Source organism: Cnephaeus nilssonii (assembly GCF_951640355.1).
Source record: "Cnephaeus nilssonii genome assembly, chromosome: 16".
In the NCBI taxonomy this organism is placed as follows: Eukaryota; Metazoa; Chordata; class Mammalia; order Chiroptera; family Vespertilionidae; genus Cnephaeus; species Cnephaeus nilssonii.
In genome coordinates, this window is record NC_137087.1 from 43899310 (window position 1) to 44041854 (window position 142545).

Consider the following 142545-nt stretch of genomic DNA (forward strand, 5'->3'; position numbering starts at 1 on the left):
TTGATGGGAATGAGAGCAGAAGCAACTTACAGTGAAACATTATTGTGAGAGTTCAGAATGAATGATGGAGAGAGAGTCCCGATTGCTCTTGCAAATTCTTACTATTGGTAAATTAACTTGGGAGAATGATGAGATAGCATTAGAAGCTTGTAGGAAAAAGTACAGACCAAAGAATGAATTAGACTCACGTCAGGATTGATGACAAGAGTATGGAGGCAGTCTAAGAATGTAAAATAGCCTGGCTGGTGTTGCTCAGTGGTTAAGCGTTGAACTATAAACCAGGAGCTTGCGGTTCTAGTACCAGTCAGGGCACATGCCCAGTGGGGGATGTGCAGGAGGCAGCTGATCAATGATTCTCATCATTGATGTTTCTCTCTCTCTCTCTTCCTCTCCCTTCCTCTCTTAAATCAATAAAAATATATTTTTAAAATAATGTAAAATAATAGTAATGGCATTAAAGCATCTGTGGGTGGAAGTAGTTAGCATGTTTCCTAGAGGACTGATGGCCCCTAGACAAAGACTCAGAATCCTTGTAGATGCATATTCCACCCACCAAACAATGTTTTATTCCTGGTATGGGGAATATGGGCATAAGCAAGTCAGCTGTAATTACCAGGAAAACATTCTACACTACCAAGAAAAACTGCAGGGAAGGAAAGAGATCTATGATTTTAGTGCTCAGCACAGAAACCCAGCCCCTCAGGGCAGTGACCAGTGAGAGCTTTGAGAGCTACCAAACTTGGAAGATGCTCCATCCAAATACGAAAGAAAGAGGAGAATGTCCACCAATTTATTACTGTTGTAGATGGAGCATCCATTTTCTAGAAGATTGAAGTAATAATTGTTGGATTTCTCTGGTAACTAATGCTGTTAAGCATCATATCATGCACTTATTGGCCATTTGTTTACCTTCTTTGAAGAAATGTCTCTTAAGATCCTTTGACCATTTCTTACCTGGGCTATCAATGCTCTTTGTATATTCTGAATGTAAGTGTCTAATCAGATATATGACTTAACAAATATTTTCATTCAGTGGGTTGTCTTTTTACTTCCCTTTTTTGTGCCTTTTGAAGCACAAAACTTTTTATAATTTTGATGAAGTCCAGTTTATCAATGTTTTCTTTGGTCACTTGTGTTTTTGGTATCAGGTTTACAAACAAACAAAACATTGCTTGTCCTCAGATCACGAAAACTTAATATCTGTATTTTCTTCTAAGAGTTTTATAGTTTTAGCGTCTACATTTAGGTCTATGATCTATTTTGAGTTAATTCTTGTATATGGCGTGAGATATGAGACCAGATTCATTCTTTTGCATGTGGATATCCAGCTAGTTGTTCCAGCATCATTGGTTGAAAATACTAAGACTAGGCAAGATTTAAGAGAACAGTATGAGCAAAGGCTTAGAGGCATGCATTTATGGTGTTCAGAAATAGCAACTGGTTTGGTTTGACTAGAGGCTTGGACAAGTAGGGATATTTCATGGGAAATTAAGCTGAAAGGCCATATATGGTTAGATTATGGAGTACCATGAGTGCAAGAGTTGAAAAACTAAGGAAGATACCTGAGCAGGATATCAGAATCAGGCTTTCAGAAGATTGATCTAGCTGCAGACTGACTATACACCGGATTGGAATGGGGTAAAAATTATAACTAGAGAGGTCAATTAGTAGGGCTTCTACAATGGTCTAAGTTGGAGGCCACAAATAAGATATGACAGTGAGAATCCCTGAGACAGTCAGAGAGAAAAAAGGGAGCTGGTAAGTGAAAAGTATAATGGAGGTAAAATACATGCAAGACTTACTGATTAGATAGTGAAAATGGATTGAGAGAGATGTGGGGAAATAGTGGCTCTATTAACAAAACATAGTCAAGTCAGGAGAAGTGTCAAGTTCAACAGGGAATATTAATTGGCTTTTATTTATTTATGTTTTTTAAAATACATTTTTACATTGATTTCAGAGAAGAAGGGAGAGGAAGGGAGAGATAGAAACATCAATGATGAGAGAGAATCATTGACCAGTTGCTTCCTGCATACCCCACACTGGGGATCAATCCCACAATCCGGGCATATGCCCTGACCAGGAATCGAACCGTGACCTCCTGGTTCATAAGTCGATGCTCAACCACTGAGCCACACCGGCTGGGCATAAGTTGGCGTTTAGACATACTGTCTTCATAATTTGAAACATTCCCAGTGGAGAAGTCTAGCATTCATTTGGTAATGCAGCTCTGGATCTCAAGATGCAAGTCAGGGCTGGAGGTACAGAGTTGGGAGACATTGCATAATCATGGTAGTTAAGACCATGGGCATGAATAAGGGTTTTTCTCCTATTCCCCTATCTCTGTAGATAGTTGCCCTTCTGTGTTTCAGGTGTACAACATAATGATTTGATGTGTGTGTATATTGAGAAATTATCATTACAATAAGTCTAGTTAACATCTATCACGATGAGTCATTTCTTAATACTGGCTATTTTGGATATGAGTAAGTCAGCCACAGTGGTTCAAATATGTCTGCAAATAACTCAGGGGTTTCCAACACAAGTCAACTTATGGGAATGCTGTCCAACTAAGGCTGACAGTCGTGTCTCATGGCAGTTGCTCAATTAAATCTGATTAATCAATTGAACTAGACCAGCATGTCATACAAATCTTTACATATTTCGGGGCCTTGGAGGAAAGAAGAATCCTCTAGTGTTCTGCGCAACATTCCCTGCGATTCCAACCTAGCATCCTCTCACAGGGAGTCTCTTTACCCAGGCTCATGGCAAAGCTTTCTCCTTTGTCTGCCACTTGATATTTGTTTTGTTGCTTTCTTTCCTGACAGCTGTCTGTTCTGGGGGATGGGAACTAGCCTCTGTCTTGCCTGGTAATGTCCAAGAGTCTTTGGCAGTTACCGAACATAAAAAACACCTCCCTGAGCCAGAGCACGCAGAGGGCCTGGCTGACTCCTCTGACACCACTCTTTCAGGATCAGAAATGTATCTGCAAACCCATAATGGCTTTAGCAATTATGAATTCATTTGAATTGTTTTGAATTTATTTTTGTTCTTTGCCGGTACCAACCCTCCCCCCGCCCCCTCCCCAAGACAGTAGTACTTTTCAGTCAACTTAATTTTGCCTGCCAAGCTTTAAAGTTTTGGGTTTTTTTTTGTTTTCTCATTTATCTCTCTTTAATTTACCAAAATGAGAATTGAAAAGACTGACAAAATATGGAGTTGCAATGTGAACATATTAGTAAGAGCAGTGACAGACAATAAATTATTAATAAAAATAAGTGCAGAGGTAAGAGAGAAAGAGAGAGAGAATGACCTGACTAATTTAACAACACAGGGAGAAGAGCAGTCATAGGAGATCTCCATCAAATCGGGATCTTTCACCTTCATGTTTAAACACATTTACTCCTGTATTTTTCATATACCCTTTTCCCCTTATCAAGCTTTAAAGTTTTGTTGACTATGTAGTCTTTTATGATTTTCTAAAAATCTATTACATTTCTTTCCAAATCTTTTTCATCTTCTCTCACATGACAGCCTCCCAGTTTACAATACTGTATTTGTATTTTATTATGAAGAGAGTCGGCTAAGCTCTTTTCACTTCTGATGATGGCCAGCATATTAATGGCCTTTACAATTGCAGGGTACACCAACTTTCATGGAACAATACATAATGATTCCCATGTTACTTTCTACCATTATAATGGGAAAAGGGCAATAATAGGTAATATATTGGGGTTAATTTTCAGATGCTTATCCTGAAGTCCATTTGCCAGGTTATATATGTATGCATTGAATTTTTAATTTTTATATAATTATAGATTGGCAGAAGATTGCAAAGAAATGTGCAGAGAAGTCCTACATAAGCCTCTGCCCATGGTAACATCTGACAACTATCCTATAATATTTACAAAGTTCTATAGTACAATATTTATAAAGTTTATTCAGACCACCAGTTTTACATACACTCATTGTGTTATGCATAGCTCAATGCAATTTTGCCACATGTATAGCTTTGCATAATCACATTGCAATCAAGACACTTAATTCTACCATCACAAGACTCTCTGGTGTTATTCCTTTGTAGCCACATGCATCCCTCCTCTTTAACCCCTGGGAATCACTGATCTATTCTCCAGCTCTATGATTATGTATTCCACAATTATTACATAAGTGAAATCATGCAGTATGTATCCTGTTGAGATTGGCTTTGATCACTCAGTATAATTTCCTTGAGAATCATTCAAGTTGTCGCATGTATCAGTTGTTTATTCCTTTTCATTCCTGAGTAGTAATCCATTGTATGGATGTACCACCGTGATTTTGATACTTTTATTGATTTTCTTTTAGAGAGAGGAAGGGAGAGAGAAAGAGGGAAAAACCATTAATGTGATAAGCGAAACATCGATCAGCTGCCTCCTGCATGTCCCCTACTATAGATGGAGCCCACAACCTGGGCATGTGCCCTGACTGGAGAATCGAACCAACAACCTTTTGGTGCATGGGACGATGCCCAACCAACTGAGCCACACCAGCCAGGCCTTGTACCACAGTTATTATAACCACTCACTCTTTGAAAAACATTTAAACACTTTCACATTTTGGGTTATTACGAATAAAGTGCTATGAGCATCCAAGCATAAGATCCTGAGTAAAAATAAGTCCTCATTTCTCAAGGATAAATGCCCAAGAGTGGAACTGCTGAGTCATATGACAAGTCTATTTTTAGTTTTGAAAGGAACAGCCTAGCTATTTTCTAGAGTCAGATTATTTATTTTTGGACTTTAATTACAATTCAATCCCTAGAAAGATATTCCACTATTTAAACCTTTCTGATTAGAGAACTATCCTTCTCAGAATCCCGATAGTACTGGATTTAAATCCTGACTCAATAATTTATTAGCTGGGCAACCTTAAATACTTTTTTGAGTCCCAGATTCCCGATTTGTAAAATTGGGATAATAATGCCTGCAATAGTAAGGATTTAACAAAATCAACATGTAAAATACTGAGAGTAGAGCATCTGTTTCACAGTAATGAGTTAATGCTAACTCTATTCCCACCCATGGCAAAACAATGATCAAACAGTACTCCCAACACTTTTGGTATTTGAAAAGGAGCGTAATACATGTTGTTTTTTATTAAATAACTTGTCTTTAGTAGACTCCTTATGCATAATTTTTCCTTCGCAAATCATTTTCCCTTTCTTCCCATCAATTGTATTTTCTAAAGTAATCCTTACAGCTCTTGGCAGCAGAAATGAGTTGGTGCATCTCCATTACACTCTGTGGTCTTGTTCTCTTCTAGGTCAGTGAACAATTTTCTGATGACTGGTCCAAAGGTAAGAAAAATATTCCCTTGATTTGTTTAGATATCACTAATCCTAGCTTCTTAACTGAAGACTACACATGTAATTTCTTTTCATTATATCCACGCTTTTTAGTGTGCTGAACCTATTACCGACAAAAACTGGGGCACAAAGGGGTTAGTGACACAACCCAAACCACACAGCATCTAGTGTCAGAGCCAAGGCAAGAACTCACGAGTATCGGTTCTAAATTTACAGCAGAATTTCTAAAGCCAGAGAAGTCGACGGCCTTTCACAGTGTCAGGCTGCAGCCACACAACCTTCTCAGGCAGTGGGGGGATGCAGTTTTTACAGCGCTGCTATTGGACTGCATTCTCTCTAAGGACATTTCCAGTTCCAAAATATTATTTCTAAGATGGGATGAGAACAAGTGAAAATTCATGAATTATGTGATTTGGGATCCCTCTGGAGAGGCAGAATAGTATAGTGAATCAAGTCAGGTCTAGGGTCTGATAAACTGAATTTTATTCCTACTACTATAATTTGCTAGCTGTGGGATCTTGGGCAAATTGCTTTACTTCACCTCTCTGAGCCTCAGATTCCTAATCTAGAAAATGGTTCCTATTTGACAAGGTTATTTGTGATGTTAAATGAGACAGCACATTTCAAGTGCTCACTCTGTCATTATTTTGGAGGGATGGGAAAGTGGGCAGGAAGAGAGGGGCTTGGCCACTTTAGGGCAAGTGTCTCCAAGTCCAGCTTTTGTAAGTCTGAATTTTGACCCTGTGTCCCCGAAGGCTTACTTGATCTACTCCAGCAGCGTGGCAGCTGGTGCCCAGAGCGGTATTGAAGAATGCAAATACCAGTTTGCCTGGGACCGCTGGAACTGCCCTGAGAGAGCCCTGCAGCTGTCCAGCCATGGCGGCCTGCGCAGTGGTAAGGAAAGCCTCGGCCACAGCTCCCTGGACCCCCTGGCCACAGGTTAGAGCCCCACTCTCCAGGGATGGCCCCTGCCTCCCCTATACCCTAATTCCTCGCCTGGTCTTTACTCGCAGGTGATCTCCCTCTCTGGGATCTTCTCTGTTCCATCTCTAGCTCCTTTTTCCTACCTAAGAGCTTTTCTCTCTCTTCCCCCAAACCCTCACTGTTCAACAAATGGACCTTGTCAATTGGCTAATGGCTCCCTCACAATATAAATAACATCAGGAGGTAGGTAGGGTCATAATCCCTCATTCCTCTCGGCCCCTTCCTTCAGCAGGCTCAGCAGAGAGGTACAAGGCAAGTGGGAAGAGACTTGGAGGCCAGATTTCCCTGGAGAAGAGGGAGTGGCCATGCCAGTAAATAGAAGAGCTGGCTGTCAGAGGTTCTTTCAGAACTAGGTGGCCCACGCCTCTTAGACCTCAATGTTCCAGGGAAGTGGGATGGGTTCTTGATAGCCTGGCCTTCAGATTCATCTCTTCCTCAGGCTCTTTCCCACCGAAATCCTTTACAACCACGTATGTCAACAAAAATCTAGCCACCTAATCGCAACGTGTATGACTGGAAAAGATGGGAGGGGAGAAGGGAAGGGCTGAGACCAGGGCTGGAGTAGACCCTGGAGAGAGTAAGGAACATTAGGTGGGGAAATAGGGTAGAGCTGGGAGAGGAGGACAATGATTGTATTAAAGGGAGGTGGCATGGCTGGTATTTCTTTGGATTGCGACTCCTCCCTCTAACTCACCCAATTTCTGGTTCCTGCCAGCTAACCGGGAGACAGCATTCGTACACGCCATCAGTTCTGCTGGCGTCATGTACACTCTGACTCGAAACTGCAGCCTTGGGGATTTTGACAACTGTGGCTGTGATGACTCCCGCAACGGGCAGCTGGGTGAGTAATGATATTGGGGTGGGTAGGGCGGGCCAGTAGAGTTCACTTAAAGAATGAAAAGCTTGGTGGGTAGCTGGGTGGGGTGAAGAGGAATTGTATTCTTCTAAATCTGAGGAAAATCAGGGTGAACCAGTTTAAGCCCAAACCCTAATGTGTCGAACCAGGTTAAATGCCGCATGGGCTCTCGGTCACCTACTGAGTAAGTTTCCTTAATTTAACAAATAATGATAAAGGAACAACATTCCCCAGGCAGTCAATCGGTCGCTCTCTCCAACATAGTGGGGACATCCTTCCATACCATCTGTCTCGTTTCCACTCTGCCTCCACTGTCCTAATCCTCCCTGCCCTGCGGCTCAACTTCCAACTTAGTTATTCCGTATTATTTCAATTGCTCCTCTCTCCTCTCAAAGCTCGCGCGTTCCTCACCTTTCTAACAGCCATTTGTCCTTTCTGGAAGTCAGTCGCTGGCGGGCACATGCACACTGTGCCCAAAGGCCAGAAACTGTGTGAAGATGGGCGCGCAGGCACCTTGCAGAGAATCCACTCGGCAACTACTTACGTCATGGAGTCCTGAGCAGGTGATAGGCTGAACGTGGGCGCTCAAAAGCGGCAAAAACGAGTCTAGGCTGAAACTAATCTGGAGACAAGGCACTCACCCAACCTTAATCTCTCTTTATCTCAGATTCCCAATTAGAAATAGCTGCTCAACGACCTTCCCTCTCCCCTGCTCTTTTCCAGGGGGTCAAGGCTGGCTGTGGGGAGGCTGCAGTGACAACGTGGGCTTTGGAGAGGCAATATCCAAGCAGTTCGTTGATGCCCTGGAAACAGGACAGGATGCCCGGGCAGCCATGAACTTGCACAACAATGAGGCCGGCCGCAAGGTGAGTCTTGCAGCCCCTGGGGTTGGCAGCTGGCTCCATCCATTACCACCCCTAAGTGAGGACAACTCCTCACTTCATTTAAGTTTGGAAAAACGAGGTACTGAGGTGTAGGAGGGACTAGACGCCTCGCAACTCCCCCAGAGGCAGAGACTCCCCACGCGCTAAATCCCTGGCCCGCTCACTCCTCTCCCCCCAGGCGGTGAAGGGCACCATGAAACGCACGTGTAAGTGCCACGGCGTGTCTGGCAGTTGCACCACGCAGACCTGCTGGCTGCAGCTGCCGGAGTTCCGCGAGGTGGGCGCGCACCTGAAGGAGAAGTACCACGCAGCTCTCAAGGTGGACCTGCTGCAAGGTGCCGGCAACAGCGCGGCAGGACGCGGCGCCATCGCCGACACCTTTCGCTCCATCTCCACGCGGGAGCTGGTGCACCTGGAGGACTCCCCAGACTACTGCCTGGAGAACAAAACGCTAGGCCTGCTGGGCACGGAGGGCCGGGAGTGCCTGCGGCGCGGGCGGTCCTTAGGCCGCTGGGAGCGCCGCAGCTGCCGCCGGCTCTGCGGGGACTGCGGGCTGGCGGTGGAGGAGCGGCGCGCCGAGACCGTGTCCAGCTGCAACTGCAAGTTCCACTGGTGCTGCGCGGTGCGCTGCGAGCAGTGCCGCCGGCGCGTCACCAAGTACTTCTGCAGCCGCGCGGAGCGGCCGCGCGGGGGCGCTGCGCACAAACCCGCGAGAAAACCCTAAGGGTCTCCTCTCCCCGCTCCTTTCCCCATTTGTCCTCGGCTTCTTTTAGAGACCCCAGTCATAGAGGAACCTAGAGATGCGGATCCCGAGAGAGACGCTGCCATCTCCGGAGATGTCACTTTCCAACCTGTTTCCCCAGTGCCGGGGCGCTCTCTGGGAGCCGTCTGAAGGGTCCTCACGGCCCACACTTACTCTGAGAACTTTCTGAGGTTTGAGCTATTGATCTTCTTTGGACGAGGAGGAGAATAGGTGGTCCTCCTCCCTTCCTAGTTGCCTATCGTTGGACCTAGCCTATGGAGCCTTAGGGACAGGAAGACCCCTGCTCAAATATCCAGGGCCCACGGGGGCTGGGGGGTGGGGGTGGGGGAGCCATGGCTTCTCTCTTTTGTCCATTTTGCTCACCCCCCCCCATCCCCCATCCCCCATTTTCGCTGCCAGGTCTCTATCACGGCTGCATTTTCCTTCTGGGAGCCACTCCCCAGGAATCTCTAATGCTTCCTCTGCCCTTCTCCCTTACCCTCTTTCCCTAAAGAGAAAGAGAAACGGTGAGGAAACTGACCCGGGAAAAAGCACGTTAGGGGACTGGTTCTTGAGGCAAGGGGTGAAGATGGGGAAAGTGGGTGACCCAGAGTGCTGTCTTGCTGAAAACCAAGGTGCTCCTCATCCTGTGACACCGTGTCTAATGGACTTTACAGTGGGACAGTGACCTTCCTGAAATCACCACGGTGCTCCAGACACATACCCACAATGTCTAGGAACTATGTAAGGTCAGATGGCCGGTCATTTCCTACCCTTTAAAGTACCCTCCTTGCCCCTAACCCATTGCCCCCTAGCAACCACCTCTACCTCTTCTCCTTCCCCACAGGATCCTTGTTCCTCTGAGCCAATGCTGAGCCAATAAAGCCAGTTCCCCATTAAGGTGCACCTCTAAAGGCAGGTATAAGAAGGGAGGAGCTGGACCCTTCCTTTTCACTAACCGGGTTCTCCAACAGGCAGGATTCAGGGCCTTGGACACTTTCCTTTAATAAGTAAACTTTCTGCAATGCAACTAGTACTAACAGGAAGCTCAGTACCTTGGATTTTTATTTATTGCTGTCGCTGTGATATGTGCCCTTTTCCCAGGGATTGGACTTATTCTTGGGGATACAGGGGAAGGCAGTGGAAGATAACAACCTCTAGGCCCTCCCCTCGGTCCCACCTTGCCAGAATACCATCCTCTGCAGAGCCTCACTTCCCTGATGGCCTAAATAGTTATTCTGGCCTGACTGAGGCTAATCTGCCAAGGATCAGTCAATCAGCCACATAAATCTTCCACGAATACGTTCACCCAGAAGTGAGAGCTTGCTGCTGTGGTGCTTGAGTCTCCTGGTTCTTGACCCGGAAGCGGTACAGCAGGGACTTGCTTAGGAAAGAGGCTGTGGAAGGGAAGAGCCAATCCCCGACAGACACTCTGCAGCCCCAGGAGCTTCCCAGCCACCTCTCTTCCTTTAGGCCGGCCGTGGGCTGCTCTTCAGGAGCAGCATTGGTCAGATGCTAGACAACCTCATCCCGCTTCTCCCAAGGCAGGGGAAAGCACAGAGACGGTGTGGCCCCAAGTAGGTAACAGGGGCCAAGGCTCTAGGGGCCAACCTGTGAGTGTGAGGGCTCCCACATTCCAAACTGAGACAGTGGCCAGATCAGACCCCAAGGCCCTGGCCTCATTCCTGTACCTCTTCTGGGCCTACTAACACTTATGAGAAGAGAGGCTCTCCTTCCTTCCTTATAGGGGACACACTTCCCTTCAGGGTCCCCTAGTGCTTCCTTCCCAGCTGCATCAGCAAAACACCTTTGCTTCTTCTCTCAGTTTTGATCTGGATCTCTCGAGTCTCCCAACTTGCCCTTCTTCCTTCATCAAGCAGCAGCATATACCAACCTGGCTATCCCACTTGGCCGAGTTATTTGATAGTGTACAGTAAGAAACCTGGCAAGGCAACTAGAAAATATAAAAAAGCACGATGTTGTAAAGGAAAGCTGCATTCTCCAGGGGAGTCTCTCAGCATAAAAGTAAGAGAACTTTTGTACTTCATGTTTGATAACTTCAGGTCAATACTCAAAACATGTCATACTGCCAGAAAGTTCTTTCACAGGTTGTTTTGTATTCCCAAATGGATATATTTGATACCAGATACATTCAAGTTCTATAAAGAAAACATTGCTGAGTTACCTTACATTTGTATTGCTTCTCTTCCTCCCACACAACCCCATACACTTTTTGCATTAGCCATTCATTCATTCAACAAACACCAGAGTGGAAACAGTGGTAAATACTACACTGCCCTCCCTGCATTCATGGAGTTTAGATTCTCTCTTAGACTCAGTCACCAGGGCTGTGTTGCCCTTACAAATGTGGGCAACTCCAGAATGGTTGCTTGGGAAAACACCTTCCCGTCAGCCAGTCAGACCTTTTGTTTTGTAGATTTAAACTGATGCTGAGAACGATGTCTGGCTAGTTCCACCAGCTAGTAAGTTACCGTGGGGTGGGTAGTGAAACCCAGGCCCCTTCTCTCTTGTGTGCTCTTTAGGACAGAAACAGAGGGAGGTCCTGAGAAGTGACAAGGACTCTGGGGGGGGGGGGGGGGGTGGCGGTGGTGTAAAACACTGTCTCCTTCCTGTCCCTAGCCCGAAAGCCTACACACAGGCCGGGCTTTCTTTTCTTGAAAAGAATCTGAGCCTCAATTGGCCTTAGCAGCAGGTTAGGGCAGAGACAGAGACAGGGTCACGCTCAGCGCTGGTGGTGCTGGTGGTGGTGGGAGGGGAGGGCAGGACAGGGCACTCGCCTATTGTGGGTCTGGATTGGATGCTTCCACTCATTCATTTCCTTTTAATTAACCCGCATTCCTGGAGGAGAAATATTTATGTTGGCTCCCATAGAGGCGATCCGCAGACTGGAAAGAAGGGGGAAGAAAGCCTGCCTTCGCAAAACAATGCCTCTAAAGAGCTCAAGAAGAGAAAATAAGAGAACAAAATGCCATTAAAATAGCCTTCTACCCCCACTGGAGTCAATGAAAACTTCATTTCACATGCTAATCCCCCACTCCGCCCCCTTCTCTTCTCACAACACCTCTTCCGAGAGTGTTTGGGAAAAGTCTCCGCAGTCAGTACACAGCTCCCTGCAGCTCAGACTTCTCCTTGTGTTAGTTCAGGGCCCCAAGTGGGGCTCTCGCTCCAACAGCGGCTCCCCCCACCCCTTTAATTTAAACAAAGACTTCGGAGTTCATCAACCTCCCACTGAAATTCACAGCTGCTGAACAAACTAATCCCCTCTCCCGGCCTTTCTTCCTTTCAATGGGCTCTTGGCTTCAAAGACACTTTGGGAAAGAACTTTGCTGGGGCTCACACTGCTTCATCAATAGAAGTTAGTGCAAGTATTATCTGAAGAGCAAGTGGCTTTACAAACAAATACTGCCTAACAATCCCTTCCTCCCAAACACACACATCTAGCCTGCAGACATGATGGGATCTACAACAGGATTAGAGATCGTACCCCCTGGCTTCACACCCAGGCCCTTTGTGCAGCTGAGCTCAACCCTGAAGTGGTGTGGGGAAAACCCTGGAGCTGATCATCAGGCACGGATGGAGATACACACATGCACACGTGTGTGCGCGCACACACACACAGCCGAGTGGCCACAAATGCTGCAAGGAGAGAGTATTTCAGTGACACCCTCCTTTCTTCAACTCTCTTGATTCCCCAGCTGACCCAAAGCCTCTCCCCTGCATTATTGAGGGGCAGGAACAGAGGACTACGAAGAGAGGTAAGAGCGAAATAGGACCCAGGAGACAATTATTGGGAGATGACTGAGGAAACCAAATCAAAGCAGTTTTATTGCACATTAAGTACATCAGTGCTTCAAATGCAGCATCCAACCATGGAAGTGCAGCCCGAGAAGGCAGCCCTGAGACATGTGGAGGCTGAGGGAGAGAGGGCCTCCCACCCTCGAGGAGCAGTGCTAAAAAGAGAGGCTTTTGTTACTATGGCTCCCATCCCAGAGCTGGGCTCATACTCACAGAATGAATGGTCTAGCCCTCCTTGGACCAGGGTTCACACAGGTCAATGAGGGGCCATTTCCCATAGGCAGTGGTCCCTCTGCTTCTATCTCAAGGCCAAGATAGCTCCCAGCAAAGGCAGTGCACCCCTTCCACCTAACCTCACCCACCCTGAATAATGCTGGCAGATGTTCCTTTAGAAAAGGGCCAACGTTCCCTCTCTTGGTTCTGCTCAGCGCCCATCCCTCATGTCTATGACTTGTTCAGAGGAAGAACAGTCAACTCTACTCCCGCCAGTGGGGCTCAGAGAAATACAGACCTGGAAATATGAAGTCAGAGGCCAGGAGAAGGTAAGATTAGGCCCATGACCCACAGGAGGGGAAAAACAAAAGACCCCAAAATGGGTACAGCAGAGGTAGACTTGGATCCTGCTCATCCTCTTAGAAGCCACTTAAACAGAATCTCCCTCGGGAGCAGACACGCTGCCCCACGTCCGGCCCAGGTCCTGTCCCAGAGAACAGCATTAGGTGAAGTACAGAACTGGCCCTATGCTCTGCCTCAGAGGCCGAGCAAGCCTTGGGCAGATCGAGGGCCAGGCACACGGGATAGAAAGCAGGCACTCTGCCAGTTTGGAGCCAAGCCTACAGCATCATATACCTGGCAACAAGAATGAAGGCTGGGAAACACAAACAGAATCTGTTCTGAAACTCCCTTCTCCGCAGGGAGAACAGTTAAGTAACAGCAGCAGTGACCTCCTGGGAAGAGAGGCTGCCTGGCTCAGACGTGCAGCTTATGAGCAATGGTGAGGACAGCCTTCAGGATGGGCATGAAGCTGGAGACCTCGCTGAAGCGGCTGCAGCCCACCACTTGGGCATGCACTGCAAGGCCCTGCTCAAAGCTTCCTGCGTCCACACATCGGGCAACCTCGTGGAGCCCAGCCAGGACTTGAGGCGAGAGCTGTGGAGGGATTGGCCCTTCGGTTAGTAAGCCCACACCAGCCCCTACCCTATGGCATGGAAAGGATAAGAGAGGACTGAATTCTGGAGCAAGTCCAGGCAAGGTGGATGTATTTTGTGGGAACCCAGGTCAGTGAGACCTAAGGGGAGAGGACAGAGGACACTTGAGCTCCCTTTGGCCATGGGTGATGGTGGGAGGGCAGGAGGCAGAGGAGCGCCACCGAGTGTACTTACTGTCCCCGCACAGAGCTTCTCATAGAGGCATTCGAGGCGCTGGGCTGCCTCATCCAGCTTCCGTTTTGTCTTCTACAGGGAGGAAAATGGATTCTGATTCTAGCCCCTAAACCTCACACTACACAGGACTATAAAGAATCACAGTAGAGTAGAGCCAGAATGGCTAAAGGCTACTTCTTTCATTTTGAAGGAGGAAATGGAAGCCCAAAGAGGGTAAGTGACTTGCTCAAGCCAACACAGCCAGTGAATGCATGGCAAGTGTCCTTACTCCTGGTTTCACTCTCATTCGAGTACTCCCTGCTGCCTTTCTAAGAGTTTAGTCCCGATGCTGCTGGGTCCTGCTGACTTCAGAACAGACAAGTGTCCCTCCGCCCGCCCCCAACCCCCTGCATGAGATCAAATAAGCATAAGATGTCAAGGGACAGTGAGAAAAGAGCTGATCACACAAGAGCTGCTATAGAGCTCAGGGATCCCGGAACCAGCTAAGGGTATGAGGAGGGCCTCGTGGGGAAGGTTCAGACTTACTAAGTCAGTGGCAGACTGGGAGCAACGTTGTAGAAGTGCCTCGAAGCTGGTTTTCAAGGGCTGATGCTCTGGGGGCAGCTCCTTCCTGTACGTCTTCTTTGGTGGCCATTGCTGAGGAAGAAGCGGAGAGAGGACAGATGGGCAAGCTGTCTTTCTCGTAGCTTCCCTAAGAACTAGTCCTCAGTGACTCAGCAACACACTGTTCTCCCTGGAGCATAGCAGAGTTGGGGAGGGGGCACCCTCTACAGTAAGGACATTTGGTGCCTGCCCCTCCCCATTCCCCAGCTCATAGTTCGACTCTACCTTTAGGAATGAGGCCCATCTACCAAGCCCCTGCTTTCCTTTTCCTTTTTTAAAAAAGACTTTTTAAATTAATTTTTAGAGAGAGAGGACGGGAGAGGTAAAGAAACATCAATGTGATAGTGGAACGTCGATCGGCTGCTTCCCCATACCCCCTACTGGGGATCGAGCCCACAACCTGGGCATGTGCCCTGATCAGGAATCAAGCTGGCAACGTTTTTGGTGCATGGGATGATACCCAACCAACTGAGCCACACCCGCCAGGGCACTCCCTGCTTTTCTAGTCCCAAGGAGGGCTGGAAGAAGGGGAGGGAACACATTGTCACCTGCAGGCCGAGTTCTCCTGGTGCTCCAGGGGGAGCATGACCCACACCAGGGACAGGGGGTTGTGAGGAAAGGACCCCTCGTGGCTCAGAGGTGAGGTTCATAACTGGAGCAGTAATTGGTGCTGGGGATGTAAATGTCTCTGGCAACTAAAGAGAGAGAAAGAGAGGCACATGAGTCTAAGCTGAGAGACTCCCTAGGCCCGTGGTCGGCAAACTGCAGCTCATGAGCCACATGCAGCTCTTTGGCCCCTTGAGTGTGGCTGTTCCACAAAATACCACGGCCTGGGCGAGCCTATTTTGAAGAAGTGGCATTAGAAGAAGTTTAAGTTTAAAAAATTTGGCTCTCAAAAGAAATTTCAATCGTTGTACTGTTGATATTTGGCTCTGTTGACTAATGAGTTTGCCGACCACTGCGCTAGGCCTTAATTTGAGAGAGTGGTAGAAATTATGAATGAACAGCGGACAGAATAGTGAGTGGGAAACCAGGAAGTGGGAAGACTGGTGTACAATGTAAGAAGGAAAGAGGAGGAAGTTGAGGGAAGAAGAGTGAGTGGGGAAAGAGAGAGCAGAATGCATGCCTGAGAATGGGAAGGACTGGGCTGAATTCTGTAAGGAACTAAAATGTGGGTCACTGGTAAATGTATGAGGGGGTGGGTAAGGAGGTGCACTGACCTGTCTCCTCTGGAGGTTTGCCCTGGGAGCTGGAGCATTTTTTAAGGAATCTTGAGGTCCTGTATAATACAAAGATAGAAGTATTTTGGGGCATGGTCAGGAACATTGGACATTCTGTCTGAAGACCATCAAAATTATTTTAGTTGGAGTCCACCTCACCTCCCTCTGAAGACCATTTATACTCTCAGTTGGCATGCTCCAACCAAAGGAGCCCCAGTTCATTGGTTTGAGGGAGAGATCCTAAGGTGGTAGTGGGAGGGGTAGAGAGGGGAGGGAGGCAATGGCTGAGAAAAAGAAAGCCATGGAAAGAAGACTGACCTGGGTGAGGAACCAAGATGCCAGTGGTTTGGATGGTGCTAGAGCATGAAGCGCCTGGTCCTCCTGGAGGGTGTGCTGCAGGGAAGCTGACAGGAGGGCCTGGGGGCTGGGAACTCACAGGGCTGAGGTCTGGTGGTCTCATCGGAAGGAAAGGAATCAGTCGAGCAGTCTCAGGCAGGGGGGCAGAGTCAGGCTGCATGATGCCTGAGGGTGCCATCGGTGGAGGGGGACCAGGAAGAGGCCATGTTCCAGGGAATCCCATGGGGTTAGGAGCTTGCGCCCTTTGCCCTTGTAACAGCTGTGGCTGAGATAAAGCTGAAGTGCAACAGAATTTCAATTTGAGAGAGACTCAGAGCACATGAGGGGAGACTAAGCAGCAATAATAATTTTTGAAAACACATTTAATTATATTAATACTAGAGGCCTAGTGCACGAATTCGTGCACGGGTGGGGTCCCTTGGCCTGCCCCATGGGATCCTGCTGAAACTGGCTCTCCGACATCCCCTGAGGGGTCCCAGATTGCGAGAGGGTGCAAGCCAGGCTGAGGGACCCCAACAGTGCATGATCAGAATCGGGGAGGGATGCGGGAGGTTGGCCAGCCAGAGAGGGACCATGGGAGGGTTCCAGGGCATGTCTGGCCCATCTTGCTCAGTCTCAATCAGCCAGACCCCAGCAGCAAGCTAACCAACCAGTCAGAGCATCTGCCCCCTGGTGGTCAGTGCACATCATAGCGACTGGTTGACCAGTCGACTGTCTGCCCCCTGGTGGTCAGTGCATGTCATAGCGAGCGGTTGAGCAGCCTTAGCATATCATTAGCATATTATGCTTTGATTGGTTGAACGGCCGACTAGTTGACCGTACACTTAGCATATTAGGCTTTTATTATATAGGATAATTAATTTTATTAATAATAAAAATGGTTGATTAATACCCATGCATATGGATATCTACCATGTACAAAGTACTTTTGACTGTATTCCTTATTTGACCCTCAAAACAATCCTGTGGGGTTGAAATGAACAACATAACAACTACTCTTACTTTTCAAAAGAAACAGTATATTGCTAAGCATATTGCCCACAGGTACAAAGCCAGTAAGTGACAGTACTGGGAATTCTGACTTCGAATTCCAAGCTCCTCTCACTACATAGACACACTACCTCTTACTTCCACGCTGACCATGCCAATTGTTTTCTTCTATGTTCTACTCAGACGGATCACTCACTCACCAGGCGTTACCCCAGGGCCCAGGGGCAAAGGCTGGGCAACCTGGGGCTCAGGTACCCTGTAGTCTCTTATAGTCTGCATTCTGGAGCCTTGATAAGGGCCAGAATGGGAAGGTGCCAAGGGCATCACTGGTGATGACTGGGGTGTGAAAATCCTTGGCCTTGTAGATGGAGTGGGAACCTGTGAAGAGAATAAAGGATTAACACTTGGAAAGGGGGGAAAAGGTAAGTAACTGAAAAACAGAAAACTATAGAAAAAAAATGAAACAAAAAGCTAGTTCTTAAAAAAAAGTCAACAAAATTGATAAATCTCTATAAAAACCAACAATGATAAGGAGAAAAGACACAAGTCATCAAGAGCAGGAATGACTGATCTTGATGGCTTCAAATTATACTACAAAGTTGACAATAATCAAAACAGTATGGTATTGGCCATAAAACAGGCACACAGACCAATGAAGCAGAATTGAGAGCCAAGAAATAAACACGTCTATATGGGCAAATAATTTTTTACATAGACAAGCTTTTTCTAACATTTATGTGGGAAGGGCAAGGTTCTAGAATACCCAGGAAATTTTGAAAAAGAAAAATAAAGGGGGGATGTTATTCTTCCTCATGTCAAGGCATACTACATAGAGGTAGTAATTAAGAGAGTGGTACTGGTAGCGGGATAAATTCATAGATCAATGGAACAGAATAGAAAACTAAGAAATAAATCTATATGAATATGCCCAATGAATTTTTTACAAAGGAGCAAAATAAATTCAATGGAGACTGGACAGCTTTTTCTATAAATGCAAATCCACTGGCAAGAAAATGAAGCTTAACCTAAATTTCACACCTTAAATAAAAATTAACTCAAAGTAACATGGACGTAAATGTAAAATATAAAACTTCTAGAAAGAACATAGGAGAAAATTTGGGGGACCTTGGACTAGGCAAAGAGTTCATAATCTTGACACAAAAAGCAAGATCCATAGAAGAAAAACAATAAATTGAACTCTATAAAATTAAAAACTTTTGCTTTGTGAAGGATCCTATTAAAAAGATGAAAAGACAAGTTCTTACATGGTTACACACACACACACACACACACACACGAGTACATATAAAACTGGTAAAATATGAATCTAAAATCTGTATCTATGGATTGTACTAATGTCAATTTCTTGGTTTTGTTATTGCACTGTGGTTGTTGAAGGATGCTGGCATGGGGTGGGGTGGGATTTGGATACATGAGACTTCCCAGTTCATTCCTATGTCACTTCTGCCTAATACCTCTATTTACAATCTCATTGGATTTTGTTCTCCAGCCCCTGCAGTAGGCTCCTGGCATCATAAGATAACAGCACCCATCCATCTGGCCTGAAACTAGGAGCCAGTCCCCCTTCACACACTCCTCTTAACTATCATTAATTTATGTTAATTCTATGTCCTAATATCTCAAATCCAACCTCACTCTCTAGCTTTAGATTATTTCATGTCCTCATTATTTCCTTCTATATAGCCTCCTAACTGCCTCTAGCTTTGCCCTTCCTAAACGCAGAGCTAGTTATTGCCCTGCATACGACTATTCAATAGCTCCTGGTTGCTATCAATTTCAGAGTCAAGTCTAAGCCTTTAGTTCAGACTGCCAGGTCCTTCCTGTATAACTCCTGTTTCCCCAGCTTCCTCTAAGCCTACTCCAATGCCACAAAGACCTGTTTGGCAATGTCATTAAAATATTAGCAGTTCCTCATATGGGCTTTGCTCACTCTCCTTTCAATGCTTTTGTACATGCTGTTCCCACTGCCTAAAATAGCCTTCACCTAACTCTTCCTTTGCCAAAATAACTTTTAATCTTCAAGACTGAGATCAAACAGCCGTGACCGGTGTGCTAAGTGGTCAGAGCATTGACCTCCATGGTTATAATGTTGGCTCGCTCACTGAAGGGTCTTGGGTTCAATTCCCAGTCAAGGGCACATAAGTGGGTTGCAGGTTCGATCCCCGGCCCAGGTCAGGTGTGTGTGTGACATCGCTGTTTCTACCCCGACTTCCACTCTCTCTAAAAATTAATGGGGAGCCCTAGCCAGTTTGGTTCAGTGGATAGAGCACCAGCCCGTGGACTGAAGGGTCCCGGGTTCAATTTCAGTCAAGGACACATGCCTGGGTTGCAAGCTCACTCCCCAGTGTGGGGTGTGCAGGAGGCAGCCTATCAATGATTCTCTTTCATCATTGATGTTTCTATCTCTCCCTCTCCCTTCCTCTCTGAAATCAATAAAAATATATTTTAAAAAATAAAAAGTTAATGGGGAAAAATATACTCAGGTGAGGGTTAACAACAACAAAAAAAGACTGAGATCAAACATCATACTCATTCTGAAATATTCCCTAAAATTCCCATTCCCCACAGAGTAAATTGCTTTCTTCTGTGTGATCTCATGACACCTTATCATACCCCAATTATGGCATTTACAAATTTTACTTATTTTTTACATATCTATCTTTCCACTAGACTATAAGCTAATTAAGGGCAAGGATCATGGCTTGTGCACCTTTCTAAGAGCCAAGCAATTGTTCAATAAACAGTTATTAGAAAAATAACTGAATCTGTGCTTTATGAAGTCAGGAGTTTTCATCATTTCTGTTCACTAATATATTCCTAGTGCCTAGAACCATACCTGGCACTTGGTAGACATTAATTGGTATTTTTGAATGAATGAACAAACAAGGTGTTACCTGGTGAGAAGTCTGGAATCCCAATTTGCAAGATAACATCTCTTTAGAGTGGGGAGTAGCTCCCACAATGACTCGGGGAAAGGGGAAAGGAGGAGACTGCTGGCCCAAGACATCAGCACCCTGGGCATGAAAAAGCCGATCTCTCAGCTGCTGAATTGGTGGCTATAAAGTCATAATAATGAAGAAGTGAATTAAGTAAAATTAAAACAAGCAAACATCCTCTCTTACAAGCCTGGCCCCATATAGCATTCAAATGTCAGCTGACTCTTGACATTCTAGCCACTTTAGATGACTCACAGATAGCTCCAATCCTTGCCAAGCCTCCCTCCTTGCTTTCTTTTTGCCTAGATCACCCTATATCTACTTTTCTTTGAAGGTCCAGCTCAACAATTTTAATCACTCAGTGTGGAGAGCGGCTACAGCATTTGAACAGGTTCAAGCCTCAGACTAATGAAAGGGCACAGTCCTCTTGTGGCAAAGCCACGTGCAAGTCCAGCTTGGAGAGCAAAGCCCTCCCAGCACAATTATAGCCAAAGGCTATGGTTGTAAGCTTGACCTTATGGTCCAAACCTGTGGTCCCAGGTGGCACTACTGAGTTAGTGACATCTGATTCTCCACCGCCCCCGCCCCCCTCCCGCCCCCCCCGCCCCCCGAGATTGTGAGCTTCCTGAGGGACTAGATCTTATTTATCCTGGGAGCTTCAGCATTTAGCATAGTGCCTAGAACATGGAATTGCTCAGCCGGTGCTAGATGACTGAATTAAATGGTTTGCTCTTTCCCCATGACCCCACTCACCTGAGCACAGTCATTGGGTAAGTAGCTCATGGCCGTGGACAGGTTGCCCTGGGCTGCCAGGAGGTTGGCATACTGAGTGACCCTGTAGGTTGTGGCAGGGCCTGGGCTCACCCCATCAGGACCCCGCAGTCGTTCCAAGCTCCTGTTCAGAACAATTACCTTCTCCATCAGGTCCTAGAGGAACAAGGATGAGGGCAGTTAGCCCTCTTCAAAGCACATCCTGCTCTCTAAGCCCAGGCAGCTCACCCAGGGACTTCCCACTATGAGGAGAGCATCTGGCCATAGCCAGATGGAGACAGAAGGTGCTGATATACAAGAGACATGACAGTTAAAGAAGGGCCACTTGGCCTCATCTCTCAAGCTCTTAGCACTGGGCTCAAGTGGGGCCATCGGGATCTTAGATTCTCGTACATCTCTGCCTATTTTCTTTGCTTTCTTGACCCTTTATGCTAGGCCATCAGCAATTTCAGACTCAGTTATAGTATTGTTTTATGTGTGACTTTGTCTCCCTGTGAGTCTGTGACCCCCATCTTCTCTGGTTGCTTGCGGAGTGTCTGGTACAATTTAGATCCACAGAATTTTTCATAGCAGTTAATAGGAGGCCCAGGCTCACAATTACTCAAATACAGAATAAACTTGTATAACCAAATCTGAAGTAGGAAAACATTATGGAGATTAATACCTAAGTAGCTTCTGCTCAGTCTCCCTGACTGAGGAGGGAAAGAGGGACAGCTCATCCTTGGGAGAAGGTCCCAGACATGAAGGGCCCTTCTATTTTCCCCTATACCCTGACTCCAGTCTGGGTACCCAGAGGACTCTCTCTGATGTCCCTGCACATCCCTACCACTAGCCTCTCCTTAGGGTCTGTAATGAAGGGACCGTGCCCTGCAGAAAAGGGGTACCTGTAGAGCCATGGGGGATGAAGCCTGGTGGCATTTTGCCCAGCACTCCACCAGCCTCTCCACATTCCCTGAGCACACATAACAGAGTCTGGCTTCGGAGGTGAGTGCCCTGTCGCCCTCCTGCTCCATTCGGCTACCCAGCATGTCTGCAGAGAGATGGAAACTTCTTTAATGTCACAGCTTTCCTTTGCTCCTCCTCCTTTCCCTGTTTGGAAATGGGTGGCAGATCATGAGCTATGGGACAAGTAGCCACAGTGGCTTTGGATAACACTGAGGCTCACACTGCTCTACAATGAAGGGCAGAGCTCTTGCTTCAAGATGTGACAAGAAAAACAGGACAACAAATGCAAGTAGGGGCATGCACTATAGTCCCTGCTTCCCAGCTGAACCAGACCTTGGCTCTGATAACACGGCCTGGCCTCCCAGAGCTCGGGCTGCTCTTCTGCCTCCTCCATCAGCAGGCCCACGGACTCCACACTCAGGTCACACCACTCCATTCTAAAGCCTAGGGCCACCTACCACAGAGCCCAGGGAATGTCTCTGGCCCTGAGTATGTCAGCAGCAAAGCCAGTGCCTCTCTCCAGTTCTGCAGGCTACAGGAGCACACCATATCCTTCCAATTCTTCCGCACAACACAGGCTAGCAGCTGTAATGGGCAGGGAGGGAAGGAGGTCATCAACCACTCATCCAGCACAGGCAGCAGGAGCAGGCTTCCTGTTAGACCACGTACGAGGGGCTCGGGGTTAGAGTGGGAAAAGAGTTTGGCAGATCCTCTGAACACCAGTCCCAAAGTGTGGACATCCACCTCACAAAGTCCAAGAAATGCCCTCCTCTCCTCTCCTGCACAGTGGGCAGTTACCAAGGAGATTCTGGTTTTCTTCTTGGCCAAGTAGCGTTCCTGTGTTTGCTTCAGCAGATCTGTGCCCCCAGCCTGGGCCAGGATAATGGCGTCAGCAAAGCGCTCTTCTTTCAGACACAGCTCCACAGCAGGGCCCAGTTCACCGAGCAGGAGAGCCTGGCTCAGGAGTCCATCTGTGTCTGAGGGCAGAGGCATCCCCTCCATGTTAACCTGCCCTTGAACCATAGCTTCCCATCACCTGCAGAGCCCACAGCACGCCTCCTATGTCTGTATCATTCAGTTTCCTTAGCCCCAAACAAACTCCCAAGTTCATTCCTCAACAACAAAATATAGTGGGGTGTCCTGGTTACTCTCTAAGGAGAGAACCCAAGATGAGGAAGTAACTCATGTGGCAGTATCACAGGTGATGTCTGATTGCTCAGCAAGGACAGGGTCACAGTCCTTAAAGCAAGAACACAGAAGGATTGAGAAAATATCTTAGTAGAAAGCTTTCCATAGGAAGGACCCATCCATGAAAATCAACAGCCGAAGAGTGCTCTAACCTGTCACAGAACCACCCAGCATGTGTGATGGTGGGAGGGAGGCAGGAGGCAAGGGACAAGAAAGCAATGTCCTCAAGTCTGAGAACTCTGAGCCCACCTACACCCATGCAGAGGGTTTCTCTCCCTCAGGGTCATGGTACCTTCTGTGATGGGGATCTCCCATGGAGTCATGTTCTGAGGGACCAGCTCATCAAAGAAAGCTGAGGAGGCAGAGACTTCTGTGGTGTGTTTGGAGGCCTGAACAAGGAAGGAGAGAGGTGGCTACTTAGGAAATGAACCCCAAAGACAGAGAGCTGGCTGAGTAGCTCTCTCTGGGAGCACTAATATATTTGACCTTCAATGGGTAAAGCTAAAAGAAGAAGCAGATAAGGTTTGGGAAGGGCTCAAGTTCATGATTAAAACACAGCTCACTCCCAGCCCAAAAGCTTATGAACTCTGTGTCTCACTAACACAGGGGAAGGAGTTTGAAGACTTCTACAGAAGCTGAGCACGTCATGAGAGCTAAGCAGAGGGCCAGGAAGGGGGAAATGCCCTAAAAGCAGGTCTCCTGTGCTACTGTAGGTCTGGCTGGCTGGGCTCCTACCACACCTGGCTGCAGAAGGCTTGTTGTCTGGTACTGCTGAGGTTATCTCCCTTCGGCTGAGGGCTCTTACCCAGCCCTGAGTCTCTCTTCAACCACACGGCCACCTGCATGGAGAGACTTGTGAGTACCACTCTCCCCAGCACAAGGTCAAACAAGCATTATGCTTTCTTTCCACCTCCAAACCCCACCAACTAGAGTAAGATCCTTGAGCTATTTTCCTGGGAAACAGCCTAACTCCAGGAGGTTAAGTTTGTATATGCATTAGTGAAGCTCAGGAAGAGGTATTCTGAGATAGTTTCCACTGATAGGATTCTCTGCATATAAAGTACATGATTCTGATGTGAGAGCAGCTTACCTTCTTCTGAAGCTCATCTTTACTGTATCCTAATAGCTTTAGAAATTGCATTCTGGAGTCTTGCTCCAAGGTCACCTAAGGAACCACAGGACACAGAAGTCTCCATTATATAAATGTAAATAACCCTCTCCTGCTAAAATTGGACATCTGTGCCAGCGTACCCTCAAATATAGTTCTTTGTACTAACAGCAGTGCCGCTAAGGCCAACACCATCTCTCCCTTTTGTCTCCTCAGATTTGATTCCTGCTGGGCTGTAGGCATAGTGTTAACAAAACCTTTTTCTTCTTTCCTTTTTCTTTTTTCCAGAAAACTGAACCTTCAGTTGACTTCCTACATTTGTTACCTTGGTAACCTGGTAATAGTAAAATATGATCTATGTTTCTAGGCAACATTGCTTGTGATTGGTAAACTGCATTTGGACTGGAACTATATAGACTATAAATAATCAATGTGGGCACCATGTTCTAGGCTTCCCTGATTGCAAGGACTCTTGTAACTGAATAGATCCCTTGCAGAGATTCTAGAAGCTACACTTTTGGAGTTGGTACAAGAGATAATGGCTCTTGAGGGCTTGAGACTTCTAAGCCAGGACAACTTACATACCTGCCTGGTGTACATCTTAACTCCTTGCACCTGTGCTACCTTCTGGGGAGCTGAAGAGAACTCTGCACTGCTGCATGGATGCTGCAAGAACGGCCCCAGGAGGGAACACCTGATGCTGCCCTGCCGACAGGCTGTGGTTTCTATCTTACATCTTTCTGAGGAGATGACACCAAGTGAGTCTTCTGAGTCTAAATGTCAGGCTGAGAAGACTCCTGCTGGAAGGTGCATGGATATAGTAAACAAAGTCAGTTTACCCACTCAGTGTACCAGATACTGAGGGCCAAGCCTTCCTGAAGCCATACCCTAACCTGGGTTCGCTGGTCTGGGTCCTTCATTGATCCTATACTGAATCATGAATTCTGACTACCATTTTTTTCATACCCCCTCCTTCTTCCATGCCCTTCCCTTGGAAATGTTCATCTGCACTCAGCTTCAGGACCATTCTGTTGGACAGCTCTTGGGTAGCTTTTCAACCAGTCTCCCCTAGGTACTATGGACACTGCTGCCTGAGTAAATAAAGGCTGAACTCCTGATCACTCCCTCTATTGTCTTTCCCATCCCACCATTCCTGGAGCTATTATCTGTATCCTGCTTATAACAAAAGCTCCCTTTCTCTTTTCTTCCCACATGTTTTCTAGCTTCACTCTATAGTTGATGATCTTTCTCAAATCCCTTTCTCCTTCCCAGATTCTGGGTGTCTACCTTCATTAAGTTCTATGTCTGAAGCACAGGCCCCACATCCTCCTCAGATCCCCTGGGACAAAGCCCTGTCCTTATTGCATTCTTCTCTACAATCCCAAACATCTGAATAACCCTCTCACTGTCTGTCTGGTCAGTTATTTATCTTTCTTTCGTTAGCCCTCTCCTCTCATTTGCTCACTTCCTTTGATTGATAGCATTCCTCCTGGTGTCATAAGCAACTTGAAGTTAAAGCAGTACTGTAACTGAAGCCATGCATCCAGAGTAGAGCAGGACTTGAGCCCTGAGTCCCACCACAATGACTTGCCTTGGGTTACTTGAAACAAACTCAAAGCCTTCTTATAATGATATATCCTTTCAGCTAATCTTCCCCCTTCCTTCCCCTTCCCATCCTTTCCCTTCGTATCATCTTATCTGCCCTGTGGCATGGCCCTGTGAAAGTCTTCACCTCAGCTCCAGTAAAGTATCCAGGACAGGAGCAATAGTAGCAAAAAGGGCAAATGTCACTTGTACCCCTCACCTTTCCTAGTGCAAATCGTCTTTGAGCCTCTCTCTGGTAAAGGGTGAAGATTTTGTGTCCGGAGGGTGGGTGTCATGTAGAAAAAAACCCTACTAGGAGTCAGGGCCTCTGAAATCTGGGTCACAGGGTGGTTATGCATGTCCTGGTGTTGCAGTACCCAGCTTTGGGGAAACACTGCTGAGCATCCAGCCTTCAGGCTTCCTACCTTCAGGAACTGCCAGAGCATCTTTTCACTTTGCACTGACGCTCGCTGGATCTTGTTCTGACAATAACTGAGGAGATTTCCTGATCTCAGGGCCTCCTGCAGCTCAGCTGATCGCATCAGGAATTCGGATTCTGTGGTGACTTGACTGATGAAGACTAGCCGAAGGCAAGGCTGTGGCACCTGATGGGCAGGGGTGCTGGGAAGGCCAAAAGTAACCAGCTTCCCCCCAAACTGTGAGGAAAAACAAGAAAGGTAACGGTCATGCCTTTGAGCTAAAAATTAACACCAAGTCAGGATCACAGGACAGGCCTATATTGGTCAACCCTAGGATAGGAAATCAATGATAAGAAAACTCTTGAGGATGGAATAGAATCAGGAATCGAGTAGCAAATGTGCCCCCATATCAAAACCAGCTCTGCATTTTTAGTACCATCAACTTAAAACTTCAGCACATGGTACTCATCTTCTCCTCATCTGTCCTGGCACCACCCTTCTCCCAGTCACCTGGACCAAACACCTTGGCATCATCAGTCTTTATACAACAACAGCCAAGCAACAACAAAGTCTTACCTCTTCTTGTTCAATGTCTCTTGTGAAGGTCCCTCTGTCCCATTCCCAGTGCTAGCTCACCAGAATGCTGGAATAGGTTACTAGCCTCTAGGCTTTTCCTTCCTCCAATCCAAGCATTAGCCTACAACCCTGTATCTGTTGCTACTCATGGGCTTGTAATGGTTTCATACAGCCACAGGGGAGACCTGAAGCTGCTCTGCTCATTGTACACAAAATCCTTCAAAACCATGGCCAGACCTGCCTCTGCAGCACCTCTCTCCCTGCTCATTTATGTGACTGCGCCACATCCCCCAAGTCCCCAGTTCCTTCCTGCTCTGTGCTCTCACCCACCACAATGCCTCAACCTGAGCATCCTTCTCACCAAATTAGGTACTTTATATAAAGCACTCAGCATAAATACAAAGCTTAGTAAAGGCCCTTTACTCTAGCAGTTCTCCAACTTGGCTCCATATTAAAATGACCTGGGGAGCTGTTCAGAGTTGCCAGGCTCTCCCCCAAACAATAAAATCAGAATATCTGGGGGTGGGACCAGGCATCAGTATTTTTAAATTCTTCAGGTTATTCCAATTACAGTCAAGGCTGACAACTACTTTATTCCCTAGCCATTCACTATTTCCCTTCCTCCGACCCCCTCCTTAATGAACTTTCCCAGGCAGAATTCCTCTCTTGACTCCTACAGCACAAAACTTATACTTTGATTAGTGCTAAACAAAACCATCTGAATTTGGATTGGTATAGTACTGAAGAGTTTGACAAAGTGCTTACATATATTTTTAGTTGAGCTTCATGTCAATTCACTAACGTAAGCTAGGCAGCTATCACTATCCCTGTGTTACAGATAAGAACACTGAAGGCCCAAGGTTACACAGCTGATAAGCGACAGATCAATAATAATTCAGGTCTCGTGACCTCAGAATCCTTCACTTCGCTGCCTCTTGAGTGTGTTGGTCTTACCTCCCTAATAAAACAGGTGGCTCTGAAAACAAGAGCCTCTACTCTTATCCCTCTGCTTTTAATTCAAGCCTAGTATTTAAAGCATTGGGATAGCTGTTTTAGGGCCTTGCTACTCCTCAGACCAGCAGCAAGGGCATCACCTTGGGAACCTGTTGGAAAATCGGAATCTTAGCCCCGACCCCAGACCGAATGAACCAGAATTAGAATTTTAATAAGAGCCCCAGGTGATTTGTATGCACATTAAAGTTTGAGATCTATTACTTAGTAGGGTCCTGAGACATGCATCTACATAAGTTTAGTACAGTTAGAATGTATCATTACAGGAGTATAAATCTGTGAGGTTACAGAAGTGAGGTTAAGTTTGACGAGGGTTAAAGATGGGCCTCCCAAAGGGGGTGGTATTTAAGTGAGGGACCTTGAAAGGCTGTACCAGGATTCAATAGCCTGAGAGAGAAGCCGAAGGATGGGGTACAGGTGGAGGCAGCAGAGTTGGGGAATTATTCGTGGGACATAAGAGAGTCATATTTATTTGGACCATAGAGAACACATAAGAATAAGATGGGAATAAAAACTGGAAGGATAAATGGGGCTCTGTGTACACTTGGCTTTGAGCCAATAAGGTAATGGGGGTCAAAGGTCAAGGGTTTTGAGCAGAGGAGTGACAGGATGAAATCTTTTTTCTTTTTTTTTTCTTTCCTGCTTTGCATTCTAACCCTTGCATAGCTGGACTCACTACCAGTCCAGACACATAAAGATTAGATAAAAATCAGGTGGCATCTCGGGCAGTTCTCCATAACCAGGAGGTCTAAAGCAATCAATTCCTTTTATACAGGACTGACAGCAAGAGGTGAAGGGGCAGAGAGGGAAACTTGAGCAGTAAAGCGGGACCTCCTCTGAGACACAGGTTGATGGAAAAGTATCTCCTACAGAACGTAGCTCCATGCGGGCACACGGTAGGCTTCACAAGCCCTCACACACACAACCTCGCACATACACACACTGCACTTACAGCAAATGAAACGCCTGCTGGCCTTCTCATCCATTTGGGAGTTTTTTTCAGAGGAGGTATCAATGACGCTTGAGTCACTTGCTCTGGCATCTGCAATGGTGAGAGAGGCTGGCCTTTGCTGAAGGAGGAAGAGATCTGGGGGCAAAAGGACACCCACATCACCAGCTTGAAATGGCCTAGCCAGGAACTCCACCTACAAACTCCATTTGGGGAGAAATCCTTGAGCTACCTAATCTAGCCCACAAAGATGAGACTCCCGTATTCTAATAGTGATTGTGGGATTCCCATGAAGTAGGCTTTTGGAAAGCCTACTGGTTCTAAGGTATACAGAGGAATGTGACACAAAATGGATATGTAGGAGCCAGGGAGGTAAGACAGTTTATACTTCCAAAATAATGTCCAAGCATGAGGTCCAATGTCCCTGAAATACCACAGGGAACATCCAAGAACAAAAGTGAAGGTGAAGGGCTCTTTTGCATTGTGGCAGGACTGACTTCCTCCCAGGAAGATGGGCACTGGAGCAAAAGTACAGCCCTCCCAAACCCAGGGCCCTGCCCTCCTCCTCTCCAATATCCCCACTTCTTCCCAGGCCATATGTCCTGCTCTCTCCCCACAAAGAGAGACAGCCCCTTCCCTCCAGCATTTTCCACTAAGCCCTTCAAACCTTGTCAACCTGTCTCATCTGCTGGACTTCCCAGCTCCTACCCATCACAGAGTACAAACTGATCCAGCCGTCGAAGGAGGCAGCAGAGAATACTGGAGGGTTCCGAGGGCACCACTGCACATCAAAGCACCAGCTGCTCTGTGTGGGTAGCTTATATGCCACCTAATATGAGGGAACACAGCATTAGGGAAACTCTGACATAGATAAGGTAGCCCAGAATGCATAGCTGCTGCTGGGTTTCCCCTCATCTCATCTCCCATCCCAGAACGCCCACAGAAGGACCAGCCTACCTCGCTGCTCACGAGGTTCCAGCACAAGACCTGGTTGTCCTTGGCACTACTGAGCAGTAGCTCAGCATCAGCCTGGTTCCATGACACTGACAAGATACCCCTAAAAAAGGAGGAGGAACAAGCACTAGCCGAAATCCTACTATGAATAGGGTACTTTATATATCTCTGATAAATCTCATCCCTACAAAATGAGCAGCCTGATTTTATTTTACAAATGAGAAAAAAAGGGGTTTTAAAAAATTAAGGAATTTTCAGCCGTCAAGCAGCCAGAATACAAGTCAATTCTAAGAGCCTAGGCACTGTGCCCAGCATCACTCTGCCTTCCATAGATCACTGCAGGATGGCTTTCTTCTTTCCCCTGATTGTAGAGTAGGGACTATGAATCAGCATGAATCAGAGAAGCACCCATCCTATAGGTGCTTTTTAGCTCAGGAGGGTCGTGAAGCCTAACCCTCAAAAGTTCCCAAGAAGGTAAAAAGGCAACATGGCCTTTTACACTAGTTACAAAGAACAGACTGCGGGGCTGCTATCTCTGCTATGGACCCCTGAACTCAGCTTCAGAGGCAGGCCTGTGTGCAGGACAGACAGACAGGAGCCAAGGTCCTATTATGGAGAAGTCTTGGTGAAGGCAACCTCATCACTAAAGAAATGAACATTACCAGATTGGAGCCTGGGGACTCTCCTAGGGGGCTAAACACTGGCTCCAATATTTCTCATTTCCCTATCTCCACTCCCATCTCTAGAAGTTAGATGGCATCTCAGGCTCTTTTCCATGACCTCTGGGTCTAAAGGAACTCTTCTTGGTTGGGGCTGGAGCTAGGACTGGGTGACTGTGTGCTCACTGGGATGGCTTTGAAGACAGGGAGGATGTTTGGTAGCTAAAGTGAGGCATTCATTGCCCCCTACCCAGGTCATTATGCCCCAGCTCTCCACCAAGGATGCATTTGTTTTTCTTTTTCTTTTTTTTAAAGAGTTCTCCTGCCCGGCCAGTGTGCTCAATGGTTGGCTATCGACCTATGAACCAGGAGATCACCTTTTTAAATATATATATATATATATATATATATATATATATATATATATATATATATATATATTATTGAATTTTTACAGAGAGGAAGGGAGAGGGATAGAGAGTTAGAAACATCGATGAGAGAGAAACATTGATCAGCTGCCTCCTGCACACCCCCCTACTGGGGATATGCCCGCAACCAAGGTACATGCCCTTGACCGGAATCGAACCTGGGACCTTTCAGTCCGCAGGCTGACGCTCTATCCACTGAGCCAAACCGGCTAGGGCCACCAAGGATGCATTTGAAGTTTGAGATACTACCTGCTATGGCTCTCCAGCACCTTCAGGGGCGAGGAGGCGAAGCGCAAGTCCCACAACTGAATTACTGGGAGACGATCATCTTCTGAGCATAGCACCAATTGAGTGGCTATGTCTGGGTGCCAGGCCAGGCCTGAGCAGTTCATCTGTGAACAAAGCAGACTCCAATGGGTAACATAACCTGCCCATTCTAGTGTGAACCTTTTCTGCCCAAATGGGATGGGACCACTCCGAGGACAGGTTTTGTGTCTCTTCTAGGTGACCGAGAACACCACAGCCATCAGGAAATAAGTGATGACCATGAATAAGTAAGGACCCTTAGAAGCGCCCATTATCAGGTCTGTTTAGGTCCCTAAGCTTTCACTCTCAATAGGAAATCTGCTAGGGGCTGAATCCACATGTGTAACAGCTGCAAACAGAACCCTGGCCTGGGGAGGAGCAGCTGCAATGACTACGCCTGAGAGAGAAGCCACAGCCCAAGCCTATATTTTGCTTCATGACTCACCCTGCTGCTGTGATCACTGACTTTGATGATAGGTTCATTCTTCCTGAGATCCCACACAACTGCCTTGCCGCTGGGGTGAGCAGAAGACAAAATGTGTTGAACTTGCCGGTTCCAAGAGAGTGCCTTGATGTCTTCTGGGGGCTGCTGAGGCAGGATGGGGGTAGCAGGTGAAGGACAACTTGCTATCCCCCCAACCAAAAGGCAATTGCTGTTCCACTGCTCCCAACAACCCACAGAAAGCCTAATGGTAGATATGGGGCTGCCCAAACCAAGACAGTCTCAGGGAGCTGGAGTTGAACTTTCCAGAGAGGTTCCTTTAGGGTACTGGTGTAGAAGCTGAGACAATGGTAGGCACACTTGGGTTTCACTCCTATCCCAAGGTGCTCCTGAGAGGATAGAGTCAAGATTTTAAAATAACCCTCAGGGATAGAAGGAGGAAGTGAGGAAGGAAGGGGAACATAAAAACCCAATATTCCCAGAGAGAGCGAGGCAAGAAAAAAAAGCCATTGCTACTTTTAGGGCACAGATGCTATCAAATTCATTCTTAACTTACCTCACGCTACTGCAAGCATAAGCCAGAGAAAAGCCAGGAAGCAAAAAGACAGGCCAAGCTATAGACTGACAGATAGGTACACTGAGAGACAGAAATACATGAGACCCCCGACTGCATGGGAAAACCAGATACACAGACAAGGCTGACCCTCCCCACAAAAGGACCAGGGTATATCTGGGAGTCCCCTCTGCACCAAGCCTGCTTAACCTTGCCTAAGCTATACAATGCCTTCTCTCAATGTCTTACTCCAACCCGTAAGACAGTTAATGACCACAAACCACCCATCCAAACACACACACACACACACTCCCCTCTCTTCCATCCCTGATAAATATGACTGGTAGCACATTGTCTGTGGAGCTTTATTGCCCTCCAGTGGTAAAGCCTAAAATCTCCTATGCTCTGGCTGCCTCCAAGAATGCAAGACTCTTCCCTGGGAAAGTCAGCTGCACACTGTAAGCAGCAGCCCCGGAGCCTCCTCACCTGTGACTTGGATCCTGGGGTCATGGGCACACTCAGGTTATTCAAATCCCAAATGAAGATTTCAGAATCACTCGCCCCTGAGGCCAGGAGGTTGCCCTGTACAAAGAACAGGTCTTTGAAGACCACCATCTCATAAAGAGATGGGAGGAGGAGACGGGGAGAGACCCATATATGAGGCTTCCAAAGCCTCCCCCAAAACAGCCTGGGAAGGGTTCAGAGTTACAGACTGAAAGTCATAAGTGAATGCTTCCATTCAGAGCTACTGCTTGAGGGCTTGGCCATGTCTGACCAAATGAAATGTATACCTGAAAAGGGTTAAAGTCAAGGGCTCTGACAGCCCCCGTGTGCTTCTGTCTCTGGGCAATCACAGGCTCCTTTCCTGAAGACAGGATGTGGGTCACATTGTATAGTGTGAGCATGCCATTGTCCCCGCCGCCTGCGATAACCCTGGTGCCTTCCAGGTTCCCATTGCCAAAGCTCCCCCAGATCAGCTTGTGAAACCTACAGAGAGGAGGAACTAGCATCAGCACCGGTTTAGGTCCATATCAGCAAGTAGCTCTGCCAGACTCTGCCATTATGCGGGCGTTCCCACCCCTAGCTGGGGCCTGCCTGTCTTCCTCATATCCCAGACCCAGAATGAAGGTCTCCTCTGCCGGGTCCTGCCCTTTCTCTGAAAAATATTCCCTCTATGTTACACTAGAAGCCAGGAAGCCACTGCCTCAGAGTTGTGTGGGGATAGTTATTTTTAAAGTTAATATTAAACAGGCCTAATGATAAATACTTCAAATAGGTCACTTCACCTTATCCTCGCAACTCAAATAACAACAACTAATATTTATTGAATACTTCCTATGTACCAGGCACTGTCTTAAGTGCTTTACATGTATTAACTGATTGAATATTCAACAACCCCATAAGGTGTTATTATTGATTCTACTTTCAATTGAGGAAACTGAGGCCAGAGAAGTTATGAAACTTCTGCATGTACAGCTAGTAATTTTATCCCCATTTTACAGCTAGGAAGTAGCAGAACCAAGGTTCAAAGTCAAGCCCATTTTATTTTAATGCCTGAGATCTATACTGTCTTCTGTTTAGAGGAAGACCAAACTTTTCTGTCCCTGACTAGAAGCAATTCCCTAGACCAAGAATTGATGTCCCCTCTTCCCTCTCAAACTGGATGTGAGGAAAAAACCCAAGGATTTCATGCCTTTCCGTGTGGCTAGCTCATTGAAGCACTGTATGGCTGCCATGGGCCAGCCTTAGAGACACAGAAGCATTAAGAATAAACACACCGCCGAAACCGGTTTGGCTCAGTGGATAGAGCGTCGGCCTGCGGACTCAAGGGTCCCAGGTTCGATTCCGGTCAGGGGCATGTACCTTGGTTGCGGGCACATCCCAAGTAGGGGGTGTGCAGGAGGCAGCTGATTGATGTTTCTCTCTCATCGATGTTTCTAACTCTCTATCCCTCTCTCTTCCTCTCTGTAAAAAATCAATAAAATATATTTTTTTAAAAAAAGAATAAACACACCTCTGGGAAACACTTTTCCGGTTTCCTGAGGATGCTTCTAACAAGATACTCCCATTGTCTTACCAAAGAAAAAAGGATGGACCCTGGGTCCCCTGCAGACAGGTGCGGGTCTTCTGCAAAGCCCCTAAAGAAGGCATGTGGAACCCCTCAAAGCTTCCTAAGTGGTCTGTCCATTTCCCAGCTGCTAGCCAAGGATATTTCCACAGCCCTTCCGAGAAATCAGATTTCACACTGAATGGTGTCCTAAGATCCCTCACTGAAATAAAATGCTCCCTCACCTTAGGAACAGTCAGCAAAGAAAGTGAGTGGGATGACCGACCAGGCAGGAACCTGTTTGGCCAGTCATAAGAGCAGAGCCAACCTGCCAGAAGTGAAGAGCTGAGCACCAGTTCAGACTAGGTTAACACCTGAAGCAAAACAGCAGAGCTATGATAATAGTAGTGTGGTTACCAGAGGGGAAGGGAATGGGGAGAAGATAAAGAGGGTAAAGGATCAAATTATATGGTGACAGGAGACTAGACTTTGGGTGGTGAGTACACAATGCAATATACAGATGATATATTATTAATATATGTCACCCCAATAGATTGAAAAACAAACAAATAAAAAAGCATCAGAGGTGACACAAATGGTGGTCTAAAGCTACTGTCAGAAAGGCTATGCTTTCTAAGGTTGTCTGATCTTAACAGGGAAGAAGAATGTGCTTTACTAGTATACTGGGGCTAGAGGTCAGTGTAGCAGTGGGCAAGTCAACAGAGTGACTAGAGAAGCCCATAATAGGTCACACAGGAACCAGAGGGGGGTATGGTAGTGAAAAACTCACATGGGAATGGTAGAAGAGGTGCAGTGACCTCATTATGGTCAGAGCACATGACATACAGACCAGAGTAGAAGGTACCAGAGACCTCAAGGTGTTGGGGGTCACCAAAGGGTTTGAGAAGAATACCCAGTTCCACTACAGTGGCTGAAATGCAGACAAAATGATTTTCTTTCTGTAAGCATGCAGACAGATGGTACATTCTATTTTGTTAGCCTCTTAATGAGTGAGGGTGAAGCTGGAGACTGAATGGAACGTGATGGAAAAACCTGGGATTATTCAAGCAAGGACAGGGATTGATCATTCAGTAGGCTCAAGGAGTGTTGATCAGCTCTGCTCTACAAATGGACAGGGGACAAGAGATAGCTGTGTGTGTGTGTGTGTGTGTGTGTGTGTGTGTAGAGAAAGAGAGCACATGAGCAAATGTGACAAAATGTTAACAACCAATGAATTAAGTGAAGGTACACAAGTGTTTAGTGTATTAGTCTGCAACTTGTCTATGTTAGAATACTTTAAAAAAAAGGTTAAAAAAAAAAGAGATGGCCTTGGCCTGAAAATAGAAACTAAGCGATTTAAGAGGAAGAAAAGTTTGTATGGCAAGGTAGGAAAACATAAGAATAGAAGTGTAATTCTCTGCTAAAGTGGTTCCCAGGATAATGATGGCAACAATGGAGACATCAGGACATCACAGAATGATAGGTGGCATCTAAACTAGGGTTCTTTGATTCTTACTCAGACCTTGTGAAGCAGAATTTTCAGAGACAGGACTTTAGAACCTACATTTTCAGCAAGACCCTCCAGGTAATTCTAACCAGCAGCCAGGGTTGAGGTTGAGAATGACTGTAGCAGATGCACACCAGCCTAGAACAATCAGGGAAGACACTGAACTTCATAAAGATAGAACCAGCCCTAACAACCAGCTCATTGCTATGCTTCTGGTGAAAAGCAAAACACAGGGCTGAAGAGAATAAACTGAAGCATGTGAAAGCAGAACGTCACACCAGCTAAGCTCCTCTGAGGCCAAGCTTTAGTGATTAGGAATATGTGCTGTATAAATTCTTGCTATGATTTATGTACTTTTTTTTGGTTTGGAGTTTGCTTTTATTTGCTTAGAAAGGTTCCTTTTGAAAAATCTCAGCCTTGTGCAAGTGAACTAAAGTGAAAATGAGTTTGTCCACATCCAGTCCAAAATAGCTGAAGAACTCCAAGTTTCCTTAAGAAGTCACATTGAGTGTGAAGGCAGTGCTCCAAACTAGAGAATGAAGACAGTGGAGTGGAGCAATGGCTGTCTGAGAAAAGAATACTTTTCTGAATGCATTGTATGTGACAGCCTATTATGTGCCTACTATGCATCCTAGATTTACAGCAGAGAAAACAGGGCCAGAGAACTTAAATAACATGTCCAAGAGGATAGTAGATGGCAAAACTGGGATTTGAACCCAGGTTATGTCCAACAGCAAAGCACATGCTCTCTCTATTCTGTGATCTTGGTGTCTTCTAGAGAAAAGGCAAGTCTTAGAAACTGGAAAACTAAGAGAAGTATACAAAGTGATCTTTTTCTGCTTTGTGTTGTCCCTTACACAGGCACCCAAAGAGAGATCAAAATGCTCCCAAAGAAGATAGAACCGAGGTGGAAGTACTGGAAGATAGATCATCTGCTTTCTCCATGTGAAGAGGCTGGGTCATACAGAGATTACGGAGGCCTCTCAAGAGATCTAGAACCTCAGAGTAGACAGAGGTGGAGAGCAGATCACACACTGGCCTCTGACATCATTCAGCCATAGCAGCTATGTCCTCAGTTCAAAAATCAATATATAAACAATGTATTATTCTCCCAGAAACCTTTCCTCTTGAGTGAGATTCATCTAACCAGTCAAACATCGCTTGCTTCAGTGCGCATGCTAATCCACATTGATTCTGATTGCATCCAGTGACATTTATCAGTCTATATATAGCTTGAGGTTGTCCCTTATCTACATCCATACCAGTATTTCAGAACACTTCTCTTTAGTCAGATATTTATAAATGGATATTTCTCTGATGCATCATGGATTGAGAAGGGGATTTTCAGGATTCAAATGTGGTTGAGGCATGGGCCTGGTAAACAGGGCAGGCAAAGAAAAGAAGAAGATTTTGAAAAGTATGTGTTTAGTTAATAATGAATAGACATAAGGAGGAGTTTTTTAAACGGTTGGAGGGAGGAAGGAGACTAAGCCAAAAAAAGAACACAAGACCTGAATTTTGAGCTCAGCAGGTTCTTAGAAGTCGTCTTGTAAAGCCTCTTCTTTATACATAAGTGAGGAAACCTGAGACCACTGACAGAGCTCTATTTGCCCAAAGGCACACAGCTCTCATTAAGGCTGCAACTCAACACAACTGTGCTTTCCACTAAACCAGCGGACACCAACCGGTGGTCCGCAGACCACTGGTGGTCTGTGAGGTCCGAAAGGTTGGCGACTGCTGCACTAAACCATGCAGAAGATGACACAAAGGAAAAGAAAGGGGAAAGCATAAAGCAAAGGATGGGTAGCTTTCTATCTACCCTGATCATCTTGGTCAATAGTTTGTGATACTGACTTTTGAGTAAGTGACCTAACCCAGGCTGGAACAGAAAGAAGTGGGTGTCTTAGGCTTTATGCTGTCTAAGATGACTTCTTCAGAAAGGACCTAACAGGACTGTGTCAAAGGTAATCCCTTAGGTCTTTGGGAATGAGAACCAATCTTTGGAAACAATTATAGTGCAATTAGCTGTACTATTTATGTTGGTTATAGCCCACAAATCCCTGCAGGGTGGAGCAGGACATGAGGTAAAGTTCATAATGCCCACGTTCAGTACCAACATTTCAAACAGGGTCCCTTCAACCTAGTTGGCTGCAAAACAAACAGACCATCACCCTTGAAAAGCTCTTAGACTACCTAAAGACTAATATAACTAACTGAAGTGATAGACAGAATGCTCAGTTTGATAACCCAGGAATTTCTTATTTCACTCATTCATTCAACAAATATTTATTAAGCACCTAATACCAAGCATTGTTCTAGGTGCTAGAGATACAGCAGTGAATTAAACATACAAAAATCTCTGCCCACATGGATCTTAGGATTTAAGATCCCAAGCAATTATATTGCCCCTTTTTTAGGAACTCTTAACTTAAGGAGCCACAACTGTGCTGAAGCTGCTGCTTGGCCTGTCAAGAATAAGACCCCTTACCCACTGCCTCTTTTCTTACCTCCCGGAATAGAAATATTATTGAATTAGCTCATCCCTGTCAGAAGCCCTTTCTGAAATGCTTGCTTAGAGGCTAAGAATATCTCATCATTATTGGTAAACCCTCTAGTGCCTGCTCTTCAAAAGGTACAAATACTGGCAATACAAAGATATATAAAAAACTACAAAATACAGGTACTGTCATAAAGTGATACAGGGGTTCAAGAAAAAGGAAACAATAACTAATCTTCATTATTAGATTAAACCATGAAAATAAAGAAGAGGGCACCCCTTTCTAAACATCTTAACCAATCTCTCAGATGGACCCAAAAATTCACAAGAGGATGGAACACTGTATTCTAAACTGGGATGGATGGGCAAGATAATTCTCTGGGCTGTAAGAAAAAGATTTATATTTTTAATCTAAGAAATGATATAAATTACACTTTTAAAAATTACACTTTAGTAATAGTACAATAATAAATGTACATTATTTATATTAAATATATAATTTCATATTGAATGACTTGAATAGAGTAATTCACATTTTTCCAATGGTACAAAAATGTGGAGACCATTGCTTCATACTGTAAGCCTCATCTTTACAAAACCTATAGTAAAAGAGCAACTGAATAATGGAAAGAAGGTAGGCTTTGAAATTAAACAGGTGGAGACTTAAATCCTAGCTTCTCAGAGTTTTGGTTCCCTCCTATGTGAAATGGGGATAATGTTATTTATTGCTTAGGCTCATTTCGAGGAATGAATAAGATATACAGAGGCTCTTGCATAGTGCCTGGCATGTATACATGTGCTCACTGAATGCTAGTAAGTGATGCCAGCCCTGTAAGCCTGCCAGAGCCATGCAATCTATGAGTCCCAATCGGTCCCTGACAGCAGTGAGGAGAGGATCATTCGTTCTCCTCCCTTTGGCAGAAGAGGGGGATATTGTGTAAGGTATTTATCTTCACAAGAGCCAAGCGTGGAAGGAGTCAACATCTTTGGATTCATAGAGATCAGATACTCATAGGTCCAGGCCTGTGGGAGGCATCTCTATCACATGATTCTGCCTAACACTGCTGCTCCTGACCAGAAAGGAGTGGGTGCTTTTAAAATAGTTTTGCAAAATAAACTCAGAGTTAACTTCTCTCCAACTTGGTGAGGATCCTTCTCCCCTCACTTGTCTCCTCATGAACCCTGAGAAGCACACACTACTCCCAGGCTTCCCCATCAGGGTCTACATCAGGATCTGCCCTGCATACCCATCAGCACTTCAGACATAGTACCTGCTTGAGGCAGAAAGGACTCCCTTGCGTTTCAAGTCCAAAGAAAGGTCCCTGAAATCAACCTCAAAGATTTCCAATGTGCCATTTGTGCTAAAGGAGGCATCTAGCTGCTGGGCAGATGTTCCTAGGCACAAGAAAAATTAGGAAGAGGCAGCGTATGAGCAACAAAATATGCATGGATTTGGGGTATATTTATATAAGGGAGTGGAGAGGAGGAGAAACAAGAAAAGACTGAGTACACCCTTTTTCAAATGGCAACTGCAAAGAAAGGTCCTTTTTCAAATGGTAACTGCAAAAAAGCATGAGGTGCCTAGCCTTGAGCCATAGTCCAAGGCTACCCTCAGGTACCAAAAACAGCTAACATCCCCTTGCTTTGCTGTGAGCCAACCCCATGACTCTAAAGCTTTCTCTGATGTTCAATAAAGAATTCTACATATTAAGCTTCCCTGGACCTATGTACTTCCCCTGGATCCTAGTCCACAGTATCACCATACCTGTGGCCAGATACACAGGGTACTGGCTGGCTGGGCTCCACACTTGGACGGCTGGCCTCTCAATTTCCTTCAACTTCATGGTCTGACCTGTAGGTGGCAGAAATCTGACATGGCCCTCAGCTCACTGAAAATAGAAACCAGCAAGCTTAAGGGCCTGATCCAGGGAGCACCTGTGAACACAAGATCTTGTTTCACTCTCAACATCACGGGATGGGGCATCTCAGGGCAACACAGAGTGACAAACACATGACCATTTGCATGTCTGTAAAGACAGTTCAATTACTAAAATCTAATGCTTTAAATCCAAAAATCATGGTTGCCACAGGCCCCATGGTGATGATAACCATCAAACCAGATAATCTCTCAGTGACTTTATCAATTCCCTTAGCTTTAAATATCATCCATATGTTGATGACTCCAAAATTTATATGACCGCCGAAACCGGTTTGGCTCAGTGGATAGAGCGTCGGCCTGCAGACTGAAAGGTCCCAGGTTCGATTCCGGTCAAGGGCATGTACCTTGGTTGCGGGTGCATCCCCGGTGGGGGGTGTGCAGGAGGCAGCTGGTCAATGTTTCTCTCTCATCGATGTTTCTAGCTCTCTATCCCTCTCCCTTCCTCTCTGTAAAAAATCAATAAAACATTAAAAAAAGAAAAGAAAACCCTATCTTCTCTATATTAAAACAAAAACAAAATTTATATGACCAATACAAATCTCTCCTTTGAACTCCAAGTTTTTACATACAACAGCTAATCAAGTATTTCCACTTGGATATAGCAGACCAAGTTAGTTTATCTAAAATGGCATTCTCTATTACACATCTTTCCCCCAAAAAATCTGTTCTTCTCTAGTCTTCTTTAGCTCAGTAAATGGTACCACTATTCACTTAATTGCTCAATCCAGAAACCTGAAAATCACCCGATTCCCTCCTCCCTTATTTCCTTCTAACCCATTATTGAGTCTTTCAGACTTTACTTTCAAAGTATATCTTAATCTGTCGACTTTTCTTCATCTCTACCACCACCACTCTATTTGAAGATACCATCTCTCACCTGGATTACGTCAATAATCTTCCAAACGGTCGTCTCCCTGTTACCCATACCACCACCCAATTCATTCTCTACATAGCATCAGGAGTGAACTTTTAAAATAAAAAATGGGATTTTGGCATTCCCTACTTAAAATCTTTCAATGGCTTCTACCACATTCAGAATAAAATTCAAACCCCTTAGTATGGCCCTACTCAAAAGCTCCAGCCTACTTCAACATTATCTCTCGCTACTTTCCCCCTTATTCGTTGTGCTCCAGCTGCATTAGCCTTTGTGCATTTCCTGGCTTTTTCCCACCTTAGAGCCTTTTTGAATCTGTTCCTTATACTTGGAATGCTCTTCCCTTCAATCTTTGCCTGACTGGCTCTTTATCCCCTCTTTCTGGGCTCAGCTTCTCATCTCATGACAGAGGTAAGCCACCCAATCAAAAACAGCCTCAATATTTTTCTTTTTGTAGCAATTTATAATCATATATTTATCTACATTTACAGTGGTCTCATCCACTAAGTAAACATCATGAGAGCTAGCACTGTGTCTGCTTTGTTCATCATGTAGTGCCAGAGCAACGTGACACATAGTAAGTGCTTCATAATATTTGCTGAATGAATGCAGACATCCATTTGAACTCTGTAGCTTGCAATCCATTCTAACACACATTCAAGGTACCATCCCAATGAGCTCACAACGAGGCAGAAAAGGTTTTTGTTTTTTTAAGGAAAAAAAGTGACACTGAACTTGTGGGAAGAAACTTGGGACCTACTGCAACCTGCTTTAGCAAGTCACACTCAGATTACTCTCAACTTACCAAACCAGGGAGTAGTCTTACTTAATTTCTATTGTACTTTCCAGCTTGAAGTTTAGCCGACATTTCCAGGAGGCCTTTGAACACCTGAGGCTACACCAGGAATCTTCAGATCAGCTCGCTACACCTCATACTATAGTTACCAGTGCCACCTGCTGGTCAAAGCCATTTTCATGTTTCTGGGAAAAGATCCCGTAACAAAAGTAGGAGTTGCTATTAGCACTGTGCACTTGACACGTATAACTAACTTAATTCTCACTATGAGGGTTTTTGGGTTTTGTTTTTTTTTTTTGCGATTAATACTATTATCACCCTCATTTTACAAAGAAGAAAACAGGGTAGGTCAAGATGTGAACCCCTATCAGCCTCCACAGCCCAGTGCTTTTAACCATTCTACTGATCTAAACTAAACAGAACTCCATAAAGTGTTTAAATCCTGACAGTCTAGAAATTGGGGAAATGGGCTTTTAATCTACTTTGCTCAGAGACATCTGTTCACAAATAGGGCCCTGGATGGGGCCAGAAAGGCTGGGGGACGGGGCGTTGAAGCTGGGAGAGCTATGACCCTTCAAGCAAGAGCTGAGCAGACTCGCCGTGACGGAGGGCGCCGGCTACCCTGGCAGTGCCGTCCCCGGAGGGCGGTCAGCACGGCTTCTCCCCGACTCCCGGACGCGGCGCGTGGGGGTCAGTGATGGCTGGCCTCTGTCCAGCGGGACGCAGACTCAGAGCGGCCGGGACCGGGGAAGTGCGGGGGCCGCGCTGAAGAGGGACCTGGCGGCAGGTGGCGCGGAGCCGGGTCCAATGCGAGGGTTGGAGCCGGCGGGCCCCGAGGCGCACCGGCCAGGGTCTCCGCGGAGGTCCCGCTCCCCCCGCGGCGAGCAGCGGCCGAGTCTCGGGCTTTGTCTGCTCTCAGGGCCCCAGACTGGCGAGGAAACCAACCTGCCGGGGAGCCCAGGTCAGGGGTCAGGCGGCGAACCGGGCCGGTCTTCTGCAAGGGCTTCGGGGCCCCGCGGGCGCTGCGGACGGCGGCTGTGGAGGGCCAAAAGTAGCCCTGGCCGGCGGGCCCCGCAGCCCACGCGCGCGGCCAAGCAGGGAGCGGAAAACCGGGCCGGGCCGACCCTCCGAGAGGATGTAATAGGACGACAGCTTTTAATGGGCCTCCCTCACCTGTCCTGATTGCCCAGGTCTGCCACAGGGGGTCCCATCCGACCACCAGGAAATTCTGATTTATTCAATTTGAGCTAGACCTGGAGCCAGCCTCTAAAAAGGGAAAACACTAATTCATTCCCTACTTAAGTAGATAAGACTGGGCCTCAGTAGAACCCTAACTGAAAAGGTAAAAAGCAATCGAGGCCATAATTACCTGTGACACACACAGCCCAGCAAACCAGTGCCCAAAATTATTGGTTGATAAAGGCTATAGGTGTGCAGAGAGCAAGGTTCTGTAAACCAGGGGCTTGCTGGAAGGTTTCAGGGACAGGAGACAGGCGGTATACCTTGGAGTTGCCCCATAGGTAATGTCTCAGCAACGAGGAAGGGGCCCAACTGGCAAATCGCCACCCTGCCGTTTCTCACAACATGAATGGCAGAGGCTAGAAGTTGGAGGAGTAGGCTGGTTACAGTAGGCTGAGAAACACCAATTCAACTCAGATAATAGGGAGTTATTGAAAATTATGGGTAGGGATGCAATAAGATATAGATTGTATTTTGAGACTAGCAATAATGGATCCACTCAGGTAGGTAGAAGAGAGGGCTGGAGGCACGGACTCAAATTAGGAGACTAATAGAACCTAGGTATCAGGTGATGAAAGCCTGGATTAATACAGTGGCAATGTTTGTAAAGCAAAATTGGACAGGCTTTTGTGACTGATAAAGGAATGGGAGGTGAAAAGATCATGTATTTCTTATGCTCATTGAGGGAATTATGGCATTTCCAAATAAAAATGTCCTGTAGACAGCTGAAAATCTTAGATCTAAATTCTTTGATTCAAAGCTTCCATTTAATGCATAAATCCCACTGTATTCCTGCTTGACAGCCTCCAAAGGTGGTGACCGGGTTATCTTATGACAGCCCCAAGTCATTGTGACACAACCCTAGATTTCCTTTCATGTGGACTTGGGAGTTTCCAATTCAGAAGACAATTTAGGGCATTGTCTGTGCCTGCCCATTCCTTGTACTATTTCTTGAATTTAGCACCACAACAGTGGATGAGACCTGAGGAAAAGTAAACAGGATTGATAACTGAACCTCAGGCAATACCTCAGATTGGGGAATGAGGCAGATATGTTACTGATTAAGTTCTCTGAAAGAAATTTGAACCAAAGGCGTAAGGTCAGTTTCAAGCAGGATTTTTTTTTTAAGTGTACTCTTCCCTAATTCTTTTCACCTTGTTTTTTTTAACTGTGTCTCCTCTTCTAGGTAACTACTTAAAAAAAGAAAATTATTTTGTCTTGTTTTGACGTTATATCCCCAGGGCCTATCAGTGTCTGTTATATATGAGGCACACAGATGTTAAATGGTTAGCAATGCTCTAAAGCAGCGGTCCCCAACCGGTGGCCCGCGGACCACTGGTGGTCCGTGAGGTCTGAAAGGTTGGCGACCACTGCTCTAAAGGACGGAGAATGAAGACAGAAAAAGACAGTGGAGATTTTCAAAGAACGGCATTTCATGAGAAGTACTCACTCCCTGATCTCATAAGTCTTCCATTGCCTGGACAACCATTAAAGGGCCCCTTATCTAACTTGAATAGACCTGCTTCTACAGGTCTGTAGAATGTATGCTTTCCAATGGGTCAGATTTTCGGCATTATTGTAACTTAAGAAAATGTCTCCAAAGAAAGAAAAGAACATAAGTTGGTTCACTTAAAAACAGATACATTGAGATAGACTCTCAAAAACATGGTTTTCCTCTTTCTAAGGCTATATAGAAGCTTGGATGAATAATTAAAGCAACAAAAGCCATAGGTTCAGTAGTAACTCACTGAACTGTCCTCTAATTCATAAATATAGGTAATGCTAGCTTATAAGAAGCTAGGATTCAGAAGTTGCTTTGGAATGAGAAATACATGTTTATATAACAGAAGTAAAATTAAGAGGCAGTCACAGCCCTAGGCCAGTCCAAAAACACTATTTGTCCTATAATATACTTACAACATGTTAGAGTACATTTTTTTTTTTTTTTGGTTAGCTAACCACCATTATTAAAAAGGTTTTTTAATGGGACATAATTCTTGTTCCAACTTGGGAAGTTAGGAACCTATCTTCCTTCTTCCTCAACCCTATAAATAAGAAGCTACCCTTAGCACCTGCTGTACAAATGAAACCCTCAACTACTTTCACAATCCCAGCGACGACAAATTAACATCTTCTTGTGCTTAACTCCCCCCACCCTCCCGTCCTTCCAATCTCCGGGGGGAGAGGAGGGGCGACAGCAGACAAGAGAGGTTCCCAGGCAGTGGCTAATCCTGGAGAAATGAGGCACAGACACCACAGCACTGTTTAATCAGGGATTTCATTAAGGTTAAATCTCTAGGAATGAGGGATTGTCAGTCAGTGGGCACAAAGCCCAGGAAGCTTCCTCAGATTTCATAGTGAACCACAGGCTCAGGCTCTTTGGTGGGATCGCCGCCTCGTTCCAGGTACAGGTTATTATAAGGATACTGCTTTGGCCCCTGAGGAAAAAACACAGGTCAGCAAGAACAACACACATCCAGCCAATACCTGGCTACATCCCACTCTGGGTTTAATAGTCATGCACAGTAAATGGGTATGCGGTAGCCTCTGGTCAGACCCAGCTGGGCTAGAATGGCAGGAAGAGCACTCCTCTTCCCTGCTCAGCCCAAGGCAGAGAGAAAGCCTAGACTGTAAGAGAAATGGTGCCTACACTCTGTGTGTGTGTGTGTGTGTGTGTGTGTGTGTGTGTGAGAGAGAGAGAGAGAGAGAGAGAGAGAGAGAGAGAGAGAGAGAGAGAGAGAGAGAGAAGGAGAGAGAGAGAGAGAATGAGGGAGAGCACCAGGGAGAGCTTTCTAAATGAGACGATGCATCCATCCATCCCACTCTCTCGGGGTCGAGACAGACTCAATCTCCTTTAAGTCACTCAGCCTCTAATGGTTCCACCACTAAAGTGGCCTAGCAAATGAGGCGTGCAGGAGCAGCAGTGAGGGAAAGCACAGAGGAGACACGGCTGGGACGTGCTTTAGGGGCTGCTGGCTTTACCAACAAACAGCTGTCAGAGAACACAGCTCAAGGGGAGGAGAAAAGGGTGATGTGCTTACAGAACTGAAAAATGGAAGAGCCACACTGTGTTTCTTGCTCTCCTGAAGTGAAGTTAGTGCTCACACCAGCCCTACGTGCACTCTCCAGCCTGGGGCCCCTGGGGCTTGGTAGGAAGGCTCGTGTCAGTGCACACAGACATACCAGCTACCATCAGGACATTGATTATCTCTGCAGAGGTAGCACTGAGCAGCCAACTGCAAACACAGCAGCTTCCCTGCTTTCCGTTCCTTTCCTTACAATCTATCCTGTAGATCAGCGGTCGCCAACCAGTGGTCCGCGGAGCACTGGCGGTCCGTGAGGTCTGAAAGGTTGGTGACCGCTGCTGCAGGCTACTCCCAGGTTAATCTTCCTAAAAACCTAGCTTTCATTATGTCATTCTTCTACTCAAAAACTCAACATGGCTTCCGGTTGCCTAGAGGCAGACCAAGTCATCACTGTATCCCCAACCCCTAGCATGGTCTGGACTGGTACACAACAGGGGCTTCATAAATATTTGTTGAATGAATGTGTTACCGCACCATCAAGTCCAAATCCCTTAGCAATACAGTAAAAGCCGTCCAACCTAAACTGATCAGCTCACCTCACAATAATTTTTAAGGGAGCAATTTCCACATCTGATTTCCCAAGACATCAGAATTACCTGGGGACTTGTTAAATATTGATTCTAGAATCCCACTGTGGAGCTACTGAATTAGGCTTTCCAGGAAGTGGAGCCCAGGAATCTGAATTTTTAGCAGCTCTCCAGGTAACCAACGCAGCCAGTTATTTAGGAATTATTTTCTATGCCTGCTCCACTCCAGCTAACTCTCTCCTTGTCCTTCCTTCTGTTTTCTCTTGGCCCACATGTTCTCTCCAAATTCTCCCTACCACCCAAAGTGTGTATGTATTTTTAGCATCTAGTTTACTAGGTAACCCTTCTCCTTAACAGCCCCTTCTCCTTAACAGCACCTCATACCCATTAGTACAAACATTCACTACACACATATATATACACACAAAATCTGCCAAATTCCTGTATTTGTTCAAACGTTGCTCATTTGAATTTTCTTATTATTCAAACTCAACTTCATTAAAGCTAGACAGTATTTTTTCTTTCACGTTCTCCAAAATATAACTGTCTATGCCTATAGTAAACATTTAATTGCTTCCAATACCTCATAGGAGGTGCCCTTCCCACCTTCAAAAAGGATAAGGCTCCAACTCCAGATTCCATGACTCTACCTTAGAGTGAATCACTTGAGGAAATATAATTGGTAAGTACAGTCCCCAAATGGCAACTCTAGAGACTAGCTGGCTTCCATATTCTCCTTCCTCACAGAGTCCTAACCTGTTCCTTCTCACTCAGGCTGATCCAAGAAGTTAGGCATGGAGCAGTGCCTGGTACTTGTGCCAGGCCAATGTGTGAGGCCCTCCATAGACTGTCCCTACTCCAGAGACTTCATTCCCTCAGGAAGCAGGCTAAGTAAACGTGCGCACAAGAAAGCACTTTTCAGATACTCACCACTGGCTGGTAGGAGGGGTAATTCTCGCCCACCCAAAACATGAACAGCATGAAGGCCACGAAGCCGAAGAAGTGCTTACACATGACATCCCAAGAAACAGGTGTGGGGGACGTGTCCACACGGTTCCTGATATACATATCTAGGTCCCAGTGAAGCTAAGGCAGAAAGACAGATAAATGTCACATGCCGCTCTTCCTACAAAAGTAGCCAGTCCAGAGTGGTCAGAGCCTGATACAGGGCTTGACAAAGGCATTCTACTGCCCTGAACAATATTCTGAGAGCCACGTTTGAGATACTCTGGCCCACAGGACTAGATGCTGGTTTATGGTTAGTTTCCACTGACCAGAGACAGCTCAATCATGGAAATTTGCAGAGCTTGTTAATTTCCAGAGGTCCCATTCCACATGCCACACATGGAACATCAGATCTCAGATCAATGGATTTGGCTTTCTTGGGCAGAAAACCTTAGTGTTATTTGGACAGAGAAGTACTATTTGAGCTTAAAAAAAAAAAAATCCTCAGGAATACATTAGGGAGAAGGAAGAAAAGTTAAATGGGATATAGTTCTCTCACCGGTTCACCCCAGTTCAATCTCAGGTCTGAGTGGTCCCAGTCATACCATGGATCCCTCTCATGCTGTGAGCGGTCAGGGAGCTTTGGGTAGTCGCCATACCTGAGAGATAGCAAGAATTCTGGAAAGGGCTCTGAGCAGTGTCTCTCAGATAATTCAGAGTATCCTCACCTCAAAGATAAGAAACCAACTGACAGAAATAACTGCCTCACCAAAGGACAGAGGAAATGACTTTCAAATCAAGATCTCAATTTCTAGTCACTAAGCAAAGAACCACAGAAGCCCAAATTGTAATTAAAAGTTTGACAGCCCAACCGGTACGGCTCAGTGGTTGAGTGTTGACCTGTGAACCAGGAGATCATGGTTTGATTCCCAGTGAGGGCATATGCCTGGGTTTTGATCTCTATCCCCAGTGTGGGCATGCAGGAGGCAGCCGATCAGTGGTTCTCTCTCATCACTGATGTTTCTATCTCTCTCCCTTTCCTTCCTCTCTGAAATCAATAAAAATATATATTTTTTAAAAAGGTTCACATCAAACTCTGAAATATTAAAACATCATAAGCTTTTCTCACCTTCTTTCAACAAAGAGAAAAAAGTCACATAATGTTATAATGCTAGGCCTGGAAGGCGTTATCAGTCACTCTGATTTCCTCATGAGCAGAAAATGAAACTGAAGTATGGGGTCTAACCCCGTGACTAATTGGAATAAAAACAAAAAGGGTACAGATTAGAAAAGTATTATTTTCATAGCATCTATGTTCTTCAACCGAGTTGGCATACATCTTCATGTTCCAAACACCTCATGGGACTTCTTGCCAAGTTGGGTTTTCCTCCAACCAATCCAGGTTCAACGTATACAGACGGCTGCCAAGGCTGCTCTTGTCCACAACACAACAAAAGACATAGGAAACGATGACAACTAGACACATACTACAGAAAGTGACTGGAAAACAACAAGACGAATAGGAGCTGCTGGAATCACACTGAAAGAGGGATGCGAGGATAGAAAATGAGGGTGCTGGCAATCACTTCAGATAATTAACCCGAGAGATGTTAGATGTGCGGTAGCTATGGGGACAGGAGAGGAGGAGGGAGTAACATTAATTGGAGCCAGGGAATTTAATCTGCTATTTAATCTGCTCTGCAGTTGCTAGGATTTCCACAGCCCCAACGGCAATGAAAGCGGATATTTTTTATAAAAGAGAGATATACACAAATATAGAGTGCTCCATCTACAAATAAGGTTCTCAAGACAGGAGTCCAGTTCCAGCCTGGTCACGTGCCTGGACGACAGCACCTGAGCCCAGCAGATGCTCAATCCAAATGAAACCTTGCGCTCTGGATCGAGCCAAGGAAGATTCCTGCTATTCACGGGTCCTCGGGGAGCTATTCAAACCTCGCTTCCTCATTTGAGGAAATAACCCGAGCCAAGGAGAAAATTGAAGTCCTCTCGGCTGCAGCTGCTCTCCCACCCCCTCCCACCTCCCTCCACCGAGAAAAAGCACCCACACCATTGACTCTGAGGGGGTCATGGGAAGGTTGGGGGGCGGGTGGGGATGGGGGGGAGGGTCAGAATCGAGCCACCTAACCCAGTCGCCTTCTCCCATCACTACCCAAGTGCGAGCAGACCCTCTCTGTCTCACCCCATGCCATCATCTGGGTACGGCTCGTAGTCTTCCACCCGCATGTTATACTTCTTGGCGGCGGCGGCCCGTTCTTCTGGGGTCCTGGGATAGGGCCCCGGGAGCATGTCCCTGGTAATGTGGGAGGCTAGAGGGCAGACGAGGGCAGGTCAGAGGGCACCCCGTTCCGCCGGCCTCCCCGAAGATTTCAAGCTGCGGTGGCAGCGGAGGCCGGAGCCCGAGTCTTCCAGGGACCAGCGAGACCCTCCACCCGCTTTTCTGGATACACGAACTCCATCTCCGCCCCCCAGCCCCGACACGGCCGCCGCGGTATCCACGATACCCACCTCCCCCCGACGACACACCAACCCTCAGACATCCCCTCCCCACACTGAGGCCTCGCCCGTTCTCGCGGACCTGTCCGTGCACCCGGCGGTACCACGTTCCGGCCTGCCCTTTGCAGCCATCGGACTCCCAGGACCCCCGCCCTGGCCGCCGCCATCTTGACCTTCTTGAGGTTTCCCTCCGCACATGCGCAAAGGCCAGTCACGGCGGCTGAGCGGGGCCAAACGCGACGGAGAGAGCAGGTAGCGAAGCAAAGTCTTAAGGGTTCCGCAAGGGTGAGGCGTACAGGGTGTGGAGAAGCCAGAGGCGGGATGTGCAGAGGGACAGAGGCGGAGAGGGAAAACTTGAAGGGCAGAAAACCAAGCAGGTTATTGCTTTGATATTTCAGATTGTTGATTCTCCTTTTCTCCCTAAGTTAACTTAGACGCATCCAAGAATAATGAGGACTCAGGAGCTGAGCATCGCGTGTGGACCGCTGACCCACCTCCAGCAAGAGCAGTACAAGTGAAGTGAGCCCGTGTCCATCTCCGACTGCTTGCCTTTTCCTCTCCTTTACTGGCGCTTGCTCCATTCATCCCCAAACGTGATCATTCTTCAAATTCAGCCCTTGGTCCTGCTTGTTTTTGTTGTTTTCCGTATTGGTTGATATTGAAAGGTTTGCGACGCAGGAAACAAGACAGAGTCCAGGCCATGGAAAGGGGGGGAGGTTTTAATCTTGCGCTCCCGGGCGAAACTCACAGGTCCGAGAGTGGGCCAGGGGAGTTCGCGCCAAAACGGGGCTTAGGTACTTCCTTTATACAGCTGTTTAGTGAGGGGAGGGTGGAGGGCATGAGAGGTGTGGAATTCCTGCCTCGGGCAGGGGTCTGGAAAGGCTGGCAAGGTCTGGGAAGGCGCCAGTTATCTTTGTCACCATCTACCTTGTGGATGCTTGCAGGGCTGTGGTCTTTCCCCCCTGCCTTGACCTAACATCCCGGCCTTTTTGGTGATAGGGGGCGCCGAAATCGTCCTGGCTACTTCCTGCTGATCAGGGGCGAAGAGGGTGGGGGATGTTAAAGGCCAGGGTCAGGCAGAGGCTGGTTGAGGGTGAGGGGCAGCCGAGTGTAGGGATGGAGCAGGAGCTGGTTTACAGTCACCGGTGACATTTCTGCGATCCGGGAGCGGATGAATTTGAGGAGGCAGGGAGCTAGGGAAAAAAAAAAGACACAGATGAGAATTAGGGGCCCTATCAGGGGTAGGGTCCAGGTAGCTCTAAAGAGAGTTGTTCCGGGAGTGTCTTGCACGTAATTCTTCACTCAGCTTAGTCAGGTTCTGCACGTTCTGTTCCACCACTCTGGACTCGTTGATGTAGCAGCAGCATTCTTCTTGAAGGAACATGCAGGTTCCTCCTCTTTTCGCAGCAAGAAGGTCTAGGGCCCGTCGGTTCTGCAGGGCTATTTGGACTACCGATGTTACTTGCCGCTGCAGGGAGGCTAAGGAGGTAGTAGTAGACTTCAGGGCTATCTGGAGTCTGTCATTGAAATCCTGAGCAGAGATTATGCTGTTCCCGAGGGCCCCCCCCCCAGCGAGGCCTATCGAGGCAGCGATACTTACCCCCAACATGACCAGGAGGAAGGCGGCCCTGCGGGCCGGGGGTGGGATGAAGGGAGCAACCAGGCAAGCTCCGACTCTCCATACAAGGTTAGCTGGGGAACTACTGTGACCACGAAGCAAGGCCCGGGGTCAGAGGAGTTTACGCAGTTGCTTAAGGTGCCGTTGCACCAAAAGAAGGTACCCGAGCTGGCCTTGTGGGACTGGCTGCAGTGTGGTTTTGGGTACAGTTCCAAGTGACCCGTCCCACAGTTACCGGGTTGCTGGTCTGGTAGCATATCCGTGGGGGCAAGGTGGGCTCTGGAGTTCCCGGTTCCCAGAGGGGAATGCCAGCCAGGGGAGGCTGACATTCACCGTGTCCTTGGGTTCCTGGAGGAGTCATGAGTGGGACGGCAGCCAGCAAAGGTCTTTGGAGAGAGACACATAAAAAGCAGTGCGAGACATTGGGCAGGGTGCGGGTCTCGTTAAGGAATAGTAGAGTGTGTTGGATAAGTTGGAGCCAAGAAGACAGGACTTCTACCTGGGGGGAATCAGGCAGCTTCCCTTTAAGGGAATGTTCGGCCTGTAGGATGCTTTTGGAGACCTGGATTTGGGCCTCCTGGGCCATGATATATTCCCGGGAGATGTAGATGGTCCCTGAAGGGGTTGAGCTCCAACCACCCCCATATAGTTTTCCCATAACGCCTTGAACCTCCACACATAAGCAGGTGGGGGTGGGTGTAGGTTGCCCAGGGCTGGGAGGAGAAGGAGGAGGAGGAGGGTGGCTAAGGCAGACCTTAGTGGGGCCCAACACCTCACATTTATAGAAGTCATGCTGCTCCAGAGTCCTCTTGAGTCTGGAGAGGTGGTGCCACGATGGATCTTCAAGTAGTTTGGCTGCAGTGGGGGTGGTGAGGATTACTGTGTGCAGTCCCGTCCACCTGTCAGCCTGTTCCCGGAGCAGCTGCCTGCCAGTCCTGCCCTGGGAGGTGTCCCCTCATTTGATGGGTAGGAAAGTTGGGGCGCATTCCTCCTGGGGTGAGCAGGAGGAGCAGGCACTTATGACTGCCTCTCGTAGTGTGGGCGAGGTGAAGAGGGATGAAGGCCGTATCCAGGGTCCGCTCGAGTGTTACTATCGTGTAGGAGGCTTTCTGACGTCCCTGGGGGTCTAGACAAGAGCTTCCATCCACAAACAGAGTTAAGTCAGGATTAGAGAGAGGAAGATCTGAAAGTCCCGCCCGAGGTTGAGTGAGGGCCTCTGACGACCTCGGGGCAGGAGCGCTTTGCTGCAGGTTGGGTGGAGGCAGCGGGAAGGAGAGTGGCTGGGTTCAGGGCTGGGGACTGAGTTAGGGAGATGTCAGGACTCTCCAGGAGCAGGAGATGGAGTTCCTGCATTTGAGAGGGGGCAAGGAGAGATAAGGACCGGTGTGACAGAAGATCTTGGAGAAGACCTGTAAGGGTTGCTGGAGGCCAATCTTCTGGGCCTCCTTGGTGAGAGCAGCAGCTGCAGCCAGAGCCCGGAGGCAGGGCTGCAATTCCCGAACTGTGGGATCAAGCTGTCTGGACAGGTAGGCTGCGGGGTGAAGGCTGGAAGAATCCTACCAGTGGAGGCCAGCTGTATGCCTCTGAGACGTGTCCAGGGAGGGGCTGCAGAGAAGGAGATCATCTCCATACTGGAGGAGAGTGCTGGGTTCTAATGAGCATTGTCAGAGGTCTCTGTTAGGCCTGGCCAAACAGATGAGGGCTGTCTCTGAACCCCTGGGGCAGGACCGTCCAGGTGAGTGGGTCCTTTTAAAATCCTTGTCAACAGTTAACTTTAAAACTTCTTGGAACAGGCCTCTAACTGCTTGAATTCAGAACTGAGTTTCTGATAAGCCTGTGCCAGCAAGAAAGTTGTTCTCTAGGGAGGGAGGAGAGGGGGAGAGGGCGGGGTGAGAAGGCGCTGAGGCCAGAGCATGTTTGCCATCAATACCCATGACCGAGATCGTGGAAGGGGCAATGGCCTGGAAAAGGAGGGCAAGAACAGAGACGTAGCCCCCTTATGATCAGGAAGGAGATCTGCTTACCCACTACCTTGAGCGTTTACCTGGGGGCCTGGCGAGGGTGATGGGTCGTTGAGTCCTGGCATCTTCAGCCTTCAGCCAGTTCCAGCGTGGCCAGCGGCAGGTCATGACCTGGAAGGACGGCCCCTCTACGTTGAGACGCAGAGGGCCCGTCACTTTTCCAGGGGCAGTCACTTTTCCAGTGGCCGCTTTGACCGCACGCCGGGCAAGGCTGGGCTGGAGCCCGGGGTTGGGGCACTGTGGCCTTCGTTTCTGCACTGGAAGCATCCTCTCGTTGCACCCCCACCACGCACAGTCCCTCTTGGACCATGCGTGGCTGCCACCGGCCCCAAAGGTAGCAAGGTTTGGGTTTGCAGACTCATCTCCTGTCGAAGGCGGGCGTACTCTGCCTGCTCCTCACGGGCATTGAAAACCTTAAATGCCATATTCACCAGATCCCGGACAAGGGTCTGAGGGCCATCCTCTGCCTTTTTTAACTTTTTTCGGATATCTGGGGCTGACTGCGAAATGAAGTGAGTGGCTAGAACTGTTGCTCCCGCCCAGGGTCTAGGCGAGTATATAAGGTCAGAGCCTCAGTCAGCCTGTTAAGGAAGACCGCGGGGTTCTCATCTGGTCCCTGAGTAACTTCCCTCAGTTTGTCAAAGTTAACTACCTTGTGGGAGACGGCCTGTAGGCCGGCTATTAGGCATTGGAGCATCTGGTCGCGATGTCGGCGCCCCTCTCGCCCTTCCGGGGTATCTAGTTGGTACACCCAGCCTGGTTCCTGACGAGGAACGGCCTGGGGAGGTCGGGGAGTGAGGATGGGGGAAGGGAGGGAGCGGACGGCAGGGCAGAAGGAGGCAGGGCGGAAGGAGCCCTGTTGCTGGGAGGCGGGCGAGCCGGAGGGGAGGAGGAGGAGGAGGAGGAGGCGGGGCCGCGGACCCGGGGGCTCCAGGGTCCGAGCCCGGGTCGCTGTCCGGGCGGCCTGTGCCTGAGCCAGGGGCGCTGCCCGCCCTCCCCATGCCTGCTCCCTTGCCGCCTCCGCTCCCCCACCCCGGAGCGCGCGGGAGCCAGCTGTTTGGAGCGGCTTGCGGGATGGCGGGAGGGTGGCTCTCGTGCTGTGCGGCGGGGATGGTTGCAGCCGCGGGGAAGAAAGCGCAGCGGCGGCCGCGGGAGGGAGCGGCGCGATCGCGGTGGTGTTACCCACGGCCGCGGAAGCCGCGGGTGGGCAGGTGAGGTGCTGCCGAGAAAGCACCTGCCACGGGGAAGAAAGGGAGCCGTGGCGAAGGAGGAGGAGGAGGAGGGAGCCGAAAGCGTTCGGCGGGAGGAAGAGGGGTGGAAGTGAGAGAGCAGCTGCATCCAAAGAGTCAGAGAATAGAAGGGGCAGAGGAGGGCAGAGTCAGAGAGAACAGAAGGAGCAGAGGGAGGGACGGGAGCGCAGATTGAAAAAGGCCTGGACATATGGAACCTCCAGCCCCTTCCCAGCTCGTTGGCAGGAATTGTTAAGGTCGGTCAGGATGTTAAAATCTAAAGTCCCATCTTCAGGCCATTGTGACCTGTTGTCCAATTCATACTGAGGCCATGCCACGGTACAGAAGTAAATGAGGCGTTTAGGACGCAGATCCTGGGACAGGCCCAGCTTAGCCAGATTGGTGAGTAGGCACCCAGCGGCGCCTGCGAGTCAATTTTGGATTTCTGGTTGCCCATTTTGAAACCTAGGGTCAGTAGCAAAGGCCCAAGGATCAGCGTCCCAATCGTTGAGCCAAGGCTACGGACGGGAATCCGAGGGATGGTGGGAGACGTCTCTCGCCGACCCCCTGGGATCCGGAATGAGGCCAAAAGGCCGGAGACCGAGGGGAAGTAGAAACGTCTTCACTACCCCCCAGGGTCAGAACCTTTCCTGGAAAGGTCCGGAGGGCTATGCCCGGAAAGCAATCTCTGACGCGGACCGCGATTTACGGACAGAGACGCGGACGGAGGACCCTAGGAGTCAATAGGGACTGGGACTCACCAACTGACGCTGCCGAGCTGGAAAGAAGCCTGAGGGTTCTGGGGAGACAAGTGGGGAGGGGTACCCCAAATGGGATACACACTCAATCCCCACCCGGGTTTCGGTACCAGATGAAAGGTTTGCGACGCAGGAAACAAGACAGAGTCCAGGCCATGGAAAGGGGGGGAGGTTTTAATCTTGCGCTCCCGGGCGAAACTCACAGGTCCGAGAGTGGGCCAGGGGAGTTCGCGCCAAAACGGGGCTTAGGTACTTCCTTTATACAGCTGTTTAGTGAGGGGAGGGTGGAGGGCATGAGAGGTGTGGAATTCCTGCCTCGGGCAGGGGTCTGGAAAGGCTGGCAAGGTCTGGGAAGGCGCCAGTTATCTTTGTCACCATCTACCTTGTGGATGCTTGCAGGGCTGTGGTCTTTCCCCCCTGCCTTGACCTAACAGATATCTTTCACCTGATGCGCGGTGCAACAGGTAAATAGGCCTCGAAATGGTTCCTCATTTTCAGTCCGTGTTAACGTAGGAATGTCCCAGTCACCTCTACCCAACAAATGTAAAACCAATGCGATCACCAGGGGCAGCTTTTAGGAGCTCGCATAAAGGCTCAGATTTGCCAGGATTCAGATAATTACGTTACTAACACAATTGACAAACATTAGAAGAATGGGGGGAGGGAACATTATTATGTCTGCGTATGAATATGTTTTAATTTTATTTAAACAAGTGGAATTTGCATAGTTTACACCAAGCATGTCAAACTCATAGGCTAATCCGGGCCAAATAAACAAGGTTTAAGTTTATGTAGGCCGAAAAAAAAAGCTTCAATTTTCATAGAAACGTAGGTTTATTTCCATAGAGACATGCTGAATCCAAGGGGTGAAATAAATGAGTAATCGTTAACATAAAATAATAGATCATTTTAATAAAAATTAATATTTTTTCTTGAACATTAACTTACCAGACACTGAATAACTGCACAAATTAATAAACATAACGCAAATAAACCTATTTTTTGTTGTTCTCCAAAAGCGAAATACTTCCTGTTGCGCACACCAAACAAGTCAGTTCAAGACTAATGATGTGGCAATCGGCTGCTAAAATATTCGCTGCTAGTATTAGTGGCGAGAAATGGTGCGCCTGCGCATAAGGCGTGTAAGGGAAATGAATGCAACACAATTATAGTAATCAGTCATTAGCGAACATTGTAGTTTGTTATTAATAATTATGTAAACATGGATATTGTAAAAATTAAGTTATATAATTTTTATTAAAATGTTTCTTACATACCATTATATTGGCTGGGCCACAAAAATATTCATCGTGGGCCTCGAGTTTGACATGCTTGGTTTACACAGTGTAAATATGCACGTATTCCCAGGAACTTTTAGGGTGATCACTGTTTTGGAGCAGAATTCATTATTATAGACATTCTCAAATATATATCAGAGCAATAAAAACTGATATATACTACTTGGTATATAAATTTTGGGGAGGACTATATCACAGCAACTTGCCCTTCCTATATAATAAAAGCCTAATATGCAAATCAACTGAACGGTGGACCAACCTGAACAACACACACTGACCACCAGGGGGCAGATGCTCAACACAGGAGCTGCCCCCAACCCACAGGCCTCAGGCCAGCCAAGGTGGGTGCCAGCAGGAGCCTCCCCGCCACCAATCACCCTGCCGGTCACCCCACAGATCGGCCCTGATCGCCAGCCAGGCCTAGGACTACCTGTGCACGAATTTCATGCAACGGGCCTCTAGTCCATATAGTAAAACCCTAATATGCAAATAGACCTAACAGTGGAATGACCGGTCGCTATGATGTGCACTGACCACCAGGGGGCAGACGCTCAATGCAGGAGCTGCCCCCTGGTGGTCTGTGCGCTCCCACAGGAGGAGCGCTGCTCAGCCAGAAGCCGAGCTCATGGCTGGCAAGCACAGCGGCGGTGGCAGGAGCTTCTCCCACCTTTGCAGCAGTGCTAAGAACCCCTCAGGGGACGTCTGCCGAGCGGTCCTGAACTGTGAAAGGGCACAGGCCAGGCTGAGGGGAACCCCCACCCCCCAGTGCATGAATGTTGTGCACCGGGCCTCTAGTTAGTAAATAAGTATCAATAGTTGATGTTCAGGATAATTGGACACCATCCGTAGTCAATTGATCCAATTTGGGTCAAAAAACAGAGTTGGTCTAATTTATTTTTAAGATATAATTTGCATACCATAAAATCCCCCCTTTTAAAGTATATAATAAAGTTATTTTTAGTATATTTACAAAGGTGTGCAATTATACCACTAACTCTAAAAAATTTTATCACCCCATACCATTAGCACATCCTGCACTCCGCCCCCTCCCCTCTCAGCAACCACTAATCTACTCTCTGCCTCTGTGAATTTGCCTATTCTGGACATTTTATATAAATGGAATAATAATATGTGGCCTTTTGTGTCACATTTCATTTATAATTTTTTCCAGGTTTGTTCATGTTGTAGCATGTGTCAGTTCTTTATTAATTTTTATGGCTAAATAATACTTCATTATATGGATATATAACATTTTATTTATACATTCATCAGTTGATGGGCATTTAGATTATTTCTACTTTTTTTTAAAATTTCTTTATTGATTAAGGTGTCACATATTTGTCCTCATCCCCCCATTCCCATCCCCCACCCCTCCCCACGGATAGATTATTTCTAATTTTGACTATTGTGAATAATTTTCTGTTAAGATTCTTGTGTAAGTTTTTGTGTGGATGTATGTTTTCAGTTCTCTTGTAGTCGTAGTAAAATGTCTGGGTCATAGGGTAACTCTGTTTAACTTTATGCAGAACTACAAAACTATTTTTAAAAGAAACACCATTTTATATGTCTGCTAGCAATATATGAGGGTTCCAATTTCTCCAAATTCTCAACAACACTTGTCACTGTCTGTCTTTTTTATTATCACTATCCTAGTGGATATGAATTGTATCTCATTGTGGGGTGTATTTTTTTTAATCCTCTCCTGAGGGTTTGTTTTATTGATTTTTAGAGAGAGGGAAAGAGAGAAACATTGATCAGTTGCTTCCTGGACGTGCCTCAACCAGGAGCCTTTTTCAGCTCCTAGAATCTATCTGTCATTCTCTGCCACATATAGTTTGTTTCTTAAAGGCCAACAGGACATCATCTGTGCCTTCAAATCTCTCTAGCTTCTGTCTCTGCCTTCTAGACTCAGATTTAAAGAGCTAGAGTGATTAGGTCAGGCCCACCCAGGGTAAACCTCCCATTTGATGAACTCAAAGTGAACTGATTGGGGACATTGATTATATTTTTGCTATATAACCTCATTGCCAGAGTGATAGCCTATCATAGTCATAAGTCCTGCTCTTCTTCAAGGGGAGACACTTATTATCCAGCGAGCCAAACCAGCTAGGGCATGGGAGAGACTTATTATATAGGGCATGTAAGCCATGGGTTGGAAGTCTTTGGATCTATCTTAGAATTTGACCTCCAACAGCCAGCCATAAGAACTAAGTAAGCAATAGAGGTAATTGTTAGGGCCTTTAATAATCAATATAAATTGTTTGAATATGTGGGATGCTCATGCTTGACTATAACATTGGTCCCATAGCAAAAATACCTTCAAGTAGGAGAGATGGTGATACAGGTAGAAACACCAAATGATGCTAAACAAACAAACAAGCAACCCCGTCGTTGCTTTTAAAAGAATTCAACTTGCCATATATCTTTTGCAAAGGCCTTCAAAGCAACCTTTGCCCACATGCTGCCCACCCCCACCCCCTCATCCTCCCCTCTCCACAGCATCTATCAACCTGACAACTGCTTTTCCTTCTGACTTCCTTAAGTAGGTCAATAATTTGCTTCTCTCCTCACTAAACTTGCCTCCTCCTTTGCCTTTTGTGTAGGCCTGGGCACACTGAGGCAGCAATAATATTTTGTGAGCCCTGACCGGTTTGGCTCAGTGGATAGAGTGTCGGCCTGTGGAGTCAAGGGTCCCAGGTTCGATTCCGGTCAAGGGCATGTATCTTGGTTGTGGGCACATACCCAGAAGGGGGTGTGCAGGAGGCAGCTGATTGATGTTTCTAACTCTCTATCCCTCTCCCTTCCTCTCTGTAAAAAAAAATCAATAAAGTATATTAAAAAATAATAATAATAATATTTTGTGAATTGGTTAACCAGGTTAGCAACTCTAATCAGTGGGACTAACATCTAGCCCAGGTCTTCAGGGGCGGGGCCTAGGGTGTAGAGCTGTTGGTCACCATTAGGAGGAGCTCCCCCCTACGTCCTGGCTCCGCGTTTTTGTTTTTGTTTTTGTGCTTCTCGGCCGCTCTTTCTCGCAGCCCATCTCTATGGTTTCCGTTGTGTTTTATCTGGAACCGGCGGAGCTTCCGGTTCCGGCGGGGCCGTCCCCAGCGGCGGAAATGGCGGCTACAGCGGCGGAGGCCGCGGCCTCAGGCTCTGCAGGACCCCGGGAAGAGGCTGAAGCCCCCAGCCCCGCCTGGAATGAGTCCCAACTGCGAAGTTACAGCTTCCCGACGCGGCCCATCCCGCGTCTGAGTCAGAGCGACCCCCGGGCGGAGGAGTTCATCGAGAATGAGGTAGGGGGCGGGGCCGTGTCCCCAGCGGGAGCGGGGGAGGGAGCAGGTTGGGAGGAGAGGTCAAAGGCGAATGTTGATGGAGGTGGGGACCGGGCTGGGCGGTGGACTCGGGCCGGAGGAGAGCTGGAGAGGGAGGCGAGGAGAAATGGGACTTGAGGGGTTCATGTGGGTGAACAGATGAAATTATTCTGAAGTTGGGAAATAGTTGGAATTATGGAACCAGAACCCACCAGCCCTCGGGACGACTTCATTTGTGTTTTTTTCACCTGATGTGTTTTCCCTTAGGAGCCTGTGGTGCTGACCGACACTAATCTGGTGTATCCTGCCCTGAAATGGGACCTTGAATACTTGCAAGAGAATATTGGCCATGGAGACTTCTCTGTGTACAGTGCCAGTACTCACAAGTTCTTGTACTACGATGAGAAGAAGATGGCTAATTTCCAGAACTTTAAGCCAAGGTCCAACAGGGAGGAAATGAAATTCCATGAGTTTGTTGAGAAACTGCAGGATATACAGCAGCGAGGAGGAGAAGACAGGTAATTTCTCAGATGATGGTTTTCTGTTGGCTCCAAGGCATATATTTTCTTTGCCTGTACTTGTTTGAGGATATGGAGGAGTTGGGTGAGTTCTCAAAGTTGAGGGATGAGAGAATGATGACACGTGAACTGTGATTCTCTAGTTCTTTGTCATCTTCATAAAGTGAGAGTCACAGTTGCCTACAAGGGTCAGGTAGGTGAACAAAATGAAGTTGTTTGGGTAAAAACTACCATGAGGCTAAATGTATACACCCTATTCAAAGTCAGAAGTCATTACTTGACTTGTGTCCATTGGGAGTTCAGTTTTAGGATTGCCAGATATTCAGATTTTTCAAGAGAAGCCAGAAATCGAGGATTTTTATTTAAGATCTTTTTACTTAAATGTGCACAGGTAATTCAAATCTTTAAAAATGCTTCAAGGAGCCAAACAGAAATGTCTGTTGTTGGAGTTAGCCTTGAGATGATCAGTTTGCAGCCTAATGGCTGGGGATAGTTAAGGCTGAAGCGTTATATAAATGTGATTCTGGGGTGAAGGATATTAGGATCCTCTAGTTTAGGGAAGATCAGATTAGATTGGGGGAGGGGCATATATTGATGTTCCAGGTTGTACTGGCAATAGCAAATGCAACACACACAGAAGTGTTTCTTTCTTTTGCTTTTATGCCTATGTATGAAGACAGCCTCTTAGGTAGGTCCCAGACAGCATTGCGTCTGGGGAATTGCTTTTACTAAGTAGTTCATGGTGAACGACCCTCTCTAGCTCACATTTGGTGCCCAGTCTTAACCTTCCTGCCTCGGTTCTCTTTCTTACTCCCTGTTAGCAGTATGTGGCTGAGTGAATGAATTTGAAATATCTTTTTTCCATCTTCCTGACACTTAGCAGTTACACAATGATACGACTTTGACTAAAAGAGTTTCCAGGGTCTGAACTATGATTGAGCTGTTATTTTTGTCTTATAAAGCCTGATTTAGTTGAGTTGTCTCATGCATTAATTTCCTCAGAATTAACACATGTACATGTGCGCGCATACACATAGACACATCCAACGTTCAGATTGAGAGCTATTTAAATAGTGCTGGTGGAGTGTAATTCCGTTTAATGAACATATGTACTAGAATAAGCATGAGATAAAACACATGAATCCCCTGGTTCCTCATTCACTTTATTTTTTTTAAAATATATTTTATTGATTTTTTACAGAGAGGAAGGGAGAGGGATAGAGAGATAGAAACATCGATGAGAGAGAAACATCGATCAGCTGCTTCCTGCACACCCCCTACTGGGGATGTGCCCGCAACCAAGGTACATGCCCCTGACCGGAATCGAACCTGGGACCCTTGAGTCCGCAGGCCGACGCTCTATCCACTGAGCCAAACAGGCTTCGGCTCCTCATTCACTTTAAATTTCTTATCCTATAGTGAGAGCATTTTCCCCTCACTAAGTATGAGCTATGAGTGTAGTCTGTTCTTTAAGGGTGATTCAAGGAAAATTTTCCTATGTGCAAGTTTTACCCTATCCGCTGACTTGAGCATCAACCAACTCCACTACATAATTGTACAGGTTGTTGTGATTCTGGGATGAAGGCTAGTAACATCCTCTTTGAGCTCTTTTGATATTTACTGTTTAGGTATAATGTTTCATGAATGGTCATGCCTCTTTTAAAGTTACTTGCAAAATTTTTGTATGTGCATGTATATTATAAGCTCCGGGAAGAGTCCAAAGGTTGGATTTGAGTCATGAGGGGTCCTTGTCCCCAAAAAGGTAGCTAATGTTTCTAGCTTATTGAGATTTCTAGTTAAAGTGACCTTAAATATCATGCTTCTAGGCACTGATACCTTTGAGCCTTTTGAAGTAATATTCTCAGGACCAGGAAAGGACTGCTTCTGTATCTTAACTTCCAGCTTGTCCCCTTATTAATGTGTCTTGTGGGCTTGATTAAGTGTGTCTGTGTTTTCATATACCTTAAGTAACTTCTGATCTCCCTTAGGTGTGTGAGGAGCCTTGGGCCTGCAGAAAGCCTGGTGAGGCATCTTCCTTCAGCTGTAGAAAGCTGCTACAGAGAGGTGGCTGAATCAATTAAGATAAACTAGGCTTCAAGCCAGAGCTCCGAAACTTTTATTTCTCACTCACACTACATGTTCATCACGGGTCACCTGGAATAGGCTGTGCTTTTTTCTAAAAAATATGAAACGCTTCACAAATTTGTGTGTCATCCTTGTGCAGGGGCATGCTAATCTTCTCAGTATCGTTCCAGTTTTAGTATATGTGCTGCCTAAGCGAACCTAGGACGAAGCTCTACTCTTACATCATCGTTTTCGCTTTGGGGCCCAGATTGGCCCAGTAGCTACTATCTGAGACTGCAGTTGCTGTGGCAGAGTTGCTGTGGTGGTAGTGTGTACTGGTTCTTAAAATTACAGTTTGGAAGCAACACAAGTCACTTCTGTGGACATTTCCTTGGCCAAAGCAAATTAAATGATCAAAGCAAGTTAAATGGCTTCGAGGGGGTACAGAAGAATAACTCTCCCACAGGGAAGGAACTAGCTCTTGGTGAATAGTAATATGATTTGTTACAATGGCCATTGAGGGCCAAAGGGGATGCCTTGGGTCCTGAGAATCTCTGGAACAAGGGTGATTCATCATTGTAGGGTCTGTGGAGAGACTTTGAGGAGTCTATGAAAGAAATTGTGTGAAAGTTCTGTGTATGTGCATTTTTCTGGGGAACGTTCCTTGGATTCTTAAAGGATTTATGCTGCGACCCAGAAAAACTTAATCACTTCTTTAAAGTAATAAGTTTGGTGTCCAAAGAAGGAGAGTTAAGGATTCAGTTCTGTGAGAATCCATGTTGGTTAAGATTCGCATGATAGTGGTTGTTCTCTGTGGGCGATGATAATGTGGGTTTAGCTTAGATTTCCAGATGTGGGGAGGCCATGCCAAGGGACTGTGTGTACATGCACTAATGGGATCTTCTTCTTGGGGAACATAGGTTGTATCTGCAGCAAACACTCAATGACACTGTGGGCAGGAAGATTGTCATGGACTTCTTGGGTTTTAACTGGAACTGGATTAATAAGCAACAGGGAAAGCGTGGCTGGGGGCAGCTGACGTCCAATCTGCTGCTCATCGGCATGGAAGGTAAGAAATCTTTCAGAAAGCAGCATAGCTTGAAGTCATTCAAACCCGGTTCCTAATCCTGTGTCCACTATATCCCCTCCTTGACTTTGAACAAGTCACTTAACTTCTCAAGCCTCAGCCACCTCATCTGCAAAAGGACCATGATAGTATTTTATAAGTAGCTGAAGGTGAAATAAGATAATTTATGTTGTTTACAAGCTAGTTTCATGTCCTCTAAAAAGAAGTTTTCTTTTCCCTTCCTTAGTTATTGTGTGAATGTGTATACTCAGATATTAGGGGTCTCTGCAGTATTGCTCTTCTCTATTGGATCTGTTTGTATTCAAAAGATTTTTATCCAGTAGAAGAGGGAATGTATTTTTCCAATATAAGCTGAACCTTAACTTCTGAACAAGTAATACATTCATGGGGTTAAATTCAAAAGGTATAAATAGGTATGTAATGATAAATCTCTCTTCCACTCCCAGTTTCTCTCCCTGGAAGCACCACGTTATTAATTGACTGTGTATCCTGCTAGAGAATTTTATGCACACAAAAGCAAATATGTGAATGTGTTCTTTTGTGTGTGTGTTTTTTCTTTTGAATAAAATGAGAAGCCTTTAAATTCCAGTCAGAAAAAGGAGAGCTACTTATCTCATTCTTCTTATTTCCAGCACTAGCTTGGTGTCAGGCTCATACTAAATAAATGTTGAATAAATTGGGTTGAACAAGGAAGCAGAGTAATTATTCATTGTTGTTCATTGCTGGACTCAGATCTCTCCACCCTTTGATTATCCTTTCTTCAGATTTAGGCGCAGTTTATGGATTGACTTTTAACCTGTCCCTTGGAAACCAACTCTTGGTTGACCTGTCAGGAGCCAGTTCTAGTTTACTTGAGTCTGCATTTTTTTTTCTTTTAAATACACTGAGTGGCCAGATTATTATGATCTCTGAACACATAATAATCTGGCCACTCTCTCTCTCTATATATATGTGTGTGTATACATATATACATATATATACACACACATATATATATACATACACACACGCACACATATGTTAGAGACCCAGTGCATGAATTCGTGCATGGGTGGGGTCTGGCCAGCCTGGCCAGGGAGAGGGGACATGGGTGGTTGGCCTGCCTGCTGGTCAAACTCCTGGTTGAGGGCACAATTTGCATATTAGCCTTTTGTTATATAGGGTATACACTGAGTGGCCAGATTATTATTATTATGCGTTCCGAGATCATAATAATCTGGCCACTCGGTATGTGTGTGTGTGTGTATATACATATATACATATACATACACACACACACACACACACACACACACATATATATTTTAAATACACATTTTATTGATTTTTTACAGACAGGAAGGGAGAGGAATAGAGAGTTAGAAACATTGATGAGAGAGAAACATCGATCAGCTTCCTCCTGCACACCCCCCACTGGGGATGTGCCCACAACCAAGGTACATGCCCTTGACCGGAATCGAACCTGGGACCCTTCAGTCCACAGGCTGATGCTCTATTCACTGAATCAAACCGGTCAGGGCTTTTAAATATATTTTTGTTAATTTCAGGGAGAGGAGAAAAAGATAGAACATTAGTGATGATAGAGAATTATTGATCAGCTGCCTCCTGCACGCCCTACACTGGGGATCGAGCCCACAACCTGGGCATGTGTGCCCTGACCAGGAATCGAACTGAGATCTCTTGGTACATGGGTCAACGCTCAACCACTGAGCCACATCAGCTGGGGTTTTTTTGTTTTGTTTGTTTTTTGACTCTGCATTTTTCTGTTGCCTTATCCTCTGGTAGAGTGTAGGCAAGTGGATTTGTCAGGTAGAGTTGAGAGAGTAGACTCCCTTTGGGGATGCCAGGGACTCTCAGCATTTAAGAAGGCAGCTATCTTGACCCACCCAGGTAGACCTGGAGAATGTCTTCTACACTCCATGCCCTGCAGGAGCCCTTAAGTTTTTAAGGATTGTGCGGAAGGATAAACAACATACGTGGCCCCAGTTATAATGAGTAGATAGAGCACATACTAGGGCAAAACTAATTCAAGGTGGTATTAAAATAATTTAAAATAATTTTCCTTATTCAAGTTGTATAGCTCTCTTAGGAATCTGACTTGTACCCCTATGAGAATCAACATCTCCAGTGTTGCTCTAAGAAGTGTTGCACCTCACAGGTGTGTTGAAGTGGGAGGAAAGGTTGAGAATCTTTGCCCTCCAAAAGGGCTGCTCAGGCGCGCTCTCCTGGGAGTATGTTCGGGCCTTTGTGTTCCCCTCTCTTCTTCCCTCACAGGTGTCTATCTCCCAAACTCTAAAGGTTCCCGTGAGACTTGCAGCCAGGGGAGCAGTGGGCAGCTGCAGCTCGTCCTGGGCTAACCCCGGAACCTGTCTCCTTTTCTCTGACTCCAGTGAGCTGACAGCAGCTGTGCCTTGGCTCGTTTCTTTCTCATAACGTTTCTAGAGAGCCAAAGCATCCCTGCTAGTCTCTCTCCTGTTGCTGCTTCTCTCGTAGGCCCTTTGTTTCACTGTCCCCAGCTTTAACGAACGCATTCTCAAAATAAAAACTAAAAAACGAGCTACCCAAAGCAAGCACATATTCACGCAACTTAGAATGACTAGTTAACTCCATCAAAGAAGATCATGCATGCATTGTTGAGACCAGTCATTTCAGTTGTTTGTAACTTGTTTTACTGCCCTTGAATTCTTGCCATAGTCAAGAAGAGTATAAGTATATATAATATATTACTTTGTTAGAATTGTATGATTTTAATGTGCTATTGCTTCTGGTAAGGGCAACAGCCATTTAAGAAAGTCTACTTTGCTAATTAATGTTGAATCCTTATTGCTGGACTTATTACTGATTAAAAGTGTAGCACCACCCTGGCCAGTGTGGCTCAGTTGTTTGAGCACGGTCCCATGCACTGAAAAATTATTGGTTTGATTCCCGGTGGTTTGATTCTCAGTCAGGACTGCTGCCAGGATTGCCTGCTCCATCCCTGGAAGGTGGCGTGCAGGAGACAGCCAATCGATGATTTGTTCTCACACCTATGGTTTTCTTTCACTCTCCTTATCCCTTCCTCTTCAAAAATCAATAAAAATATATATTTTTAAAATACTTCCTCAAATATATGTATTTTTTAAAAAGTGTAACACCTAGTTCGCTGCGAGTTTAATTGCCATCTCCCTGATTCTGCCTGATTTTTTTTTATTAGGAAGCCTTAGCTGAGTGGGCAGGCTGGTTTCTCTCCAGCACTGGGCCCTGTGTTCAGCCTGTGCAATAGAGGCACTGCTCTGAATAAGAAAATGTCTTTCTTCTTCCAGGAAATGTGACACCTGCTCACTATGATGAACAACAGAACTTCTTTGCTCAGATAAAGGGCTACAAGCGATGCATTTTATTCCCTCCGGATCAGTTTGAGTGCCTCTACCCATATCCTGTTCATCATCCATGTGACAGACAGAGCCAGGTGAGCTGATCTGAGGAAGGTATAGAACTCCTTGCGGATCCAAGGTTGGCATGACTTTCCCTTTCCTTGTGGTGGTACGCTAGGTTTGGACAAACTCAGAGGATAATTTCACAGTGTAGCTCATACAGGGTGGGGCAAAAGTAGGTTTACAGTTGTTCATATGGAAAATAATACAGTAATTAATAAATAATAATACAAGCATAAACTGTTTGACATACAACTCTAAACCTACTTTTGTCCCACCCTGTATATTTCAGGCCTCTGTGACAGTCCCCACATGCTTATAAATATAAACAGCCCTGTAGAGCTAATTCTGGACGGCAGACCCTGTCTTTGATGCAGATGGAGTCAGGTCACCACCCTGTTTGATTGGATTACAAGTTCATGGAACAAAATGTGTTTATGTCTCTATTGAATTTAATAATTGTTTTCTTTTGTCATGGATGCTATCACTTTTTGATAAAAAGGAGGATGAATAGAATTGAGATATGTCACTTAATGCCTTTTTTGGATCCAAGTAAAGTATATGGTTGACTTTGTGGCCAAACAAAGAGGTCCTTTACTTCTTAAATTGAAAGCTGCCTAGTTACTTCATGTAGGAGTTTTGACTGGTTAGAATGTGTGTTTGGGAGAAAGTTCCTGAAGGTTTGAGTGAAGGATGAGTCCTCATTCTTCATATCTGCAGGCCATAAGTAGGTTTTCTGACCTCAGGAGCCCTGAAGCCTAGGATTCTTTACCACTCAGTATTGAGTATGGACTATCTTACATTGTCCTCTGAGAGACTCTGTGTATTTTTAATGTAGTGTTTTCTGCTGGATATAAATTTTAAGTCTTTTTTTTTTTTAAGGCATCTTTGTAGACTACCAGAGTAACTTTCACATAGTCCTTAATGATAAAAATTTGGTGATCGACTGATTTTTTTTTTTTCTTTCTCTTGAACCTCTCAGGTGGACTTTGACAATCCTGACTACGAGAGGTTCCCCAATTTCCAGAACGTGGTTGGTTACGAAACAGTGGTTGGTCCTGGTGATGTTCTTTACATCCCAATGTACTGGTGAGGAAGGGGCTAGGACTGAGGACTTCTTGGGAGCTTTCTTTCCCGTTCCCTGAAAAGCCTTATCTGTCCCTTGAGTTGTGACAGGCTTGGTCTTACGTGATCTGCAGGAAGGTTGGCATGTCCAGATGTGAGCATACTGGACATGGGGGAAATCACAGCCCTGTCTCTAGCCCCACGGAGTGTTGGAGAGGATGAGCATACAGAGACTCTTCTTTATTTCTCTTAGCTGCACTCCACCTAGTTTTCCATCCCTCCCTCTGGAAAGTATTGGTGGCAAACAGGAGCCTGTTTATTTTCTTGCAGGTGGCATCACATAGAATCATTACTAAATGGGGGGATTACCATCACTGTGAACTTCTGGTATAAGGTGAATATGGGTTTTTTCCCTAGATGGGGCTGGGGTGAGGTAGGTGTAATACATTGTTTGGGGGCAGGGTGGGGAGGTTGGCTATTTCTGGAGTGATCCCAGGTCTTTGGGGAGTTGAAGAGGAATGGGCTTGAACTGTATTTCTTAGAAGGGAGGATGGTGCCTAGGAATAGTGGGTGACACTGAAGGTTCCTGCTAAAGACATTTCCTGAGCTGCTGCTTCCTTTGCAGGGGGCCCCCACCCCTAAGAGAATTGAATATCCTCTCAAAGCCCATCAGAAAGTGGCCATAATGAGAAACATTGAGAAGATGCTTGGAGAGGCCTTGGGGAACCCACAAGAGGTATGTGGCTGCCCCAACGTGGCACTCCTATGGTTCAGTGGGCAGTGATCAGGGGAAGTCAGGATTGGTGTCACATTCTCCATAGCTCCTCTGTTTCATATCTGGTATCCTCTCCATAGAGGTTATGGTTATGTTCAGAAAAGCCTTGTTTTCTGCTGAGAGCTGGGCTTGACTGGTGGATCAATTATAATCTGTTCCATGCTAGTAGTCATGTTCCCCATGAGGCTTGTGTGCCAGCTGGGGACCCCTGAGGGGATTCTTCTGGAACAGGAAGTGAGCAGTAAAGCATCTCACACTCTCCCAGCTGTGCCAAGGCTCTTCTAGGTTGAGACCTGCTTCCCACATAGGTGTGCCAGTGGCTCATCGGGCAAATGGGGGAGGTTTGTTTTTGTAACACTCTTGCCTCCATCCTGTGGATATCCTCAGCATCCAAAGGACCTGTGAGGTTTCGAGATGGCATTACCCTCGATTGCAGGTGATCTTTTCAGTATATAAAGGCATGTAACATTCTTAAGGCACGTTTAAGAAACATGGCAAACACTCTTAGGTATTTGAGGATTATTAGTCCTCTGACCTTCTGTCAGTTTGGTGCTGCTTACAGATACAGGGTATTGTGAGCGGGAAGATAATACACGGTGAACACAAAGAAGAGAGCCATGCCCCCGAGCACTGGGTTGACCTTCAGGAAGAGAGTTGGTTAGAGGGTTTACAAGATTGAAAGCCTTCTCCCTGCCCTTGGCTAGACATTGAATGTTTCTAGACACACCCCTGTCCAGCTCCTGGGTCGGAACAGGCAGTTCTAACTGGCTCCTCATGTCTTTTTGCAGGTGGGGCCCTTGTTGAACACAATGATCAAGGGCCGATACAACTAGCCTGCCAGGAGTTGAGGCCTCCTGCCAGGTGACTGCTAGCTCATCCACACCGCTTCATTGATGAGGACAGGAGACTCCAAGCACTAGTATTGCACGAAGCACTTAATGGACTGGACTCTTGCCATGGCCCTGGAGGCAGGTGTTTGGGACAAGGCAGGGTGGTTGGCAAGCCACTCCCATTTGGAGGGACTTCGTGCCCTTGCCTCTGTGCCCCAGCACCTTCTCTCCCTGCCCCCCTAAAGTTCTGCATTCAGTGTGTGGAGTTCCAGCTTCTGGTTTTCATCATGTCTGTGTGTGTCAGTCCGTCAACCTTGGGATGTGTGTATGCGTGTGTGTGCATGCACACCCACGTGTGTCTCTGTTCCTTGCGCCCTTCTGGATCAGGACCCCACTCTGGCTCAGACCTATCTCCTGCAACCTCCGTGCCTCAGCCTGAGATAGAGGAGATGCTCTTGGATGCCCGTTACATCAGGGCTACAGGGCCAGAGCTATCCTGATGTTTAGGTGGGTCGGCTTCCTTCAGGTTTCACAGAATCAGGTTCTAGGGTGGGTGGGAATGGCTGGCTACTGGGACTCTACTGGGGAGAGTGAGAAGGAGGCTTGCTTTGAGAGCCTGGAGAGCTTCCTATGAGTGAGAATTAGGTTCCAACTTGGACCTTCATGCTCAAGCCATACATAGAAAAGAGCCTTGGGACACCAGAACCAAGGATTGTGCATAAGTTTCAAATTGCAGATACATACAGCTCCTCTCTTTCAGCACCAGCTCTTACTCCCTGTGCTGAGTACCAAGGGAGTCCTAGCATTGGCTTCTCTAGGTTCTATGGGTGCACACCTCTGTGCAGTGTGGTGTGTGTATGTGTGTGTGCACGCGTGTGCGTGCACATGTGCACACGCGTTTTCACACTGGCCTGCCTCTCTGCTTACCAAGTCTCTCTACTGCTTAGCTCAACTGCAGTGGGAACCCCAGGGCAGTACTGCCTGACGTAACCTAAAGATTTTAAACTCAGTTTCAGCCATTGGCTGTTGGTCAGGTCTCACTACAACCTGCCTGAGGCTGACTGGCTAGAACCTTTTCTGCCTAGGCAGGTTACATGCTCTGTGTCTGTGGAGCTTCCTGGCTCAGTGGACAAAATGGGGTCAAGCTTTAGCAGCTAACTCAACACCTGTCATCCACCTCATGGCAAGGACAAAAACGTAGCCTTGTCTCTTAAAGCCAGCACCTCTGCCAGACCCCACTGTAATGTTCCACAAACACTCAAAAGTCAGGGCAACTGGTGGAGCACAGAAGTATAATTTCCTTTTCACAGCTACTTAGGGGAACCCCTCAGGGCTGCAGCTTACACCTGGGCAGCTGTGCACTGCACAACTCGAAGGGCCATCATTCACATCTATTCAGTGGAATTGGGCAGTGTGGTGGCCCTGTGTCTTGTCACCTCCACTTCCATCTCATGTCCCTTCTCTGGAAGGAAAGAGGAGTTGGAGTATTAGGGTTTATGTATTATTTTCTTTTTTCCTACCAAAGGTTTACTTCCAGTGTCTGAGCTATGGCTCTTACCCCCAAAGCTCAGTTTACAGTTACAGTGCACTGATGGACTGAGGATGTGTGTGTTTGTACGTGTGCATCTGTGTATGTATTTTAGGAAGGGGTGTTTATTTTTAGTACCCGATTCTGGGTTCTCTGATGCAATGTGTGTGTGCGTGCAAACACGGTACCTTCTCAAGTGTAGTTCTCTCAAATATAGCCAATGCTGGAAAATGTGATTGCAGTGATCTCCATCTCTCCATCTTTTTGGGAAAGAGGAGCACACAAAGAAACCAAGGCAAACGGAGGATGAACTTGATCACAACCACACTTTGAAAGATAGCAGATTGTTTTTGTTCTCCTTAGCAGATCTGCTGCATTCCTGGATCAGCCTGCAGAGATGTGGGTGGTGTGCTACAGGGAGGGGTGTGCCACAAGCTGGTCCTTGCTGGGTGCTGTGCTGACCTACAGGGAATGGGGGGCAGGGACCTGCGCAGGATTGGTAGTGATCCTTGGGTAATACAGTAGTGACCCCTGATTATCAGACACCTCATGTGTGCCTAATGCTTTTATCTGTGTTCCTCACTATCCTGCAAGATAGATGTTCTCCTTTTATAGCTAAAGAAATGGGCTTAGAGAGGTTAAGTGATTTGTGGCAATCGGGATTCCAACCTGTGCTGTTTGGCTACAAACCCCCTGCTGCTCCTTTTCCGCCAATGTTGATTCTTTTACCTCCTCCCTTGTGCTACCTCAGATCTCATTCCACTGGACACTGTCTGGTGCTGGCAAGTTTAGCCCAAGAGCGTGCAGAAGATACAGCAGTGGGTGACAGCTCTCCTGGGCTCCAGCTAAAGACATCTGGGGAAAACTGCCGGGAAACTGTATAATGAGTTCAGAGTGCTGCAAGGAGCTATGGGGAGACAAGTTCGAGATCCCATTGTGTTCCTAGTGTGTCCTTGAGGAGGTTCCATAACTTCTCCCAGCTTGCTTCTGCATTGATAGAATTGAAGACCTAGTTGTAGGTGCTCACTAAGAACCTTGATTCACGTTCTGCTGTCTCCTTATCCCCCAAGGAGGAGGTTGAGTCTCTTGCCTTTACTTGCCTAGGTTAGGGCCATTTGGGCTCAAATTCTACTTGGGACAGAAATCATTTGTGCTGTGTTGTCCCTATTGTGGAGGCAGACACCATGGGAAGGTGGGGGTTTGTGTCTGTATGGAGGTCAGCCATGTTGCAGGCTCCCATTTTTACACCAGTAAGTACAGAGGAAACTACTCTTTTGTGAAGTCAGATACTTGTTGGGGGGTTGGAGTTTGGGGGATGGAGGAGGGGCTGTTGTGGGCATCAGTTGAGCAGATGCCCAGGATGCCTGGGGGAGACCAGCTTCCCCTACAAATCAGAGCTCTAAATTACAAGGTTTTTTACCAACGCGAACAGTTGGGGGACGTCGTCTGCACTCATTTGCGTAATGGTTTCTGTCACTGGTGATTAGACACAGGATGAAGGAAAAGAAATTTGACAATTAGGAATGAGCCATCATTAATCTGAATCTGTTAGGAGACGGAGAGGGGAAGGATCCTTATCAGTGGGCCAGCCAGTGTGGGGAGACCCTCCTTCTGCCCCCCAGAGATACACCCTTTTATTGTTCCCACAAGCAGGCTGAGGTGGTATTTCTTAAGATGAGATGGGCCCAGTCCCCAGCCTGAGGTGGACACAGGAACACATGTACAGGCACAAGCCAGCACGGAGAGATGGGTGTCAAGTGCACCATAGGGCAAAGAATAACAATGGAGTACTTTTGCTATGTGCTATTTGTGAAAAACGTTTTTGTAATCAACTCTCCAGGTGCCCATCCCGTGGCAAGTAATTATTACATTCCAACCCTGCAGAGCGGAGGAAACCTGGTCTTGATCCTCTAGGAGCTTCTGCCTAGTTGGGGAAGAAACCACCAGAAGTTACGAGAGCATGGATTGTGCACTCTGTGAGGACAAGATGAGAGGCTGTTGAGGAAGGAGGGAGACCAGCAGAAAGCAGAGCTCTTCCACCAGCCTTCTCCAAGCACCTGGACTCCCCAGAAAGGGATTCTGGGCCTCCCAGCAGCATTGATTCCCCCCACAGTACAGCTTAGTTACCTGGAAGGCACTCAGGCCCTGCCCAGATGTGTGAGCAGGTAATAAGATGAACTAAAAGGCTCCGTTTTGGAGTGGAGAGTGCCAGTTTGGATCTTCTTTTCTGACCTGTGATAGTTCTGTTTGTTTACCCAAGGTCAGTCCATCTGTTCTCTGTGTGCTCGGTCCTCTGGCTGTTTTGTCCATTCTGTACCTCCGGTTTAGATTTTCTAACTGACGGTTCTTTCTGCTAGTCTTCAGCCAGCTCTGTTTAATCCTCACAGGTGTTGAGATCCTCAGCAGAGTCCTGCTGAAAACGTTTGGTGCATTTCTGGGGGATGAAGCCTCTGATGTTGGCAGCCTTGAAGTCCAGGGGCTGATGGTCAGTGAGGCCTCCAGAGATGGGTGAGGGAGGGTGCTTAAAGAGTTGTGAGCAGTGGGTATTGGGTAGGAGACTTCCCAGTAGTGAGGCCTGGCAAGTCAGGGAGAGAGGAAGAACCAGTTTGTTTTTCCATTTAAATGCATCTGTGCCTTAAGGTCAAGCATTTCAGGGATGGGGGCATTTCTCAGATGTGTTTTTAAAAAATACTTGTTTTTGTAGTTAATCCTCAAGGATATTTTTTTCTATTGATTATTAGATAGAGTAGGAGGGAGGGAGGGGAGAGAGAGACAAGACATCCATCAATTTGAGAGAGAGACATCGATTGGTTATCTCCTGCACCCCAACAAGCTGGGGATCAAAACCTGGAACCCAGGTATGTGCCCTTGACTGGGAATTGAACCCATGACCCTTAAGTGCATGGGTCATGGGTTCAATGCTCTAAACACCAGCCAGGGCTCTCGGGTGTTTTTGGCGATGCCCCATGACACCGAATTTAGCTTACCTTTCATTTCAGTGTTTTCTGGAAGGAAACGGCATATTGAGTAGTCCTGTGTCAGGAGTGGAGATCTTGGGTGAGAAAGGCCCTGGAAGCTGGGTAGCAGGCAACAGGGACCCAGTGGTCAGCTTATACCCACACTGTCTCTTCACTCCTCCAAGTGTTGAAGTACAATAGCTGACTATGGGCCTCACCTTCTTCCCCACCTAAAATCTGGTCTTCGAGTAACATTTTGAGAAGCAGAATGTGTCCTTTAACTTCAGTGAGAAACATTCTAACACAGTGTTTAAAATCATAGATTTTGGAACCGATGTCTTTCGTTCAGATTTTTAGCTTTGCTAACTTGCCAGCTGGGTTTGACTTAACCTCTCTGAGCCTGTTTCCTCAACTAGAATGGTATGTGTGGTAGGGAAGGGTAATGGAGGTGGTGGTTATATTATGTGACTTATTCAGGAACTTGATTTCAGTGATTCCTTCCTTAATTAAAGCATAGGGAAGAATAAGGAAAATACCCTGGAGAAACCCATGTTGAGCTGGGTTCAGACGGAAGAGCCTTGTTACCTAAACCTGTCCCAGAGGGAGGGAAAAAGGAACGTGTCTGATTTCTTCTGCCTGGTCAGCCAGGCTTTACTGCTCTCTACACCAGCCTGGGGACAGGGTGGGAAGCTGTCAGGTAAGAGTGCCCTTTACACTGAATGAGTTCCCCTTACACCTGGGGAAGCTGTTGCCAACCTCACACTGTGGGACACGGCAGTCAAATCTGGTCCCCTTGGTTCATTTTTATCCCATGCCCCTCGATGTAATTAAGTTGGATTGTTCTAGGACAGAGGGGCATTCAGAAGAGAATTCAGAAAAATATAAGACGGGTCTTCATAGCTACCATTTGTGGAGCGCCCTGGAGCGTTTTTATTTCAGACCCTGTGCTTGCAGTTCAGTGGGGGCAACAAGCAGGCAATTAGCATTACAGGTGCACAGAGGAGAAACACCTGACAAGCTCAGTCGGCTTCCTGCAGGAAGTAATATATTTAAGCTGATCTGCTTGAAAGATAACCAGGGGTTGGGGAGTAGTAAAAGGCATGAATTTCTCCTCTGACTTCTCTCCCAGTTCCAAAACAAACACTCTGTTCCTCCATGTTTAAGGGTTTTGTTAATCACTCCTGGGAAGGGACCGTCAGCCAGGCAATGGACCTCAAAAAGAAAGCCTTTTGGTTAGTCAAAAATTTGAAAGTCATTTTGGTTTTTGGCCCAGGTTCATCCTGGGGTGCAGGTGGATTGGACTTGGTCGTTTGCAGTCCCTCTTCCTCAGAAGACTGGCCTCTGGAGCTGCCCTGCCATCCGACTTGGAAGAGCTGCTGGACTCAGTTAATTCAGAATTCAACCTGAGATATATTCTGGCTGCCTGAGTTTCTCTGCCTCTTCCACACGTATCCCACTGATCTCTTAGGTTCTGTTCCCACCACTAGCCACTCCCCTCCCCACTCCGGACTAAGCCTCTACAGTTCCCCTCTGTGGCTACTCACATCCTCTTGCCTCTGACCCTGGTCCCTAGCCCTAGGTGAAAGGACCCCTCTCTAATTGTGGACTATAGACTATTCTGTAGTCACTTTGCATTCACCTGTTTACTTCTAGATTTCTTTGGCCTCAGAAGACATTGTTTAAAATCTATTCATGTAGTCATTGAGGTCAATCCTGCCCTTCAAGGAAGCTCTGCTCTTTAACGCAAAATCTAAGCTACATCTGAGGTTTTTATTACCTTGAGTATATAGCAATATAGGGTATTGGTTGAGAATGAGAGCTGTACATACCTGTCTTTGAATCCTAGATCTGTTTGCTATGTGACCTTGGGCAAATGACAAACAGCCTGAAGCTCACCTTCATATGTATGGGGTAACATTACCTACCTTGTCAGGGTTACATGAAGTGTGTTAAGGACTTAACAGAGTGACTTCCATAGCAAGGGCCGTCATCAGTGGCTTCTAGTGGTGCCAGCCCTCTCTCTCTCAAAGCCTTTACCTTTCTTTCCTATCTAGCTTCCTGACGTAAGGTCATGCTTCTAGTATCAGGGCAAGTGTAGTTTTCAGCTTATCAGCAAAGCAAAAGGATGAGGTTAACTTTCCTGCTTATGTTATCAGTCCCTATCCCTTCTTAGTGAACATTTAGGGAATGTTCTCCCAAAAATGTTTTAATATTAAAAATATGTGAACCAGCCCTAGTCAGTTTGGCTCAGTGGATAGAGTGTCAGCCCTTGGACTGAAGGGTCTGGGGTTCGATTCCAGTCAAGGGCATGTACCTGTGTTGCAGGCTCAATCCCCAGTCCTGGTCAGGGCACATGGGGGAGGCAACCAATTGATGTGTCTGTCTCACCTCAATGTTTTTCTGTCTCCCGCTCAAACTCTCTAAAAATCCATCAAAAAAATGTCTTTGGATAAGAGAGGATCAACAATAACATTGAAATTAAAAAATATATGTGAACCACTCTGCCATTGAAAATAGAAGGCATCAGACCTGCTGCCACCACTGGATAAGCGGCACTGAAGGTGTGTGCAAGCTGGCACACAGCAGGCGGAGACACAGGAGTCGAGGTTGGTGCCGAGGCTGCCATGCTGGTCTAGAGTAGTACCACAGAACGGCTTGGAGAGGTTCCCCTTAAGTTTTGTATATGAGTTTATTTGAGTCAAAATGATGACATGGTAGGAAGTGAGATCTCAAATGCTCCCCTTCAAGTTTTTGAATAGTGAGCCTTTGACTATATTGTTTGAGCAAAACCCCACTCACTTTACAATCAGTGTGGTCATTGTCCCACAAGGGTTTGTGTGATATGAGAAGAATGAGGCCTTAGGTATGACTCCTGAGATGGAATCTATTTGCCTCTTCCCTGACTAATCCTAAGGAAGTTAAAATGTCTAGGTCTTGGCTACTTCACCTATGAGGTGTGGGAAATAGCAAATGGCTTGCAACATTGTTTTGAGGGTTGTGATTATGTTTTATTTAAAATATATTTTTATTGATTTTAGATAAGAAAGGAGAGAGAGAAACATTGATGAGAGAGAATAATTGATCAGCTGCCTCCTGCACGCCCCCCACTAGGGATTGAGCCCACAATCCGGGCATGTACCCTTGACTGGAATTGAACCCCGGAACTTTCAGTCTGCAGACCAATGCTCTATCCACTGAGCCAAACCAGCTAAGCCTATGATAATGTTTCAAAACATCCTGTTCAGTGTGGGCACTAGAAAATAGATTATTAGAAAAACTGTTTAAACAGTGTAGTGCTTGAATAGAAAGAAAGTGCTGGCAATGGGGCTTTTTTGATCCTACTCTGACTCTCAAGATGGTCAAAGTGGAATCACAGAGGAGATGACTTGGGGGCAGGGGTGGGGCGGGGGGAGCAAAGTGGAAAAGAGCCCAGTCAGCGTGGCTCAGTGGTTGAACATTGACCTATGAACCAGGAGGTCCAGGTTCAATTCCCAGTCAGGACACATGCCTGGGTTATGGGCTCCATCCTCAGTGTGGGGCCTGCAGGAGGCAGCTGATCAGTGATTCTCTCTCATCATTGATGCTTCTATCTCTCTCCTCCCTTCCTCTCTGAAATCAATAAAAACATTTTAAAAAACAAAATGGGAAAGATCCTAGGGTTGTGGAAAGGACTGAAAATCCATGAATGATGGGACGAAGATGCTTAGATGGGGTCTTGAGCAGAAGCAGAGACCTAGGATCTAGGTTACCACCTAGTCCCCAGAAGAACAAAGACTGGGGCAGAAGGGGGTCTGAGGGAGACGCTAGGGCTAAGTGGAAGGAACACAAGGTTTGGAGGATGCGGAGAAAAAGGAACCCTCGTGCACTGCTGGTGGGAATGCAGACTGGTGCAGCCACTGTGGAGAACAGTATGGAGTTTCCTCAAAAAACTAAAAATGGAACTCCCATTTGACCCAGTAATCCCACTTCTAGGAATATATCCCAAGAAACTAAAAACACCAATGAGAAAGGATATATGCACCCCTATGTTCATAGCAGCACAATTCACCATAGCTAAGATTTAGAAACAGCCTAAATGCCCATCAGCAGATGAGTGGATTAGAAAACTGGTACATCTACACAATGGAGTACTACACTGCTATAAAAAAGAAATTCTTACCATTTGCAGCAGCATGGATGGACCTGGAGAGCATTATGTTAAGTGAAATAAGCCAGGCAATGAAAGAAAAATACCACACGATCTCACTCATTTATGGAAAATAACATTATAACCTGATGAACAAATAGATACAGAGGCAGTACACCGAACAGACTGTCAAATTACAGCAGGAAGGCTGGGGAGTGTTGGGGAGGGGGGGAAAGAGATCAACCAAAGGACTTGTATGCATGCATATAAGCACAACCAATGGACACAAGACACGGGGGGTGGGATGAGGGCATGCGACGGGGTAGGGGAGGCTGGGGGAAGGGCAATGGGGAGAATAAAAGGAGATAGATGTACTACTATATGTAATACTTTAAACAATAAAAACACAAGGTTTGGGACAGTGAACCTTAGATGTACTTTTCACAGGCTGGGTGACTTGGAGCATGTTTGTGCTTGAGTCCCCTCATCTTTAGAATTGGTTACTGACACTGCTACCTTCCTTACAAGGTTGGGACAATATATGTGAAAATACTGTCTAATTGAGCACTATATGTTAGTGGAGGGTTTAGGAGAGCTCTTTCCAGAGTGGTGGGCCACAGAATTGCAGGAGTTCACAGATTCAAGCCTCCCACATTTTTGGTAGGAAATAGTCAAGTGGCATTTCCCACCACAACACTGTTCTTCCACTCTGCCAACATTTGACTAGCAAGGATTTTGTTTTTATTTAAGAAGAAAAAGCAGCGTGGTCAGAGCATAAGTTTTGGAATTACATGGCCTAGATTTGAATTTTGTGTTCATCATTCCAAAATTGAGATAGTCTGATTACTTACCATCTCTGAGCTTTGATTTCTCAACAGGTCTCATGTGACTTGGGAATGAATGATACACCTTAAGTGAAATAACCCAGTACCTAGTGCCGACCTAGGAAGTGTCCAGTAAATGTTAGCTCCATTTCTTTTATTTCTCCTTGGGATGCATTCAATTGACTCAGCATAAAAGGGGCTTCGTTGCCCATGCCTTGGTGTAAACAAGTAATACCAATTTTCCCTTAATAATAAAATTTTTTACTGACTTCAGGGAGGGTGGGAGAGAGAGAAACATCAATGATGAGACAGAATCATTGATTGGCTACCTCTTGCACGCCCAACACTGGGGATCGAGCGTGCAACCCAGGCATGTGCCCTTGACCGGAATTGAACCGGGACCCTTCAGTCCACAGGTGACATTCTATCCACTGAGCCACATCAGCTAGGGGTTCCCTTCTTTTTAAAGGTGAGATCAGTTGCCCTAAAGCAGCGATTTTCAACCAGTGTGTCACAAGAATTTTTAAAACATGCAATACCTGACTACTTAGGGGCACTGACCTCTCTTCCCTTACATTGTCAAATTAAACATGACAACAGCCAACACAACAATAGCTGTCCAGTGTGAATGAGTCAAAATTATACCCTTTGTTTTGTCAGATGGGCAAAAATGTATTTTTTGGTGTGCCACAGAACTTTAATAATTAGCCATGAGATGAAAATGTTGAAATTTGCTGCCCTAAAGGAATAGGAGTGTGAATGGGGAAGAATCATGGAGAAGGGGGCAGGACTTTACAATATTGGAGATAGAGTAGGGGTCTTATTATGGTCATCTAGGTGGAATGGGGGTGGGTGAAGAAAGGAGGTTGTTGAGAGACAAGAGTTTTCAGAAAGAAGGTAGGTGCTGAGTGCAAGAGGGAAAAGCCAATCATGGGGCAGTGTGGAATAGAGGACAGGGCAGATCTGTGGGAGAACCTTAGGATTTGTGACTACAAGTCATTTGTGAGAAAAGTGCTGCATTCAACCCGCTGTCATCTTAATACCGGGAAGAGTGGTCTTCCTCTAAAGGGAGGATATAAAAATAAAGCAGAAATCAAGATGAAAAGATTTGTGTTTTCAGAGCCAAGGAAATGCATCCCCAATCAAGAGATATGGAAGCCTAGGTAGGATTCTAGGCTTCCGTGAGAAAATGCAATTAGGTATTGAAGAGCATCAAACCCAGGAGTATGATTTGGGTGACCACCTCACTAAGTAATGGAGGCCCTGTGATAGGGCTTACACAGGCCACAATGACTTTCTGGGTCCCTTCTTAGAATCCAGACAGTGGCCTGACCCATGTTTCTGATTGCTTTACAACCTCAGCCATCTGAGAAGGCAACATCCAAAAGATCTCCATCAATTGTTTCCTTGGTCAATAAGCATCTTTTAATGCTGGAGGACTTAGAATGATGGATAGACATGTTTAAGAACATCTAATCCACAGTATTACTCTTTGCTTTAAGGAATATATACTGCTTGTATTTTATATCCTTGACATGTAGAAGAGAATTTTCCTCTTAAGTTTAATAGGTTTACCTTGTAATACCAACGAAAGAGTGTTGAGTAATTTATTTTGACTTGAATTTTAAGTTGAAGTCTTGCTAAGTTTCTATATACTTTTGGAACATTTAAAATTATTAAAGATTTGCTACACTTATAAACTTAATTTATTGGAGATATAGTAATTATTTGCAAAGGTTTGTTTTAGTCTGATAAATGAAGTACTTAAGGAAATAAAATATATTAAACTGCTTTGTTTTATAAACAAAGTTCGTAAAAGGTGAACTTAAAAGCTTAGACAAGAACTAGGATTTTGAATATGTAACTTTGAAAATTGAATATAACTTTTAAAACCAAGTAATTTCTGGATAATTATTTCTCTGCACAAAAATAACTCTTACAATGTCAGAGTTATTTCTCACATGGAAATTCTAGTACACTATTACCGCAAACCCGTCACTAAGCTTGTCCAAGTACTTGGTAACATTTAAGGTAAACTTTTCATCTAAAAAATTAGATTTTTGGCTTCTCTGAAAAATCAGAAGACCTGCAACAATAAAATCCCATTTCCCATGCAACTACAGTTGGCTGGAGCTGGGTAGCTACTACTCCTTTGGGCATGTTCCTTCCAGCTTACCACTCTCACCACTCCTCATTTTGGTACTTTATACCTGGTTTATCTGACTTTTGTGACCTGTCTGTCCCACATAGATTTTTGAATGTGTGACCCCTGAACTAGAGGTTCTCTGAGGTTCCTAACAGCTGATTTATAGCCTGGGATATGGGCTCGGGAAAAGTGCCAGGCCCTGCCTTCCTCTATATTTTTATTTTCCCTACTCCAGCTGGGCTGTCTTTTCCCATCTGACCTGGGCCCAGGACTGGTGTCAACCCTATAGGAAATATGTAAGAACTTCCTATGGAAGGGGGGAAATGGGGGGGGGGGGAAGAGAAAAAGAAAAGTTTCCAGGCTTGGACTTCTACATGTTTGCTGCACTTATCTGTGCCCAGACAATTGGCCTAGGCTCCAACCCCATGTCTCAGTTCCTCTGAACTTCCTGATCACCTCATAATTTGACCACAGCCTCGCTTTGGTATGTGAGGGCTCCCAGGCTCTCTGCTTTATGAAGCTCCCATACCTGATCATACCTGATCTCTCAAGTTTGGTTGTGAATCTTCTGACTGACTCTCAAGCCCTGACCCCATCTTCACCATCACTGCTCACTGTCTGGGCAATGTGGTTACTCAACTGAGGCTTGGAAGATTGCTGAAGGTTCAGGAGACATGGGAGATGAGGTTGGAAGATATTGGCTTGGGAGACAGAAGCCAAGATAGTTTAAGAGGGCAGCTAGTAGAAGGCTGTTTAGGTAAGAGAGGCCACCGCACCTATTTGTAGGCAGAGGAGAAGCCGGCAGGAGAGCAATTTTACGCATGCGAATAAGGCCTCGGAGGAGGCACCAGGATGATGGGATAGGAAATAGCAACAGTTGTTTATAACCAGGGAGATCCCGAAGCTCAGAAACATCTTAACAACTCAAGAGATGCCAGAGGAGGCACCATTGGAAATCTATAATCCCCTGAAGGTATGGTTAAATAAATGATGATAAAGATTTGGAGAATAGAAAGAGGACATGTCCATGATGTTGGGGCCACAGCCTGGGGCAGGAGGAATTTCCAGCAATGCAGCCAACAGCCTCTCAAAATATCTGTAGATGTAGCAGAAACATCTGAATCAAATGATGATGTAGCTTGGTAAAGAGCCAGACCCAGTGAGAGTTGATTAATGGAGCCATGTCAGCCTAGACTAGAGAGAAGGCTCCAGCAGTATGCCTTAGGGCTCAGTCTGGGCCTGTGTCCTGTCTGACATTTTTATTGACAACTGACTGAGGCAGCAGGCTCATCAAGTTTGCAGGTGATAGAGCTAGGAGGGGCAGCTAATACTTTGCATGAAAGAGCCAGGATTCAAAACGATTTCAACAGGCTGGAACCAACAAGATTAAATTTAACAGGGATAAATGTAGAGTCCTGCACTTAGGTTAAAACAAAATCAATGACATAAGTACTGGGTGGGGGGTGGGCCCAGCTCCACAGCAGTTCATGATGAGAAGACCTGGGGGGTTTAGTTGACGGCAAGCTCAATATGAGTCAATGGTGTGATGTGACTGCTAAAACCTCTAATACAGTCACGAATTGCATTAACCAAAAAGGAGCAGCCAGATCAAGGGAGGCGCTCTCTGAGATTGTCTGACTACCTCTGGATACTGGGTCCAATGCTGAGGTCCTTTTTATAAAGGTCAGTGGCAAATGAGAGAATATTTTGGACAAGCAGCCAGCATGGCAATGGTCCTGAATACTACCAGAAAATTTCCAGAAATTCTGTAGTGCTGAGGTTCTGGATTGAAGGGCAGTGTTGTATAATCTGACACCCCCCGCCCCGGGGGGTGGGGAGAAATACAGTTGTATCTGAAGCAATTTTCTGGGATTTGGGAGAAGATATGGGAACTGTTTTTCCTCACTTCCTGTGGGTACCCAAAGGCATTGGTCTGTGAATCTCATCCCAGATCTTCCTGAAGTCAGGGGATTAGGAGTTACTAAGGATGGGGATCAGTGTGGGAGTGAGCTGAAAATGGGGCGTGAAGTGAGGAGGAACCTGCAAATTTGGACCTCAAGTACTACCTTTCCAGCACTCTCCCCCGGCTCGTGCAGTTCTCACTTTGGTCACAGTGTGGCGCCCTCGCTCCATGCGGGGATCTTGAGCCTGTGGCAGGAAAGGATTGGGCCGCCAGGCCGCAGCTGTACTTCCCGCACTCCCCACTGCGGGGAGCCCGTGGGGCCTCTCTGCTTAGGTGCGGTGGTGGGGGGTGGGGGTGGGGGGTGGGGGTGGGGGACCTCTTGTGTGGCAAGATGACTGGGCGTGGAAAAGCTTGCCTGCAGCACAGACACATGGAATCCAGATGTGGCTACTGTTAGGGCCATGCATTCTGCCTGAGCTACTCCGCACGTGGCCTCTTGTCTGCCCCCACACAGAGCCCAGGGTGCAGAGGGCTGCTCCTATGGCAGGAGGGTTCCCCCTGGCATCTCTCTATGGGGTCATGCACAAGCCTGAATTCCCTGCATTCCTAAACTGTCTGAAGTGGAACAACACTGCCAAGTCCATGGAGTTGTTAGGATTGAATGAATAAGGCATCTAGGGCAATGACTGTTACAGGAATCACCAGAAGAGCTTTTTGAAATTGCAGATTTCTGGCCTTGCCATCAGTCATTGAAGTAGTTCTGGATGGAGCTCAGAAATTTGTCATTTAAAACAGTTCTTCCAGATGGTTCTAATGTCCATGGTCCTCTGACCACATATTGAGAAACTGACCTAGGACATACAAGGCTACTTAGTATGCTTTAATTCTCTTTCTTGGAGCCCCCGGGAGGGATGGTGTGGCGATCATGGTGGTGAGCTGACAAGAGTCCACAGGATTGCTCTCCAGGGACCTGTAGCCAAGATGGTGGGAAGAGGGTCTGGAAATGGGACACAATATTTAACTTCAAATGGATGTTTAAGACAAAATGGAAAGATTGAATGTACCGAAGTCCATAGAGGAGTTGGGGTGCTGGCACCAGGGATGGGGGACACGTAGTGGTGGAGCAATGGGGTTGTGTTGGTGTACTGGAGTGTTGAGTTAAATGGATTGTTGAAGGACGTGAGGTCAGACTGTACAGGGAGAGAAAGGAGCTGACAGGATAGGGGGGAGCACATTGGCATTTTCTTGGGGGGCTAGAGATGGGGTGTTGTTGAATCATGATGTAGCCAAGAAGACAAGAGTGATGGAGACTGCGATGCTCAACGAAGCCCCATGGGGGCAGCCATGCTTTGTGATTCCTGGTGAAGACCTGAGCCCAGGCTTATGACTTATTTTTTGGTGTAGGAGGGGAGCTTTCCTGCTCCCAGGGGATATAGGTGGTGTGTGTGTGTGTGTGTGTGTGTGTGTGTGTGTGTGTGTGTGTGTGTGTGTGTGTAGGCGAAGGTTAACTTATGCAATGAGATTTTAAAAGACCCTTTCTGGATTTCCTGACTGACTTGAGGAGAGGGACTCAGTCTCTAGGACATTCCTCTCTCCTCTACCTCCCTCCGTATACAGAATAATGTTTGATCTGCTTGGTTTCTCTTGGGTCTCAACTCCCCAAAAGGGAGCATTCTTGTCAGCAGCTCATAAACATGTGGATGTCTGCTCACTGAAAACTCCTTCCAGAAATTCTGAAAACCTTCCCAAAGGAACATTCTAGAAAGAATCCTCAGATTCCAAATCCTTGAATATGGAGCTGGAAGCGAACTTAGATACCATCTGATGCAGTCTCCCTCAGCTTGGTGTTGGGGAATAGACACCTTGTGTGGATACCCCGCATTCTAAGCCTCTTCAGATTCCAGGGCCTGAGAGACAAGACTCACACATTACCTACAGAAAAGGGAGACTCAGTAGAAACAGTAGTAGGCTGTGGGCCCTGCCAGTAAACACCTAGGAGGTCAGAGGTGGTGAGCACCTACATAGGAAGGTCCCGTAGAGCAAGGGCAACTGGAGCTGCACCTTAAAATGGATAAGATTTCTTTTTAGTGTGTTTTTTTTCTCCCTATGATTTTATGGAAAAAGAAGGAAAAATATATTGGGGTGAAAAAATGGGGCATGTTGGTCTGTCTACAGGGGAGGAAAGCTGTAGAGCCTTGAATTCATCTGAGGTTTGGAGGACAGTAAAGAGATCAGCTAGGGTAGGGGGCTGGGAATCACTGTTAGAGCAGAGTGAGAAAGAGGGCAGAGAGATCTGGCTACAGCAGGGGGTACAGGCTGGAAGCAAGAGGAAAGAAACTCAGGGTTGGGCTCATAGTATGGGCAGTGAGGATTGGAACTAGAGGATCAGGTGAGAGCACCCACAGAGATGGAGAGAGAAGAGGGGTTCAGGGGCAGGTATGAACATGCCAGAGAAGCACTTCCCAGGTAAGCAGGAGTAGAACCAAGAGTTTGGAGATCATTGAAATGGAGGGGGACACAGGAGGATGGTCACAGGCTCAAACTCTGAAGAGGAATTTGGGGTAGGAGGGCGGGGCTGAAGACCCAGTGAAGGTTGTTAGAGTTGGCGATTAAGAGGTCAACAGAATGGTAGGGGTTAAAGAGTGAGTTGGTGGAGAAGAAATGCGGGCAGCAAGTGTAGACAACTGTAGGTTATCCTTTGAGAAATACACAGAGGACTGGAGACAGGCTCATATTTTGAAAAAGGAGTTGCAGCAAAGCTTTGTTAGTCAACAGGAGAGGAGCGAATGTGTGGACAGAGGACAGAGGAGAAGGAGCCATTGGAAAGGAAGATATTGAAACTACTAGAAAGAGCAGACACGGACAATAGCCGAGTTGTAGAAGGAAAAGGAAGAATAGGGAGCCAGGGCCTGGAAGAGGTCCATGCTTCAGGTGGGAAGAAAGGGGTGAAGTCCTGGGGCTCCGGTTGAACGAAGGCTTTGGTCTAAAAGTAGGAGTCAAGGTTGAGGTCTGTCCTCGTAAAGGTGGCCAGGGTAGGGCTGGGCTGGAAGGACACAGAAGAAGAGCTGGAATCAAAGGAGCAATCTATTACCTAGTAGGCCAAGGACCCAGTGAAGTTGGACTGGGATTTGCCTTGGACCAGGTCTGATGCTCTGCATTTGGGTGGAAGGATGGAGCAGCAAGCCACAGTACAACCAAATTACAACAGTTTCAGAAGCCCAGAGGCCAGGACACCACGAGAGCAGTGAGCGCCTTCCCCCCCCCCCCCCCCCCCCCCCCGCCCGCCCCCTGCCCCGGGGAAAGGAGGGGCAGCTGCCAGAGCCCAGCCTGGAGGGCTTCATGGAACAATGTGGGTGGCCATGCAGTGTGGGGGTCAAGAATCTGAGTTCAAATGTGAGGCATTACCATTACTATTTTTAAGTATCTGAGGTGGGCTCTGAGAGGAGAGAAGAACATGAAGAGATGCAGGAAGGGAGCATTGCTTTGTGCCCAACATCATTCTATATTAACTAACTTAAGCCTCACAAGACACACACACATCCCCCCCCCCCCCCCATGAATTAGGTATTGGTTTTTTTATAATGCAAAACCAGATTTATTTGTACACACACCAATGAAGGAAAGCAGTCTTCTGTCAGATAGAGAAGATTAAGATTCTTAAGGAGCTGATTTGGGGCCTACGGCAATGGGAAGACTTGCTTTGTTGCCTTCGGATGTTAGGTCTAGTCACCTGACACTCCTGCAGGGTTTTTAATGGATCTTCCTCCTCCTGGGCCTGATTTTCGAATTCCTTACAGTGGAACCTCGTTTCTCGAACTTAAACCATTCCGGAAGGCTGTTCAAAAACCAAATAAGTTTTTTTCCCATTTGAAATAATATAAATTGAATTAATCCATTCCAGATTCCCAGATGATTCCCTGTCTTAACCTTTCTTATATACAGTACATGTCTAACATACTGTTTAATCTATAAATAATCTTTTTAAAAACAAAAAGGACATGCAATATAAATGAAAAATTAACAAAAAGGAAAGAAAATGTACAGTAAAAAATGAAAATTTAATAATAATTATAAGCAGCAAAAAACCATGAAAATATGCACAGCACAATATCCTGAGATCTTAACAGTGGTAAACTGATTCATACTTCTGCATTCTCTCCTTTGTTTGTTGCCTGAGACATGTGACTGGTCGTATAGGTATCAGCATGAAAGGATTGTCAGGTTGAGAAGCAAACTGTTCGAGATGGGAGACGTTCGAGAATCGAAGTTTGGCTGTACAAGCTGGCGTTCCAGGTAGTTTGTGTTTCTCTTCTGTTTATCCAGGTGCTTTCCTATGAAGTGTAAGAGATCAGATTCATTGTTGGCAGAAGCTGTGGTCACCAGGCCCAGCAGGAGCTTGGGAAACGTGTTCTCCAGTTCCAGAGCAGACTCTAGTTTGTATGCCGGTTCATCTATCTCAGGCCTCTTAATCACCGGGAGGCAGATTTTACTCGCACGTCCTCTTAGATGTCTTATGAATCGCTTTCCACATTCCGTCCTCACCTCAGCTTGGTCTTCAAAGAATGTGGCAGAAAGAGGTTCTCCCGGGCCTTCGATGTGATAACAGGCCGCGGGTAAATAAGCATCACTGATGTGCTGCTCATACGACGCCACGTGATTAACAGCAATGCTACACTCCTCAGAGAGGAGGTGCTGGGTTGCCACCTCACTTTAGAGAGCACCAGGCATAAACAGTGCTTGAATTAGGTGTTGTTATTACCATTTTGCAAATGAGGAAATGGAGGTTCAGAGAGAAGAAGTAAGTTGGCCAAGGTCACACAGCCAGTTGGTGGCATTTGAAAGGTTTTTCTGACAAAGTCTGTGCTTTCTGATATGCCTTTAAAAAATATTATTCTTTTTATTATTATTTTTTATTTCTATTGATTATGGAGAGGAAGGGAGAGGGAGAGATAAAAACATCAATGACGAGAGAGAATCATTGATTGGCTGCCTCCTGCACGCCCCCTACTGGGGATCAAGCCCGTAACCTGGGCATGTGCCCTGACCAGGAATGGAACCATGACCTCATAGTTCATAGGTCAATGCTCAACCACTGAACCGCACTGGCCGGGCTGATATGCCTTTTTTATCAACTACTTACTAGGTAGGTAGGCCTTGGGCAAGTACTTAATTTCTCCCTCACTTTCCTTATCGGTAAAGTGAGACTAATAATAATACTATTACATAGGTTTTTGTAAGGATTAAATATATATATTACTTAAAACAGTATCTAGTGAAAGTGCTACTTAAGGGGATGCTATGTATTATTATTACTATCATTTTAACTGTTGTTATTGTTATTATTATCATTACTCCAGCCAGAAGCTAAGGACTCTGAGGAAAGTGAAAGAAGGTTCTGGTGCATATTGGTAATTTTGAGAGGTTCTCTGTCCTTCCTTTCCCTTCTAGAACTTGACTATTCTCCGTATCTGCCCTTTCCAGTAGTTTCAGTATCTTCATGTTGGTAATTTAGTGAGGGAAAGGTGAGAGAATAGCATCCAACCAGTGGTTCTCAAACAGGGACATTTTTGTTGTCACAATGGCCTGGATGAGCTACTGGTGTTCAGTGGCCAGGAGCCAGGAGCCAGTGGTCAGTCATGTCCCAGTTGAGAATGTGCCGGAAAAACTCAACAGGAAAGGATGCTCGGGATTTAACTCCTCAGAAGGGTAGCAGTTTCAGAGATTAGAGCAGCTTGAGCAAGTGTTGGGCATCTGAAATGAGTTTGGAGGTCTAGAAAGGGCTGGGAAGAGTCAGACCCCATTGGAAGAAAAGCTTCCTGGAGGGGAGGGCCAGGGGAAGGCTGCAAAAGTAGGCTGGAACCAAACCCCAGAAGGCCAGGCTGAGGGGTCTGGACAGGGAGCAGAATTCAACATGAATTTGGGGGGACACACCATTCAGTCTGTAGCATTTAGTTAGAAAGTGACCTGGAACCAGGAGCTAATGGTAAACTAGGAGACTAGAAGAGAGAAAAGTGTTCCAGGTAGAGAGCCATGTGGTTCTGGGCGAGGGGCATGACATATTTAGGAAGATCACTCAAGGAGTCAGGGAAGAGGTTGGGCGGGAGGGGAGAATCTAGCACCAAGTAGGAGAGTGGGGCCAAACCCTGGCAGGAGAGGCACTTGGGCTGGGTGTGGGGTTGGAGTGTGCAGATAAGTAGCAATACTGTGGGTCGCTTGAAAGAAAGCCCAGTGTAAAGATGCATGACTGGAGAGTGGGCTGGGCCGAGTCTGGTAGGTGCCTGACCTGGAAGGGAATTCTGGGAGAGACGGGCTTGTTAATGACTTAAGTGACCACAGTGAGTTTGGGAGATGTCTGGTGGGGGGAGGTCTGTTGAGGAGCTGGGGATGCCAGTTGGAAGTCAGGACCGAAGTGCTAATTTGGGAGTCATTAATCCACATCCATTGAGGGAGGACCCATGATGCTCAATATACATATAAAACGTGGCCCTTTATAAAAAAGTTGTGGTACATTTACACCATGGAATACTATGCAGCAGTAAAAAGGAAGGACCTCTTACCCTTTGAGACAGCATGGAGGGACCTGGAGAGTATCATACTAAATGAAATAAGTCAGTCAGAGAAAGGTAAGTATCACATGATCTCACTCATATGTGGAATCTAATTAACAAAATAAACTGATGAATGGAGTGGATCTAGAGATGTGGAAGCATGGAACAGAGTTCGGAATCTCTGAGGGAAGGTGGGGGAGGATGGGTGGGTGGGCGGTAATCAATCAAAGACCTTGTATACATATATGCATGACCCATGGACACAGACAATACAGTGGTGAAGGCCTGGGGTGGGGGTGGTTGGAAGGAGTCAATGAGGGGGAAATGGGGAGATATATGTAATGCTTTCAACAATAAAGATTTAAAATAAAATCCAAAAAATAATAATAAAGTAAAATAGGGCCCTTTGAGGGTCATTCCTATTGGTTGCTAGTTGAATTTGAAGTCCTGCTTGTAGATAACTTGGTCATGGGAAGAGAGTGTGGAGGGGGAAGCACTGAAAACCTTCAGACTGAGCCGGGCCCTTTATGCAGATGAGGGAGGAAGAGTTGCTGGGAGAGAATCAGTGAGGTCAGAGAACTAGGAGGGGGCAGAGAGCTTCCAGAAGGACATCACAGCAGAGAAGAGGCCTAGGGGCTGGCTGCTTCCAAAACAAGTGACTTCCAGACAAGGGAAAGGTGGAGGCAGAGATAGACGGCGGAGCCACAGAAGGAAGGAGGCGTTGGTGAAGATGGCTGGTGGGCTGGAGGAGTTCAAGGAAAGAAGGAAGGAGTGTGGTTCTGAAGGCAGGTTGAAGAGGATGTATATGAGAGAGGAGACCTTGAAGCTGATAGAGGGAAAGGAGTAGGAGAGGGCGTGGTTCTCTGAGCTAAGGGGCTCCCAAGGTACCACCCCCATCTTCCCCTACTAAGGTACAAAGTAGTGGATTTCTTCAATTAAATTCTCTGGCCTTTCTGTGCCCCCACTCCCATCCCCCACCCCCATCCCCCAAGTACCCAGTTTAGGCTAATCCCCCTGTCCCAGCCTCAGGGAACACAGAAAAACGGCCCTGTTCTGTAACTATCCTGATTTTCTGACTTTCCTACCCTGCCCTCCAGACTCAGCAATTCCAGCTCCTGCGCCCTTAGCTTTCCCTTCCCCAGGAGAGTTCAGCTCCCGGAAGGCGATGTGACTGGAGTTTTCACGTTGGCCATCCTCTGTGCACGTGGGCCTTTTAGAAAGCTTGTGGACCACCCTGTGCCCTCTTCCCCTCCCCCCACATCTTCTGCTCCTACTCAGGCCAGACTTGCCTTTTTTGGCTGTTGCTTTGATCACAGCCCCTCTGGGAAGCAATGGCCTGGTCCCTCCCCCCAGCTCCCTGGTCTCTCTGAGTCTGTCACCAGAGTCAGGAATCAGCAGAAGATGTTGAAAACTCCTCTCCTCTAGGACTCCTCCTCCAATTGGGCTCATTCAATTCTTATTGCTCCTTTCCTCTGTCGATTCTGCAGATGGGGGGTCCACTTAGATAATGTTGCAGATAAAAAGCAGCAGGTGCTCTGGTATCTCACTGTTTCAGAACCATTTTGCTTCATATTCTGGAAGGGAACTAGAGATCACCTAGCCCAGGGATTTCAAAGAATATTTTAAACTTTAGAACCTCTATTCAACTCTGAAAACACACATCCGTGCACTCACAGATAAAAGCAGAAGTGCTGTGGCTGCAGCTTGCTTACCTTTGCTCCAGCTCTTGCCCATAGCAGCTCTGGATGCTCCTGGCAACCCCTAGAGCTCCGCAGAGCACATCCTGAAAGTCTGATGTCTTTATTTACAGATGAGAAAATTTACTGAGGTCCAGAGAGATGAAGGGACTTGCACAAGTTCACAAAAACTTAGGATTGTCCCAAATTCCTCAGTTCTAGCATTTTAGGACTTACTAACTTCTAGCTGAGCTGTTCCTCTAGTGTTCGTTTATATACTTTGTGATTGTCATTCACGCCTTAACAAATGTTCATTGAGCACCTACTATGCACTGGGTACACAGTAGGCCATCAGGACTAGTAGGTACCAGTTAAGGGAGTCAATGGAAGTAAAAACTGACACTATCTTCCCTCATACGGCTCCAGTCTCGGCTCCAGTCTCGCAGTGGGGCCAGAAAACTACTGTGAAAAGGGCCATAAAGGAGAGATCAGCAGTGTGATAAGGAGGGCTTGTGTGTGGGGTGTCAGTTTGATCCAGCTGCTAGAACAAGAAAAAAACAAAACAGATTGGGTGGCTTCTAAACAATAGAAGTTGATTTCTCACAGTTCTGGAGGCTGGGAAGTCCAAGATCAAGACACTAGTAGATTTGGTGTCTGGTGAGGGCCCATCTTGGTTCACAGATGACTGTCTTCTCACTGAATCCTCACATCCTGGGAGGGGGTCTGGAGTCTCTTAAAACACACACACACACACACACACACACACACACACACACACACACACATATTTTTTACTAGAGGCCCGGTGCACGAAATTTGTGCATGGGTAGGGTCCCTAGCCCTGGCCTACGATCAGGGCCGATCAGGGCCTGCCTTCCCCCAGCTGCCAGCTGCTGGCCGGGGCCTTCCTTCATTCCACACTGCCCCCTGGTGGTCAGCACACATTATAGCGAGTGGTCGAACTCCTGGTCAGTCAAACTCCCGAGGGGACAACTTGCATATTAGCCTTTTATTATATAGGATTGATTTCAGAGAGGAAGGGAGAGGGAGAGAGAGATAGAAACATCAACGGTGAGAGAGCATCATTGATTGGCTGCCTCCTCCCTCTCCCTTCCTCTCTGAAATCAATAAAAAATATATATATTTTAGAAGTACAAGAGCTTTATTCTAGGATTAGATTTGTGTTTCAAAAAGATTGCCCAGTTTTGCTCAGTGGTTAGAGTGTCAGCCTGTGCTCTGAATGGTCATGAGTTTGATTCCTGGACAAGGGCAGGGCATGTACCTCAGGTTTGATCCCCAGCCCCTTTGGGGTGTGTGTGGGAGGCAACCAATTGATGTGTCTCTCTTATGTTCTCCCTCTCTCTCTCTCTCTCTCTCTCTCTCTCTCTCTCTCTCTCTTTCTCTCTCTCTTTCTCTCTCTCTCTCTCTCTCTCTCTCTCTTTCTCTCCCCCCTCCCATGTCCCCCTCCTCCCTCCCTTCCACTCTCTAAAAATCAATGGAAAAAATATTCCCAGGTGAGGATTAAAAAAATAATGTCTCCAGTTGCAAAAGGTACCTGAATGCCCTGTCTCCAACCCTATCCAAGCTGAGTTCCTCTCATTCCACCTCCTCCTTCTGTCCGCTTTTCTGACATCGGTCACATGCTGCTTGGGGCATTCTCAGCAGGGCTGGTTTCCACGTTTTGTGGCATATGCCTTTTGGCTCTAAGGTATGTGTGTGCAGTGTAGTGTGTGAATGTGTTGTTACTCCATCATTTATTCACTCAATAAATATTAAGTTATTAAGGGCCACTATGAGCCCAGTATCTGTTTGGTTATCATTATGGGAAGAGCGAGTGTGGCTGATGGGAGATAATACGTTCTAGTGCTTGTATGTGGGTGTGTTGACTGTGGTGCTATAAATGATAGCCCCTGTGGGTGTCATCACTGTTACGTATGGCTCTGGGTGTAGGTCTCCTCGAGGTGTCATTGTATGTGACTGTCATTGTGGGTGTTGTGTGAACTCCATGTGACAGCAGCGGGTGTGGTGACTGGGTGGGAGGTTGGGTGCCGCGGTGCCGTGTGAACGCAGGACTGGCGGTGTGGCACTCGTGCCCTGACTTGGGGAGGTTCGGCCGGTGTGAGTGTCTGTGTGTGTGGGGGGCTGGCATGGCCCCCAGGTCCTGCTGTAAATCCGCAGGAGAAGGAGCATCTCCGAGGCTGCGGGCGGCACTCGCCATGGCCGCTGGGATGATGGATGTGGGGAGTGGAGCCTCTGCCTGGCCGGGCCGGGGATGTTGGGGAGTAGGAGCCTCCCCCTCTGGCACTGGAGGGGAGAAGGGTGATGGGGGCAACCGGGTGGGTCGGGTTGGCTAGACAGGGCCAGGTTAATAAAGAGGGGCCTGGGGGAGGGGAGGCCTGGAGGGTGGCTGTGGTAGGAGGCGGCAGAGATGAAAGTGGCCCTACGGCAGGCAGGCAGGTGGCCTCTCCCCAGCCCTGTCAGCACTTTTTAATGTCCCCTGGTTAGAATGTGTGGGAGGTGGGGTGAGGGAAGCTGGAGCTCACCTTTCCCAGGCCCCGGAGGAGGGGGCTGGGGCCGCCACCAGGCGGGCTTTCCTTCGGGGAGTGGGAGGAATGTGGCTCAAAGTGTAACTGAGAGGAAGAGCCTGGCTCGTGCCCGCTCTGTGCCCCTAAAACATTACCTCCGCTTAGTCTACCCAGGGGGACAGGCTAGGAAGCACCTAGACAAACAGAAAGGGAGGTGGCCGGGGTGACTGTGCGTGAGGTTGTGTGACATTGTGTGCGGCGCTGCACACGGGTTATTGTCGGGGGCGTGCGAGTGAATCTGCGTGAATAAATGAGCGCAAGGCTGGGCTCCTGAGCCCGCATTTTGTTAGTTCAGCTCCCTGCGTGTGGGAATTTAAATTTTAAAACCAGGGGCTTGCGTCCTGGCTGGGCCTGTTCAGGAGTGCGGCCGTGGGCAGGTCACTTAACCCCTGAGCTGCGTGCCAGCACCTCTCAGGAGAGATCAGGGCGTCTGTTTCACAGGACGATCATGGGGCTGAAATAGACGGAAATAAATGCTCAACTGTAAATCTCTCTCCGAGTGCGGTTTCCTGGTTAATAACTGCACGTGGGGCCTGTTGGGTGACAGTGCGGTGGTGGGGGTGTGTCTGGGGGGACTCGGTGTCTTTGTGTATCAGTCATCGTGGGTGCCTGGGTGAGAGGACGTGTATTTGAGTAAGTGTGAGCTGTTGGCAGTGAGTTTGTTGTGCGAGTGAGTGTACAGGGGTTAGATGTGTGTTTGGTAGTTGTAGTAAAAGATACAAAGACATCTGTGTGGATCCAAGAGTGGTGAGTGTGAGGATCTTTGTGTGGCTGTGGCTGTGTGTGTTTAGGCGTTAGCCTCATGTGTGTATCTGTCTGCAGTAGAAGGTTTTGTGAGGTGCGTGTGAGTTTCTCTGGCACCTAAGAGGGGCATGTGCATCTTGGGGAGGGCGCTGGCTGTATGTGGGGTGGGTTTTGTGTGTCTCCGTGTCCTGTGTGTGTCTCCGGGGGGTGCCCCAGAGCGAGTGTGGCTGATGTGCCTTTGTCTTGGTGGTGTGAGTGTGAGGGTATGTGGTGCCTTGGTGTGGCTGTGTGTGACTGTGTGTGTGACTGTGTGTGTGACGGTGTGTGTGACTGTGTGTGTGACTGTGTGTGTGTGTGACTGTGTGTGTGACTGTGTGTGTGACTGTGTGTGTGACTGTGTGTGTGATAGTGTGTGTGACAGTGTGAGTGACTGTGTGTGTGACTGTGTGTGTGACTGTGTGTGTGACTGTGTGTGTGACAGTGTGTGTGACGGTGTGTGTGGCTGTGTGTGTGGCTGTGTGTGTGACGGTGTGTGTGACTGTGTGTGTGGCGGTGTGTGTGACGGTGTGTGTGAGTGTGTGTGACAGTGTGTGTGACTGTGTGTGTGACAGTGTGTGTGTGCGTTCGCGTGCGAGTGTGTGTTTGCTGAGCGGCTCTGCTGCCTTAAGCACCTTTCGAATACATCGGCCACAGCTCATTGAGTCCTCTAACAATCTGACTCTGCTCTTCCTGCCCGGCTTTTTCTAATTCAGTTCCTCTTATTACAAAAATAAAAAATAAAGCGCTGCCCCTTTCCAGTGGCTGGCCCCGCGGAGCCCCCGCCTCGGGACCAGCCTCGTTTCACTCCATTTCGGAGAAAACGGGAAGTCGGTAATTTTAAAAAATATTTCTACTTTATTTGGGATTTAATGTTCTTACAGAATCCTGCTGCCTCCCTGTGTCCCCCCTCCCCACCTACCCCGAGCCCCACATGCAAGAGGCGTAATGGCCCGTTCAGCATATTAGGGGAGCCAAGCGCGCATCCGTGTGTGTGTGTGCGTGTGCGTGCGTGTGTGTGTGTGTGTGTGTGTGTGTGCGCGCGCCCCGAACTTGGGCAAAAATACTCAGAGAGCTACAGCAGACACACGTGGGCATACACAGCAGTTCAAACGTATACTCAGACATGAACTCAAACATGGGAACGAGACAGGCAGAGCGGGGAGGACGGAGAGACATGCTCCCGGTGAGAGGCAGGTCAGAAGCAGCTTTTACACATAAAGGAACATGAGTTCAAGGGAATGAGGGGGTTGATCATCTCTGGGCCAGGCATTGCCCCTTTGTACATGGCATGGTCAAGAAGTGATTACTCAAGGTTATGCAGGGAGCCAAGACTAGATGTGGCCCTGGCCGGTTGTTCAGTGGTTAGAGCCCACATAATAAAGGGTCACGGGTTCAATTCTGGATCAAGGGCATGTATCTTGGTTGCAGGCTCGATCCTCGATCTCAGTCGGGGCACGTGAGGGAGGTGATCAGTCGATGTGTCTCTCTCACATTGATGTTTCTCTCTCCCTCTCTCTCACCCCCCTCCCTTCTACTTTATCTAAAAGCAATGGAAAAAATATTCTTGGGTGAGGTTTACAAAATAATAAATAAATAAGACTAGACGTGGGGACAGAAATAGTCCTTTGCCAGTTTCCTGTGCTCTGCTGTTGGGGTTCCAGAACAGGCGACTGTGTAAATGTGTGCACGTATGTGTATAAGATGTGCTTTTTTTTTAAAGATGTGCTATTGAACAGCACTAACTTAAGGGCCATACACATATTAGACTCAACAGAGGCTGGCAGGGTCTGCATGTGGCTGTGCATGTCTATAAATATATTTTGGAGAACTTGTGTGTGCACACACATGGGAGCATCCATCATGGTGTATAAGCCTATATAAGTGTGGCTGTGTCTATGCATACACTATAAGCCCCTATGCACAGGGATAGGAACCATGTATCCATTCTGTATCCCCATCACCTAAGAAAGGGCTTGGCACATGGTAGGTACACAATAAAGACTCATTCAAGAATGAATGAATAAACAAAACCACTCTGGGAACTCAGGTAGCTTAGGAGAGCCTGACCACCACTGGTAGAGACCATGAGCAGCCCGGACTCTGGGCAGGATCTGGAAAGAGGGGAGACGCTACACCGTGACGTAGTTGGGTGGGAACTCTGCTGATCTTTTCCTGCTGCCATCTCTCTGGACGGGAATGTGGGCCTTGTGGTCTGTGCTTTGTTCAGAGCGATGAGTTTCAAGAGTTATTTCAGACTATTCTGTGGTGGAAACAAGGAAATGAGCTAGCCATTTTGTTAACTGTGGGGCAAGTAAGGGAGAGAAAGGAAGTAGTGGACAGAAACTGAAGATGGATGGATGGACAGAGACAGATAGACATACTGACTAAACACAAGCTGATGAATAGATTTATTTATAGACAGACCAAAAGACAAATAGAGACACAGATAAATAGATGTATAGATAGACACACAGACTGACATGAATAGTCAGGCAGGCAGACAATCTCCAGCAGTGACTGACAGACCAACAGACAGGCAGACCAATCGATAGCCAGCTAGCTGGGCAGTTGATTGCACAGAAAAGATGGATGTATAGCTCAGCATGCAGAATAGGCCTACCAATAGCCAGGCCCCACTTTCTAGCCTCCTTCCTTGCTAATGGAACCCACTCTTTTGTTTGGCGTTTGCAGACCAACTCCTTCGGGGAGGGTTGAACCCCTCTCTTGCCTTAGAGGGTACTCTTCGTTGATCCAGGAAAATCATGGTAATTTCCATGCTCCTTGCTGAGGATTCGTTTCGGAATGGACAGATGATACAATTCTGACCATTTTAATGTGGGAAGACGTCTGTAAAGGAGACTTTCTTGGGGGAAATTTCACCTCACACTTATACAGGGGGATGTGCTCCTTTCTCCTCTGGAGTTTGGGTTTCTCTATGTGAAGATAAAGTGCTGAGGTGCTGCCGCCTTTTTGAAACCTTGAGGTTTCTCCAGAATCAAAGGCTGACATGCCAAGGATGGCAGACGAGAGATGTGAGAAGATTCTGAGTGATGCCACTGGGCCACATTAACCAATTTGGGAATCTCCCTCCCCAACTTCTTGTTATGTGAGATAATATTTTTCTTATCATCTTAGCCACTTTTGGTAGCGTTATCTGTTACTCGCAGCTAAAAGCATCCCAATTACTATACAAATCAACTGACAAATTGGCAGACAAATAATGGAGAATTGGGGAGATACATGAACGGAGAGACCAACCAGTAGACAGAAAGACATACAGACAGCCAAAACCGGTTTGGCTCAGTGGATAGAGCGTTGGCCTGCGGGCTCAAGGGTCCCAGGTTCGATTCCGGTCAAGGGCATGTACCTTGGTTGCGGGCAGATCCCCGGTGGGGGGTGTGCAGGAGGCGACTGATCGATGTTTCTCTCTCATCGATGTTTATGGCTCTCTATCCCTCTCTCTTCCTCTCTGTAAAAAATCAATAAAATATACTTTTTTAAAAAAAGACATACAGACAGATAACCAGTAGACCAACAGCTAGACAATACTAGTAAAAAGACTCTTCAACTGACAAAGAGATAAGCAGATGGTTTGTAGATGGATACTAGGTAAGTAGACAGATGGACAGAGGTGAATTGGGCCAGGGGTGGGGAACCCTTTTTCTGCCAAGGGCCATTTGGATATTTATAACATCATTCACGGGCCATACAAAATTATCAACTTAAAAATTAGCCTGCTATATTTGGTCAGATATTTAATTAACTCACCCCTAATGCCTTGGCAAGACTAAACCAAATGATTCCATGGGCCTTATATGGCCCATGGGCCAGACGTTCCCCACCCCTGGATTAGACAAATGGAAATTTGGATTGGAGCATGGAGGGATAAATGGAAGGACTGACAGATGGAGACATATGCAGACAAACGGGCCTCCGATACCTTCTCCAGAAAACCATCCCTGACCCCAATCTGTTTTGAAATCTCCTTCTCAGTGTTCCCACAGCCACCTCTACACAACACCATATCAGCCCTTACCCGCTGTGTGGTGAAAATTGTTTTGTTGTTACTCTTCGTCATGGTAAGTTCCAGGTCACATGTTCCTTGAGGATAGGAATCACATCTTATCCCTAGATTAGCACAAAGCTGAGCACACAGTAAGTGCTGGATAAATATTTATCAAATGAACATCTATAGATGGATGATGGGAGAAAGGAAGGAAGGTAAGGAGGGATATAGGGAGGGAGGGAGGAAGAAAATATAGACAAAATGTTGTACAGATATATAAATGGAAATGGACAGACAATTTGGCAAGCAGGTTGACAGGCCATAAGAGAGGCAGATAGATAGTATGTGCATGTATATACCAACAGCAGACAGATGAACAGAGAAACAGCATGATCAGTAAATAGACAAATGGATGAGAGAGAATGAGAGAGAATATGAATGAATACGGGTGAAAATAGATCACTAACAGGCAGGCAGGTATATTATAGATGGAGGAATAAATGGATGGTCAGCCAAATGGTTAGATAGATCAAAAACAGATAGAAAAACAAATAAATGGGCAGGTGACAACGACTGACAGGTTCTCAAACCTGTTGTTATTGTTGAACTCAGATATACGTGATTCCAAATCTGGGCCTTTCCCAAGACACTGCTGTTTCTTTGATTTTAGGATCTGGAGCATAGGATTTAGAGTTTTTAATTCAAGGATGTGAGGTCTGAGAGTGATGGTACTTTGGGGGTCCATATTATCTTGGCAGGGAGCAGTGTGAGTATGAGTAACTTGTTTTCAGAGTGGTCACAGTGTGTGACAACCTCGTTGCCAAACACGCTCACTCTGAAATCAATGCTCTGGCCTCACAGTATGAATTGGGGGCTGCTGGAGGGTGGGAGTCAGGTAAAAACTGGAGGACAGCAAGAATCGCCAAATTAATGACCCACCTGGGGTCAGGAAGTCCACGTGGGGATGAATTATCTGGTTAAGAAACCATGACCAGGTGGATCAATGGAGACAGAGGTTTTATCACTTACTACCCCATGTTTAAAGAGAGCTGTAGCCCTGGGGCTGGGGCTCGTGGGGACTGCTGCCTTTCCCCAGTAGCGCCCTTGCCCTGGCTCACTGCGTCCTTAGGGTGCTCAGAGCTGAGCTGGGGAGACACGAGCCCTGGGGGCTTCCCCAGGAAGCAGATTATGAGATGGAGATTAATGTGCAGGGCAGTATCAGGAAGCTCTTGGGATCAAAACCTTGGAGGGAGAGCCCTGATCGGTTCGGCTCAGTGGATAGAGCATCAGCCTGTGGACTCAAAGGTCCCAGGTTCGATTCCGGTCAAGGGCATGTACCTTGGTTGCGGGCACATCCCCAGTAGGGGGTGTGCAGGAGGCAGCTGATCGATGTTTCTCTCTCATCGATGTTTCTAGCTCTCTATCCCTCTCCCTTCCTCTCTGTAAAAAATCAATAAAATATATTTTTTAAAAAAAACAAACTTGGAGGGAGAGGGAGGAATCAGGACTGGGCAGAAGCTGACCCCTTGAGGCACTCTGGAGCTGGACTGGCCCTTTTTCCCAAGTTGGCCCAGAGGGCTCAGCTTTTATAACCGCATGTTGATGAAAAAGATGGCATCCACAATGACTCCCAGGGTTCTGGTTTGGGTGACTAATTCTGGGGACATACAAATGGATTCAGAAGAGGGCGGGGGTAAGTTCATTGTGGTTGAGTTGAAGTTGAGATTCTTGAGGAATCCAGCTGGAGTATGACTGCCTGGGTTCTATGACTGCCAGTTATTCAGAGCTGAACTCTGCGGTATTCAGAGTTTAGCTCTGAGAAAGGCTAGATGGGGGCGGGGGGCGGGGAGAGACTGTGTGGGTGATTTGTATGAAGGTGGACAGAGGATCCATGGGCCTGATGAGGTCCCCAGGGTGAGTGTGTGGAAAGAAAAGAGCTGTGGGCTGACAATGGAACTGTGGTGAACACCATCCTTAAAGTGAGCTGGAGAGGGAGATAGAAGAGATTCCAGGGAAGCAGGAGGCAGCAAGGAGATGCTGCTGTCATGAAAGATGTGGGGGATGAGACCCAAAAGGTACCAGCCAACACAGCTAAGTGCCATAGAAAGGACAACAAAGGTAAAAGTGGCAGAGTCTATTGGAGAGGGAAAGGGGTTCCTGGTGGTTGGCCTTGAGCAGAGCATTTCATCAAAGTGGTGGGTGGAAGGCAAGTTGTGATGGTTTGAAGAATAAAGAGGAAGCTGAGGGTTATACATTTCTGAGTGGACAGACATGTAGATAGATTATCCGGGGTCAATGCTGGGCCAGTCCAAATGCAGTCTTTCCAGACGACCTTGCTTGTGCCCCTTCTCTCATGTTTCCCATCACTGACTGCCTGTATCTATCATAGTTATCTCTGTCCTGCCCTCTTCCTCTCCCAGACCATAAGCTCCTTCAAGGTGGGATTTTCATCCACGTTTGGGTCCTTCCCTGTGCTAGAGATGGTGCCCACTGGACCTGCAAGTCATCAGCAGCTGCTTATGAAGTAAATGAATGATCTGAGGTGAGACCATGGGGCAAGTTTCCTGGTTTGCAGACCATCAGTCAGCAGACAAGGGATGAAACGATGTCCAGGGTAGAAGATGTGTGATGGGAAGAGGGATGGCTGAGAATATGGAGAGGTGTGAATCCAGGCACTTAGGGCAAAAGAAGTCCAACTGACCTTTGAGTAGAAGTTCTTAACCTTTTGAGATCCTGGACCCCTTGGAGCTGCCCATGTAAATAATAAACACATGCTCCAGGAAAAACACATCACACTCATATTCATTCTGCATATGATTCAGGAGTTTCACAGACCCTGACGCCCATCTCCAGACCTGCCCAGTGATCCATGGGTTCCAAGCCAAATGGAGTATCTACCAGTCCTGTGACCTGGTAGATACTGACCTCGCCCATCACTTACTCCCTCTGGGCCTCAATTTTCTATCTGTAATCTGACGTTGTCAGTCAGGTATTTTACATACCACAAACATTTCACCCTGTTAGTGGGTAGAATTGTTCCAACTTTGAAAAAAGAATGAAGACACAGTTCGAGAAACTTGACCAAATGGACACATGAGTAAGTGAAGGAGCTAGATTCTACTCAGGTCTGTTTGACTCAAAAATCCTGGGCTCTCTCCTGTAAACTGTGCTGCCTACCGGGTGTAACATTATCGATGCCTGTCTGCCCACCCCTGGCATGGTTAATGCACTAATGTACGTGAAAACAATTTGGAAACTGGACAGCACTTATGCAAATATAAGGTACCACATTGGTATCATCATTATTGATCACCCGTATCTTAAAATCCCTTCCTTGGCATCTGTTACGTTCCTTCCTCCCAACCTCAGGCCACTTATTCATTGCTTCTGTCACCTGCTCCTTTTCCACCTGTCTCCTGAGGGTAGGGTTTCTCTAGCCCCCACCTCTTGCTTTCTGTTCTTTACTCTCTAAATTATTTCATCCTACAACTTCAGCTTTGACCTCCAAGCAGGTGTCTCTCAAATCTATACTCCAGTCCAGAGCCTTATTTCAACCACCGATTGGGAGTTTATCACCTACACCAGTGGTCTCAGACTTTGCATCAGAATCACCTAGAGAGTTTGTTAAAACAGATTCCAGGGCACCACTCCCACCGCTTTTGATTCAGGAGGACTGGGGTGGGGCCAAATAATATGTTTTACAGCATTATGCAAAGTATAACTGCACACATTGAAAGTGAACAATTTAATACGTTTTATTTTATTTTATTTTATTGATTTTTCACAGAGAGAAAGGGAGAGGGATAGAGAGCTAGAAACATCTATGAGAGAGATACATCGACCAGCTGCCTCCTGCACACCCCCCACCGGGGATGTGCCCGCAACCAATGTACATGCCCTTGACCGGAATTGAACCTGGGACCTTTCAGTCCGCAGACCAACGCTCTATCCACTGAGCCAAACCGGTTTCGGCTTAATAAGTTTTGACATAGGAATATAGTCATGAAACCAGCACCACAATCAAGATAATGAACATACCTTTAACCCCCCCCCCCCCAAATCTCTTTGTTTCCCTTTATAATCCCTCTCCCCTCCCCCTCAACCTCCACTCCCATCCCAAGGCAACCTTTAACCTGTTTGTGTCACTGTAGATTATAGTGTTTGCATTCTCTAGAGTACTATGTAAGAGGAATCCTAAATTCTGTACTCTTTACCGTTTCTGGCTTTTTCACTCAGCATAATTATTTTGAGATTCATCCATGTTGTTGCATATATCTGTAGTTCATCCCTTTCGTTTCTCCAATCACTAGTTGATAGATATTTGGGTTTCTAATTTGGGGCTATTCCAAATAAGCTGCCAAGAACATCCATGTAAAAATCTTTGTGCTTTTATTTCTCTTAGAAGTGGAATGGCCCTGGCTGGTATGACTCGGTTGAGCGTTGTCCTGTGCACCAAAAAGTCGCTGGTTCAATTCCCGGTCAGGGCACATGCCCAGTTTGCAGGTTTGGTCCCTGGTCAGGGTGCATATGGGAGGCAACTGATCAATGATTCTCTCTCATATTGGTGTTTCTCTCTCTCTCTCTCTCTCTCTCTCTCTCTCTCTCTCTCTCTCTCTCCTTCTCCCTTCCTCTCTCTCTCTCATCAATAAATTATATATATTTAAGTGTAATGGCTGGGTCATATGGTAAGTGAATGTTTAACTTTTTAAGAATTGCCAGACTGTTTTCCAGTTAGTTGTGCCACTTTACACAGCCATTGAGAATTTCAATTGCTCCACATCTTTGCCAATATCTGATAGGATCAGTCTTTTTAATCTTAGCCATTCCAGTGGGTATGTTAGTGACATTTCCTTAATAACTAATGATGTTGAGCACCTTTTCAGATGCTTATTTGCTATCCATATCTTTTTGGGTTAAGGGTCTGTTCAGATCTTTTGCTTATTTTAAAAATTGAATTGTTGTCTTCTTATTGTTGAGCTGTAAGTGTTCTTTATATATTCTAGAATACACGTGCTTTGTTGGATATATGTTTTGCAAATAATTTCTCCTAGTACATGGCTTACTTTTCCATTTTAAAAAACAATATATTTTGAAGAGCAAACATTTTTAATTTGATGAAATCCAGTTTATTGATTTTTTTTCTAGTTTGAGTTTTGGGGTCATATTTAAGAAATCTTTGCCAAACTCAAGATCACTAAGACATTCTCCTATGTTTTCTTTTTCTGACAGACAACTGTTTAGTTTTTATTTCATAATCATAAACTTAACTCTGCAATCCAGCTAGACTGGGAAGGGGTAAGGAAATTATGGAACCCAATAAACTGGCAAGAGCACAAAGATTATGGAACATTCCAAGCAAATTGGGGTGAAGGGGTGCTCTCCTGAGCTACAGAAGGAATGGTCTGGTGGTAAAGATAAAACACAAGTCAAATTTATTAGAGTTGTCCACAGTCAGGAATGGTGATCTTGCTGGTCTTGCCATTCCTGGACCCAAAGTGCTCCATGGCCGTCACAATATCCATGCCCTCTTTCACCTGGCCGAAGACCACATGCTTGCCATCCAACCACTCAGCCTTGGCGGTGCAGGTGAAAAACTGGGAGCCGTTTGTGTTAGGCCCAGCATTTGCCATAGACAGGATGCCAGGGCCTGTATGTTTCAGGATGACGTTCTTGTCCTCAAATTTCTCCCCATAGATGGACTTGCCGCCTGTGCCATTTTGGCGTGTGAAGTCACCACCCTGGCACATAAATCCTGGAATAATTCTGTGAAAGCAGGAACCTTTATAACCAAATCCTCTCTCCCCAGTGCTCAGAGCACGGACGTTTTCTGCTGTCTTTGGAACTTTGCAAACAGCTCGAAGGAGACGCGGCCCAAGGGCTCACCATCGATGGCGATGTCGAAGAACACGGTAGGGTTCACCATGACTGGTCACAGGCAGCTTCGGGGTGGCGGCGTCTGCAAAGCCTCTCCTATGTTTTCTTATAGAAATTTTATAGTTTTAGCTCTTATATCAGGCCTATGATCCTTTTTAAGTTAATTTTTATATATGGTTTGAGGTAGGTTTTTTAAAAATATGGCTCTACTTTTGTCAAAAATCAATTTACTATTTATGTGCGGGTTTATTTCTGGACTGGTATTCTGCTCCATTGATCTATTTGCCTATCTTTATACCAGGACCACACTGTGTTGCTGTTCCTTTATAAGTCTTGAAATCAGGTAGTGTAAGCCTTCTGTATTTGTTCTTTTTCACAGTTGTTTTGGCTATTCTAGGATCTTTGTATTTCCATGTGCATTTTAGAATCCATTTGTCAATGTCTACAAGTAAAAAGCCTGATGGGATTTTGAGGTTGTATTGAATCTATAGATCAATTTGGGTTATAGATCATCTTAACAATATTGAGTCTTCCAATGCATGGATATAATGTTTCTCCATTAACTTGGGCTTTCTTTAATTTATCTGAGCAATGTTTTATAGTTTTCAGAGTACAGGTCTTGCATATCTTCAGTCAAATTAATCCCTAAATATTTAATATTTTAAATGCTATTGTCAATGGTAAATTTTAAATTTTCTATTCCTATTGTTTATTGTGAGTATATAGATATACAATATGTATTTGTTATAACAGATTATTGGGCCCCAACTCCACCATTTCTGACTCAGTAGGTCTGACAGGTGGTCCCAGAATTTGCATTTCTAATAAGTTTCCAGTTGATGCTGATGCTGTTTATCTAAGAACCACACTTTGAAAGCCTTTGACATAAGTGTTCTGCCTGAACCTCTTGTTCCAAACCAAGCTCATCACCTGGTCCCTAATAAGCTCCTCTGATTTTTCTTGTTCCAGAAACGGCCCCACAATTGAATTCCATGTGCAGTGGTTAGCTGTCGGAATTTCCCATTGCAAAATCAATCTGTGGTTTATTTTAACACAGTCACATCCAGTGAGCTGCCACTATAATAAGATACTGCTGAAATATGTCTCCCCTCTGTTCCCTTCACTTCCCATCTCCTATCTTCATCACTACCCCCTGGACCAGTGAAATCACCTCCTAACTGATCTCTCTGCCTCCAGTCTCTTTTTACTACAATCTGTTCTCCATGTTCCCAGACTAATTATTCTAGTCAGCTGCTTGGATTATGCCACTCTCCTGCTAACCAATCTCCCACTGGGCTCGCACTGCCAGATGAATTAAGTCTAAACCCCTCACTCTGATATTGCAGAGACTTCCAGTTGCCTATTGGTATCCATCCTCCTTTCATCTTTAGAAATAGAACTCATATCTTATTCAGGAAAGCAATATTCCCAAGTTTTAAGAATTATATTTCTCAGTATCCCTTGCAGATAAATAGCCATGTGACTAAGTTCTGGCCAATAAGATGTAAATATAAGTTATTTCTGGAAAGCACCATAAAGGTTACATAAAGAGGGCAAGTAGATGACCAGATTGCCTGTCTTCCCTTCCCTTTTCCTCCATGTCTGGAATGCTGGAGCGTTAGCAGCCATCTTGGGCCATGAGGCAACTTTAAAGATGGAAGCACTTGCTAAGGATATAAAAAAACCGGTGACAGTAGAACTGCCATACTTAGAAGTTATTAGAGAAAAAGAAACCATATGTATACTTGCAGTCAGACCTAATCCTGACTGATACACATGATATTCAAAGCTATCCAAATATTAGCCCCAACACACTTTTCAGTAACCTCTGATTCTACCCCCCCCCCCACCACCACCCCACCCTTGCTACAAATACACTATGTTCTGGCCAAACCAGAAAAGGTTCCCACAGTTGATTGGTATAAAAATCAGTTTCTATACTAGGAAAGTAGAGTAGACATACTTTTCCTATTGCTTTCATTAAGTACAACTAAAAACCCTGAACATCAAAAATAAAGCAAATGTAAGAAGACTCTGAAAGGTGGAGAGAAGGCAGCAGACCAGCTAGGGACCTTGGAATCCAAGGAACAACATTGTGGTGAGTTCCCTGTTTTCCTTTTGTCTTACCTCATATATATCAGACCTGGAGATGAAGAAGCCAGCAACCAGAAATACCAATAAGCATAGACTCCAAAAAAGTCCCAATAGAGGCCTGCTTTCTCTAGTCAAAGGGCTAAAAAAGGGCAGCCTAGCAAAATAGCTTTTAGACAATACCCACTCTACTCCAACCAAATACCACAGAAAAATCTGTGGCCGCACTTCCACCCATGTCAGCAAGGGTGAGCACTAAGCTAGACTTCTACCCTCACCAGGCTGTACTGGGTCATTCCAACCCCCTGCAGGATGGTGCCAGAGAAGGGCAAGTAGGAAGCCTGAACGTTGGTACTTGCCAGGGGTAACAAGCCTCCCACCCCCACCCAGCAGTAATGAGGTGACCCTCCCTCTCCACATTGGGGTGGTGTTGTATGAGGCCTAGTAGAGATTAAAGACTTTCATACCCCATAGTGTCAATGGAGCTATGTGGGTAGCTGTAACAAAGCACACCTACCCCCTCACAGCCAGGGAGGTATCAGAGGCCTGTGGAGAGCTGTTATTGTCACCTCCATCCAGCAGTAATGAGAAGAGCCAAGTGGGGAGCTTGGACTTCTACCACACCTTGAAGTTGCAAAGCAGTGCTCTCCCCCTTCTTTGCTAGAGCGGTGTCAGCAGAAGCCAGCTAAAAAAGGTTTAAATATAATCAAGTCTCTTACAACAATCCCCAAAATGTCCACGTTTCAATTTAAAAAATCACTCATTATACCAAGAACCAGGAAGATCTCAAACTAAATGAAAAAAGACAATACTGAGATGACAAAAGTGTTAGAATTATCTGAAAAAGATTTTAATTAAGGTAACCATCACAAAAATGCTTCAACAAACAATTATGAACACACTTGAAACAAATACAAAAAGAGAAAGTCTCAGCACAAATATAGAAAGTCTAAGCAAAGAAATAGAAAATATAAAGAAGAACCAAATGGAATTTTAGAATTCAAAAATATAACAACAGAACTAAGGACCTCAAATGATGGGCTCAACAGCAGAAAGGAGAAAACAGAGAAAAGAATCAGTGAGCTAGAAGATAAAACAGTAAAATGACTCAAGCTGAACAACAAAGAGGAAAAAAACACTGAAAATAAACTGCAGAACTATAACAAAATATCTAAAACTTTTGTCATTAGAGTCCCAGAAAGAGGGGATACAGAGAGCAGGGCTAAAGAAGTATTTAAAATGGCAGAAATTCCCACAAATTTGGCAAAAGATATAAACCTACAGACTCAAGAAGTTGAGTGAATTCCAAACTAATAAACCCAAAGAAATCCACACCAGAACACATCACAGTCAAACTTCTAAACACTGAAGACAGAAAATTCTTGAAAGTAGTGAGAGAGAAATGACAGGGGGAAATCAATTCCAATGCAGTGGATTTCTCATCAGAAACCGTACAGGTGAGAAAAAAAGTGGCATAACATTTTTCAAATGCTGAAAGAAAAGAACTGTTAACTCAGAATATCCAATGAAAATATCCTTCAGAAATGAAGGGGAAATCAACACAGTCTCATGAAGGGAAACTAAGAGAATGTGTCACTAGCAGACCTAGCCTGAAAGGATGGCTAAAGGAAATTCTCAAAATAGAAAGAAATTTATAAAAGAAGGAACCTTGGAACATCAGGAAAGAAGAAAGAACCTGGTAAACAAAAACACAGGTAAATACAGCAGAATTTCTTTCTCCTTTGGGTTTTCTAAATTATGTTTGAGTATTGAAGCAACTAATTACAACACTGTCTGATGATATGTAAAGAAAATATTTAAGACAATGATATAAATGGTGAGAATAAGGAGATGTAGAAGGAGGTGAGCTTTCTGCACCTCACTTGACCTGGTAAAATGATGACCTCAGTGGACTGTGTAAGTTATGCATTTATAATGAGATACCTAAAGAAACCACTAAAAAAACCATGCAGGGACATACACTCAAAACACCATAAAAATAATGTCAGCATTCTAAAAAAATGTTCAAGTAACCCATAGAAAGGTAGGGAAAAGACAACAAAAATGGAAAACAGAACAATCAGAAAAAATGAAAGGGCAAACTTGGGCTCTAATATATCAATAATCACATTAAATGTAAAGAGTATAAGTGTACGAATTAAAAGACAGGTAGGCAGAATGATTTAAAATTATGACCTAACTATAGGCTGTCTACAAGAAACTCACTTCCAATGTGATATCTATGCAGATTGAAAGCAAAAGGATGGAAAAAGATATCATGAAAACACTAATTAAAAGAAAATAGGAGTCCATATATATTAGTTTATATGCCACATCAATATCAGGTAAAGTACACTTAAGAGCAAATAAAATTACAAGAGACAGAGAGGGATACGATATAATAAAAGGGTCAATCCATAAATAAGATATACAATCCTAAGTGTGTAAAAAAAAAAAAAAGCAACAGAGAGGCAAAATATGTGAACCCAAACCTGATAGCACTGAAAGAACTAGACGAATACACAATTAGAGTTGAAGACTCGAACACCCCCTCTAAATAACTGATAGAACAATTAGACCATCAGAGTGGGTGACTGTTCTTCAAAGGGGAAATAAACTGTGGCACATCCCCATCCCAGTGTATTACTCAGCAGTAAAGAAGGAATGAACTATTGATACACACCACAACTTGGATGCCTTTCTAGAGAATTATGCTGAGTTTTATTTTAAATCCCCAAAGGTTATATACTGTTTGAATCAGTTTATATACTACTCTTGAAATGACAAAATTATAAAATTGGAGAACAGACTAATGGTTGCCGGGGTTTAAGGAAGAGTGAGGGCTGAGGGAAGTGGGTGTGGCTATACAAGGGCAGCAGGAGAGATCCTGGGGACATGGGAACGTTCTTCCGTTGCTTATGTCAGTGTCAGATCCTGGTTTTGATATTGTGCTATAGTTTTGTGAGATACACCATTGGGTGAAACTGGGTAAAGAATACCATATTATTTCTTACAACTGTATGTGAGTTATCTCAAAATAAAATGATTACTTTTTTAAAAAAACAAAGCAAGTTAGCACTGCTTTGCACAGCCCTTCATAGACCTCACCCTGGGAGATAGGGCCCAACTTAAAATATGTCAAGAATCACAGAATGTCTAAATAAAGGCATCTATGATAGGTCCCCAGGGCAGTTTGTGTTCTTTGGGGCTCCTCCGTAATGCCAGGGAGGGCAGCCATGTCCCCTCTAACATGCTGGAGACATGTTGTAAAACATACTGACTTCCTCCCTCTGGTCTCCCTCACCTCTGTCTCTCAACTCCTTTCAAATCTTCCTCCAATATAAAAACCCGATTTGCCCTCCAGCTTTGCCCTACAGTTCCCTTAATTTCAGTTCTCAGTATTGACCTGAAATTATATATTTGATTGGCATTTCACTACCATCTTTCTTGCATGAGCTACACTCAGAATGCATTGATTGGCACTTTCCGTTTTCATTTCTTTAACAGAGATTGGGAACTAAAAATTATTTGAGAAACAATCTGAATGTAGGGTCCTAGATTTTTTTAAACGATTTTCCCCCTTCCTTTTCAGCCGTCTCGCCAATATATAATTCGGTAACGAAACTTTTTAGCTACTTGCTGTTATGGAGTCTTTCCAAACAGCAACATTAGTTTTGCACTCATAGTTTATTGGTTTATGTAACATTTAGTTAAATTATATAATAAGAATAATATGCACAGCTGGCATAAACAGGCTGAGTTAAAAACAAATGACTCCTGGTAAGCATGCAATTCAACCAAATGGGGGAGCACAAGTGATGGCATCCTAGCCATGAAGGTTTGATGAGCCATGAGTGGAAGTCAGTATGTTTTACAAAAGCATTGATGGTGTCACTTAAGCCAGTGAGCCAGGTAAGTGCGGGTTGTTTAAAGTTTTATTTTAATAATACCAATAATAATAATAATGAACACTTATTGAGCGCCTACTTTGTGCCAGGCCTCATCCTATGTGCTTCTATTTATATCTCAATTAATCATTACCCAAAGAAAGTATTATCATTCCCATTTTATAGATAAGGAAACTGAAGTTTAATGAAGTTCAGTAACTCAAATTCTCATAGCTATTAGGTGGTAGGGCTGAGTTTCTGTCCAATTTTAAAATCCATGCTTCATCACTATGGTAATAGTATTATCTCATGTATTTGTCTTCTGGGTGAATAAATGGATGCAGGTAATTGTGTAGAGGACAGGGAAAGGCTGGAAGTCAGGAAAGTGTCCCTTAAAGACTAGCTGACTCGTTCTTGGAAGTTTCCTGAGGTGAGAAGAGTTCCCAAGGAGAGGGACGGATGTTCTTAGAGGGGTTGGGAGTGTGGGGAGTTCCACTGAGAACCATGGAGGAAGCCTACACCTGGTGCTGGGACATGTCAGCCCTGTCTCCTGTATCTATTCCAGATTTCTGGCTGCCACCATGGTTGGCCTCCCTTTAGTTCAATTCTGTCTTCTTTTAGTCCAACTGAATCTGGCTGGAAATTTTAAATCTTTATAACAAAACTAGAGGCCTGGTGCACGAACTTCATGCACTCAGGGAGGAGGGGTGGGTCCCTCAGCCAGGATTGCGAGAGGGCGCAGGCCAGGCCGAGGGACCTCACCAGTGCACGATTGGGGCGGGAAGGGACGCAGGAGGTTGACCAATCAGGGAGGGACCACGGGAGGGCTCCAGGGCTTGTTCCGCCCGTCTCACTCAGTCCTGATTGGCCAGACCCCAGCAGCAAGCTAACCTACCTGTCAGAGCATCTGCCCCCTGGTGGTCAGTGCACGTCATAGCGAGTGGTTGAGCGGCCTTAGCATATCATTAGCATATTATGCTTTGATTGGTTGAATGGACGACTGGATGACTGGACACTTAGCATATTAGGCTAAGGAGAAAACAACAAAGCTACACTCTCAGTGCCTTGACTCATGACTCCAGCATCCTACTAGCTGAACCACAGACCATTTCTCTTGCTTTCTGGGTCACTCTGACCCTTAGAAGAAGAGGTCCCTGCTCTCATCCTCAGTCCCTTTCTCCTTGCCCTCTTAAATTCCTTACCTGAAGCACACCTATTGGCTGAGGTTTAAGCTCAGGTTTCTTCCTCTCTTGGATTCCCTTAGAGAAGGCGCTGTGCTCCCTGTCACCTCACTGTCTCCTGCTGGGTCCTCCTATAGCCTGAAGTGGATTCCTCACCTCCTGCCAGTTGTTCCTTCTGCCTGGAATGCATCCCCTCCTTTTTTTTTTTTTTTTTTTTTTACTGAGCTTCTTTTTAATTATCCTCTGAATCACAGCTCAGATGTCACCTCCTCCAAGAAGCTCCTCCAATCCCATATCTATATGTTCCAGTGCCTAACAGTGTTTGTCATGTAGTAGGTGCTCAATGAGTGTTTATTGAATGTATTAATCAGTCCATGATTAAATCCCTTCTGGTTTGAAAGTCTAATCTACTACCCATCAAATTTCAACTGCTGTAGAAGGATGGTTCTGTCTCCCTGGTCATGTGTGGGGCAGAATGACTCTTATCCCCCGACCCTAGTAAATGAGTAAGTGAAGGTCACCCAGCCACCTACCCTTCAATGGACTCACTCTTCATGAATTCCCAGAAATATTCTGGCTTCTTATTCCTATAAGATTTTTCAATATTAAAAAATACTGTAGATGAACAATGCATTAGTCACAATAGACTGGCTTATTTGGGTGTAGCAACCCCCAGTCTCGGTGGTTTAAGGCAAGGAAGATGTATTTCTCACACCATGCATGCATATGGTTGAGCTGGCGGTTCTGCTTTGCATTGTTATCTCTCAGGGACCCAAGCATGGTTCTAAGAAGTCCTGTAGTTAAAAAAAAAAAAGTTAAAATCTGTTTACATTTGCTTAACCTTCCATTTCCCAAATTATTTACAACACAACCCTTTTTCTTATGTAACACCTATTTCTATCCTTATGGGCCTCATGCTCAAAAAATACCAGTCTAAAGTAGTTATAGCATAACAAACCTTTGTGGCACATCTTATAGTCAATAAAATATGAGTAAAGCAGTCTCTACTCACATTTGTCAATTTTTAAAATGAGTTCAACCAATATCTGTGGAGTTCTTACTTTGTGCCAAGTGCTCACCCAGGTACAGGACTTGCTGAAATATATACACTGAGTGGCCAGATTATTATGCTCTCCGAAGGCATAATAATCTGGCCACTCTAATATATATATTAGAGGCCCAGTGCATGAATTTGTGCATGGGTAGGGTCCAGACAGCCTGGCCAGCGGGAGGGGACATGGGCAGTTGGCCAGCCTGCCTGCTAGTCGAACTCCTGGTCGAGGGGACAATTTGCATATTAGCCTTTTATTATATAGGATTCTATAAGATATACACTGAGTGGCCAGATTATTATGCATTCAGAGATCATAATAATCTGGCCACTCAGTGTATGTTCTTTGCTGTCATCAAGCTTCCCTTCCAATGGGGAAGACAGACTAAACCAAAAACAGCACTGTGCATACAAAGTAAATATATTCTAAAGTGCTATGGAAGAAAGGCTGTGAGAGTGCATAATAGGGTGACCTTACCTAGTCATGTCAGACTATCCTGAAGAAGTTAATCTGCTATTTGCAAGATGAGCAGTTCATCGGGCAAAGTGGGGATGGAGAGTAATGGTTGTAGGCAGAGATAGGAAGTGTGCCAGGCAGAGAAAACAGCATGTGCTAAGGCCCCGAGGCAGGAACAGAGGGGTCAGTAAAGTTGGAATACATTGAAAAGGGGGCAGTGAACAAAGGACCATATTATGCAGGCCTCAGGGGTCAAGTTGTCATTTTGAGTTTTATTAGAAGAGCAGTGGGAGCCAATAGGTGGAGAGCTCCCAATCCAGCATGGAAAAAGCAGACACAGTCAGCTAATTAATTATATGGCTTTTTATAATAAGACTAGAAGCCCGGTGCACGAAATTCGTGCACGGAGGGGGGTTGTCCCTCTCCAATCTGGGACTCCTGGAGGGATGTCCAACTGCCCGTTTAGGCCCGATCCTGGTGGGATCGGGCCTAAACGGGCAGTCGGACATCCCTCTCACAATCCAGGACTGCTGGCTCCCAACTGCTTGCCTGCCTGCCTTCCTGATTGCCCCTAACCGCTTCTGCCTGCCAACCTGATCACCCCCTAACCACTCCCCTGCCAGCCTGGTTGATGCTTAACTGCTCCCCTGCCAGCCTGTTTGCCCCCAACTTCCCTCCTCTGCTGGCCTGGTCACCCCTAACTGCCCTCTCCTGCAGGGTTGATCACCTCCAACTGCCCTCCCTTGCAAGCCTGGTCCCTCTCAACTGCCCTCCCTTGCAGGCCTGGTCCCTCACAACTGCCCTCCCTTGCAGGCCGGGTGCCTCCCAACTGCCCTCTCCTGTTGGCCATCTTGTAGTGGCCATCTTGTGTCCACATGAGGGCAGGATCTTTGACCACTTGGGGGCAGACATATTGTGTGCTGGAGTGATGGTCAATCTGCATATTACTCTTTTATTAGATAGGATATTTAATTGGAATGGCACTCTATTCTCTACAAAATACTTTCATGTCATTATCCTATGTCTTCCTTGCAGCAACTCTCTGAGGGAACTAGTTCAAGTATTAGAACAGAGAGGGAACCTGAGGCTCAGAGAGGTAAGTGATTTGCCCAAGGACACACAGGGACCTAGCTGGAGAGCAGGCATCCACATCCTGGTCATCTCACTTCTTGGGCCAGTCCTGCAGGGAAAGCACTGGCTCTGCATGAGTCGGTCCTGGAGTCTGTGTCCTTACGGGCAGGGAGGCCCTTCGTTGAAGGACTGTGTGGAATATGGTGAAGTGCTCAGACTTAGTTCAGGTCCCAGCTCAGCAACCGCTTACTAGCTAGATGATCTCTAGCAAGTTATTTAACCTCTAACTGTCACAATCCTTATTTGTAAAATAGGGATAGTCATATTAACCTCATAGGATTGCTATAAAGATTAAATGAGGCAATTCAGATGGAAGTATCTGACACACAGTAGTAGGAGCTTAACAAATATCAGTTTGATTTTTTTTAGAGAGATAACTAGCTCTTTCTTTTATTTTGGAATATACTGAAGGTGAAAGTTAAATGAGGCTCAAATCCCTTTATACCAGGGTTCATTATATAAGAAATGGGTGGAGTCCTTGTGTGATATGCAGGTGTTCAAGATGGTACAGAGGAGGAACAAGTGCTGGGTCCCTTCTCGGTGACAATGCTGATGCTCCAAGTAAAGCCTTTACAGCTGACACGTCTTCCTTCCAGACTGTATGGGGGAGTTCTGCAGATGATAATTCCCCTGGGAGCTGCACACAGGGGAGTAATTGTCCAGGTGTTCTCCCAGGTGGATAGTATACGGTGGCCTTGAGAAACACATTCAAGGAGCTGTTGGGGTAAAGACCCTGGAGAAGCAGCATTTCATAGTTTCAGAGGCCTGAGAAACATCAGTTGAAAGGCTTTCCCAGAGAGTTAGTGGGGGCTTTAGGGTAAAAGACAGGGGCTTGGAGCACAGGGAATATCTGTGATTCATGGGACTCACTGGGTATCCCCGACCACTTGTGGGGCTTTAAATCCAGGGCAGGGTGGACCTTTGTGGGACCTGCCCTCCCTGGGGCATGACGTCCTACTCTGAGAACCTTATATGGAAAGGACGGGCCTTGAGTTCTTCTAGCTTTGCCCCTGAAGGTGGGCCTTCTAGAAAGAGCTGGCAGGGTAAGTGTGGTCTCAGGGGAAGGTCTAATCAGTGACTCTCAACTGTTTTTACCCTGATTTACAGCCTGAAATAAATGTTGCATAGTGACCCAGCACACAGCACACAGGGCGCGCCCGCACGCGCGCACACGTACACACACACACACACACACACACACACACACACACACACAGTTCTTTTAAGTACAATACCTACACTTATATATGTGATGCATCTTGGTACTTTATTTTCTATTTTATTCTATTTCATTAAATTGATTTCATGACCCGCTAATGGATTGCCACCTGCACTTTGAGAAACATTGGTCTAATAGATGATGACTTGTTTTTGAAGGTGATTGAGGTAGATGTTGTTCATGAATAATGAAATTCAGATGAGCAATGCAAAAGGCTGCACAGACTGTATACTTTAAATGCTCATAGAAAATCTAGAATCTAGTTTTGTGTCACCCCTAAATATAGAGGCTGGAGGTAGTAAAAACAATAACAATAAGAAAAATAGCAACAGCATTTACTGAGGACCTACTGAGTGCTGAGAACTGGGCTAGGTACTTGAGTGGGATAAAAATACAAATAGTGAATACTCCCTGCCCTTAAAAGAGTTCATAACCTCGTGGAAGAGGTGACCGGGATCATAAGCGCAGACTATAAGGGTATTTCAGGTCAATGTGGCAAACTGAGGAGGTGTAGGAAGATGTCCCCCTCTAGAAATATAAACTTTATAATTATATATGATACATTTAATATATATAAATTTAACAATTGAAAAGTATATAACCCTATTCTAAAGCAATCAATGGAAGTCCCTAAGTGCCAGGAATGAAAATAAAACTCGGATCCAAAATGCCCAGTGGGTGCTCGCTTTGGCAGCACATATACTAAAATTGGAACGATACAGAGAAGATTAGCATGGCCCCTGCACTAGAAAGTCACTCAAATTCGTGAAGCATTCCATATTTTCATAAATGGTGATGGAAGGAGACTGGACTTTGGGTGGTGAACACACAATACAATATACAGATGATGTATTATAGAATTGTACACTTGAAACCTATATAATTTTATTAACCAATGTAACCCCAATAAATTCTATTAAAAAATTTTTAAAAACCAAAGTGACCAGTGGGGGCTCACAGAGTGATCCATTCAGATGCCTGTTCTTGGGAGTTGGGAATTTGAACTGAGAGAGCCAGAGACTGGGATGCAAGTAGAGACACATCGATGGCAGTACGAAGGAGAAGGCCAATGGCTTCAGCTTCTAGGGACACAGAGCTGCCTTGGCCTTTGCCCTTTCCAAGCCTGGGTGTGAGATACTTCTGGGTGTTCTCGGTAAACATCTCTGTGCTTCAGCTAGCTCAGGTTACTTTCTGCCATTTGCAGCATTATTAGCATGGCTTGGTTAAAGAAGGGATCTCCTTTTCAGTAGGATGAGCCGTCTCCTAGCAATTCATACAAGTGCCAACTTAGAAGCTCTGGTTCATTGTGGCCTAAGGGCTCCAATGTGGTGCAGGTCAGTCCATTCCAGAACAGGTACTGTGTCTGCCTGCCATCCATTGAGTAGGATGGTCTTGTCTCATCCCAGGAGCAGTAGCTGGAAGGCTCTGACCTGGGTTTTCCCTGCCCAGCAGGCAGCTCATCCTTCCATTTACACCAGAGACATCAGGTGCACCAAAGTGTTCCATTAACAGTGCCAGACAATCAGTAAACTACTCCAGGATCTAAAATGTGTTGAAAGAACTAAGCAGGGAATCAGGGCAAGAAGCAATAATGTCTTATATTGTGCATCCTGGAGCTGCATCGGAGGTCAGGTTTCTCTGAAGACACTGGCTATACTTGATTCTGTAGAGTGGTATTCCCTGTAGACTATGAGTGTACATGATCCTGCCTTCTATCTGTATTCTCCATGTACATGGCTTACCTCTTCCTGAGAGTTGTGTTCTCAGAGACCATAGATATATCTGATCTTGCAGATACTTTTCTAGGAACCCCGGGATGAATACTGTTATATGAAGTGGGGTCCCTTATAGACCATAACGATATCTGGTTGTGTAACAAGGTGTGCCTGGCGCCACAGGTATACCAAGGCTGCTGGTTAGCGGCACTGCTTCTGTGCACGTGGTGTTACTGGAGATCATAGTCATACCTCGTCCTGACAAACACAGCTTCCCCATTCTCATCAAGGATATATGGGAACAGCCTCCCTTATTGAAAATAAATGCACTACAGAAGAGTGCTAACTAAAGGTAGAAGGGATTATAGAATTAGAAAAGTCCCCATTTTGTAACCACTGTAGTCATAATTGATTCAGGCAATGAATGCTAAAACCACTGGATACAAGCTGCTTAGTCTCTAAGCCTTAGAGAATAGGATATTCTCACCATCTCAAATCCTGCCCCCACTCCAGACAATGTGTTAATCATAAAGGGCAAAGGGTATCTTTACAATCAAGAAATTTGGATGATGCCACCTTAAAATGATCATCACCAATAATTGGAGAAACCAATATCTTGTGCCTCCTAATATGATGCACTAAGAAGGAAATGTCACCTATGCAGTATCCCTGCCCAAAATGTTTGGCCTGAATGTAATCATGAGGAAACAATCAGACAAATCTCAATTGAGGGACATTCTGCTGCCTGGACTTTCCAAAACTACCAAAATCATGAAAAAGAGAAAACAAATAGTTGGAGAACTATCTATACTAATAAAAGGGTAATATGCAAATTGGTTGGGACGCCCTTAACGCAACGACTGAACAGCAGGCTGCGTGGGGCAACCAGGCCGGCGGGGGCGGGGGGACAGTTGGGGGTGAACAGGCAGGCGTGGCGGCGGGGAGTTGGGGCAACCAGGCCGGCAGCAAGGGGCAGTTGGGGGTGACCAGGCTGGCAGGGGGGGCAGTTACTGGTGATCAGACCAGCAGGCAGAGGCAGTTAGGTGTGATCAGGCTAGTGGTGGGGGGGACAGTTAGGGGCAATCAGACAGGCAGGCAGAGGCCGTTGGGGGTGATCAGGCAGGCAGGCAGGTGAGCGGTTAGGAGCCAGCAGTTCTGGATTGTGAGAGGGATCGGGCCTAAACCGGCAGTTGGACATCCTCTGAGGGGTCCCAGATTGGAGAGGGTGCTCGTTGAGCTGAGGGGACTCCCTCCCATGCATGAATTTTGTGCACCAGGCCTCTAATCCTAGAATAAAGGAGATTAAAAAGGTAAAATGCAAATGGAAGGTCTTGGATGGGGGAATAAAAAGAACACTATTGGGACAATTGAGGGGTTTTTAACATGTACTCTGAGACTAGGTAAATATTTAATTTCCTGAATTCCAGATGAATGTCCTTGTTCTTAACAGATAAATGCTGAAGTATTTAGGGGTTAAGTGTCATTTGTGTCAGCAACTAACACACAAGGGTTTCAGAAAGAGAAGGAGAGAGAAATCAAATTACAAATTACTAGTCTGTGTTAAGGTACATGAGTGTTTGTTACAACAATGAACTTTTCTGTAAGTTTAACATTTTTTCAAAAAAACATTTGGAGAAAAGAAACCATTTTAAATACTCCTAATGAAGTACGTAATGGATCTAGTCAATGGTAGTAATGGCTGTTAAAACCATTAAGTGAAAAGCTGATGAAGGGAAAAAAAACTGAAAGGGAACTTTATAATGGATATATCTGGCTGGCAGCTACTGAACCCACTGATTAATCTTAATATTATACAAAGGAAAAGTGACAAGAAATTGTGTGGTCCTGATGTGATGCAGTAGGAAGTTCACAGCATCTATAAAATATGATTACCCCCAAACATCAAGCCAAAAGCCAAGCACTCTAGAATCTACCAACTTAAAGGGACAGAAAAACATGTTTACTGATAGCACAGGAGTGCTATCAGCAAGATCCAGAATGAAGGGAATTCCATAGGGCAAGTCACCCATAGTTTCTCAAATAATTAAATTTCAAGAAAAAAAAAGAAAAGAAAGTGTAACTTATGAAATAAAAGAAACTTAAGAGCCACAATGGCCACAATACAGTGCATGGGCCTGGGTTAGAAACCGATTCAGGGAAATTTGAATACTGAATGGATATTTGATGAGATAAGAAATTATCGTTAATTTTTATTTAGGTGAGATAATGGGATTGTGGTTGTGTCGAAAGGGTCTTTAACTTTTAGAAATGCATATTGAAATATTTATGGGTGAACTGACTCGATGTCTATGATTTGCTTCCAGATAATCCTAGGGGAGGGAGCAGGGGGTAGAGATGAAATCAGATCAGCTCTGTGTTGATAGTTATTGAAAATGGGTGATATGTACATGGATTTAAACTATGTGTATGTTTGAACCAGAATGAAGTTGTAACAAATAAGTAAACACAAGCCGCTCCAATATTTCCCCAACATATTCTCCTGAAAGAGGCTCCTCAGTGCTGGAAAGAATGGCTGTCCCCTCACAAGTCACACAGGGGAGGTCAGGGAGAGAACGCCTAGGGGAGGTTGACACCAGGGCCAACGTGGTGCTAATTCTGTCTCAAGTGGAGCACTGCTTACTCGGGGAGGCTCTGTCTCTTGTTTTGTTTTTAAACCACTCTGTTGAGTAGGAAAAACAAAATATTATTTCTGGGCAGCTCGCTGCCCCAATCTAGGTTAAGGAATGGGGTTTGCAAAGGCTAGTGGGTTGGCCCCAAGGTGGAAGGAGGAGGTGAAATTAGATGTCTCTTTTTTGTGAGGCTGTGTTAGGGTTGAGGTCCGAGATCAGAGGTCAAGGGGGGGGGGGGGGGGGCGGGGCGCTGGAGGGATGAGCGCAGCACTAAGGGGTGTTCCGTGGAGACCTAGCGAGCTTCTAGAGCAGCCGCTCCTGGCCTTCGCGCCTTCATCCTGGTGCTTCAGTGCCCCTGGTGGAGACGGAGGTCCTGACCCGTCCCTCCGCACTCCGGTCCTCGTGCAGCCCACCTCCAGGTCCTTCTTTCCCTCTGGGCCACACGCACTCCCTCCCTCCTGAGCTCTCTCCTTACCTCCACTCTTCGCTCCCTGTCCCCACCCTGTCAGACACCCCGGTTCAGGGTCCAAGAGAAGGACAGCTTTTATGTGGCTTGTAAAATTCTATTATATCTGTATTCAAAACCTAGCAGCTGAGAAACACTGGTAATAGGCGTGTTATTAAGCGTGTAAATACACATCCACTCCAGGGCCTCCAAGGGGCGGGGGCCGGATTCTCAGCCCTGTTGTCTCCCCTGCATGTAAGTCCCTGCCCACCTGGCCTCCTCCCCAGACTTGGACCTTGCGTGGAGGCCCAGGCCTCCTCCAGTCTCCAACCCCTGTCGTAGTCCTAGTCCTAGTCCTGTGAAACCCAGACTCTTGGAGAAAGGGGGTGGGGGGGGGGGAAGAGGGCCGAAGAAAAAAAACATTAGGAAAAAAACTCCCACCCAGAGAGCATTCTTTCTGCAGCACTCAGGAAAAAGGATGTCTCACAGGGGACGGGAAGGCGAAATTTTTTCACATCCAAATGGATTGCAATTTCCCTCCATTTAGCACCTGAAGGTAATTAGCTCGAAGAGACTGCCGAGTGCGAAACACGTTCACGGAACATTAACTCTCACACATTCTCCAGTTGCAGGGAATTAATAGGAAAGATTAAAGTTTAAAGAGAGCAAAATGCCATTACCTCGCCAGCCACCTCTCTCCGCGGCAGTATCCAGCCCCCGAAAACCTTCGGCCAGTGCTTGGGCCGGGGCTCGGGGCTCAGCCTCTAGCCTGGCTGGCTGGGGCATCCGGGTGTGTCCCGTGGAAAGCACTAGCATGTGCTGATGTGCACACACGTGTGCAAAATAGGGCGGCTCTGACCCTTCCCAAGGCCAGGGCAGCCCCCTCCCATCACCGTGAAGTTTGGGGTGAACAGGGACAGGTGTGTTCTCTTTCAGGTTTACGCCTGGCACTGTTGGATGTCCAGATCCTGGGTGGGCAGTGTGCTGGGGAGGGTCGTTAGCATGGGTGTGCCCTGTGATTTTGGTGTAGAGGGTGAAGTCCGCCAAATAGCCAGCAATGGAGCGGTGAAGGGTGCCACTCCCACCTTGGTGTGTATAGAGGCACTCGGATGAGGTGACAGAGGGAGTTGCCTCCACTCTTATAAGTCAGACGCGACCCACACACATACATGTGCACTCACATGCAGTCTCCCATTGTCACACACAGATGGCCTTTGTCACTGCTTTTCTCAAAGTTTATGTAGGCTTCAAATTCTAAAGGTTTCTGTGTTGCTTCAGTATTTTAGGAAAAGATGAGAGACAGAGAGACTGAGACAGAGAGAGAGAGAGTGAGGGGGGGGGAGAGAGAGAGAGTGAGGGAGAGAGAGAGGGGCAGAGGCAGGCAGGAGAGAGAGAGCGCGAGATGAAATTGAGACATGGAAGAATTTATTGCCCAGAAAATTCCATTCTGCTATCTGATTCAAAAAGTCCAGTCCCCCCAGCTTCGGAAAATCTATTTTCCACATTTTAATACCCTGCAGAACAGTCCTCATAACTCATCCGAGTGTGTTAAGCACAGTTTTATTAGATCTGAAACAAATTTTGGTGGGGAGATACTATAGGTCATTAACCATGGAGTAATTTTATCCTTGTTTCCCTAATGATGCCATAATGGCGAGCGAATTTCTTAACTAAAGACCAAAGAACATTTTGAAGGTCAGTTTCATCTGTGAGCTCCTTCAAGCGCTTCTCAGAGAAGATTGGAAAACTCGCCGATTTTTTGAAGAGTCATTAATAATGTGAAAGCTGAAAGCACCCTCCATTTGCGTTCCTGCTTTTTACCTTTTAATTTTATATCGTCCCCGCTCAGAGCCCCGCTCCCACTCCTTCACCCTCCTCTGGACCTCCCTCCCACCCACCCACCCGCACTCAGAACACGGCTGCCCTGGTACCAGGGACCAGGCTGGCTGCGAGGGGGCAGGCGGGGCTGCAGTGGGGGGAGGCAGAAGAGCTGGAGAGGCCAGAGGCACCCCACGGAGATGGGGGCCCTTGCTATATTCCCAGAGAGGGTGGGCTGTGTGAGGGTGTTGTTATAGGCACGGTGTACATGTGCGTGCGCGTGCATGCAAATATGCAGTGTAGCGGGCTGAGGTGTGTGCTGGCTGTACATACACATGCCGGGGACCAATGGGGACTTTGTCTCTATAGGTGGGTGCCCCTATTGAAGGTAGGCTGCGAAAGGTGTCTGAAAACCAGCACAGGATCAGTCCAGTGGCCTGGTCAGTGGGTCTATTGGTGGGGGGAGCCGGCTCCTAACAAGGGTGGACACACACACGGAGAGCTTGAGACGGTGTATAGCATGTGTTCATGCACACACATGTATGTCCTGGGAATGGTGAGGCCATCAAGGCAAGAGCCCCAAGGCCCCGTCCCACCAGTAAATATCTAGACACTAGAGACAGTGACCATTCCCGGGCCAGCCCTCACTCCTTCATCCACTCACCCCCTTGTTCCCCAGGTCTGGAACCCCTCACCCACTCATTTTATTCACCTCTTGATCCCCAATCTCTGGCTCCTTGGACCCCCCTAGTTCCATCCTCCCCCCCCCAACCCCCATCACCCGACCTCCTCACCCATCATTGTGGGTGCCCAGCAGGAGCCAAGGTGGGACAGCACTCAGCGTGTGCGGGTTTGGGAGGAGGGGGCGGTGTGGTGACACTCCGCGCTCCCAGATGTGGTGGCAGCGATAATTCCAATTTTATGCCTTTGTTATGGCTTTAATCACTTTCTTTATGCGTTTTGTTCCAGCGATCAGGGAGAGACACCTGATAGGCAAAGAGGATACCAGGGGAACCATTTTTATTTGGAATGTGGTGAGAAGTCTAATTAGAATCTGAATTCTGCTGAGCCTTGAAATGGCCAGCACTTTATCCTGATCGCCTTAGATATTGTTTCGAGTCAATCATCTGTCATGTGCGGCAGGAGAGCCGCTCCCTCCACACCACCCTCCCTCCTGCTGCAGACCCGGCCTGGGCACACTGCGGGGAGGGGGGTGCCTCCTCCTGGGGGTGCTGTCTTGTGTGGCCCACCCTCCCTTGAAAGGCCCCTCTTTGCTGGGATGCTGAGCTGAACTCACAGGAGGAAGGGGGCTGCAGGAAGAGGGTGCTGAGGGGACTATATTAGAATTGGGGAATATTGGGGTGATGCCAAGCTAGTCTGGGGCATCTCCTAAGTGCTCCCAGCAGTTTGACCACCCCACCACCTCTCTGTCAATAGCCACAGGGACTCTCATTTCTTTATATCCCCAGACAAATTGTCTCTCCTACCTGCTAACTGTACCTCAAACTCCTCACTCCCATTGCCAGCCCCGCCCTGGCCACCATTTGCCACCCACTCAGCTCTACTTCTCCGATTTGCTTCACTCCAGTCTGGCCGCTGGAATGTTGTTCCTATTTGTTCTTCCTGTTTAGGACTCCTGCCATCTGTCAAGTCCCCAGACTGGTTCCGCCTCCTCCAGAAAGCCTTCCCTGATTACCTGAACCCACAGTGAGTGAGGCCCCTGAGTGTTGGACAGTTACAACATGGGTCCCATCCTGTGGTGGCCATGCCAACTGTAGGCACTCACTCCAAACAGATTCCTGGTCCATTTACCTTTCTCCTACCTTTAAATAGTTTCCAAATGTCACCTCTCTTTTTCTTTAACTGTGTGTGTGTGTGTGTGTGTGTGTGTGTGTGTGTGTGTGTGTCCTGAATCCTCACAAATCCCCTTTGAACATGGCTAAATGAAAAGTAGAAATAAATATTCCTCTTAATGACAATTTCATCTCCCCAACCATGAGCTCCCCAAAGTCTGCCCATTTCCTCCCTGTCTCCTGCCTTTTCCACCAATTCTGACCACAATCCTGGGACCAGGCACCCAATGGGAGCTACACTATCACCTTCAACGTCACAGGTTCCACTGAGGCTTTCTGCTCCTGCTTCTCCTCACCCCCAATACGTACCATTGTCGGGGGACAGTTAGTATCCAAAGTAAGTACTGTTCCTAGGAGGGAAGAGCAGACTGTGTCCATGACCATCTCCGTGGCAGACAGCCGAGATGGTTGGTGACTCCTTGGAGGCCAGAGATCCACATATGGTCAATGTGAGTACTTTCTAGATGTTTGGAGTACTCAACCCTCTGGCCAGTAAGTGTACCCCCATAAAGTAGTGCCCCCTCTGATGGTCAGTGTCCCCGTGAGGCTCCTGAACAGTCACTACCCTCTAGGATTATCTGTGTAGTAGGGGTGCTCTGTGGATGGTCCAAGGAGCAGTATAGTCAGACACACCTATAGAGAGACACAGGGGGTCCCCAGAATACCCTCCCCACCCGCTCACCTTCCCATCCCCGTCTGGACCCAACTTTGAATGCACCCCTCGTTTGCTCCTGATGGTCTCTTTCTCTGCTTGCGCCTCAGTTCTCCCCAGGCCCTGCGCTCTGGGTGGACAGTGGGGATGGCACCAACAACGGTCTGCAAATCACGGGGCTGTGGTTGGGGGCTGGGGGTGGTTCTCCAGAGTGCCCTGCCAGGACTCTAGTCCTTTCTCCCTCCCAGCAGCCCTCGCCCAGAAGGCATGGCTGTGTTGGCACCACACTGATGGCGGAGAGTGGAGAGAGGCAGGGAGATGGGAAGAAGGGGATTCAGAAATGGGGAGGCGGGTATTTATAGGGGAAGGCAAGACAGTGGACTTAGGAGCAAGCTTCCTAATGGGAAATTGCAATCTGCCATTAACATCTAGGTGTCAATGAATATATCAGATGGTGTGTGTGTGTGTGTGTGTGTGTGTGTGTGTGTGTGTGTGTGATGGAGGGTCAGTAGGTGAGAGTCTCAGGCCCCCGTCCAGAGGAAGCAGGACCCTGGCACACTTGGTCTGCTCGTGCCGAAGGGTGGGAGTGCGAGCAAGGGTGGCTCATTCTCCAGCTGCTGTTCTTCCATCTACAGAGGAGTGGGGGCTGGAGGAGGCTCGGGCTCCCAGCCCAGGGAGCACATGTGCTGGGTGGGTGGCGGGGGGGGGGGGGGAGGGAGGGGAGGACAGAGATGCCAAAGCTGGTAAAGGCCTGGCCTCTTCCCATCTCAGACACCCTCGAGGCACTGTCCTCTCTACATCCAGAGCTTGGCTGCAGCGGGGTAGATGAAAAGGAGGAGAAACTGTTGGATAAAAAGAAATTTGAAAAAAAAAAAAAAAAAAGTAAGTGAAATATTCAAACTGGAAAGTGATATTATAGAAACTGCAGCCCACGGCTCAGTGCATTCAAATTTATTCAAACTCGGCGCCTGACAGTGATGGATGCGGCAGCTTTTCCCACAATATGGAGAAGGCGCGGGGGCATTTAGGACTGCGGGTCCCCTCCGGGAGGGTGGGGGCCCACACCACCTCCCGTGCCTTGCTCCTCCTAAATGGGAAGCATAGTTCTGGGTCCTGCTCCCTCTAGTCTCCCAAGACCCAGCCACTTCCTGTAGCCCACGGTCCGGGGGTCCTGGGGGACTGGGGGACGGGGTACCACCAGCTCACATGCTTGGGGGATGGTCCAAGGCAGAGGCAGCAGGCTGTGAGCCAGCGTGATCGCCAACGCCATGGAAGAGGATGACTAACCTGCCCGCGGGAGGACTGGGCAAGGTGTCAGCTACATCGGAGAGAAGAACACCGTGGTGTGGTTCAAAGCCAAATAAATAGTGTGAGCCCAGTGAGCCCCCAAGCACGCTGGGATCTCGGGGTGCCAAGTCAGGGAGCAGTCGGTCTCATTGTTCCCCACTTTCCTCCCTGGCCAGGGTGGCAGCCACCCCACCCAGGAGAGGGACAGAAGAGAGCCTCTGAGGAAACCTTGAGTCTGGGGGCTTGGCCCGAGCAGTGAGTAGGTGACAGAGGGTTCCTGAACGTGTGCCCCGGGGTGTCCCCTGCTCCCAGCCTCCACCCCACCAGCACTTTTCCAGACAAGGCTGCCCATGACCTCCTGGCCAACCGCCTGGCCAATAGACACCACGGCTGATTCCAGGCTCCATCCTTGGGAATACTGGTCACTCTGGAAAACGCACTGGTCTCTTGTCTCTCTTGCCCATCACACTCTCCTGCGTTGCCCACAGCTCTAACGCTCCTTTGTCTCTTTCACTTCCTACAACTCCCCGGGATGTGGCTGCAGTGCGAAACCCCAACTTCAGCTGGGCCCCTTCTCTCCCACCACTTCTCAGGAGACTCATCCGCTCGGCATCTTCAGCTGACACCTTCCTGCAGGTGATGGGAACGCTGGCCTCGGATTCCAAGCCTCTGTTCAGATCCAGGTCCACCATCCACACATCACAAGGCTAATATGTTGAAAAGCAAACTCATATGTCTCTCTTAACGCCAGAAACAATGTGCGAGTCCCGATTTTGTAAACAGCCCTGTCACCCACCCACGTACCCTCACAAAAACGTTGGACCCGCTAGCTCTTCACCCAGCTCATCTCTGTCTTCAATCAGCTCACAAATTCAGAGATACTTCCTATGTCTTTCGCACCCACTTTTCCCTCGTCATCACCACTCACCCCAGGAATGCCCTTATCACAGCTTTCCTGGATCTCTTCAACTCAATCAACAAACCATTATTGAGTGACCACCATACACCGCTCTCCAGGTAAAGCATCTTCCTCCAAGCGGGGCTCTCTGCCTTTAAGTTCTATATCTCCAATTGGTCTATGCACTGCTGCCAGATTAATGTTCCTAAAGCACAGCTCTAATCATGTCACTCTGCTGCTCAAACACCCTCAATGGCTCCCCACTGCCCACTAAATAAAGTACAAACTCCTTACTCTGATGTTCACAGCCCTTTGTGATCTGGCCCCTACCTACCCCTCTCTCAAGTCTTCCCGTTACTCTCCTTCACTCATACTTGCCAGCCAAATTGGACTCTGAGTGCTTCCCCTGCACACTCCCCACCTAGCGATTTCCTACCTCTGTGCACTGGTTCATGCTCTTCCTCTTTCTGGAATGGCATCACCCTCCAACATCCCACCTCAACTCTACCCATCACCATTCTAATCCTCTGCAAGACCTGATTCAAGCAAAGCCAGATTCTGACTCTTCCCTGTAAAAATGTGCAGCTAAGTGCCTGCGGGCTGTTATTGCTGTGTCCCCACCACCCCCAGACGTGGTTTCTCTTCCCTGTGAACCTTCTAGTCCTCTCTACAGCTTTCCTGGCTCCTAGCATAGCTTTCCTGATGCTGATATTACTAAAACGTTTGCTCTAACACTGTCCTGGACTTCTTGAGAGCCAGAACTAAGTAATGTTCATTTGTGTCCCCCTCAGCCCCTAGCCCAGGAGACTCAATAAACACTTGTTGAATAAATGAATGAATAAATGCGTGAACAAATGAACCAGTACAGCAAAACTGGCTAGGACATGGCTTTGTGACACCGACTTGGCTCTTCTGAGCCTCCTGTTCTGAATAGTGACCACCTAGCAGTTCCCTGTCATTACTCCTGGCCCTCCTGACATGTGTCCAGGTGAGCTGGGACACACGTGTGCAGGCTGTATGACAGGTGTGTCATCCCTCTAGAGCAAGAGGAGAGTGTGGCAGAGTGCAGCCTTCCCAACTCATCAATCAAAGGGCACTTGCTGACAGGTCCTGAGTGCCTGCTCTGGGCTCTGCTGGGGTTGGGGCTACAACTGGGGGAGGAGAGTTGCCCGCTGGGGGTTCACAGTCTAGTTGCCCCTTCACTCCTCCTGTGACTCTCAGACCACAGAAACTCACCAGTGACCGTAGACAGTGATAGGCATGCTAATGGGTGGGGCGAGCCCCTCCCTCCAAGCTGCCCTGAAATGTTACTTAGTGCGGAAGTGGTACAACTCTTGGTGTAGATCTCACTACCCCATCCGGACTAGAGCCCCCTGGGAGGACTGTGGCCTTCTGCAGAATCCTCCACTAGAGCCCAGGACCACCTCACTCAAAGCTGCTGAGTGGCTGGGTAGATGGATGCCATGAACTGTTGACAAAATAAAGAGTAAATGAGCAACTACATGAACACATGATGAACAAAGTGCCAGCAGATTGGCACAAATCACACTAGTCTGCATTTACTGAGCATCTACTAAGTGCCAGGCACTATGCTAAATCCTTCGCCTGAACGGACGCATTTAATCTTCCCTTCGGAGTGGGAACTATTATGATCCCATTGAGGAAGAGGAAACTACAGCTCAGGGGAGTGAACTAGCGTGACAGAGAGCACCCAGGTCATCAGCGACAGAACCTTGGTTCCCTGCCCTAAACTCATCACCATCCTTGGTGATCTCCTGGCCAGGGTCATCTCCTCCTCCCCCCACCACCAGCACTTTGGGGGTGGGGGTAATGGAGATAGATTAAGTGGGGTCCTGGGGAGGTGGTTCACAAAGGGGGTGGGGAGGAAGGTAAGGTCCCTGCCCCTTCCCGTGCACTGAGGGGGACCTCCGGGCTCTGGATGTGACTCTTTTTCTTCCCGTCTCCCTTGGGGACAAGGCAGAGTCCAGAAAAGGCACAGCCAGGGAGCCTCTGTTTCCCCCAAAGGGGGCCTCCCCAGCTCTCCCTTCACCCCTCTTCCATCTGAGAAGGGCGTAGCAGCCTCTCCAGGAGGGTCCCCATGCTGGGGGTTGCTCCATCCCTCCCGCCCCTGCCCCCTCAGGCGAGTCCCTCAGGGCCTGGCCAGATACAAACAAGCGCGCTAAACTCCGGGAGATTTACAGCGGGCGGCTGGGCGCGCGGGCCCGGCCGCCGGTGAGATATCTCCAAACAGCGCACTAACCACTTTCCATTTTATACCTCACCAGCTTTATAGCATCTTAAGGATTTCTGTGCACGGCTGGCTTCCCGCCCAGGGAAAAAACCCAGCCTTGTAAATAAATACTAAATATATATGAACAGAGACGACAGCGAGAGAAGGGGAGGGGGGTGCCGCAGGGAAGGGGTGGGGGCAGCAGCCCAGTGCCGGCCACCGATGCGGAGGAGGGGCAGGGACACATGGGGGTGTCCGAGACAAAGGCGACAGGGAAACAGCAGTGACAGGAAGAGCGAGGGAAACGGAGATCACACAGAGATGGAGGCGGAAACAGCAAGATGGAGGCTGGGTGGAAGGGCTGGCTGCACACAGAACCTGGTGTGTGTGTGTGTGTGTGTGTGTGTGTGTGTGTGTGTGTGTGTGAATGCAGGGAGAGCTGGCTTAAACCTTGAGGAGATAGTGTGTGCGGATGCACACGTGACTATTTGCATGTGTGTGGGGGGGTGACTGGTGTGTCACCACATGCTCCAAGGGAAGAGTTTATGTGTGTGGGTGTGCACACAGATGCGGGTGCAGGTGTGTGTGTCGGGGGGGGGGGGTTGGTGTGAGTAGGCCTGTGCCAGGTGAGTATGGGGTGGGCACGCGGGCAGAAGGTCTGTGGCGTGGTCAGGGTGTGTGCAGAGGTTAGGGTGTATTGGGGGTGAGGAGGCAGGTGAGTTCTGAGAGTGTGTGCAGCTTTGGGATTGAGTTGGGGAGGACTGAGCAAGCCATGTGCAACCATGTGCGATGCATGTGAGTGTCTTGGGGGTGGGAGGGGCCTGGGGGGAGGTGAGGAGTGGTCTCAGGTAAGCCGGATGGGCCTTCAACGGAGTACGGGTTGGATCTGAAAGCATGTGCCCGTTTGTGTGTTGGGGTCCATCAGGGGTGGGTTTTGAGGTGCTACCAGCTGGTCAAGCCTCCTCCTCTCCACCCCCCTCCCTGAGTCTTTCTAGAGGCTCTGAGGCCTTCTCTGCAACGTCCACTTGGGAGCCGGTCCCCGCTGCTGACTGAAGCCCTCATGCTACCCAGCCCCAGATCTGAGGGCTCTGGGCAGGAGCCAGAGTCAAATTGTGGGAGCAGAGGGGCCATACTCTCCCTTCTCGGGGGACCCAGCGATCCCTTTTTGTTCCCCCCTTGTCTTCGATATTAAGTATTCAAACCTCATTTACATCCTTATTTTTCAATTTGCTGCCACAGTAGTTTAATTTATTCGATATAATTTCTTTTTCTGAGGGGACATTAATCATTGCCCTGTGCTTTTGGGCGCCTGTGGGATCTCCGCGTGTGTATGTGTGTGTGTGCGCGCGCGTGCGTATGGTATGCATCTGTGGGGAGGGGGCGCTGTGTGGATCTTTGGGTGTGCATCTGCGTCCGAGTGTGTCTGTGCCCAAGCACGCTGGTGCCTGTGTGTGAGGTGCAAGTTTGTCTGGTATGTGAGGGTGTGTGTGAGGGTGTGGGTCTTTGGGAGAGGGTTTTCTGAGTGTGAAAGAGTTGGGGGTGGTGAGTAGGAGTGGGAGGGTGTGTGAGTGTGCTAGACTGATCTGGTCTTCTTCTTCGGAACCCTGGCCCTTCCCAGAATGTCAACAGGAGGCGAAGTGGTGGTGGTGGGGGGGGGGGGGCGGGGGGTGTTTGGGAGATGGGAGGCCTGGGTCACAGCAGTTCTGGGTTTCCTCCAGCTAAACAGCTGGGTTCAAGGACTCCCCCTGATACCCTCAAGGTGGGTCCTTCCATTACCCCTGCCAGTTTTTTTTCCTGAGAGAATGCCCTGGACAATTGTAGTTGAAAATATTCTAGAATCCATGGTCTCTCAAGAAAGAGAGAGACCGAGAGAAGTGGAGCAAGACACAGAGGTACAGAAAGACAGACAGAGGAGAGCAAGGCAGGCCATGGCAGGGGAAGAAAGAAAGCGGGGGAAAGAGACGCAGAGAATGATGGAGAAGAGGAGCAGGAGAGAGACGTGAGGAAGCCGTGAGCAAGCCACAGCGTCTCAGCCCATAAAGTCTCTGGAATGGGAGGAAGGGGCGAGAGAGTCTCTGGCATCAGCTCAGGCCCCGTCATGGCTCAGTGCAGAGGATGGAGTGTGTGTGTGTGTGTGTGTGGAGGGCGGGGGGTGGGGGGGTGGTACAGGGGGTTAGGGCTGGTTTTCCTCCAGGAGCTGAGATGAGTGAAGTGACTTGGGGGAGGCTTGTTGGAGAGAAGGGGCAAGAGGAAGGAGTGAGGGGGAGAGAGGAAGAGAGAAAGACCCTCTGGGGATATATTGCAGGGGAATGATTCCAGGAAAATTTCTGGGGAAGTTCAAGGGAAAGAGGAAGGACGCTCTCCAGGGCAGCCCCTCCCCACGCTCAGTGCATCTGGGCAAATCCAAGGCTTCCTGAGCCCGTCTTTGGGTCCCCAGTCCCAGAAGCCCTCAGTTTTTCTTCTCAGGCCCTGTGCTGGGGTCGTACTTGTGATCCCACTTTGTCTTCACGATGACTCCCCAAAGCACGCACTGGTCTCCCACTTCAGACGGAGGAAAGGAGCGACCAAGCTTGCCACAGTCATGGGAAAGAGCAGAGCCAGGCCTTCAGTCCCATCTTCCTGAGGCCACGTGCTGAGGGGTCCCCACTCCCCTCTGCTGCTCTCTGAGCCATGCCCTGCCCTCCCCCCCCCCCTCACCCCCCCCCCCGTCCTTACACCACACAGGTACAATGAACACACAAAAACAAGATCCAGGACCCAAGGCCAAAGTGGGGAGGCCGTTGGGGACAGCAGTGAAGAGGCGGAGTGGGTGGGGGTAGCCTCTTGTGGCTGTTCCCACAGCTACCTCCAGCCGTGGGGACTTGAGGCCCAGACCTAAGCACCTGGTGCTCCCTAGCACCCTGTCTTCCCACTCACCCAGGACTCCGAGGCCAGGAAAGACCCGCGCTGGAAGGTGAAGGCCAACTGTGCTCAGGCTCAGGACAGCCTGGCTCTGCCCTGGGGCCTGGGTTCCACTCCAGGGACCTGGGTCCTTTGTAAGCCCAGTTTCAAACAGCGAAGACTTACCCAATTTAGCCTGACCCAAATAGTGGCCTGAGGCCCAGGGTTCTTTCTCTGAAATTCTGAAAATGAAATTTTGAAAAATGGTCTTGAGTATCTGAGCATCTGAGCCTCCAAGCACCAAACTATGTGAGGTCTAGAGATTTAAATATTCTACTACCAAATACCTGTGAAACTGAATGTCCCCTGATATCCAAACATTTGACGGCATTAGTCACGAAACACCTAGGGGCTAGTGAGTGCCTACAGTTGGAAAGCTGAGATGGAGGGGTGAGTCTGCCCCTTTTCAGTCAGTTCATCAGGCCCCTCTATCTTCCTCCCTCCCTCCAAATCCCTTCGATTCCTCCCACCCAGAGAGGCCACTCTGCACTCCTTATCTGCCAGGAGTTTGGCTTGGTCAGGCCATCACACCCAGACCCCCAGCACAGACATGGCACACAGGCGCCGTCACCCACTCAGGTCAGCGATACCTGGGTGATCACAGCAGTGGGTCTCCAGGCAGGCAGGGAGGGGGCAAGGGGACAGGCCTGGGGCCCAGAAGAAGGTAGCGCGTTCATTTGAATAATGGGCAAAATCAAATTAATTCTACATTAAATAGTTGTGAATAAAGGGTTGAAGTCAGCAGTTTCAAACTTGTTTTCCTTAATTACTTTCCGTGTTTAATGTCATTAAGAAGATTAAAAATTCATTAACAAGAGTACTAAAGTGGCAAATCAGGAAAGCGATCACTCCAGGTTAGAAACTCCGCTGAGGCCGCACAGTGAGGCTTCTGCAGGGGGGCCCGGGTGGGGGCCCCAGAGAGTCGGGGACAGACACACACTCACACACGGAGACACAGCAGCAACATCAACATGCATCCATCGTAACGGTGGGCATGCCCACGTCCACACACTTGGACATCTTCCACTCATCCAAACCCAGGACCTCTGTGATTGTGGGGAGACAGTGCATTGGGGTCTATAGCTGGTCAGGCCCCTGACTGTAGAAACCCCTCTTCTAAGAAGGAAAACTAAAGCTCAAACTTTTGTGACAGGCAATATATGGCCTTAGGAACCCAAGTCAGCCCGGAGGTCTCCGAATTCACTTTCTTGTCTCCTGGTCATCTCTCTGTCTCTCCCTGTCTCCTTCCCCCTCCCCTCCCACACTAAAGGGCTCTCTCAGGGCAAACCTGATCAGTTTCCTGGGAGGAGCTGCTGTCTTTGAGGCTTAATTATCCTGGAAAAGGATCCCTTTTGTCTCCTTTGCTTGAAGGGGGGCGGGAGGGGGGGGTGACTGAAGGGTGGGGAGGGGTCATGTTTCCTCCAGGGAGAGGGAGCAGGGACACAAAGGGTAACCTAGTCAGAGAGGGTGAGGCTAAAACAGCTGAGGAAATGGGACCCAAGTGTCCTGGGGTTCAGACTAGATTCTGACGCCCAGCTCCCATCTCTAACACTCTCACCCTGCCTTCATTCCCCTTCTCATTGCTGACCTTCCTCTCAAACTCCAGACTGGACTCCCCTTCACCATGAAAGGACTCCTCCTGATTCAGAACATTCTTCCCGGGGCTGGGGGTTGCCACAGTCTCTCCACCCGCCTTTCTGTCTTATTCTCTAGGCCCTGAATTCAGGAGCAGGTCCCTGTGGGGGTCTAGGCCACCTTGGGTACATCTGTGCCTTCGTGGCTATAGTGTGTGTCTGGGTAACTGTGTTGGTGAGTGTGTGTGTGTATCTGAGTGTCTATGTGTGTCTGACTGTGTGAGAAGAACCATACGCTCAGCTTGGGAACACCAAGTTAATCATAAACAAATGTAACTCGGTGAGCCTGTGAGGTTCCATTAGAATGAGCCCTCTCACTGTGTAGATGGGCTCAAACTAAGAAGATGAAGTTACAACCCTAGGAATAAACGCAAGAGAAATGAAAACATCCCCCCCCAAAAAAAATGTATAGCAATAATATTCATAATGGCCAAAAAGTGGGAACAACACAATTGTCCATCAACTGATGAATGCATATGTAAAGTGTGGCTTATCCATACCATGGAATATTATTCGGCCATAAAAAGGAATGAAGTGCTGGTTTATGCTACAACATGAATGGATATTGAAAACATTATGTTAAAGAAGCCACTCACAAAAAACATGCACTGGATGATTCCTTTTGTAAAAATGTGCAGAATAAGCAAATATACGGAGAAAATAATAGATTCGGGATTGCTTAGGGCGAGGGGTGAGGGGATGATGGGAAAAGAGGAGTGACTGCTAAAGGGTATAGAGTTTTGGGGGATGATTCAAATGTTCTAAACGGTCTTATGGTGATGGCTGCAAAACCCTGTGAATATACGAAAAACACTGACTTGCACCCTTTAACTAGATGAATTGAATGGTATGTGAATTATGTCTCAATAAAGCTGTTACTTTTTTTTTTTTTTAATGACGTGTCTTGCTCAAAGTCTCCCAGCAAGTAAGAGGTGGGCCTGGTATTAGAGCTTGGTCCCTTGACTCTAAGCCCAGTGCTCCTTCCACAAGCCCTACAAGGCCTCACAAGTCTTGCTATGGAGGCTTGAAGGCGCGCGGGGAGGTGTCCGCATAGCATCCTGGCGTTTGGGTAGGGTTGTCCAGTCTCTGTCTGTGATACTGCGTCTGGTTATGTGCGTGTGGTCTCATGGATTTGCGGTCTCACAGCAAGTGTGTCTCTGCACCCCTGTATCTGCCCACGGATCTCTCTATGTGAGTGCCGTCTGTGCCCCGGCACCTCTGCTCGCTGGCTGGGTTTCTGGGTTTATCTGCGTTCGCAGGTGTACACGGGCATGCCCATGTCTCTGCATGTCAGGGCACATGTCTGGGTCCACGAGGCCATGGCACTGCAGGGGAGTCTGTGTTCATGTGCTCATGCGTGGCAGTGTTTCTGCCTGTGTCATGTGTCTCAGTGGGTGCCTATGGATTTCTTAATGTGTCAGCTTATAAGTCTGGGTTCATGTGCCTTCACCTCTGGGTCTCTGCCTGCAATATGTGTCAATGCGTCTCCGCGCATGTCAGCCTATGTTTGCGTTCCGGTATCCACACAGGTCCATCTGTGGGAGCCTGCATCCATGTAGAGGGGCCCAGGGGCCTGTCCATCTGAGTCTGTGTGTCTGAAACCCTCCTCCAGGCACCGGCCCGGAAGGCGCCTGCCTCCCCACCCCGCCTCTGACAGCCTTGGAGAGAGCAGCACAGTAAATTCATGGCTGCCTGGCTGGGAAACAGGCGGCTGCAAGGGAAAGGAAGTGTGGATTTGCATATTGAATTAAAATTAAGAGCTAATTATGCAAATAAATTATGACATTTGGCAGGAGAATTTGCTTCAAGATCATTTATTACGTTCTTTTTATAACAGTGTGAGCATTTAACGGTCAAAGACAATATTTTAAGGGAAAATTAACGCAAGATTATTAACCTAAAAACAATTCCACATTAATGAGATGGTGAGCTGGTCCCCCCACACACCTGGGCAGGTCTATGCCTAGATGGGGAAGGCCTTTTTTCTCCTCCTTTCCTTCCTTCCCTAGCCTGTAGGGGGCAGGTTAGGATGGGTCCTAGGAAGGGAAAGGGAACTTTAGGGATTGTGCTTCTTCGATTGGGGGTCTGTTAAGATGAAGGGGGGCCTCGTTCTAAGAGAAAAACAGACCCCTGCCCTATAAATGATCCTGTAAATACCAGTTGGGATGGGACCTGAAAAGTAGGGTTTAAACAGCCTGGTTGTGTCCCACCTCTGACAGCTTCCATCCCCTCCTCTTCCCAGGTGGTAGAACCCAGATAGCCTGATGACCCCACCTCCCACGCCCTGGTGCTCCAGAGTTTTGGGCGCTACAATCTTCTGGGTCTCATTGTCTCTCGATTTTCTCTGCAACCTTAATGTCAGCCTAGTTTTTCTTTGGGAGGGAGGGTGGCAAGGAAAAGGGGGCTCTAATCTATGTTTCCCTGGGACCCCCCACAACCCATCCTAGATCAAGTGGAAATGAGCCCCAAAGGAAGAGGTAGGCGATGTCCTCCACTGGCTGACTTTTCCCTCTCCCTGTGTGTGTGTGTGTGTGTGTGTGTGGGGGGGGTTATCTGCTCTACCCAATCCCTGGGGTAGCTCTGTGGTGTGCAGACTCTTTTAGGGCAGACCTTTGTCTGCAGAGTGGACTCATGGAAGGGATCCCAAGGCCTCCCCATGGACTACCCTGCTTGGTGAAAGCCTTGGGTTTCCAGAAGGCCCTGCTCTGATGCAAACGTGCTCCCTGGAGGAGTGATGCTCTGGCCTGCCATTGCTTGATGTCAGTATTTGGTTTTCCCCGGAATGGCCATGGGGAGGGACACTGCTCCCCATGCTAGGTTACACCTCCAGGCCCAGCATTTTACCTGAGATGTGCAAAACTTCTGTGAGGGAAGGGCCAGGTACCACTGGGGCAGAGTAAGGTGGCAGCAAAGACTATGACTTTGGACTTAGGAGGCCCTTCAACTCAGGAGTCCTAAGGTCACATCCTCTCTGAGCAATGTATTGGCAAGTCCCTTCCCCACTGTGCTGGGCACCTGTCCTTTATTTAGCTCCACTCCCACCCTTCTCTACGCTGTTCTGTACCGGGGGGCAGGGGGCTGGTCTGCACAGTCTGCATCAACTAGTTCCCTTGGGTTTGACCAAAAGGGGTCACCAGAAAGAGATGAGGGGGTCAGGGTATTTCTGACCTTGACTCCCTCCCATCCAGGCTACTGTGGACCTGCTGCAACTCCCCACCGAAGGTCACAACTCTCCACACAGGTGTCTTTCCTGGTTCTGGTCATTTTTCTCCATCCATCTCGATCCCTTTTAGACCTGGTTGGCCATGACTTCCTGCCATTACTAACCTCAGGATACTGCATCATCACTTCTGCTTTTCCCAATCCTTGCCCACACCTTTGTAAATAGTTATTTTATTAAACTCTCCTCTGTTGACCCAACAGAGTATGTCACATGTTTCCTGTCAGAACTGGCTGGCACATTCCCAGTGCACTTCAGTTTCCTCATCTGGAAAACAGGAATGATAATATACAGCTGACAGGGTATTAGCACACATCCAGTGAGATCATGTACATCAAGGCATGATGTAATTTATTGATTACAAATAGAAATGCCTGTTTCCCAGGTAGAAACTAGACCTGGAATTAGGCCGATGTTGAAACCATCTCTGTTATGAAGATTCTGTGTGACCTTGGATAAGTCCCTTCCCCTCTCTGGGCCTGGTTTCTCATTGATATGTGCAAGGGCTGAACTCCTAACTCTAAGGTCAGTGGTGGGAAGTGGTGATTCTATGTTCATTTTGCTATTGAAGAAAGAGAAGTCGGATGACTTGCCCAAGGTCACATAGCAGGTTTATGGCCACCTGCCTGGGAGTCTCTCTAGGACATAGGAGCCTGGATGGAGCCTCACTGTTGGACCTTGGAGACTTGGTGGAACAGACAGGCCTGACCAGAGGTGTCCGGGGCTGGGGGTCTGCCCCCAAGGCTCACTCTGCCTCCCAGGGCAGGGTGGAGCATCCCCTAGGGAGAGAGGGTGGGATTATTAATAACAACACTAATAAGAGAGTGAAAACAAAGTTGGCAGGGTCTGGGCATTTTTTAAATAAAGAAATTTCCCTCATCTCGTGGTTAATTTAAAAGGTTTATTTCTTGAAATGAATCCTCTTCATCAAACCCCCGATCCTTGAAGATCGGAGGCGACTGCGAGTGCCGGTAATGAATTGATTTGTAACGTGAGCGACACGGCGCCCTCCCACCCGTGCCCACTGCGGGCCCTTAATCTGTGGTGTTTATGGGGAAATGAGCTTCTCCATCTCCTGGCCTGAAACCCAGCACCGGGCACTGGGCCAGCAGGTGAGACCCAGGCCCAGACAAAGTGGGTAGCCCCACCCAGAAGGTCTATCTAACAGACCACCCCTCCTGGCCCCCAGAACCCCTCTCCCTTCTTTTAAGGGCAGGGTCAGAAGAGCCCATCAAACCAATACAGCCCACCACACTCTAAGCCACCTATAGCCACACGCTTGTCAGACATACCCACGGACTCGCACACCAAGTTACACTGACCCATCATCGCACCACAGTTGCACTAAGCCGCACAATCTTACAACGTCACACAAACAGTCTCCCTTTAGGCATAGATGCAGGAATATAGTCACATGTATCCCCTATACTTATTAATGTAAGGGGATTAATAAGTATAGGGGATACTTCTAGCCCAGTCCTAGAAATGCACCTGGGCTCAGACATCCAGACACACAGGAGCACATGCCCTGGACATGAAGCCCACATTTCTACAGGCATGACAACTAATTTGTGAATAGTTGGCAATGTGGGCATGGTAGCATGGCATGGTGGAACTAGCATAGGCTTTGAGTCACAGAGCTGGATTCGAATCTAAGTTTCATTGCTTCCAATCTGTTTGACCTTTCTCAGTCTCAGTTTCATCATCTGTGGATTGGAGCAACAGCATCTACCTAATAAATGTAAAGCTGCTTTTGAACTGCTAACTTCATGAAGGCAGGGACCTTTGTCACTAAGAGAATGTATGCTGAGCTTTGGCATAGACTAGGGGCTTAAGTATATAGATAATATAATTGCTATCTGCTACTGTACCCTCAACACCTATTACAGCACTTGGTATACATTTAAGTAAATTTATGTTAAACTATGCCCAGCCCATAGTTGATATTAATGGAATGGTAATCATGAAAAAGAGGGAGGTGGAGAAATACTCATCACTTAGTGAATGTTTGCAGTGTGCCCAGAACTGTGCTAAATAGATACAAAGGTTATTTCATTTAATCCTCTCAACAAGTTTATGAAATTGTTCAAATATATACCCATTTGCAAATGGAGAAATTGGGCACAGGAAGGTTGAATAGCTTGCCCAAGATCACGTAGCTGGTAAGTGGAAGAGAAGGGATTTGAACTCGGGTAGTCAGACGCCAGAGCCTGCTTGGATTGTGGGTAATGCTGACAAAAACACAGGAACAGCCTTGCTCTTCAGGTGGACCCATATGTTCGTGAGGCAGAACCAGTTACCCTTTAATCCTTGCCTACACCTTGAAAGTCACCTTGAAGTTCCCACTAATGCCCTCAAAGTCATAGGCCAGAGGCTTGAAGATGTCTCTGGTGGCAGGTCTGTGCCAGGTGAACGGGCAGTGCAGGATGTGGGTGGCTCTCAAGCCCATCACATGCCCCAGCCTGGGCACAGCCTCCAAACCTGACAGAGGCCTTTCATTGCTTCTAGCTTCCCAGATCCTCGACCTCTATTGATCCGTGGTGCCGAGCTGGGCTTCTCTATTTGGAAGTCACTTAGAAGTGGATGAACCAAAACCCAAAATGCCCTTGCGTAGGTCCACACGGCAATATTCTCCCTCCTACCTTCCACCTTTCTGATTTGGCCACCGTCGTTTGTGCTGCTGCCACATGAAGGCCAGCAGGGCTACAACCCTCCTCCTCGTCCTTAGGTCCCCTTCTTGCCTGAGGTAGTGGGTCAGCTGAGACAGTGGCTTGGTCACTGGCTGGATCTAGGATGAAGGAGCCACACTCAGTCCAAATCCTCCTCATAGTCCCAAGGCCAGTCTTCATCTGGGTCCAACTCTCCTGGGCTTCAGAGGGGCTAATCTCCTTTTCCTCATGTCCACAGTCCCCTCCCCATCGCAGTCCCAGGGACAGTGTGGACCTTCCTGAGTGGCCCTCTAGGCCTTGGTTCAGCCAGAGTCCCAAGGCAACCCCTCAAGAAGTGAGACACCCCAGGTTCAACCTGGAAGATGTGGGGGTCACTGTGGGCCTCTTCCCGCTCCCCATGCTGCTTGCACATCCATGTCTTCCTCACTCACCGGTACAGTGCCAAGTGGGCACAGGGCGGGGGCGAGGGGCCGGGCTCCCCTCCTGCAACTTCCTAGAAGAAATCATTTTTTATAACTGTTGGAACCCTGATTGAGCTGTCAAAAGTACATGAAACCAGCTACATGAACGGTAAACTATCCATCAGTCACAGGCCTATTTGTTTTGAGACAGTATAAACATCTCGCATTTTTCTTCAAGATAGAAAATAATACTTACCCCATCACATCCAGGTAATTTGGCCCCCACACCAAGAAGAAACTTATTAGTCACACTGGTCTGTTCCCTGCTTGTCTCCCAAATCTTTTTATTGTTTTCCCCACTAATCCCACTTTCCTTGAAGCATCAACTCAGTTCTGCCTTTCAGCTTTCTCTCTATCTGTGGAAAACCAGACCTAGCGAACCACCCCTCCTCCTCAAGTTAACAAGAGCTAAGGAGAAGCATGAAAGAAGTCATTCTGGAAGATACAAACGAGTTTGGGTCTCAATGTACACATCCGGGCCCTCCGGCCGAGGGCACTGACCCAGGAGGATGTGTGGCCACCTCCCACCCCGGCTTCTGAGGAGTGTGATGAGGCCCTCCTGCCCACCTGGTCTGGGGTGATGGGGATGAAGAAGAGAATGTATCCATCTTTTTGGGTGAGGCCTCTCCTCCTGCTCACCTGGGCAGAACTTTGTCCCTACGGGCACTCTGCACTCAAGGAAACACGTGACAGGAACTCAGGTATTTTTTGAGCCACGGCTTTCTCTCTTACCCCTCCTTTGGTCCCCACAGTTTGGTTTCCACAAAACTTGACCCAGGGTAATGACCCCAGCTGCCAATGATAGGGATGAATGGATAGGTAGAGATATAATAGTAGATAGATATAGATAGATACATAGATAGATACATAGATACATACATACATACATACATACATACATACATAGAGATAGATAGATAGATAGATAGATAGATAGATAGATAGATAGACGCAAAGATACCCCGAAATACATATTCCCACATTAAGCCTAAGGACACATGCAATACAGCATAGGAGTTAAGGCTCTGAAGGCAGACATTTAAACCTACCTGCTTCACTCATCTCTAGATGTGTCACGCTGGATAAGTTAGTTGACCTCACTCAGCATTCCTCAACAGGAAAATGAGAAGAATAATAGGATCTACCTTGTGGGACTGTGAGAATTCGATGACAGTCACAGTTATTACAATGCCTGGCATAAGGTAAGTGTTGAGTAACTGACTACTACTACTATTACCATCAAATGATACACACTTTGCACACATGTGTAAGTGCTTATGCAAATCAGAATCTCTCCTAAACTTGGATAATGCACACACATATGCCAACATGCACATACTGCCGGAGGTGTAGGCCAACATGTGGAGGTGTCACAGGGTGGTGGTTAGGAGGGCACTCAGGAGCCGGACAGCTAAAATGCAGGCTCTGTCATTACTTGCTGTGTGATCTGGTGCCAAGTAAGTTACTTAACCTCAGCTTTTCCATCTGTAAGATGGGAAGAATAACCATGGTCCCTCCTTTATGGAATTATTGTGAAGGTTAATTAGTTATATTTATAAAACACTGTGTGGCCAAAACCGGTTTGGCTCAGTGAATAGAGCGTTGGCCTGCGGACTGAAAGGTCCCGGGTTCGATTCCGGTCAAGGGCATGTACCTTGGTTTCGGGCACATCTCCTGTGGGGAGTGTGCAGGAGGCAGCTGATCAAAGTTTCTCTCTCATCGATGTTTCTAACTCTCTATCCCTCTCCTTTCCTCTCTGTAAAAAATCAATAAAGTATATTTTTTAAAAAACCACTGTGTGTTTGCTAAACACAAATAATTCTCACAACCTCGTAAGCTAACACTTGTCTAGCTCTTAGAGTGTGCAAAGCGAACTCTCCTGGAAACCGTACCCTATGAAGTGGTTTGTCCTTGAATATCTAAAGGAGCCTTTGTGGGCATTTATCCTACATAGCAAACCCGAATGGCCCCGCCTGCAGGGCCAGAGCATTGCCAAAGTGGGGGATGCCCTCCCACCGACTCCCTAGATTTGCCCCCAAAGTGGTAGAATGACTGTGGGGGACCCCAGAATCATAAAGTGAGGGGGCATTTTGCATGGGAAATGGGGAGTAACTGGCCTTCTCCTCCC

The 142545-nt window shown here is 47.0% G+C and overlaps 4 protein-coding genes and 1 pseudogene across 11 annotated transcripts in view; 2 read left to right on the forward strand and 3 right to left on the reverse strand.

Annotated features, from left to right (window-relative positions):
• Nucleotides 1-8795, forward strand: part of WNT8B (Wnt family member 8B) — a gene marked incomplete at both ends in the record, with an annotated part of 16826 nt that extends 8031 nt beyond the window's left edge. Inside the window, 5 exons of the mRNA XM_079793418.1 lie at nucleotides 5305-5338; nucleotides 6103-6241; nucleotides 7047-7172; nucleotides 7911-8053; nucleotides 8250-8795. Coding sequence (XP_079649544.1) covers nucleotides 5305-5338; nucleotides 6103-6241; nucleotides 7047-7172; nucleotides 7911-8053; nucleotides 8250-8795 — 988 coding nt within the window. The remainder of the gene's footprint in view (nucleotides 1-5304; nucleotides 5339-6102; nucleotides 6242-7046; nucleotides 7173-7910; nucleotides 8054-8249) is intronic.
• A 3589-nt stretch (nucleotides 8796-12384) lies between these two features.
• SEC31B (SEC31 homolog B, COPII coat complex component) lies at nucleotides 12385-40225 on the reverse strand. 7 transcript variants are annotated; one of them, XM_079793752.1, is made up of 25 exons: nucleotides 39848-40225; nucleotides 39354-39477; nucleotides 32823-33018; nucleotides 32518-32613; nucleotides 31482-31622; nucleotides 30980-31122; nucleotides 29647-29746; nucleotides 29357-29518; nucleotides 28693-28827; nucleotides 26160-26390; nucleotides 24133-24207; nucleotides 23783-23881; nucleotides 23335-23431; nucleotides 22653-22831; nucleotides 22313-22439; nucleotides 21794-21939; nucleotides 20892-21065; nucleotides 20097-20258; nucleotides 17382-17559; nucleotides 16153-16467; nucleotides 15835-15893; nucleotides 15163-15309; nucleotides 14537-14647; nucleotides 14012-14083; nucleotides 12385-13778 (listed from the first exon to the last, which is right to left on the reverse strand). In XM_079793752.1, the coding sequence occupies exons 1-25, from the start codon at nucleotides 39924-39926 to the stop codon at nucleotides 13599-13601; spliced, it is 3528 nt and encodes a 1175-aa protein (XP_079649878.1). In that variant the 5' UTR covers nucleotides 39927-40225; the 3' UTR covers nucleotides 12385-13598. The 7 variants fall into 7 exon arrangements, with proteins under 7 accessions (XP_079649878.1, XP_079649874.1, XP_079649873.1 ...); XM_079793748.1 differs by having other exon boundaries at nucleotides 31482-31625; XM_079793747.1 differs by having other exon boundaries at nucleotides 22313-22831.
• Nucleotides 40226-45111: 4886 nt separating this feature from the next.
• Nucleotides 45112-50230, reverse strand: NDUFB8 (NADH:ubiquinone oxidoreductase subunit B8). The gene is made up of 5 exons (XM_079794149.1): nucleotides 50085-50230; nucleotides 49689-49815; nucleotides 48048-48147; nucleotides 47474-47629; nucleotides 45112-45368 (listed from the first exon to the last, which is right to left on the reverse strand). The coding sequence occupies exons 1-5, from the start codon at nucleotides 50167-50169 to the stop codon at nucleotides 45276-45278; spliced, it is 561 nt and encodes a 186-aa protein (XP_079650275.1). The 5' UTR covers nucleotides 50170-50230; the 3' UTR covers nucleotides 45112-45275.
• A 9746-nt stretch (nucleotides 50231-59976) lies between these two features.
• HIF1AN (hypoxia inducible factor 1 subunit alpha inhibitor) lies at nucleotides 59977-73986 on the forward strand. The gene is made up of 8 exons (XM_079794148.1): nucleotides 59977-60222; nucleotides 60508-60758; nucleotides 63743-63891; nucleotides 67212-67357; nucleotides 68305-68411; nucleotides 68718-68781; nucleotides 69013-69123; nucleotides 69951-73986. The coding sequence occupies exons 1-8, from the start codon at nucleotides 60046-60048 to the stop codon at nucleotides 69993-69995; spliced, it is 1050 nt and encodes a 349-aa protein (XP_079650274.1). The 5' UTR covers nucleotides 59977-60045; the 3' UTR covers nucleotides 69996-73986.
• Nucleotides 73987-104322: 30336 nt separating this feature from the next.
• On the reverse strand, nucleotides 104323-104997 carry LOC307112837 (peptidyl-prolyl cis-trans isomerase A-like; annotated as a pseudogene). Its single transcript has one exon. The product of its transcript is annotated as a peptidyl-prolyl cis-trans isomerase A-like (transcript).
• Nucleotides 104998-142545: the final 37548 nt, after the last annotated feature.

Excerpts from the sequence above, each read along its gene's own strand:
- SEC31B (XM_079793746.1), bottom strand. The coding sequence starts at position 39,926 with ATGAAGTTGAAGGAAATTGAGAGGCCAGCCGTCCAAGTGTGGAGCCCA. Across the intron at positions 15,894-16,152 it reads CATCTTGGTTCCTCACCCAG|GACCTCAAGATTCCTTAAAA; the intron begins GTCAGTCTTCTT and ends TGTATTATACAG. Across the intron at positions 14,084-14,536 it reads CCCAGTCTGCCACTGACTTA|AAGACAAAACGGAAGCTGGA; the intron begins GTAAGTCTGAAC and ends TCCTCCCTGTAG.
- NDUFB8 (XM_079794149.1), bottom strand. The coding sequence starts at position 50,169 with ATGGCGGCGGCCAGGGCGGGGGTCCTGGGAGTCCGATGGCTGCAAAGG. Across the intron at positions 49,816-50,084 it reads ACCGCCGGGTGCACGGACAG|CCTCCCACATTACCAGGGAC; the intron begins GTCCGCGAGAAC and ends TCTGCCCTCTAG. Across the intron at positions 45,369-47,473 it reads ACCCCTCCTACCAGCCAGTG|GGGCCAAAGCAGTATCCTTA; the intron begins GTGAGTATCTGA and ends TTTTTTCCTCAG.
- HIF1AN (XM_079794148.1), top strand. The coding sequence starts at position 60,046 with ATGGCGGCTACAGCGGCGGAGGCCGCGGCCTCAGGCTCTGCAGGACCC. Across the intron at positions 60,759-63,742 it reads CAGCGAGGAGGAGAAGACAG|GTTGTATCTGCAGCAAACAC; the intron begins GTAATTTCTCAG and ends TGGGGAACATAG. Across the intron at positions 68,782-69,012 it reads CTGTGAACTTCTGGTATAAG|GGGGCCCCCACCCCTAAGAG; the intron begins GTGAATATGGGT and ends CTTCCTTTGCAG.